Source organism: Hemicordylus capensis, chromosome 2 (assembly GCF_027244095.1).
Source record: "Hemicordylus capensis ecotype Gifberg chromosome 2, rHemCap1.1.pri, whole genome shotgun sequence".
Lineage (NCBI taxonomy): Eukaryota > Metazoa > Chordata > Lepidosauria > Squamata > Cordylidae > Hemicordylus > Hemicordylus capensis.
In genome coordinates this window covers 29207020-29338054 of record NC_069658.1, presented here as the reverse complement: position 1 = coordinate 29338054, position 131035 = coordinate 29207020, and the positions used below count along the sequence as shown (strand labels likewise).

At 45.8% G+C, this 131035-nt stretch overlaps 1 protein-coding gene and 1 long non-coding RNA gene across 2 annotated transcripts; one reads left to right on the top strand and one right to left on the bottom strand.

Moving 5' to 3' along the window:
* Nucleotides 1-16944: 16944 nt before the first annotated feature.
* PLCXD3 (phosphatidylinositol specific phospholipase C X domain containing 3) lies at nucleotides 16945-130197 on the top strand. Its single transcript, XM_053289760.1, has 3 exons — nucleotides 16945-17067; nucleotides 99599-100307; nucleotides 126244-130197. Exons 1-3 carry the CDS (start codon nucleotides 16965-16967, stop codon nucleotides 126398-126400), a joined length of 969 nt encoding a protein of 322 aa, XP_053145735.1. The 5' UTR covers nucleotides 16945-16964; the 3' UTR covers nucleotides 126401-130197.
* On the bottom strand, nucleotides 109518-117107 carry LOC128342465 (uncharacterized). The gene is made up of 3 exons (XR_008314993.1): nucleotides 117004-117107; nucleotides 112427-112750; nucleotides 109518-109722 (listed from the first exon to the last, which is right to left on the bottom strand). It is a non-coding gene; the product is annotated as an uncharacterized LOC128342465 (long non-coding RNA).
* Nucleotides 130198-131035: the final 838 nt, after the last annotated feature.

Sequence of the window (131035 nt, the reverse complement as noted above, 5' to 3'; positions counted from 1 at the left end):
ACTGTCACTCCCCTGGAACTGGTATTCGGAGGCATACTGTCTCTTAGCCTGGTAGAAGCCTACAGTCATCGAGACTAGTAGCCACTGATAGACTGATGCTCTGTGAGTCCATTGTACTTTTTTTTTTATGCTAGTATATAGGATTGAAACAATCCTGCCACCCACCCCCTTTTTTAAAAGGCCACCAAATGCTCAAACAAATCAATTTATGTACATAAAAATACACTTTTAAAAACTACATGCATTCAAAATGTTCAAGGTAATTACAGTCTTTAGGTTTACGCATACAAAAATGTTTTTCAAAATGAAACCTGCTAAGTCTTCCAACTGCATATAGTATTCCAAAAACTGGTAAAACTCAACCATATTCTCCACTATTGCCAACAAACCCAAAACATCTCACACTTCCTCTAGAAGATGCTTAGACGTGTGTTTTGGAAAGTCTCCAGAATGAGAGGGAAGTCCATACGAGTGGAGCACTAGAGCTGATGATCAGGTTCCAGTACTGGGTATCAAATGTCAAATGCAGTAAGCTGGATTAATGCAATCCTAATTAAGGTAGGAGACTCATCCTACCTTAGTTTGGGAGCTGTGTGCACTCCCATTTTCTGCTCATGTGTGTAAAAACAAGGTCAGAAGCTGTGTCAGAGATTGTGTGCTAAGCAGCAGCTGTGTCAGAGAGTACCCTACTACCCAGCAGTTGTATCCAGGACTAACGAGGTAGGATGGGTGGGGGGGAACCCAAAGCAGCTGTTGCTTAGCACACGATCACTGCCAGAGCCTCCAACCTTGTTTTTAACTCACACACGAGTAGAAAACGGGAAAGTACACAGGTCCCAAAGTAGGGTAGGATGAGTCTCCTACTCTATTCATCATCGTGAAAACAGCCCTAGTGGCTGACATCCAGACAAGTGGCCCACTAGTGCAAAGATGTTGCATAGTGTTTGAACAAGATGCACGTGAGACAGTGGTGGCTTCTCATGCTGTGAAGCCTCTTCCTCAGTCCATATGTGTGGCAGCGAATGATGCAAAGCTGCCCACTCTCTTGGTTGCACAGACAAAGAGCACAAGAGACTGAGCATCTTTAAACATCTGGCCTTCTTGTTAGAGTACACCTTTATTCTAGCATAACAATAGTCTGGATATCAGCCATGTTGGTCATCAAATGTCAAATGTCAGGTATCAAATACAAATGTTAATGGCCAGCATTCAAATAGTTGTTAAATACTGCCCAGTGATGCAGGTTTTGGGCGGTATAGAAATATGTTAAATAAATATATAAATGAATGAATGAATGAATGAATAATTGACACAGTGACACCACGCCTTCTGCCTCATGCCAGGGGTGGTGACTTTGTCCCCACCAACCTGCTTGAAACATGAGGCAGTGGGTGGGATTAGGGCTTCGGGAGCCAGAGAGAGCCATTTCAGTGCTTCCCTGCCCACACCTCCCCATTTGTGGCTTGCAGTCAGCCCCTCTCTGGGGACAGGATGGGTTTTTGCTGGTCGTCCTTTTGTAAGTCAAGTAGGAATGTTTTGCTTCCTAGCCAATTAGCCGAGTCGGAAGGGTTTTCTTGCCTACTCCATCCTGTCCTCAGTCTTTAGTTAGTTTTAGGTCACAACTGGCAAGCTCAATGTGGGCCTGGGAGCATATTTGAAAGATGGGCTATTCGGTCCTTAATGATTTGGCCATGTGAGGGCTATCGTTGGGATTCCTACCACTTTGCCAGCACTGCCCGCCTTAAAGGCTGAACAGCTTGAGTGGGTGGTGCCTCTGAACCACCCTGGCCCCGTTTCAAGGACTGCCAAGGAAAAGCAGGGATCAAAATGCTTCTGAACCTATGCTTTGAGCCAGGGTTTGATTGCCAAGGTAGGCTTAGGGGGAGGAGAGCTGGTCTTGTGACAACAATCATGATTTGTCCCCTTTGATAAGCAGAGTCTGCCTTGGTTTGCATTTGGATGGGTGACTACATGTGAGCTCTGTAAGATATTCCCCTTGGGGGGTGGGGCCATAACTAAGTGGAACAGCATCTAGGTCTAAGGTTCACTCCCTGGCATCTCCAGGTGGGACTGGGGCACACCTGCCTGAATCCTTGGAGAGCCATTTCCAGTCAATGTAGACAATACTGAGCTAGGTGGACCAATGGTCTGAGTTGGTGTAAGGCAGCTTCCTCTGTTCCTTTGTGGTATAGTGTTTGCAGAGAAAGACCAGCCGCCATTTTAGAAGAACACAAAATGAAGAAAAAGCCTCCAGGGAAGCAGTCCTTCAATTATTTAACTCTACCTATTAACATGTTAAACCTTTAACCCGTTAAGTGCTATACACTTTTATGCCACATCTCTCCTTCTTCCATCTTTATAAAGCTTAAGCTGTTTTCAACTTAAACTCAAGAAGTACCCTTTGAATTTAAACTTATCATTTTATGAAAGTAAATGTTCTCCAACCATTTATTTGGCATTTGTGTCTATCACAAATTAAGTCTTGGGGAGGTCTGACATATCCCCCTGACCGGGTTTGTACTCCCATTCTGTTTTCCTCATCAGCCTCTCTCTCTTGGACTACTAGCCGAACTAGAGATGACTGTTGTGGCAATCTATCTCCATCTGAAGGTGAAAAGTTCTGAAGATGAACATGATTCTGATGGACATTGCTTCGAGGATTATTTACAAGATCTAGGTGTTGTAGCTTCCCCCTGCACAGTTCCGAATGCCTGGAGGCTTTACACACAGGGCTTCTGCCCCAAATCTCCTTCAGAAGAGCGTGTGTGCGTTCACACACCAGCCAAATCTACCCCGAAGTCCCTTTGAGATCCTTGGACCCACTCCACACACAAATCAGGCTTTGTCTTGCTAATTCCAGCTTATCTCAAGGTATTTCCGGGTTTTAAAAATGCTGGTTTTAAGCTACCTTTTCTGAAAATGCCGGAGCAAATGGCATAGAATCATTAGCATGATAAGAAGGACACTCTCTTTACAAATGTAGGTCTGTCTCTGCAAGGAGCTCTCTCTCCCCCTCCCCCCATTGGCTAGAAGGAAAACACTGAGTCCTGCCATGTGGACTTGTTTCAAAAGAAAACTGAGAGCAGAGGAGAGGGGCTGTTTCCCTCAATGCCACGAGAGCATTTTGAAGTGGCTTTGCTCACCATTTACCCCGAAGCCTGAAGCCAAGTGTGAATAACTCCCTGGGAATTTTACATCTAAACTCTGTCCCCAGGAAGCAACTTTGGTAATGGTTGATAATGGTTGAACCCTGTGCTGAACACTGAAATTATGCTGCTGTTCCATGCTTCTGCTCTCTGTCCCATCATTGAAAGTCTTTCAGATCTGGTCACTGGGGTTGAAACTTGGAAGGTGCCATTGGTAAGGGGGTCCTCAGCCCCGTTGGTAGGGGGAGGTCCTCATGGGTCCTCAGCCAACACCCCATGAGAAGTTCTGCTAGGGGTCTTCAGCCGATGCCCCATGAGAAGTTCTGCCAGTGAAGATCCCAAAGCAAGGGCAGTGGATCTATACACAACCAGAGCTAAATATGGATCATCCTCCCTTTTAAACAACCCTATCAAAGTTTGTACTGTTCAACTTCCCCATTGCTTTCAGGGTAATGGGAGCTACTAGTACGATGTTCAAAGTCGAACGTTTCCGCAAATGCTTTGAAGCTGTCAGAGACAAGTCAGGTCACTAAAGGTTTGTGCTCAGTGTTCATAGTGATTTTTAATCCCACCAAATAAGAACTAAAAAATTCACAGGCCCAAGTAACAGCTAACGCTTCCTTTTCGATTTGAGCATAGCGCTGCTCCATGTCAGTAAGACATCAAGAAATGACTGCAACTGGATGTTTCTCAACCGCTGATTGAATCTCATTAAGCACAGCTCCCAAGCATATTAGGAAGCATCTGCAGTCACAATTGTCGGGTACTTTTCAGAATACTGTGCCAAAACTGGAGAAGAAAGCAGTGGTTGCTTTACAGCTGCAAATGCACCTATTTGTGCATAATTCCCGGTCCACAGAGCATCTCTGTGAAGTTCCCATAAGGGCTTCATGACTTCTGCAAGATATGGTAAAACATTTCCAAAACAATTTGCCATGCTTAAAAACTGGTACACTGCTGATAAAGCCAGATGCTCTGGTAGATTTACAAGGGCAGTAACCTTATCTGGATCGGGCTGGATTCCCTTGTCACTAATGATATGTCCTATAAACCTGAGGTCTGTTTCCCCAAATTCACATTTTCCATTCAGTGTGAGGCCCACTTGTTTGAAATGCCCCAGTATTGTCTGCAGCCTCTTGTCATGTTCATCTTTGTTAGTGCCATCAACCAGGACATCGTCTGCATGGCAAAGGAGGAAAACCTGGATAGCTATTCCTCCTACCTTGCTTCTGCACAATCACTTCTACCCAGATTTTCCTCCTACCTTGCTTCCACACAACCAAAAATTGGGAGCACACACAGCTCCTAAATCTGGGTAGAACACAGTTTTTGATTGTGTGAATGACCTCAAAATCTATTGTAGTGATCCTCGCTGCTTTTCAAGCGGGGGCCACTTTGACAAAAACCTTCAGTGTGAGAGTCATTTCCCACTATGCTGACCTCCACACAATACTACTTTTTTTTTTCAGTGCTGGAAGGGCCCTTTAAGAGAGAAGGAACCCTCTCAAGAACTTTTTGGAGAAAATGCCAGAAGAGCTACACTCCCCAGCACTTTGTCCATGCTGCAGGGGCTCAAGATGCTTCAGGGGTTCAAGAGGGCTCATTTCCCCTTAAAGGATCCCCCGCCCCCAGCACTGGGCAAAGCACAGCACTGCACAGTAGCAGGGGTGTCTCTAGGGAAAATAGCACCTAGAGCAAGCATTGAAATCTGACACCCATCTTTCAGATAACTGCTATGCTATGCTATGCTAATACTATGTGGAGCACAGACATGTTCTAGTTCCCACCCAAAAGGCTTGCAGTTCTATCTGCAACCCCTCAAAGGTGTAAAGGCATGAAAGAATTGCACACCTGAATGCCTGGTTTGGCTTCTCTCTGACATCCCACCCCCATCTCTAGCATGCAACAGCAAATGAAGGCAGGGGACGTGAGGGGGAAGGCGCTGATTCTGAATGCATCTGCACACACAGTGCCTTGATACTGCCGCCCAGAACAAAACTCATTCTGCACAGAGATGAAAAAAACTAGAGGGACCACTCCCCTCCCCAGACCCCCCCCCCCAACAAAACAGGAAACCATGGGGCATGTCTGGTTCTAATTTTTTTCCACCCTTGAAAAAACTCATATTCAGAATCAATTTTTCTTCCTCTTGTCTAGCGTTCAGGAATGGGGTCAGGGTGCTTAAAGAAACCAGTTCAACAGGGATGCAGCAGTAGAATTCCTGCCTCTTTTGCTTGCAATCAGATGCATTTTTACTGGAGCTTAGGAGGTTCCAGCTTCACACACACTTACCTGGGAGTTAGCCCCACAGACCATAGTTGGATTTTCTTCTGAGTAAACACACACACACACACACACAGGAATCAACTTCAAGTCCCCTTGAAGTGAATGGGACCTACTTCAGAGTAAATATGCTGCAGCTTCAACTGCAAGAAAAAGCAGATCTCCCACCCAGATCCACCCCAGCCCTTCCTCTGGCAACTTGGTTTAAGTTTTTCTTTATTACAATCTCCTTTCTTCCTCCCCCTACCCCATTGCCACCCCCATCCTTCTCACTTCAAGCATCCATCGCCATGGCTAGAAAGCAGAGCAGTGGGAAGAAGGAAATAATCTATATTATGTTTACCTCTCTCTGCTTCCCCCAAATGGTCTGCTTTACAGTAAAAGAAAACAGCTCACTTTCCATGCTGAAAGTGGGAGAAGCAAGGAATCCTGATGACTCTGAACCTAAGCTCGGCAGGGAGCTGCCACCCCTTCCCCCTTCTTGGCTGGAAGTAGCGCATGTGCCCTGTGGGCGCTACTTCCGGCCAGAATGACCCCCCCACACACACACGGACTACTAGGAGCGCCCCCAGAAGCACTTGCTGATTATTTTCAAGCAGCATTTGTTGCCTGAAAGTGTCTATTCCCCTTTCTCTCCCTCCAGAAAGGGAGAGAAAGGGAGAAAAGATGCTTTCAGGAAGCAAGCCTGCCTCAAATGAGACCGAAGAGAGCTCGCTCAGGCTCTAAGGAGCTCGAGGCCATGCCCCCTTGCATGTGACATTATGAAGGGGGCGTGGCCACGTGCAAAGAGGGTGTGGCCTCGAGCTCCTTAGAGTCCAAGCAAGCTCTTCGGTTTCATTTCAGGGCAGGCTTGCTGCCTGAAAGCCTCTATTCTCCCTTTCTTTCCCTCTCTAGGGGGAGAGAAAGGGGAATAGAGGCTTTCAGGCAGCAAATGCTGCTTGAAAATAATTGGCCAGTGCTGTTCGCTCGGGACGGGAGCTCCTGGGGGTGGGGTGGGCGCCACGCATGCTCTCCGCAGGCTCGCAGCCAATGGGAGAGCACCCGCTCACTCCAACTCAGAGTCACTCCTGCACAAGTGAGGGGGGTGCAGCCGCGGCAGGCAGGGATGAGTGGAAGCGCTGGGATTGAAAGGGGGGGATTTTCACAAAAAAATTTTTTTCTTTTTTTAAATTGTGGTGGTTGGGGCATGGCAGGCACTTTTCAACCCCTGCAACTGGCGCCTAGGGCACATGCCCTGCCTGCCCCACCCTGGTTATGCATCTGCACAGTGGGAATGGTCACCTCCACACGACGCCGGGGGCTGACGGTGAAGAATATTCAGCTTCAGCTTCACACAAGCCCAGTAAACATTTACCAGGGAGCTGCACTGAGGATTGATGGGGGTCACCCCTGGCTACCAGGCCTTACAATAAAGGACACTGGTCTTTTTGATTCTGGACAGGAAGGGCATGTTTTTCAGTGGAAGTTTCCAAAGGTCTCATTCCATGACCCATAATAGGGTTGAAACAATTTAAATGGGGGGGGGGGGAAATCCTTGTTATTTCACATAGTTTTAAGTAGTGACTCTCAATCACAATAGTATTGTCCTTGATAGTCTGTAGGCTTTGAGTTATAAGTGCTTTTCGAATTCACTATTCTGAAATCAACAGTCCGCTTTGTCCTGATTGTCACGGAATGAAGAGCCAATATTTCCGAAGACATTTCACATGACATCTTTACTAATTATCCACAGCAACAGGCATTCGTTTTCTTAAGTGCATGTTAACTCTACCTTCCTCTATATTTCCCATGTCGTCTCAAAGTACCACCAAGTTCAAGTACATATTGGTGGCATGCATAGCAGAGAACCTTTTAAAATTCTGAGAAACTGACTAGCTGAAGGCCATTTGTAAGTGCTTGTTTGGGAACAAACAGGAAAGAAGCATTTTGGGTGAATAACTGATAAGCGAAATAAGGCACAGTTTAACTTGACCACTGGACACTCCATTTGTTTGCTTGTCATTTTGTTAGTAATGCAATAACTCTTTAAACATTGAGAGAGCAGAAATGTTGTATACACATCCAGAGCACAATTCTGCATTGCAAGTAGAGTACCAGCAAGCACAATATCTGCACACACACACTAATTTTTGAAGGAGAATGGAAAATGCAAAATACAACACAATGCCATTTCTCCCTTGAAGACTACGAGGCTATTCACATGAGCATGCAAAACCGGGCTAAGGGAGCCCAACCTGGTTTTGCATGCTCGTGTGAACCTCCAGGATTGGGGCCGATCCCAGCGGCTACACGGAGGCAACCCCACCTGTGAAGCCACCTGCTTAAATGAGGTTAAGAGAGCCAGCACTCCCTTAACCTCATTTTTGTAATCATGTGTCAGCTGTAGCTGGCACACACACGGGGGAGAGGGGATCCCCATAATGCACTGCACACTCACGGGGCGCATTATCGGAGCTCTGGGGGCGGGATGATGTGCGGGGGCGGATTCTGGCACCCCAACCCCCAGTGCTGCTGGGAGCACAGCTGGTCATCTGGGTGGGCGATCTGCCTACCCAGGGAAGAGAGCTCGATCATCTGCAGGAGGGTGAGTCAAACCTGCTTTCCCCACAGACCTCCACAGAGCTCTTCTCACTGATTGTGGCCAGAAAGGTGCAGGTGGGCGAGAGAAGAAGCTGGCCAGCTGGCCGGACAGCCAGAAAGCTGCGCAGGTGGGCAGCCGAGAAGAAGCCAACAGCCAGCCGGCCAGAAAAGGGTGGGCGGGTGGGAGAAGAAGCCGGCCAGCCGGCCAGAAAGTAGCTCAGGCAGCTGGCCAAGAAGAAGCAGGCAGCTGGCTGGCCAGAAAGTGGTGGGTGGGTGAAGAAGCTGGCCCACTGGCCAGCCCGAAAGCAGCATGGGCAGGTGGGGGGAGGGGGAGAGAAAGAAAAAGGTGGTGGCGGGTGAGCCGGCGGGGGAAGAAGGCAGTGGCGGGTGGGTGGCACAACCAGTGGCATAGATGCTTTGCACCTGGCCCAGCTGGTTACCTTTAAAACTATTTTAGTAAAAATATTAGTGAATACAATTTTTGGTTACTTATGGATCCTTTCCCCCTGCCAAGGATCATATTAGGATAGTGGCCATCAAATAGGCCCTGTCCCTGTTTAGTCAGTGGGGCAGTGGATTACAGGCTAGCCCCAAACAAATGCCAAGTCCTCTCCTCTGCCTAAATCACTGCTGCTTTCAGGCTGAGGTCAAAGAGCTCTTCATGGCTCTGCTGTTGCTACAGGTTATTCCTACCTGCAGGACAGCAAAAAAGTATCTGTGGGTCGGATCCAGCCCCCAGGCCTCATGTTGTGCAGGCCTGGTCTATAGGTTATTATGAAGAGGTCAGCACAATCATTTGGATCCATGGTTTTCAAACTCTTCCTAAGCACCCTGAATCCTTACGGGCTCCCTAGCTAGAAGATCAGTAATGGCAGGCAAGCATTTTTGAAAGATGCTTTGTCAGGAACACAGGAAACTGTCATATACTGAGTCAGACCATTGCTCCATCTAGCTCAGTATTGTCTACAGACTGGCAGTGGCTTTTCCAAGGTTGCAGGCAGGAGTCTTCTTCAGCCCTATCTGGAGATGCCAGGGAGGGAACTATTTATTAATTATTAATTATCATCATCATCATCATGCTATTTACACACAGTCTACCAGATATTATTGACTGGATTTGGAGCTTTAATTATCGGGCCCTTTCCAAGGGTCTAGGATAACTAAAGAAGAATTAAAGATATTGTCATAGTATTCATGCTGTCCCGAGCAGTGTGGCCTTCTGTAGTAGATAAGTTGTAATTTTATTGATGCCCAGGGTGTCGAGATGGTGTTCATGTTCTTTTGGTACTGCAGCAATGGCACCAACAACTATTGGCACCACTATTGTTTTATTTTCCCAGAGCCGCTCAATTTCAGTCTGAAGGTCCTTGTATTTAGTTATTTTCTCCAATTGTTTTTCGTTGACTCGTCTATCCCCTGGGATTGTCATATCAATGATCAGAACCCGATTCTTCTTGATGACTGTCAGATCAGGCGTATTGTGTGCCTATCAGTTTGTATTCGAAAATCCCAAAGGACTTTTGCCTCTTCATTTTCTGTGACCTTCTCAACTGGATGATTCCACCAATTATTGCTTGCTGGCAATTTGTAATTTCTGCAAAAGTTCCAGTGGATCATTGCAGCAACTTTGTTGTTTCTTTCCTTATAATCAGTCTGCACAATTTCCTTACAATTACATACAAGGCGCTTGTAAGAATATTAATACTAATATTAATAACTAGCTGAACCTGCACAGAGCATCTGTGTGGCAGTACACTCCCCCCACCTTCTGTCCACCTCCTCCGCCCCTTCTGCCCCAGTTTCCTCTACTTTCTCACAGCCACCGCCGCCATTATTTATCTCCCGCCCGCCAGCTCGGCCACCATTATTTCTCGCCCACCAGCTCCTCTCCCCTGTCCCCTTCTACCCCAGTCTCCACTCTTCCCTGCCCCCTTCTACGCCAGTCTCCACTCTCCCCGCCCCCTTCTGCCCCAGTCTCCTTGCCCCCCTGCCTTCTGGCCCATTCTCTTTTGCTTTCTCGCCACTACCACCATTATTTATCTCCCACCCGCGCAGCTCCCAAAGCAGCCGTACTTCCTGTTGGGCAGCTTGAGGGTGCTGCCTTAGATGACATTCTCTCCCAAGGCAATGGGTCCAATTTCCTTTTTTCTTCCTCTTTTCTCCTGACTCTGCCAATTGCCCTTCAATTCTGCTTCTTCCCCCTCTCTCCCGCCTGCCTCCCTGGCTGCTATTCCCTTCTAAGGCAATGGTTGGAACTCTCGCAGGACTTCGCAAGAGTTCCAGCAGGAACCCAGACGGATCCCCACACAGTTCCCTACTCAGTCGGCTGTAAGAGAATTGAATTAATGATGATGATGATGATGATGATGATGATGATGATAATAATAATAATAATAATAATAATAATAATAATAATAATAAAGCAATGTATTCCCAACTGTCTTTAGAGCTGCAGTGTGCTCATTTGTGATGCTGTGCTCATTTGGGACAACTTCCTGTGGTTCTAGTCTTTAGCAGTGGACGAATCCTTTTATCCCTGTTATGAGTGAGTTTTGGTTTTTTAGAAGCTATGGCATAGTGTGAGGTGGTTAATAAAGCCTCTGCTTTTTACTCGTATCACTCACACAGTGTTGAATCCTCAAATCCACCACTGCCAAATTCCATCTGTGGTGGAATCCGGTGATGTCTTTAAGTATATGAGACTGAAAGCACACTCAAGCTCTCTCTGCTATCACAAGTGCTTTATTTCTTTCAAGAACACCTGTAGCAGTACCACTGTTCCTATATCCTCCACACTCCATTTGCCAAGTGCTTATGGTAACCTTTTTGCCGGAGAAGAATATTAGATACTGAAGAGTTGCTTGATCACTAGCTGGCGATAAATTAACAACCCTTCTGCATGAAGGAGGCATAGCAAGGATCTGTTTAAAAGATGAAAAGCAACCAAGCAGTGGTCCCTCTAATTTCCCTTGATACTAAGCAGTATCAAGGCTGTGTGTGCACATGCACATTCCAAGTGGGGCCTTTCTGATTCAACTGGAGTGGGATCTAAAATTAACTGAGCGGACATTAAAAAAGCTTGTGAGTCAATGCACATGCCTTAGAGGGAACACTACAACCAGTGTTATTACCATGCTGAAGTCTTATCTTGAATTGCCTTGGTATTGTTCAGTGTTCTATTTTGATAAGTTGACACTTGAAGCAATAGGTCACCACCATCCTCTTCCACACATCCTGGAAGTGGACTGAACTAGGGCACCTTAAGCGATTAAAAATGGCCTTAAATAGTAATTGCTGGAAATCCTCATGCCAACTTAACCCATATGTTCTGAGACTGTCCCATAATGCGAGGATTCTGGAGGGAGGTTATTACACATATTAATTTAGAGAAAGATTCATCCCTTGCACTGGAGGATCTGAAGGCAGTACTGGGGTATATCCCAACTGAGTGGGGACTAAAATCAGGTTCTAAACAATGGTTATGGAGAAGCTTTACTGTTAGCCAAGAGATTAATACTGTGGCAATGGAAATCTCCCACTCCCCCAGGAGTGAGGCATTGGGTGCATGTTCTGCTCGAGTTAAAAATGCACTCTCATAAAAGTAAATAAACTGGATAAATGCTCAGAAATCTGGGATATCTTTCTTGAACAACAACAACAACAAAACCCTTTTCTGATCTATTGGTGCAACAGAGTGTATTTCTTTCTCTTCTTCCCTCCCTCCCCCTCTGCTCCCCCTCTCCCTCTTTCTTTCCCCCCCCATCTCACCTTTCTTTCCCCACCACCCCACAGCCAGCACAGCATGCAAAGGCTGGCTAGGGGAGGGAAGCTCGGATTCTAGGGCGGGGGGAGGGGAGGGATAGGGGGAAATGGGGAAAGATGTATGTAAAATACAAAATGTCAAAAAAATCATTATTTTTTTTTAAAAAAGCAAAGCACAACACACAGAGATGGAGGTTGGAGACAAGTCTGGGACAGGAGGGGTTGAGTCACCTATGTACTGGCCGCTGAAACGGAGTAGCTGAAGAGAGGAGGCAGGTTGGACCAGGATCCAGGAATTGTAGACATCCTCTTGGTGAGCCTGTACAGAAGTCCTTAGAGACCAATACAAATGAATAAGGTTGTAATCTGAGCACACAGTGCTTATCTCTCCAGCCACTGTCATCTTCATATCCTGCCTGCCCTTCTGTGCTGCATCTCATGGTGATCACTGGTGCATATGTGCCGTAGCTAAATGGAGAGCTGGTCTTGGGGTGGTGAGCATGAATCATCCCCTTTGGTAAGGCAGCTCCACCTTGGATTGCATTGGATCCCCTAAAGGGAATATCTTACAGCAGTCTCCCATGATGGGAGACATGTGACATGTGATGGGAGGCATGTGAGTGCTGTAAGATATTCCCATCAGGGGATGGGGCCATAGCTCAGTGTAAGAGCATCTGCATGCTTGCTTGCATGCAGACAGAAGACCTCAGGTTCACTCCTTGGCACCTCTGGGAAGGCCTGGGAGATGCTGCTCCCTGTAACCGTGGAGAGCTGCTGCCAGTCACTGTAGAACAGGGTTTCTCAACGTGTGGGTCCCCAGATGTTATTGGACTTCAACTCCCATAATCCCCAGCCCCAGTGGCCTTTGGTTGGGAATTATGGGAGTTGAAGTCCAATTACATCTGGGGACCCACACATTGAGAAACCCTGCTGTAGAAGATCCTGAGTGGAATGGACCAATGGACCAACTCAGTACAAGGCAGCTTCCTATGTTCAAACCCTGCCCCAGGACCCAGCACCACACAAAGGTTTGTTTCAAAAGGTCACCTGAGATGCTATATGTAATAGACCAAACACTTTTTAAAAAGTATAAAACAGGAGTCACATCTGGTCTAAGCAATATAAGCTAGGCGACTAGTAATATCTGGGATAAGAATGGTTGTGGACTTAAGTGATGTTGGAATACAAAATTCTCCCTGCTCAGATGGACTGATAATTGTACCCATCAACGCAAAACTCCTAATGGCTAGTGGCAGTACAGTCAGCAGCAGCAGCAAGGGTCTGATTTTTGAGGCGTGTGTCTTTGAAGCAGTACTGGCAACACACAAGCACTCCCTAGCAGTGTTCCCTCTAACAGGAATTCTCAGACGTTGTTGACTACAACTCCCAGAATCCTCAGCTGCAAAGTCTTTTGCTTGGGGATTCTGGGAGTTGTAGTCAACAACATCTGGGAATCCTTGTTAGAGGGAACACGGCTCCCTGGGGCTTTCCTAGCTCATGTTGAACTCACTGTAAACTGCAGGACGTTTTCCACACCCGGCATTTAATTTGCATTTCCTCTGGAATGGAGCGGTGTGTTCACATATTGGCCAAATTTACCCCAAAGTCCCTGCGAGCTATCAGGAGGCACCTCATACACAATTTGGGGTTTTCATCTCACATTAGACTGTAGCTCGATTTATATTCGGGGTAAAAAAAATCCACTTTTTGCATCTTTTTGCGGGGAGGGCAACTTTGAACTCGCAGTAAAGCCTCGCAGAAAACCCATGGTAAAGCCTGCTGTTTGGGAAAATGCCAGGGCACGCCCAGGGCCCAACCCAGCATCCCACATGTCCAGCTGGGCCCGTACTCTGCCACATACCCCACTCTGCTGCTCAGCCGGCCAATTGACATGTGCAGCAGCTGTTTGCAGAGTCTGCACAGCAAACACTTGCTGACCCTGCAGGCACATTGGCCAGCGGAGTGTTCCAAGTCCAAGTTTGGGGCATGCTCTCCAACATTCTGCACATGAAAATGGAGACTTGCTTGTTAACACAGCCCAGTTCTAATACTGACAAGTTGTTCTAGTAAGAACTAATCAGCCTACTTTCCTTTCACTGTCTGTATAACTGGTCTAAATTTGGTGCAAATCAAGGTCCACAAGTTAGATCTCTTGCACCTCAAATGTTCATGCATCTGCCATCTTGGATCGGAGTGGACGACATCATTACAAACTACACCACTGAGGTGTCCCAGTGTGTCATTCACTACAACTGTACCATATTTGGTTCAAATGGGTTAGACAGTCCTCAAGTTAGTGTACTTGGGCCTCAAAGGTTTATGTATCCACCATCTTGGATCAGGATAGATGACACCATCACAAACTACGCCGTTGAGGTGTCCCTATGTGTCACTCATTGCAACTGTACCTAATTTGGTTTAAATCGGTTAGACAGTCCACAAACTAGCCCACTTGTGCCTCAGATGTTCACATGGCTGCCATCTTGAATTGGAGTGGATGACATCATCACACACCACACCATTTGGGCATCCTTATGGGTCCCTACAGCTGTAGCAAATTTGGTTCAAATCAGTTAAGCGGTTCGCAAGTTAGCCCACTTGCGCCTCAAATGTTCACGCGTCCGCCATCTTGGATTGGGGCTAATGACATTATCACAAACTACACCATTGAGGTGTCCCTATGTGTCCCTACAACTGTACCCAATTTGATTCATATTGGTCCAGGCGTCCTGAAGTAGATGGGGGGTGGGGACACACGGATGGACACACACATGGACACACACTCAGAAAGCCGGGTGATCTCATAAGCCCACTGGAAAGTAGGCTAAAAATCACTGCCTTGTACCTCCCAAGAACTGCATATTGGTAAAGGCTCTTCACTGCTGACTGACTTTTGTTTATTCTGCAATGGCCTGTCCCTGTCCTGATTTAGCAGAAAGGCACTGCTACACCTGTGTTCAATATAACATGTGAACAGTGATGGAATCGTAAATTCAGAAGTGCAGGGGCCATCCATGACAGCTCCCATAGCCACACCCATCCTAACAGCCACACTCCATGGCCACGCCCACTCCAGTGGCCAAACCCCACCCCACCTCTTATATAGATGCAATAACTTGGGGAGTTCTGTTACAAGTAGTCATGTAGACGCTAGGGAATGTATTAGAATGAATGACAGGGAATACCCACTGAAATGCACTGGTTCCTTCCAAATGGCCCTAGGGATGCATGGAATTTCCAAATTTCAGTGGGCATTCCCTGTCATTCATTTTAGGAAGTCGTGACACTAGTCTACCATAGGACTTGCATGCTGACGGTTAGGGGATCAATCTCTGGCAGCATCTCCAGGTAGGGCTGGGAAGGACTCCTGCCTGAAACCATGGAGAGCTGCTGACAGTCAGTGTACCCAGTTCTGTGCTAGTTGGACCAAGGGTTTGACTCAGTATAAGGCAGCTTCCTATGTTCCTAAGACAGGACGCATGGTAATAAATAATGTGATGCTCTTGGAATAGCAAGAGCATCACATGATTTCCATGTAGAAAGCTAAGGGCTTTGCGTCCCTGCTGAGACCCTGGAGGGAGAAAAGTACCAGAACTGCATCACAGCCCACTCCTGCAGCACTACAACTGCACAGGTATAACTGTACCTGTGTACAGTTCTGTACCTGGGTAGATGTATGCAGAAGCCCTAGTCACACATTATGTTCAACAATGCACACAGGTACAGTTATTCACAGGAGCAGCAGTGCACTTCCTTTCTGTAAGCTGCATTTCAGGGACCTGTGTATCCAGATTCACTTTTAACATGAACATAGGAACCCAGATATTTGAATGCAAGTGCAACAGAATGCCTGAATAGGGCTAGATTGTACCAATGTTGAGCATAATGTGTGAATAGGCCTATTAATGGGGACAAAGCAGGCCAGAGACCAGGACAGACATACTGTCCCTAGCACAATTAGAGAATGTGCAGCAGTGTGGTGTAGTGATTGGACTAGATCTGGGGAGTAGGGATGCGCACGAATTAAGATTTGGGCACTGACTCGAAGGTCGGTTTGGGCACCTTTAAAGGTGAGGAGAGGACTATACCTGCTCCTCTGCTGCTTGCCACGGCTTCATGCTGGTTTGGTGCGTCCCCCTCAGCACCCCCTGTGTGGCGCCGGCATGGAGGCAGCACGCACATGCGCCCTTCGAGGAAGAGCAAGATATAAATGTGGTAAAATAAATCTGTGTACCGCCACTGCACCGGCACCACTCAAAGGGTGCTGGGGGACATCCTGCTATAGCAGGAAGCTGCGGTGAGCGGAGGAGGAAAAGGTATGGACCTGCTCGCTTCCCTTTTAAAGGTGCCCAAGCTGATCTTTGAATCGGTGCCCGAATCTCGATTCGTGCACATCCCTACTCCCCAGACCAGTCTGATCATACTGATCACACTGCTGTACATTTGCTAATTGTGCCAGGGACAGTCTGTCTGTCTTGGTCCTTGGCGTTCTTTGTCCCCATTAATAGGCCTATATCCACACATTATGCTCAACACTGGTACAATCAAGCCCTATTCAGGCATCATGCTGTAAAAAGGTAAAGTGTGCCGTCAAGGGAGGGAGACTTGAGTTCAAATCCTCATTCCGCCACAAAACGCACTGGGAGATACTGGGCCAGTCACCTCTCTCTCAGCCTAACCTACCTCCCAGGATTGTGAGGATAAACGTAACCCACATGTGTGCCCCACTCCAGGAGGAAGAGCGAGATAGAAGTGCGATACAACACACACACACACACACACATATATATCCCTTTGGGCCACTTCCTCACATTTCCCCTGGCTGAGATCTAGCTCTGGAAGCAGCCTTCTGGAAGTTGAAGCCCCCGCGTTTCCTTTGTGACCAGCTTCGGAGACCCAAAGGCTGCCGTCGCTCTGAAATGCGGAGAAAGGCAGCCCGGGCAGAACAAACGCTCCCCGCGCCGACCTCCGGCGCCTGCCCGGAGAGTGTCTGGCATAATCACTGGGATTAGCATGTGCCTGCGCCATCATCAGCCAGTGGGTGTGGCGCAGCGCGGCGTGTAAACTCTCTGGCAAGCGAGGGCTGGAGGAGCAAACAGATTCGGATCCAAGGAGGAAGAAGCTGCTGCCGGCTGAGGCGAGCGTCTTCTCTCTCTCTTTTGTCCCCCCCCCCTTTTTAATTCTACAGCCACCATGGCTTCATCGCAGGGCAAGATGGAGCTGAAATCCGCAGACTGGATGGCAAGTTTGCCCGGAAGCATCCATAACGTGCCCCTGTCGAACCTGGCCATCCCAGGTAGGAGATTGAGTGGTCCCCATTCCGGAGCGCGGGTGGCTTGTAGGGGAGGATGAGGATCCGGGTTTTTTTTAAATTAAAAAAAAATTGTGATTATAACTGGGAATGTCTGGCTTAAATGTTAGTGAGCTTCTGCATTTCCCCTTCCTCCGTTTTCCATCCACGGGAAAAGGTGACATTGCTGGATGGAACACGCTTAGTATCGCCTGCGAGGTGATGTGGGGGTTTCCTTGTGGGGGTTGTCATATAATGCGTCTGGGTTTTTTGGGTGGGTTTTTTGGGGAGGTGTTTTAAAAAAAATATAAGCCTCCTTTTCCCTGCACTATATAGTTGTGAATTAAGCCCTACCTACCTTTCTCCACCTGTGCTTATTGATTTGTGTTTAACTTGCATTGGATAGCTTCAGAAATCCACCCCCCACTCCACCCATCCAAGGTTGTTAATATTCTCCTCAAGTCCTCTTCCTCATGCAACCATATTTTGGACCTGTCGGAATGGCCCCAGCAGCTTTCAAACAGACCTTGACTCCTGCCCCATAGAATGAGGGGTGCAATTAAACTTGGGCTCCGTTTTCACATGTAGCGTGTTTGATTTCTCTCTGGTTGATGTCTGTATTGTATTTGTTTCTTACTTTTTACAACCCCAGCCTTCCAACAAGGGGCTCAAGGTGGCAAATATAACCTATCCCTTTTATCCCCACAACAACCCTGCGAGGTAGGTTAGGCAGTGAGAGTGGGACTGGCCCAAGGTCACCCAGTGAGCTTTGGAGCCATAATAGGGATCTGAACCCAGCTCTCCCTAGATAAGGTCCAACTCTGGAACCACTGCTCCACATTGTACATTTGATGATTGGAAGTGGAGGGTGGGCTACACCAGACCTCTCGCCTCCCCCTGCTTTTCTATGCGATGGGGCAGTTCTGCGTGTTTAAATGCAGAATTTCTGCCATCACGTCTAATTTGGCCCTGAGTGTGTGAGCTGATTTGGTTGAGCAGCCCTGCATTTCAGGTAATGAGAGGTGAAATTGAAGTTCTGCTGGGATCTGTTAACAGATCTGTTGTATCTGTGATTCACACATTCCCTTGACATTGCACATTCAGTTGCTGGAATGCATGTGTGAATTACTCATTTTGAGGCAGGCATGTGCGTACGTGTGCATGCACAGGTAAGCAAGCAACAAAGAATGCTTGCTTACCTGTGGAGCAAGATATTTGCAGGAAGTAGGCAGGTGAGGGCTATTGGGTTGCTGATCAGGGCAGACAGACGGGCCAGTCTGGGTGGCTGGTTTAGAGACTCACTATATAATGTGGAAGATCCACTGGTCATTGCCGGCATCAACCTGAGAACCATTGCCATAGGTGCAACTTTTCAAGATAGTGCTCTTGATTCTTCGAATCTGTCACAGAGATATCTTGGATAAGTCTTGGAATGAGAAGATCTTGGGCTCAAAGCCACTCTTTAGTGCGTTCAGTAGGTGTGTTGTCCCTTATCTTTGACTTTGAGGTTTTGTGGTTGAGAGGAGAAGTTTGTATAACCTCCCTGGAGGATGAATGGGATAAAATGTTGGTACTCAAGTATGCTTTTACTATACTAGAATATACGCCTCCCCACAATCAGCATCACAAAAATGGTCTTCCCTCAAAAATAGATGTATTTCAGATTCTGACTCCTGCTCTCTCGCTTCTCTTGCTAGTGCTATTATTTTGGTTTTGAAGATGTGCAGTACAATCCTATATGTATGCTTACCTGGAAGCAAGTCCTACTGAGTTCAGTACGCTTACTCCCTAGTTAGTGAGTTTAGGATTACAGCCTAAGAGCAGTTTCATAAATGCAAATGTGTCAGTTCTGTGATTCTCTCCATTATCTAGACCAAGAACATTTCCACATGTGAGGCTTTAGGCTGCCTTTCAGCTTCTCTTGTGTGATGTAAGTAAATGCATGGCTGGGTTTAGTGTGGGAGAGAATGCAAATGAGCATTGGGGCCAATGTCCATTTCACATTTCGCCTTGCAAACTGCTTGAAACAAGAACCAGTTTAAGGGTTGTGTGTGACAATGATATACCTATTGCCAGATCAAAACGCCAATCAATGACAGTAGTATGTTGCGGGAGGGAGGGGCTATGTTAAAGAGGTGGTGTGTGTGTACGTGTGTGTGTGTGTGTGCCATTGTGCTCCAGATAGGTGCAGTGGCCTGGAACAAGGGACATGACCTTAAAATATGGAGCACTTTACAGAAAAAAGATGTCTGCTAATTTGGGAATATCAGTCAAGCTCAAGGATGTAAAAGCATCCATATGGATAGCCAAGGTAGCTCAAAATTCACAAGAGCTAGAGAAAGGCAGTGTGCATGACTGTTAGAGAAGCGAAGTATATAATTTTAATATTCGCTATTAATCTGCCTCTGAACTACTAGTGTTTAGTGCAGAGTGTCAGCGGGGTGTGTGTTTGTGAGAAAAAAGGTAAGATCAGGTAATTTCTCAGGGGAGGAAAATATTCTAAGATGTTCTTTGAACAATTACCTGATTTGAAAAGAACTTGCCTGCAATAACATTTTGGAGAGGAGGGGGAGAAAAAAAGAGAGAGGGGAAAAATCCTTTGTATTCTGTGGCACAAAGGGATGGATTCTCTGCTAACTGCTAATTGAAATCTAATATATGCTAATTGAAATCTAATACATGCAAATAGGTTAATTACGCTGACACAGAAAGTGGAGAGCTTGCTGATCCGAGATGTGTTTATCTGGCTAGTTAAATTTAAAAACAAAAACACACGATTGTTGATACCTCAAGCATTGAATAGTTCAGCCATGGGAAGTGGGTTGAAAGGCCTGAGGTTGAAAGACAGATGCCAATACCTTAGGGGAGGGCCCGGTTGATAGCACAGCACAGACTGTGCTTGTGATAGCAGCAGAGGATGGCTATCTGCGGGTGGATGGCATTTCAACTTGCTCTTGGAAAGACCAAGATGTTTCTAAAGAAATATGCCGTGGGCTTGATGCCACCTTCAGTGCTTTGCAGTTCAGTGGGCACTGCAATTCCCTATTGATTTGGAAACAAGCAAAATGAAAGACAATTGGATGCTCATGGGTCCCTCTCTATTGTAACAAGAGAAGTACAGCTTGCTTTCAAGAGAGGTTCTCAACCTTTCAGATCATGGCTCAACTACCGACTCTGGGTTTATGGGGGTGGGCTGGCTTTGGGCAGGGTAGCATCAGAGAGCTCCTTTGACTTGCAAGCTGAGTGTTCTCTCTCTGATCTTTCTGCATGCTGTGTGCAAAGTAAGAAAGGCAGTGCTGTTGGGCTCGTGGGGCCCCTGTTCACTTTGCTGAATGTGTTTGAAAACACCCCTGGTCCCATAAGGAGAATCCATTCACAATCCACGCCCCCTTCTTCTGTTGTTATATGGACCTGTTCTCTCTTGCTCCTGAGGGCATGACTGCAGCCATTAGGTTATTTATTTATTTATTTATTTATTTATTTATTTATTTATTTATTTTACCTATTTTTATACCGCCCAAAACTTACGTCTCTGGGCGATTTGCAACAAAATAAAAACAACATTAAAACATTTGTTAAAAACAAAAACAAGAAATTTAAAATATGGCAATTTAAACATTTTAAAACAATATTCTAAAATAACATTAAAAACAATCAAAACAGTATCAGTTAAAAGCCTGGGTGAACAGGTGTGTCTTTAAAGACTTTTTAAAAATTGTCAGATATGGGGTGGCTCTTATTTCACTAGGGAGTGCATTCCAAAGCCCCGGGGCAGCAATGGAGAAGGCCCATCCCTGAGTAGCCACCAGACTAGCCGGTGGCAAATGCAGACGGACCTCTCCTGATGATCTCAATGGGTTGACATGACAAGGAAGCAGATTTCAAGTTAGGTATTTAGGTAGGAGGAATTTCCAGTGTTGTTTAATCGTGGAACAATCTGCCTTGCACAGCAGTGGGCTCTCCCGCTCTAGAGGTCTCCAAACAGAGGATGGCCATCCGTCAGGGATGCTCTTGCGTGGTGTTTCTCAACTGCTGGGCCGTGGACTGGTGCCAGTCCATGAGGAGTTGAGTGCCGGTTCATGCTGGTCCATGAGGAATTAACCCCCTGTCAAACCAGTTTTGAGCCCGTGGGGGCCATCACCTCTGGGAGCTTTCCAGAACTCATTTCTAGGCAGGCAGCCCTGGCTGCTGGGATAACGTTCATTTCACTTCCTCAAAATGAACGCAATCCCAGCAGCGAGGCCTGCCTGCCTAGAAATGAGCTCCAGAGAGCTTTTGGCGGCGGCGGCAGCAGCAGCCCCCACCGGCTCAAAATAGTTTTGGGGGTGCCTGGGGGGTGGGAGCGAGGCGGATGACCTCTTTACTAACTACTGGTCCAGGAAACTGTGCATGTATCAGTCCATGACTCCAAAAACATTGAGAGATGCTGCTTTAGCAGATGTCGTGCTCTAAGCAGGGGGTTGGATTAGCAGACCTTCCAAGCTGCCATGATCCAACTCTAAAACTCTACGATTCTACACATGGATGAAGGCTCTTTGCTGCCTGGCTGTGTGTGGTGTTAATCTACTCTCCAATATCCTGAGGGTGCCGGTTCGAATCCCCACTGGTACTGTATCAGGCAGCAGTGATATAGGAAGATGCCGAAAGGCATCATCTCATATGATGATGGAGGAGGCAAGGGTAAACCCCTCCTGTATTCTACCAAAGAAAGCCACGGGGCTCTGTGGGTGCCTGGAGTCGACACTGACTTTAGAGCCAGCATGGTGTCGTGAGAGCCAGCGTGGTGTAGTGGTTAGAGTGCTGGACTAGGACCTGGGAGACCCGAGTTCAAATCCCCATTCAGCCATGATACTTGCTGGGTGACTCTGGGCCAGTCACTTCTCTCTCAGCCTAACCTACTTCACAGGGTTGTTGTGAGGAGAAACTTAAAGTATGTAGTACACCGCTCTGGGCTCCTTAGAGGAAGAGCGGGATATAAATGTACAATGAATGAATGAAAATAAAATTTATTCTGTCCTCCAATGACTTAGATTGGTTGTTGTTGTTGTTGTTGTTGTTGTTATTATTATTATTATTATTATTATGGATAGGGCCAGTTACTCTTCCCCTGCTACATAAGAAGAATCACCATATTAAAAGGTGCCTCTACCAAGTTAGCACTAGCAGGGGTAAATGTTCTTTTGGTTAAAGATATGCTAGAAAAACAGAATTCTCTCGCAGTATGTGATTAACAGTTCAAAATATACTTCAGCAGTTGCCGTGTCTGAGATATCAGGCAATAGGCTGCACAATCACAAGATGCATCCATTTTGCACTTGGAGATTTAACTTCTAGAACAGGGATGGCCAATCGGAGACTTTCCGGCTGTGGTTGGACGACAGCTCCCATCATCCCCAGCCACAATAACTTGTAGCTGGGGATGATGGGAGTTGTAGCCTAACAACCTCTGGAGAACCTCAGGTTGGCCAGCCCTGTTCTAGAGGCTCTGGGGTGGAAGGTGAGCCCTGAGAAATGACAATGCTGCTAGTGACAAATGAAATGAACAAGTCATCCTCCAGAGCAAAAAAGGGGCAAACTGGGGACAGTGTTTACTAGGGAATGAATGGTAGGGGCAACTTGCTAATGAGGAGGGGTGTGGTGACAGCATCGCACACAAATATGGGGTGGACAAATATGGGGATCCTGCCCCATTTCCACTGCCCACAGGCATTGCCTCACCCACCGGCTGTTCCCCATGCTGCCCACCAGTGTTCCCTCTAAGTAGGGAGGTGAAACTGCAAAAAGGTCCACGAACCCCCCCGGACCGAACCGGCCTGGTCAGGTTCGAGTCCAGTACGGGCTCAAACCGAACCGGGCCAGCCAGTTCCGTGCACATCCCTACCTCTAAGAGGGATTCCCAGATGTTGTTGACTACAACTCCCAGAATCCCCAAGCAAAAGCCACTGCAGCTGGGGATTCTGGGAGTTGTAGCCAACAACATGTGGGAATCCCTCTTAGAGGGAAGAGTGCTGCCCACCACCTTTCCTTTCCCTCTTTTTGCACTACTGTAGCTTCTGAGGAGGCGGGGAGATGGATGGGGTTAAAACCCTATCCATCTCACCTGCACTCAAAAGCTACAGTGGTGCAAGAAGGTGGCACATGAAGCACCACCTCCCTGTTCTCCCACTGTTGTAGTTTCTGAGCCCGTGTGGGCATCTATGGGTTAAAAATCCCATCCATCACCAGCCATGCTAGGAAGCGACAGTGGTGCAAGAAGGGGGAGGCAGGGATGGAGGTGGGCTGAACTGTCCTCTTTACTAAGCAGGGTCTGCCCTGGGTTGAAGTTGAATGGGTGACTGCAAGTGAGCACTGTCTGCTGTAAGATATTCCCTTTAAGGGAGGTGGTTGTGGCTGAGGGAAAGAGTATCTGCTTTCATGCAGAAGGTCCCAGGTTCAACCCCTGGCATCTCCAGGTAGGGGTAGGAGAGACTCCTGTCTGAAACCTTGGAGAAGCCGCTGCCAGTCTGTGTACACAATACTGAGCTAGATGGACCAGTTGGACATGATATGAGGCAGTTTCCTAAGTTCCTATATCCACTGAGTTTAAAACAGCTAGAGAAGAGGAGAAATCACTGGGCATATGTCATAGGAACATAGGAAGCTGCCATATACTGAATCAGACCATTGGTCCATCTAGCTCAGTATTGTCTACACAGACTGGCAGCAGCTTCTCCAAGGTTGCAGACAGGAATCTCTCTCAGCCCTATTTTGGAGATGCCAGAGAGAAACTTGGGAACTGGATGCTCTTCCCAGAGCAGCTCCATCCCCTGAGGGGAATATCTTACAGTGCTCACACTTCTCATCTCCCATTCATATGCAACCAGGGCAGACCCTGCTTAGCTAAGGGGACAAGTCATGATTGCTACCACAAGACCAGCTCTCCTTTTCCTAGACCAGCTCTCCTTTCCCTAAGTGTCCATTGACTCAACTTGCCAATGATGAATCACTGAATGGTTTTCAAGCCCTATGCTTTTTGTTTGGCTGCTGATTGACTTGCGGCATTAATTTCCGAAAACCTCCCCTCTCCATTTAACCGCGTTTTGACTATCCCCTATCTTTATCTTAATCTGTTAATTAAAATTTTGATCAGCTGAAAGCTAGACAGGACAGTCCCCCCAACATGACTGGATGAAAGCCAGGCCAACTGCACAAGCAACCCAGAGCTGTCGCTTGCAATGAGAAGTGGAGAGCTGCAGCGGAGACCAAACTGAGCTAGGTGGGGCCAGTGACTGGGCTTTGTAGCAGGGAGCTTCACTTGGTTGCTTTGAGCTGCACCTGTAGAAAGTAAGGTCATGGGCTCTGCCAAATATGCTGCCGGGTGGGATTGCTTGCGGGGAGGAAGGCTCTTACCTGCCTCCCTGTTTTACAATCCAAGTGAGCCCCCCCCCCACACACACAAATGTTATAGTTATAAGACAGACTATTACGGTCATTGGGGCTATTCACATGACCAGGGCAGGAGGGAAGGCAGGGTGTAACCGACCTTTCTCCACACGATTGCTCTTCGTTTCTTCAGTGCCCATATGACCTGCGCTGCTGGGAGAAGCTCGGATCAACAGAGACTGGGATTCATTTTCTTGTCCTCCAGATATCCCACAAGGCACCGCATGATGTCTTGGGGGATTCTGCCATCAGACAGGCACTCTAGGTGCCCATCTCTGTCTCTCCTTGGGCTGTGTGTGTTCTGAGTGGCCGGATCAAGGCTGCGCTTGCTTCCTTAATCTTGGCTGAGAGCCCGGCTAGGGAGTGGGATTAGGTTGGGTGGGAGTGCCAGGATCCTTGCATATCCTGGTGCTCCACACGAGCAGCCTATCCCAGGCTAGGCTGCTTGTGAGAACAGCCTCACTGGCTTACATCCAGACTAAGTTACTGGTGAGTGCTTCAATTAAAACTAATAGGACAAGCAGAGGCACTCTAACCCCCGGACCTTGGGGACCTGGCTCATGGCCTCCATGGTCCAGGGGTGCCTCTAGTGGATTAGGGGGACTTCCTGCAGTCACCCCACATGCCCTCCCCACCACTGCCCTGCCTCCCCACCCCACAGAAAGTTACCTTCCTTTAGCATGGCCAGACGGTGAGGGGTGAGTCGAGCAGGCCTCCTCCTGCCTCGTGGCAGTGGCCAGAGCAGTCCCTGGGTGCTGTGGGCTTGTCTGGCCCAGGGATCCTTGCAAAGTGCAAGGACTGTGAGATGAAGGGGGTTCTGAGTACCCATTATGAGCCTTAAAAGTACCTCCAGGGGTTTATGTACTGGTTGGGGACCACTGCCATAGAGGATGCTGGAGCATGCCCCAGCACCAGCAGGTGATCTGGAAGGTGCATGCCAGGATGTCTCACTCCAGAGGTTCCCAGACTTGAGTTCCTGGAGGTGGTTGTTGGAGTACCCCACCTGGAAGTTGTTCACACTTTTAAAGTCCTTTAACTTGCATCTCCTCCGGAATGGGGGGGGGGTGCATTCACATATCAACCAGATTTACCCTGAAGTCCCTGCAAGTTATCAGGGAGCAGTTCATACACACTTTGTGTTTTTCACAGTGCACTAGAGTATAGCCAAATTTATATCCAGGGGGAAAAGGTCCATTACTTGTGTTGGTTTTTTTGGGTAACTTCGAGTTCTCAGCAAAGCCTCCCAGTAAACTGTGCAGTAAAGCCTGCTGTGTGTAAAAGTCCCTGCTGTTGCCACTAATGTTCTCTAGTCAATCTCAAAGACTCCTCTGGTGCACTGCTGGGGTCATGCATTGCCACCACCGGGGCTGGCAAAATGGCTTCCAGTCAGCCCTGGAGAAAACCAAACAAATACAGCCTTTGAAGCCTTCCCCAAAGAACAATGACTAGAGAGGATTCGGTAAAGGTGTGGACTGTTCTGGTGAGCATGACAATGTCCATTTGAGTGACAGGGTGATTCTGTTCCAAAGTCAGCCTGCAGTCTGATGCCGTTAGGAATGTTTCAGAGTACCTAGCAATGCATAGGATCAAGCTGCAATTAATATATGTCCATCTGACCTTTCAGTTAATTAAGCCCTTGACTGGGATGTCAGCAGGGAAACTGCTGGTATTCAGACTTCATAGGAGCATAGAAAGCTGCCATGTACTGAGTCAGACTAGTGGTCTATCTAGCTCAGTATTGTCTACACAGACTGGCAGTGGCTTCTCCAAGGTTGCAGGCAAGAATCTCTCTCAGCCCTATTTTGGAGATGCCAGGGAGGGAACTTGGAACCTTCTGCTCTTCCCGGAGTGGCTCCATTCCCCTTAGGGGACTATCTTGCAGTGCTCACACATCAAGTCTCCCATTCATTTGTAACCAGGGTGGACCCTGCTTAGCTAAGGGGACAAGTCATGCTTGCTACCACAAGACCAGCTTTCCTCTCCTTCCTTCTGGGGTAGGTTGTCCTGGCTACATGATAAACCTACTGAGCTGTGCCCACCCAGTTCCCTTCCCAAGAGCTCTTGATCTTTCTCTCTGTGACCTGGATTCCACCTAGGTGGCTAGTTTGCCAGCCCAACATTCATCTTTGGATGTGGTGACCTATCCTGCAATGCGTAGCCTTAGATTGTCAAGGACAGGAGAGGGTGCCCTTCTATTCCTTGCAAGCTACCTTTGGAGTTATTTATTTCCTCCTCGGTGGACAAATGTGTTTAGAATGCAGATTTATTATCGAAGCATGGTTCTCTCTGTCCCAGCAATAGAATTTTGATTTGTTTTTTCCAGCATAAAGAACATTGTTCTTAAATTTGACACAGCAAGAACAGGAGAGGAGAATTGAGTTGAGAACTTGAACGTTATCTGCATCTATTCTTTACAGGAGAAAAATATTCATGGGATAAGTTATCTTTGCCTCCCTAATGGATTTGTCTTGACTCTTTCAATCCTGAAGATGTTCTAGGGTAATAGAATATTGGTGGTTTTCTGATAAATCACTGCGGTTTGCATGTTGCTTGTTATGTGCTCTGGGAATTAGATAAAGGCAAATGGTTTGCATTCGTTTTGAGCATTGGGGGGCTGCAATCCTAGGCAGGCTTACTTGGGAGTAAGCTCAATTAAACTTAGTGGGAGTTAATTCTGAGGAAATTTAGATATGGTTGGGCTTAGTGGCAGAAGGGCCATACCTTAGTGGCAGAGCACACACTTAGCAAGCATATTAAATCTCTATTATTGCCAGTTTAAAAAGGATCTCATGTAGCTGGGGGGCCAACCTCTTCTCTAGGCCCCAGATACCAGTCAGAGTAAACAATGCTGATCCAGATGGACCAATGGCTTGACTCAGTATGGCAGCTTCACATGTGGTGCCAGATTTCGGCACAAGCTAAGTAAGCTACAGCTTAGGGCCTCACATTATGACGGGCCTCTGAATACCCCCCAAGGAGACTAAATCTCAAGTTTTAGATAATTGGCTAAAAAATAAAGGAGAAAGGAAACAAAGATTCTAAAGCAGACATCATTGTTCCGCTAAGACAAAAAATACTTCTATGGCTACCCAGTTATAAAACGCTGGGTTTATAAATATGTCTAGAAATAAATGTAAATTATATCAAAATGTTGTTAGACCTGGGTCCAGTTTAGACCAACACCCACCACCACAGCTACAGGCAGCATTCACCTCTTCAGACAAATTCTGCTGTAACCATGAGCTGCGTGGCGATGGGCAGGGGTTAGTGATGTGCGGGGACTGGACTTCTGACGCATTTTGTACTGTTATGGGGCCTTTTAAGGTTCACATCACTTAGGGCCTCAGCATGTCATGATCTGGTCTTGTTCACCTGTTCATTCCTGGGTGGATACAATACTAACAGGATCAGAAAGTGTAGCACTGACAGAAAGCCCCAACAGCAATTTCCTGGAGTGGTCCAGTCTAACGCACTGTAGAGGATATTGCAGCAAGGTTTTTCTTTTCAAATTTAAACAGTGTCAGACTTTGCAAGAAAACTTGTTGTTCCATTTTGATGCAGTTAAAATGACTGTTCCAGTAAGAAATAAATAGAGACCGTTTCTCTTCTGTGTCACATAACACCCCAGGTCTATTTCTTCTACACACATGCTCTGCTCACTTCTTCATTTCTGTGATGTCCAGTACCTCAATCATCCACTAACTCAATGCAGATTTCAAGTGCTGAGCAAGAATGATCTTTGCATCTGCTAAGAGTGCTTGCAATAATAATAATCTGATTGACCCTTGATAAACCTCTTCCAGAGAGTTCAGCATTGAAGTTAACCAATCAGATGTCGAGCACCCATCATTTCAGAAATAACCTCTCAAAACTGGATCCAATAAGCCTGAATATGATTACACATCCCCACCAAAGATTAATCCAGAGCAAGGATCTGTCACTTGCCAAGGTTAGAGCCAGGCTCTCCATCGTAGAAACAGAAACATGACTGGCAGGGCCCACAAATTTAGGTTTATCTCACTAGCTAGCCATTAGTTTGGTCACCACCAATCCCCTCTCTTTCCTTGGATATTTTTCTGGAATACGGGCAGAGGTTTTAGAAGAGAAACAGGTCTTCTGTCATTTGGCCAAGGGTATTTAAGAGGAGGCAATGGTAAACCCCTCCTGTATTCTACCAAAAGAAAACCACAGGGCTCTGTGGGAGCCAGGAGTTGAAATCAACTTGACGGCACTTTACCTTTATTTAAGAGAGAACACTTTCTCTTTTTGTTTTGTTGGAAGCTCCAGTATTCCTTGTGCGAGTGCGCAGGGCATACTGGGGAGACCCCTGGAGCTGGGAGGTGGCTTTTCGCCTCCCCTCTGGGGGTCTACTCATGAGTGGCCGTGGAGCCACGCCTCTCCTAGCCTGATTTTTGCTGCTCGTGAGAATAGCCCCACTGTCGGTTTTTGAGCGTGCAGGTGCAGCTTGATGGGAGACAACTGAAAACAAAATTGAAGAAAGAACATCATTCTAAAATACAGTAAACTTTCACACATGGAGGTGCTCAGAATTAAAAACAAACAAACAAAACAGTGAATCAACAAATTACATCTTTTAATGAACTTTATTCATAATGAACTATGTTTATACCAAACATTCGGCCATTAAATATTGCTAAAAGGGCAGGACAGAAATGGAGAAGTGATATGAATGCATTTATGCTCTGTCCACATAATTTGGTACCTAGATTTTTTTTTTTGTAACCAGAAAGAAAGGGTATAGATCACATGGATCTATAGGAGGAGAGGTGCTCTTGTAGAAGAAAGCATGAATTCTCCCCTTTGCTGAGCAGGTTCTGCCCTGGTTTACATTTGAATGGGAGACTACATGTGAGCACTGTAAGATATTCCCCTTAGGAGATGGGGCCACTCTGGGAAGAGCAAGAAGGTTCCAAGTTCCTTCCCTGATATCTCCAAGATAGGGCTGAGAGATACTTCTGCCTGCAACCCTGGAGAAGCCACTACCAAGTCTGTATAGACAATACTTAGGTAGATTGACTAATGGTCTGACTTGGTAGAAGGCAGCTTCCTATGTTCCTAAGGACAGAGTCTGTATATATACAGTTTGCATACTTGATGGTTCTGTGCTTGATCAAGATGTAGAGGTTGGGGGCAGAGCCAATGGTCACAATCCGACCCCACCTTCCACCCCCTCGCAAACGCTCATTCATCCACTTTGGGCCATTGATTGAAAAGGGCTGTTATAAAAGCAAGTTTGACATGGATGGTATGGAGTTAGAACTGAAGCCTTGAGGTCTGCCCATTATCTGGGCAAATAACAAGGTTGTTGATTCTGGCTGAAGCGACTCCTGCCTATTTCCCCCCAAAATTTTCACAAGGTTAAGCCATTAAGCTCTCCAAGGTTACTTGGATATGGATGCTGATTCCTAGAGACACCAGGCTAGTCCTGAAAATTTGGCAACCCTAGTAGATAACAGTTCCTGCCAGGTAAGTAGTTTGCAAATTTGCCTTTCAAAGCTCTCCTTTGACACATCGTACATGTAGGCAGCCAGAGTGGCCTGCAAAATATGTTGCCTTCTTTCTTTCTTTCTTTCTTTCTTTCTTTCTTTCTTTCTTTCTTTCTTTCTTTCTTTCTTTCTCTCTCTCTCTCTCTCTCTCTCTCTGTTTTTCTTTCTTTCTTTCTTTCTTTCTTTCTTTCTTTCTTTCTTTCTTTCTTTCTTTCTTTCTTTCTCTCTTCTTTTAAAAAAAGTCATTTGCAAGGTGGAATAATAGCACACACCCTGTGAAAAAAACATACTAGGAGGTATGTGCTCCCATTTTTCGGTTGTGTGGAAGCAAGGTAGGAGGAAAACCTGGGTAGAAGTGATTGTGTGGAAGCAAGCATAGGCGGATTACCCCAGAGGCAATTGCCTACGGTGGCGAATTCTGGGAGAGCAGCAGATCTTGGGGCGGGGAATAGTTGTTTCTTTAAAAAAAAACATTTAAAAGTGCCGCTGCTGGTGACGGCGAAAGATCCACCCCACTGCCACAGCGAGGAGGGTAGAGGTCGGTGGTGAGGATGAAGACTCCCCCCACAGATGCAGCACTGTATTTTTTGTGATGTTGCAGAGAAAAAACATTCGAAGGGCCTCTTCTTATTATGGGGTGGCACAATTGCTACTTCCTCATGCCACCATCTCCTGCTGCTTGAATAATATAACAGCCGTGCATGAATCCTATTGAGTGGACTGATAGCAGGGCAACCTTCCATGCAATCACCACCTTCCCTACATCCTGGGAGGGGATGTGGTGGCATAGGAACATAGGAAACAGCCATATACTGAGTCAGACCATTGGTCCATCTAGCTCAGTATTGTCTTCACAGACTGGCAGCGGCTTCTCCAAGGTTGCAGGCAGGATTCTCTCTCAGCACTGTCTTGGAGAAGCCAGGGAGGGAACTTGAAACCTTCTGCTCTTCCCAGAGCGGCTTCATCCCCTGAGGGAATATCTTGCAGTGCGCACACATCAAGTCTCCCATTCAGATGTGGCCAGGGCAGACCCTGCTTAGCTATGGGGACAAGTCATGCTTGCTACCACAAGACCAGCTCTTCTCTCCCATGACTTGCTTGTTCTATAGAGACATCCGTGCCTCCCTCATCCTTCCATTGTTAAGCAAGTATCCAGGCCGTCTGAGCCAATTCTACAGCTCCCTGCTACTCTCTGGTTCTAAGCCTGCCATCACATATAGCGTCGCCAGGTACTGTGCGGCTGCCAGCAGCATTCATCGACAGATGACGGGCAGTGAGCCCTACCAGCCCTAATCTGACTCCCGGTGACTCTGGGCAGGCCCTGCAATTGCTGACGCACCTCCCGTTTAACTGCTCCTTACAACCTCCAATCTGGCTGTTTTCCATCACTCAGGATTTTATATATTTCTCTCTTCCCATGTCCTTTAACCTTGTTACAACTTTATCACCCCTCTTTTTAAATGCTTGTTATGCATTATTATGACTTTTACTGTTTCTCAGGAGTGATTCTATTTTTACTATTTTTAGCCCTTACAGTATCAATATATGTAATCATATATTACAATATATTTAATTTTATATGTAATCACTTTTATCTATTCTCACTTTTAACATGTAATCGTAAATTGTATTAGTAATTGTATAGTACATCTTGGCTTCTAAATGTGACAGACAGATTTTAATAGGAACTGTCATTTTGGTTTTAGATATTCTTTCCTGGATACTTTTAGCTACTTTCTCTTTTAACATGTATGTATACTTTATGCTGGTCTGTGACCATAATAAAGATTGATTGATTGATTGGTGGTATGAAAAATATCAGTGTCACCAGTCTGTTCCACTTGATTTCCTATACAGGCACAGGAATATAGGAAGCAGCCTTATACTGAGTCAGAACATTGGTCCATCTAATTCAGTATTTTCTACACTGACTGGCAGCAGCAAGGTTTAGGCAGGAGTCTTTCCCAGCCCTACTTGGAGAAGCCAGGGACCTTCTGCATGCAAAGCATCTGCATGGAGCTGTGGCCCCTAGGGGTGTGCACAAAACTGCCTGGTTTGGTTCCGAGTTCAAACCAGACCCAAACCGGACTGGGCCAGTTTGGTTTTGCCCCCCATTGACCCCCCCATTTGTTTAGGTTTGAGAGGTTCATCAAACTTTAAAAACATTTATCGTTATTTTTCTTTTGAACTTACCCCCTCCAGGGGGCATCTCTGAGGTGGCAGAGGGTGGTCCGCGGAGGTCCCCTGCCGCCAGCCTTCCTTAATGAAAAAATTGCCCAGTTCTGGCAGTCTTCGGCCCTTTCTGGGCCTGTTCCCCACCGTGGCGGTCATTTTGGAGGCCGCTGTGCATGCGCAGTTGGACCCTGTTTGGCTGTGTCATGACCCGGGTCATGACTCTCCAAAATATGTCCCAACCCTCAGGGTCAGATTTAGCAGTATCACAATTGACTTCAGAGCAAAGGGGAGATGGATGAAAATTGCACCTTCCCAGAAGCATGTGCTATGTTTTTGTTGCACCAGCACTTTCTTAACATAGGAGCATAGGAAGCTGCCATATACTGAGTCAGTCTATTGGTCCATCTAGCTCAGTACTGTCTACTCTGGCTGGTAGGGGCTCTCCAGGATTTCTGACAGGGACCTTTCCTAGCCCTACCCGGAGATGCCAGGGATTGAATCTGGTAGCCTCTGCATTCAAAACAGGTGCTCTGTCACTGAGCTATGGCCCCTTCCTGTAGTCGGGATAAGTCAGGATATTGGCCATGGTTTCTTGAGAAAGGCAATGCAGCCCAGTTTCTTTGGATGGGATGGTTATCATCTTGTCCCTAGCCTAATCTCATAATTACTTGCTCAAATGTACATAATTACTTGCTCAATAGAGACCTACAAGGAACCTGTCACTGAAAATCGAGAACTGCAGAGCCACATTTTTGGCACATTTTTCTTGGTGGTAAAAGGACAAAAGTGAAGTTAAAATACTTACAAAACAACCACAGAAAAGAAGACGCTATGAGAACCACTCCTTACATTTTAAGCCCTGAATATTTTTTTAAACTTTGAGGAAAGTCCTGTTGATTACTGAGGGTCCCTTAAAATGCATGTTACTTTAAGCATATGCTTGGTTTTTAATGCTAACAATCTATGTATCTCTCCATTGCTGGTTAGGGGTGTGCACAAACCAAAACGCTTGGTTCGGTTCAAATTTGGACAGAATTTGAAATGAACTGCCTGTCGGCGAACCGGTTTGGTCAAACCGACTGGTTGGTCTGACTAAACCGATTCAGTGGTTTGAGTGGCTATACTTGTAAAGGGGGAACCAGTGAGGATGCCTCTTTACAAGTAAAGGGGTGGAGGAATCCACTAAGGGGAGGCCAGGGTGGTGGTGGCAAGAAAAGTAATTTAAAGTACTTAGCAGTCGGCTCAGATGCCAGCGCTGCTGCTGGCCCCCGGCACAGCCCAAGCACACAGCAATCCCTGTTTAGCAAGCCATTCGTGCCACAGTGGCTGCAGCCAGAACTGTGCAGCTGCCATGCTTGCAGCTGGCTAAGCATCTAGATACTATCAACCATAATATCCTTCTGGAACGTCTGTGGGTGTTAGGGGTGGGTGGCTCTGTTTTACAGTGGTTCCGCTCCTACGGTACCTCTCAGACAGATTCCAGATGGTGTCGATTGGAGACTGTTCTTCAAAATCTGAGCTTAAGTACGGTGTCCCTCAAGGCTCTGTATTTTCTCCAATGCTTTTTAATATCTACATGAAACCGCTGGGAGAGATCATCAGGGGATTTGGAGCTGGGTGTTACCAATACGCTGATGACACCCAGATCTACTTCTCCATGTCAACTTCTTTAGGAGCTGGCATATCCTCCCTAAATGCCTGCCTGGAAGCAGTAATGGACTGGATGAGGGAGAATAGACTGAAGCTGAATCCAGATAAGATGGAGGTACTTATTGTGCAGGGTCAGAACCTCAGAGACAATTTTGATCTACCTGTTCTAGATGAGGTCACACTTCCCCAAAAGGAACAGGTTCGCAGTCTGGGAGTACTTCTGGATTCACACCTCTCCCTGGTTTCTCAGGTTGAGGCGGTGGCCAGGGGTGCTTTTTATCAGCTCCAGCTGATATGCCAGCTGCACCCGTTTCTTGAGATCAACAACCTCAAAACAGTGGTACATTTGTTGGTAACCTCCAGACTTGACTTCTGTAATGCGCTCTACATGGGGCTGCCTTTGTACATAGTCTGGAAACTTCAGTTGGTTCAGAATGCGGCAGCCAGGTTGGTCTCTGGGTCATCTCAGAGAGACCAAGTTACACCTCTGCTGATGGAGTTACACTGGCTGCCTATAGATTTCCAGGCAAAATACAAAGTGCTAGTTATAAAGCCCTAAACGGCTTAAGCCCTGTGTATTTGAGAGAATGTCTTCTTCACTATGAGCCCCACTGTCCACTGCGGTCTGTCTCCAGTTGCTGCCAGTTCGTCTGGTGGCCACACGGAGACGGGCCTTCTCGGTTGCTGCCCCAGGACTATGGAATGCGCTCTCTATTGAGATACGATCCTCCCCATCTCTGACAATTTTTAAAAAATATTTAAAAATTCATCTTTTTACTCAGGCCTTTTCAGCTTCTTAATAATGTATAGATTTTAATTCTGTGATTGATTTTTAAATTCTTAGTTTTAAATTGTTAGTTCTTAATTGTTTTTATGTGTTTTTATATGTGTTTTAACTGTTTTATCATTGTGAACCGCCCAGAGACACGTGTGTGGGGCTGTATAAAAGTGAACTAACTAACTAAATAACTAAATAAATAAATGGTATCACCACATGCTTGGGCTGCACTGCGGGGGGTGGGGGAGGTGTGCGGCCGTTAATAACTTTAAACTGCTTTTACTTATTGCCCCCCCTCCGCCCCCAGCCTCCCTTCAATGCTGAACTGGTTCACCTTGAACCAGGCTTGGTTCAGTTTGATCGCAGACCAAACGGTTCATGGTCGAGCCACTGAACCGGCCCGGTTCGAGGTGAACCTGTTTGGCATAGAACAATTCATTCACACCACTATTGCTGGTGTCTCCATTATATATCTCTTTAAACTAGGACTTGGAACCATGTTTTCCTCTTCTCTCCCATTCCTTTTGCGAAGTAAATGACTTTGTGAACTTTACATTGAAAAGTGATATATAAATATTCTTCATAATAATAAATAGCAGCAAGACCAGGCCCTTGTGGATCAGGACCATGATGGGTGAGGACCCCCACTCAATGGTCCTGATTTGGATTGAGTACCCCATAGCTTTTTGCTCTGGAAAAAGCCCCCCTGGATACCAATAGAAGCATTGCCATCATTCTCAATTGTCTTTGTGATGTATCCAAATCGGATTTCCTGTATAGTGTTGTGACATCATCTCAACCACTGCTTGTCCCCCAATTAGCTAGGCTGATTTTCTAAAAAAAATTCAAAACAAATAGTGTGGAAGCAAAAGCAAATCAGGGAAATGGTGGCAAAGAACAGGCAGCAAATAGGCTGAGAACAAGGCGACCCAGGTAGGGGGAGTTAAGGAAATATTTTGTCCCACTCCAAAGCATTGCTTTCCCCTCCAAAATGAAACGGGTGAACAGTCAGGGCAATCTTGTAATACATATATTTAGAGCAGGGCTGCCCAACTTTGACTATCCACTGCAGCTATTGTTGGACTACAACTCCCATCATCCCGGACTATTGGCCACTGTGGCTGGGGATGATGGGAGTTGTAGTCCAACAACAACTGGAGGGATTCGGTTGTACAGCCCTCTTTTACAGATTTAACGTTTGGATAACAGGTCTTAACTGGTGTACTGTCTGTACCCAGACTAAACACTTGCATGCAAAAACAAGAAATCTTAAACTTGGTCTATAATTGGACCAAATCATTATTATCAATAACTACATAAAAACATAAGACAGCCCTACATGATCAGGCCCATGGCCCATCTAGTCCAGCATCCTGTTTCACACAGTGGCCCACCAGATGCCACAGGAAGCCTACAGGCAGATGTTGAGGGCATGCCCTCTCTCCTGCTGTTACTCCCCTGCAACTGGTACTCAGAGGCATCCTGCCTCTGAGGCTGGAGGTAGCCTATAGCCCTCCAACTAGTAGCCGTTGATAGACCTCTCCTCCATGAAGTTATCCAAACCCCTCTTAAAGCCATCCAGGTTGTTGGCTGTCACCACATTTGGAGGCAGAGAATTCCACAAGTTGATTATGTGTTATATGAAAAAGTACCTCCGTTTGCTGTTTCTAAATTTCTTGGCAATCAGTTTCATGGGATGACCCCTGGTTCTAGTGTTATGTGAAAGGGAGAAGAATTTCTCTCTATCCACCATGCATGATTTTATAGATCTTTATCATGTCTCCCCACAGTCGTCTTTATTCTAAACTAAATAGCCCCAGGTGTTGTAGCCTTGCCTCATAAGAAAGGTGCTCTAGGCCCTTGATCATCTTGGTTGCCCTCTTCTGCACCTTTTCCAGTTCTACAATGTCCTTTTTTAGATGTGGTGACCATAATTGTATGCAGTATTCCAAGTTTGCCTTTAAACCACAAAAGGATACACATGCTCTCTATTTCTACCTCTGTTGGTTGTTGGCTTGTTCTCCTGCCTGTTAATATAGCAATAATAATATTTTTCTTCCTATGAATTCTAGCATTGTGGCAGAAGTGTTCTTTTGGGTTTGGTTTTTTTAAAATGATATTTTAATTCTAGTCCTCCTTTTTGCTATCCTCAGATGGCTGGTGTACGTTACCTCTAAGGCTGACATTTCATATGTTTATATTTGGCCCAAATTGAACATTTCTTGGAAAGTTTTAAGAACATCTGTTTAGCTTTGTGGGGCTTATTGAAGCATATAAAAATTGTACTCTTCAGCTGTTTAAATATTGCTGAAACGCTGCTTCCTATTTTAGCTTGGGCTGGAACAGAAAATAGTTCAGATGCAAGGGCTGAGAATTTCACAACTGATTTGCACATGGAATCTCCTCTGGGCCTTTGGTTGGTATTGTCCTATTCAGGGTAGGATGTCCTATCCCCGGTCACAAAGACCATTGTGGCTGGGAACAGGGGTTAAGAAATAAGAACATAAGATCAGCCCTGCTGGATCAGGCCCAAGGCCCATCTAGTCCAGCATCCTGTTTCACACAGTGGCCCACCAGATGCTGCTGGAAGCCTACAGGCAGGAGTTGCGGGCATGCCTTCTCTCCCGCTGTTACTCCCCTGCAACTGGTACTCAGAGGCATCTTGCCTTTGAGGCTGGAGGTGGCCTATAGCCCTCCGAGTAGGTAGGTAGTATAGTAGCCATTGATAGACCTCTCCTCCATGAAGTTATCCAAACCCCTCTTAAAGCCATCCAAACAAAATATTGGCTCAGTTTATCAGCCAGACAAATTATTTTACTCGTCAGATGGTTCTTCAAGCTATGTTGGTACATTATTCATCATGTCTTCTTTCACTAGTCAGACATCATTTTTAACTTGTCACAGACTAGTAGACTAGTGGATTTCCTCAGCTCTGGCTGGGGATTATGAGTTGCAGTCCAACAACATCTGGGGATCCAGGATTGGGGACCCCAGATATACTGAACAAAGTGTTGGGTGAGCCACCTCCCCTTTCACTGTGGCATGCAGAGTGCCCCACAGAATGATCTCCCCATACCTGATCTCCCCTGCTGCTGCCCTGATATAACCCATGGTGCACACATCATGCTGGACACCAAGATCTCTTCATCTTCCTTGACCTGGCAGCAACTTCCTTTTCTGTGCAGCAAAATAATCATAGGTGGCTTCAACCGGCGAAAGGGCATGTTCTTGGAGTGCATGTGGGAGCCCAGCGTCTGGTGTTGGGAAGGTTGTGCTGACATTGAACCCACCAATGTTGGCATATTCTGACCTGCATGTCTTCTGGAAGCCAACAGCTGTAACCAACTTAAAATCTTGGTCACAGATGTCGACTTGCAGATTTGCAAGTATGGCAGAATATGCTGACATTGGCAGGTTCAGACAACACTTCCAATGCTGGCACAGCCTTCCTGACACTGGAAGTCGGACTCCTGCACATGCTCCAGGAACTGGCGGTTTGGGTGCACCACTGGTTTCCCCAGATGTTTGAAACTGCCCATAATGTATAGATAAGGGCCACTTAACTTCTATATATATATTTCTCCTGGGTGTGCCAGGGAAAATGCGTCCCGGCAGCCCAGCTGATTGGCTGGGCTGCGGAGGCACCTGATTGGCTGGTACACTCAGGAGGAGGAGAATTGGCCGCTGCGAGCCATGGCAGCTGGCGGCAACGGGTAGTGCGAGGGGCAAGGAGGCAAGGCAAGGCGAGGAGGAGGACCGGCCGACGGGCAAGGAGGCGGCAGCGGTGACGGGCCCCGATACTGCGGCAGGGGGTGGGGGGGAGAGGTGGCCAGCTGCAAAGAATTGGCGGCCACAGTGGTGGCACTCGGCACTCGGCCCTGCCGGAGACTGGGCGGAGTGGGGGGGAGAGAGGTAGCCGGCCCCCCAAAAAGCGGGCCCAGCATGGCGGATGTAGTGGGCCAGGCGGCGGATCCGGCCCGGCCGCTGAGGCAAGGAGGTGGCGGTGGGCCTGGATGCCAGACGGCGGCGGGCCTGGCCGCGGTGGTGGCACTCAGCCAGGCCGGAGACTGGGGCAGGGGGAGAGAGGTGGCAGATCCGGCCCAGCACGGAGGCAAGGTGAGGAGGCGGCGGCGGCCGAGCCAGAGACTGGGGCGGTGGGGGAGACAGGATGCCGGCCCCAAAAAATGCACAGATGCTCTGTGCGGGGGTTGGCTTGTTCCACATTATTTTTCCAGACCACATCTGAAGAGACATGATTGGCAGTGTGAAAAAGCATCTTGCAAATCAACCAACACATTTCTTTATGTTCCCGGATACCCTTTGGCTGTCCGACTGCTGGGAGTTTGCTGAAAGTGTGTCTAGGCAGCTGAATATCAGCTGCTTCACAACTTGCTCCTTCACATACACAGGCTATTTCCTGACAGACATTGTGAGATATGGGTTGAAAGAAGCAGACAATGGCATATTGTTTATCATGGATCACTGATCTTGCATCAGCTGTCTACACTCTGGTGACATCCAGGCTCGTTGACTGTAATGTGTTGTACGTGGGGCTGCTTTTGAAAACTGTACAGAATGTTCAGCTGGGCTGAATGTGGTGGGCAGATTGTTTGGACTAGTCTGAATCTACTACTCCACTATTAAAAGATCTCCACTGGCTCCTAGGCACAATTTAAAATGCTGGGATTGAGCTGTGTAGTGCAGTTCTGCACATGACTACTCAGAAGTAACTTCCATGGTGTTCAATGAGACTTACTCCCAGGTAAAAGCGTGTAATTGCAGCTTATGCAATTTTCAGTATCTGAGCATCTGCCCTTCCATATCACACTTCTTTCTACTGCGTCAGACCATTGGTTTGACTAGACCAGGACTTCTCAACATTGGGTCTCCAGATGTTGCACAACAGAACCCATCATCACCAACCACAATGGCCAAAGGCTTTGGCCATTATGGGACCCAAGATTGGGAAGGTTGGTTAGCTCAGGGGTTGCAAGATTGGGAACTTCTGACAATAGCTCAATATTGTCTACACTTCCAATATTGTCCCAATATTATTCCAACATTGTAGACAATATTGTTTGCAGCATCTTTTTAATGGTTTCAGAGAAAGGTGTTTTTTAGCCTATCTTGGAGATCCCAGGGATTGAATGTGGGACCTTCTGCATGCACTGTACCACTAGGCTGTGATCCCAACCCATCAAATGAGGTCATCTTCAGAGACTCTAAGTTGTCCACATGCCCTGCCTTCAAAGATCATTCATTCATTCATTCATTCATTCATTCATTCATTCATTCAATTTCAAAAATGGCTCAGGGCAGTTTACACAGAGGAATAATAAATAAATAAGATGGATCCCTGTCCCCGAAGGGCTCACAATATAAAAAGAAATGTGATAGACCCCAGCAACAGTCACTGGAGGTACTGTGCTGGGAGTGAATAGGGCCAGTTACTCTACCCCTGCTAAATAAAGAGAATCACCACGTTAAAAGGTGCCTCCTTGCCAAGTTAGCAGGGGTTAAGATTAGGTGGTTGCTCACCAGAATTGTTGCATAGTGGAGATCATTGTGGGACAAAACTGTGGGAAGAATCCAACACATTAGGCTAACAAATATTCAGGAAGACTCTGTGATGTGTCGTGGTTGGTTCCCACAATCCAGTTCCAAATGGATCTCACCACCAAGAGATGGGTTCAAAGAACCATCCTGTTACTGGGGAACATTGTGTGAAGCTATCCTAAGTCTTTGGCTGGACAGTGGCTATTTCAGATAGTTGATGGCATGCGGGGGGAAAACCCATTGTGTGCACGTTTTATCTCACTGTTGTCTCTGGTAAAGAGGTACTGCAGGTACAAAAACCTGCCAGACATGCTTGACCAGCAGTGACAGCAGGACAAAGGAAATACTCGTGTCATCACATCATGATGCCTTTGTCATCCCACTTTCAGCTCTCTTGAAGGCTGTTGCCTGTTTCCAGCCTTCATCACAATATTGGTGTTCTCGAAGAAGTGCTTTTCTGACTGAAATGGCAGTTTGATGTTAATAATTGAAACCTTGGTGACTTAACCTTGATGATTGATTACTTTTTTTCACATTCCCTTCTTAGTCTGTCAACACCTCTGTCTGTTGGCTGCACAGCCTTTATTTTTCATCTTTCCTGAAAACGTCTGTCTTGCAATCTAGTCCAGACTTTTTGGCGGTGCTGTAAAACCTGATCATTTATTAGAATAAGGTTTCTGTTGTGGACGCTCTGCTCTATTCCACTTCTTTTCATCCCTGTCCAGCCTTCCAGAACCCCTGAAAAAGAGGGGGCACCTTGTTCAGCTTCTCGGCTGTAGCTTTCTGTTTTAAGACAATTAGACTGTTTATCTCACATGTTGTGGCTGTCATAGTTCATTCCTTTAGTTCTTTCTTCTGAAAAAAATCACATTTTCCATCTGTATGTTCCTAACAGTGACAGACCCAGCTCTAGGCCGGTCTTTATGCCAGAAAGAATTCTGTTCTGTATATACCACTTTTCAGGAAGGAAGTGCTCAAAGTGGTTTACATAGAAAAATAAAAATGAGAAGATGGTTCCCTGAACACAGTCTAAATAGAAACACAGGCAGACACCCAGTGGTATATGGAGGGCTGCCTGCCCCCCTCTCAGCGGTGTTGGTAGCGGCCCCCAGTTTCCTCTTTCCTGATGCAAGCGGCTACGACATCCCTGACAGAGCAGCCCAGGGTAGGTTGCCCTGAAACAAACCACAGTTTGTTTCATTCCGACAAAATGGCAAACTGCAGTTTGTTGTAAACTTGAAGAGGAGGCTTCTGATCTCCTCCCCTGTCTTGCAAAGAGAGAGCAGAAGGAGGAATACTTGAGTCCAAGGCTTGCTTTGGGTCACTCTCAACAACGAAACATGGCTTAGCCAAATCACAGCACATCCCTTTAACACGGAGGAAAGCAGGTCCAAACCTCCTTAATTGCGGCACCACCACCCTGCTATCACCAGCACACACATGGCCTCCATGCATGTGCAGAGGCCATGTCTGTGCCGGTGTTGCACAGGGGCAGCTGGGGGAGATTGCCACCAGTGCACGATGATAGCTGGGGGGGGGGACATGATGGTGGTGGTGGTGAGTGGCAGTGGTGAGTGGCAGAGGAGTAGGTGGTGAGTGGCAGAAGAGCAGGTATGGACCTGCTCTCCTCTGCATTAAAGGGGATGTGTCATCCCTCTCTGTTAAAGGGATGTGCTGCGATTCAGAATCCGAATCACATTTCGTGCACATCCCTAAGAGTAAGGTCTGTGGCTGAGCAAGGGAAAAGGCAAGGCTCACTGCAGAAGCTGATTGAGAGATATGATGGTCAGAGAATTCCTGGTAAGGACTCTGGGTTAAGGCACAGTATTAGGTGCAGGTTAGATTGGATGCATTTCCCCCCATTTTATTTGTTCCTTTATGCTCATGTGGCTGCTGTTTTCTTTGCACTAAGTTTCCCCCCCAATCTACTGTTTTGAAATGAACTGTTTTACAGTAATATTTCTCTTGTTCTGAATTTTAAAAAATCTGTAGCTTCTGTCTGTTTCCGCCACCCCATGCTTAGAAGCCTTTCCACACTACCAAAATTTGAATGTGACAGGGGTTTGGAAGACTGTTTTAGTAAACACAGCCTCAGGGCTGGATTAGCCTTTTTGCCGCCCATAGGCAAAAAGGATTTTTGCCAAAAATGCTGTGCGGCGGCAGCAGTAGGCTGCAGGAAGCTGTGGGTGGGGGGGGGCAGGGTTGAGGGAGAACTTTCCCCCTTAGTCTGGCGTGTGGCCGCAGCTGCTGCAGCAAGGGTGGGGGTGAGGGCAAGGAGAAAGTCCCCCCCCGGTGTGTTTTTAAAAAACCACCACTGCATGGTGGCAGCAGCAGTAGCTGCGGGGAGGGTGGGGGTGAGGAGGGGAGAGTTCCCCTTAACAAATCCTTTCCCTTTTACCCAGGAATGGAGGGTGGGATGGGTCGTGGCGCTGGCGGCAGAGGCTGCAGGGAGGGGTGAGGAGTGGAGAGCTCCCCTTTTACTGGAATGGGAGGCGGTGAGCTCCTTCCAGCTGCCCTCCCTTCTCCCAACGGATCACATGGGCCTCTTGCCACCCTGCTCAGCAGCCCATTTCTGGCCTTCCTCCACGTGGCGGAAGCAGAGAGGCGGGACTCAGGAGGCCTCTCCGGTAATCCGCCACAGCACAGCTTGAGAAAATATAAAGGTCTACTTGGTGGCAGCGGTGAAGCTTAAAATCACGGCACTGGTTGCGACTGGGCCGTTACAGGATAGAAAGCCATCACGGCAGGCAGTGGCATTGTTGTCATTGCCAGGTGGTCGGCGTGGCTCTTCTATGAGGCGAGGCGAGGTTGTTGCTTCAAGCATGGATCACTGGGGGACCAGCAGGGTGGTAAGATGCCCTCCTCTGCTGCCATTGGAGTAGGATCTTTGGAACGATTCTGACTTTTGTAAAGTTTTGTAAGGAGCGCCCCTCCTTACCAGTGTTGATGACTGCAGCTCTCACAATTCCCAGTCAAAGACCATTGCAGCTGGAGGTGCTGGGAGTGGTAGTCAACAACATCTCTGAATCCTTGTTACTGGGAACATTGCTGCTCACAGTCATTGCAAAACTTGCTAGAAGAGTAAGCAGTAGAGAAAAGGCTGCTGGCAATCTCCCCCCCCCCCCGGCTTTCAAAGCTTGCAAGGAATAGTTTTGAAAGGTGTTTGGCCTCCATCCGGGATGTGGAGCAAGGGAGCATTTAACACATTTCCTCAGGCACCACAATAGCCCGGATTTATTGTTGTTGTTGTTAGCCAGCACTTTAAAAGATGGTGCTCTGCCCAGTTTGCAGGGGCAATCTTAAACCATTGAGTCTTTCTGATGAGGAATTATATGTCAAATGAAAGAAAACAAAATAGAACATCAGTCTAATCCCTATCTGTGAATTGACTGGAAAATTATATTTTCCAAAAAATTGTTGTGTGCACGCGCATGCGTGTGTATGTATGTACATGTGTGTGTGTACGTGTATAGACACAGTGTTCTTGTACTGTAGCAGTAATGGAAGCATTAGACTGTGTTGTCTTGAAAGATATGCACACACAACTAGCCCATCTCCAAACAGGTCGGTGAAGTTACAAGGAATATAAATTCTGCTTTTTGTTTTTCATTTCCACCAGACAAAGGCTTAATCTATTCTCCTTGATAAAATCTCACTGCTATTGACAGGTACTGTAGAGGAGAAAGAGTCTTTGCCATCTGGAAGTATTCCTGTATATCTCTCCATTTACTTTCCATTTCATTTTAAATCTAGGCTGGAAAACATTTCCACTTCCTTTGCAACTGAGTGCTTTAAAAATTTCATAGTAGTAATTCAGAAACAAATAAGTGGACAGATAGATTGCTCTGTTGTTCACAAATAACTTAAGCTCTAGGGATACCTGGATGGTCAAGTCACTTATTACTGTACTTAACTGAATCGAAGACTAGTTCCCCACCGCCAGAATTCTTTGACGTTAGAAATCTGGAGCAGGGGGTCATCTTAAATTCAGACTCCTCTACCTTTCAGGTAAATACAAGCATAAAGGAGTTGTCTTAAATTTATAATCTTCTATTGGTAAATATGGAACTTACATAGGCAGGTGGGGTTCTGCTTCATATAATAGTTCCAACTTATTCCCAGTAGAAACAAACAGGATTTTCTTGAAATGCTTTCCTAATCTGCTTTGACTCTCGTGTTGAAGAACTGCAAGAGGTGAGAACCCTCTCCACATGTTAGGTTCAATGCATATTTCCTCTCTACACCTTGCATTTGAGGGGGCCTATACCTGGGTTGCCTTTTAAAATGAACACAGGTACAATCATTCACACAAAAACATGTACATGTGTACAAACATCTGTACACATGTACAGTGTAATATCTGAATAGGACTGGGGTGTTCAGAGTTATAATGCATCTAATGCAGACTCCAAAAACATTTGGAGTTGAGGTGGAGATAACTTAGTCATGAGGTTATCAACTCTTGGTCGATATTAAAACTCATGATAATAAAGGAGATAACCTCCAAGATAATCATCTTTGACATTTTATTTTTTATTATAGTCTAAGTACTGTATATATACTCCATATTTCATTATTAAAGTAATACCTAAGAAGGAATACAAGGAACAACAAAAAGAAAAAAAAATTAAAAACCCATCATTTCCAGATCTGAACACCATTGCTGTTCAGCTAGGCAGGAGTCTCTCCCAGCCCTACCTGGATCTCCTGCATGGAGATCCCAGGCATTGAACCTGGGATCTCCTACATGCAAAGCAGATGCTCTACCACTGAGCTACAGCCCCATTCCCTTCTTATGCAAAGATGTATTACAGTTGTGATTCTTAATCCAAGAGATGAAGACAAATGCTCTAAGCCAGGGTTTCCAACCTTGGTCCCCAGAGGTTGTCAGACTACAACTCCCATCATCCCCAGTCACAATGTTCAATTCTCCCACATCTGGATGCCCAGTGTTGGAAACCCCTGCTCTAATCTACAGTGCCAGATTTATCTTTGTGGCCACCCAAGACAAAATGATTAGACAGCAATCTTCCCCAGCAATCTTCCTCCTGCCCTGTCCATTGTACCTGGTCCTCTTCCAGCTGCAAGGAATGCCTCCAAGATGGCACAGGACATGCTTTGTGAAGGGATTACTGTTCATGATCATGATATATTTGACAAGATGGTGGCATCCTAGATCAAACACTCTCTTTAAAAAAAACAACAACCCCTGTACATTGCAACACAGACACTATGTTTTGAGGAAAGTTGCCATTTTGCTTAAACTAGGGATGGGAAGCATATTTTGAACAAAATGTCTCCCAGATTTGCACCCCAGATGTTCTTCTTGAGGTAGGTCCTTCAGCCAGCCTTATAAGGGCCACCTCCTAACATTCAAACTGAAACCAGTCATTAAGCATTACTTGGTCAGTAATCCAGATTAAATCCCATTATCAGTACACAGAAACGGATTGATGGTTGCTAAGAAATGTAATCAGTCAATGAATTCTATGTGACTTCAATGGGAAACAAGTGAGATACAAATGTAATGGCTATACATTTATGGCAGGATGGGGGGAAATTGCTCAACAAGTGAGATACTTGTTTCATTTTCCAATGAAATTAAGAGGACATGTTAGGCAATTCCTAAATTGTCCCTTTAATTTCAGTACGACTGTTTTGAACAATATTCTTCATCATGTAGTCCACCAAATTCAGTGCAGCCCAGGAAGGTTTTTAGGTAGTCTCCCATCCATCCATGCATTGATAAGATTCAGGCCTGCTTAGCTTCAGCAAAGTTGCATCATGTGGCTTCAGATTATAACCCCTAATGTCTCTGTCTTATTTATACAGACAGTTCACTCTTTCCCCCACCTAACCTTCAATTCTGCCTATCTTGGGCAAGCAGAATAGAGCAAAATACTTTTCGCAGTGTCCATTACAGGCTGAGCTGCACTCAATATGTGGCACTTTTGAATAGGGCACTGCAGATTAGCAGAGATGTACGACACACACTGCTGTCGCTAGAGAAGCAAAATCCTATTGAGGAGCTTTATTGGATTGTGAAATTTGCTTTTAAAAATGAGACATGCCCTCACCTCTTGTTTGTGGGTTTCCCAGAGGCATCTGGTGGGCTGCTGTGTGAAATAGGATGCTGGACTAGATAGGCCTTGTGCCTGATCCAGCAGGGCTGTTCTCATGTTGAGTCGGAACCGCTCCACAGGGCTTCAGGCAAGAGTTTTCTCCAGTCTTTCTATCTGAAATCCTTTCACACAGTGGTTCTCAAACTGGTCCCCCAATGTTGTCGCACTATAACTCCCCTCATTCAAAGGCCATTGTGACTGGGGATGATGGGAATTGTAGTCCAACATCATCTGGGGACTTCTGCTTTAATTGGCGTTCTCATACAGGTAAGAGCAAAGCTGAACTGAGCTGGAGAGAGTAAACGCCAGCATTTATATTTTCTGAATCTGGAGGGGGCAGAATAGCAATTATTCTTTCTTTCTCCAGAAATCCAAAAGGTGCATCGTGAAATCCACATCTCGCACCTCATGAGGCTAATTGACTTAAGCCTGTATAGTTCTTCCTGCACTCCATCTTAAAGCTGTTCACTGAAGTTTTGTGGGCTTCTACAACATGCCCAGTCCCCACTTTTATGCTTTGCTTAATATCCCATCTGATGAAGAGTTCTAGGGGAACCAAATGTTTGCTGCTCAAGGCTTTGTGTCACTGACTCAAAGGGGTCCAGTGCATGGCTTTGCCTGAGGCCCCCACACTGCCTGGTGCCTGATCTCAGGAGACAGACTCTACCCTGCCAGGTAATCCCATGGAGGAGAAGCCTCAAGGACAGCTATGGCTCCATCCTCTGCCCCCAAGGAGGTCCATTCTTTGATTCAGAGGACTCATCCCTAGAACCACCTACAGCTCAGGAGAGGACCCCTCTGTGGTTAAGCCATGTCTAGAGGCAGGAGGAGGCTTTTCAGACCTCCCAAAGTGTAGGCCAATAGCCCGGGGGTGCCTCAGAGAAAAACAGCTTGGACTTAAAGGTTCTGCACCCTATTGTGAAGACCCACACCAGCAGTGGCTCACCTTAATGAGCAGGGGAGGGGCAAATGAGGTGGAGCGATCTCTGTTCTGGGTAGCTCCATTGTGCCTCTCTATCCCATTCTGTTCTGCCCTCGTGCTGATGAGAGCCATGCTGCCTGCAGGCTGGCCATTTGCCAGGTAGAACTGCGTGGGCTCTACCTGATGAATGGCCAGCCTGCAGGCAGCACGGCTCTCAATGCCAGGGGTGGAATGAGAGAGATAAATCCAGCTGTGCCTTGTTTGGCACCCCCCCCCCTTAAGATGAGCCACTACCAATGTGGGCCTTCACAATAGGGTGCAGAAACTTGAAGTCCAAGCAGTTTTTAATTGGAGGATGCAGAGCATGAGACATCACTCACTTCTCCACAAGAAGACTTAATTTCATAGTGGGCTAGAACCCATTGCTAGAGCAACACAAGATCTCTGCTTGTTAGTTTGCCCTGCATCTAGTTCAACAGTGTAACCAGCTGCACAGTGAGCTGTCTGTGGTCCTGAATGCCTGTGGCCGATCCTAGACCGCTGTGCTTTGCCAGTACAGGCTTCAGGCTTCATAACAAAAACTTCCAGTAGATGGAAGAGCTCTGTAGCTTACATAGGAAGCTGTCTCATACTGAGTCAGACCACTGGTCCATCTAGCTTCATCTAGAGCGGACAGTTGGTCTGTGGTAGCAAGCATGACTTCTCCCCTTAGCTAAGCAGGGTCTGCCCTGGTTACATATGAATGGGAGATTAGAAGTGTGTCGTGAGAACTGTAAGATACTCCCCTCAGGGAATGGAGCTGCTCTGGGAAGAGCAAAAGGTTCCAAGTTCCTTCCCTGGCTTCTCCAAGATAGGGCTGAGAGAGATTCCTGCCTGCAACCTTGGAGAAGCCACTGCCAGTCTGTGATGACAATTCTGAGCAAGATAGGCCAATGGTCTGACTCAGTATATGGTGGCTTCCTATGTTCCTATGTTCCTAGCTCGACTGCCAACACTGGCTGCAAGCAGCTCACCAGGGTTTCAAACTAATTGGAAATATCAGGGATTTAACTTGGGACGTCTTGCATGCAAAGCAGATGCTCTTCCTCTGAGCTACAGCCCTTCCCGTAGCTGATGTACCTAGGCATTGTGGCCTGGTCACTGACCAATCTTGACCATCATCCCTACAATATTATTTGAGCCATCAGAATCTCTAGTATAGATAAGTCCTACATTTTATTTCAACTGAAGGTTTTCCTGAGTGTACATTTCTCAGCTTTCTATTGTCTAGACAACCATCAAGGTCACACAGAATCTGGAACTGACCCAAAAACCACTTGGCACAATGTTTGCTTGGTGGGTAGAAGTGGAGAGAAATGCCTTTTTCTATTTTTAAGAAAACCCAGACTGCTTTGCAAGGAGCTGCTCCATGTTGGGCAATTTCGATTAGCATTTGCTTCCCACTGCCTTTTCACAAAGGACTTGCAAGAAAATAACCTGGGGCATGATCCAGTCATTTTTCAAATTGCATAATTACACAATTACTCATTCCACAAATGTCTGACAAATCCACAACTCCTAAGAGTTCACAGAACTAACAACCAAGCACCAGATGCAATTCAATGATTAGAATCACGGCTCCAAAAGAATATAAGAAATGGCTATTAAGGCTGAAACGCATTATCCTGTTAGGTGCTCTTCCACTTCCCTCAGCAGTGAGGGAGCCCTGGAGACTTACAGAGCTTTTTGTAATATTTGTTTTATTTACAGGTATACAAGTAAATAAAGGAGATAGAGCATCTGCTTTGCCATTAGGAAATCCCAGGTTTAATTCCTGGCATCTCCAGGGAAGACTGGGAGAGACTCCTGTCTGAAACCTTGGAGAGCCACTGCCCGTCAGAGTAGGCAATAAGGACTGAGGTGGACCAGTGGTTTGACTCATCATAATACAGCTTCCTGTGTTCCAAAGCAGAACATAACTGGAGGCGCTCTTACAAGGCAGCATATCTGCCCCCCACAACATCAGAAACCCAGAGAAGGAGACTACATCGCAAAGAGCCTTCAGCCAACTGACAACTCCAGCACCATAGGAAGATGCCTTAATCAGGGGAGGAGAGCTGGTCTTGCGGTAGCAAGCATGACTTGTCCCTTTAGCTAAGCAGGGCCCGCCCTGGCCAAGTTCCCTCCCTGGCATCTCTGAGATAGGGCTGAGAGAGATTCCTGCCTGCAACCTTGGAGAAGCTGCTGCCAGTCTGTGAAGACAATACTGAGCTAGATGGATCAATGGTCTGACTCAGTATATGGCAGCTTCCTATGTTCCTGTGTAACCTGGGATGTTCTCCTTGCAAGTAGATGCCTTGCCACAAGAGCTACGGCCCCATCCCCTATGGGAACACACATAGCTCCCAAAGCCGGGTAGAACACAGTTTTTGATTGTGTGAATGGCCTCTATGAGCAGGGGCGTAACTACAATTAGGCAGGGGGAGGCCGTTGTCTTGGGGCCCCCCACCTTGGGGGGGCCCCTCAGAGGCTCTCCCCCACCCAGCACCTACCCGATCTTCCGCCGCCGAGGAAGCAGCCCTGGAAAGCTCACGGCAGGTTTTCGAAATCAAAGGACAGCGTGCACAAGAGAGACGCCCCGCCCAAGCCCAAGGAGAAGCGCAGAAGATGGCTTCCTCTTTGGCGGGCTCCTCGTGTGCCTGGCGGGGGGTGGCGGCAGCTCTGCTTTTTCCGCAGCCAGAGCAGAAGACTGCTCTACGTTGGCTGGCTTGATCTGGGCAGCTGCCGCTGTACGTTTCACTTTATTTTAGACCAAGCCGGTTTGCTCAGCTTCTGAAAGCAAATAGTTTCCCCCGTGTATTCCCCTGTCCCTCCGTCCAGCAAAGGAAGTCGATACTCAGTCAGCGACAAGAGCTGAGAGATCCAGTAAGTGTTCTTGCCCAGCAGCCGGGACACAAACGGAGAGGGTGACACTTGCCTGTACTCTCCGGACTGGCTTGATTTGCAGGAAGGAGGGAGGCTGCTTAATTATTTGCTCGAGGAATGCCAAGTAGCAGCCGCAACCTGCAGTAACTTTATTCTGTAGTACTGTGCTGTGCCTCCATTTAGCCGCCTCACGTAGCTGAGAGGGCAAGAGGATGGCTCAGGCTCCCCAGCAAGAGTGGCAGTAAAGTGTGAAGGAAGGAGAGCAGCGGTGATCGCGGCGGGAGTGGACTCAGAGAAAGCGATCGGCTCAGCGGAGGGTTGTGGGTCCCCTCCCTCACCTCATCGCCCTCCCACCCGCAACTGGAATTTGATCAAGCCATGGCAATAGCAACTTCATTTAGAAAGCAGCTGTAGGGACGCCACCTGCCTTAAAAACGCCCACTACTGTGCTTCACCCCGGAGACTGTAAACCCCCCAGCGGGTAAGAAATGGCCATGTGGGTGAATTTTAGGCAGGAATTAAGTGTATGTGTCAAAAGACCTTCAAAATACTGGGGCGCAGGCGGGACAGGGGAGAGAAAGAGAAGCAGCTCTCATTTCTTTGCCCTCTGAAGCTAGCTGGCTCGCGTGCAGACCCCTCCCCCCTTGTGGAGGAAGAAAAGTCCTGCAAAGAACAACGCGCTGTTTGCCTTCTTGTGTGGTAAGCGGTGACGGCGGAGGGGGCCCATTTAAGAATCTTGTCTCAGGGCCCACTCCAACCTAGTTACGCCCCTGTCTATGAGTCTGGGAGCCACACTTAGGGTTGATGGGGGCCACCACTGGCGCCCAGACCTTACAATGAAGTCAAGTCAATTTTTACTTAGATGCTAAATGTATTTATTTATTTTTGTTGAATACATTTATATACCGCCCAAAACCTACATCTCTGGGCAGTGTACAACACAAATACAAATTAAACAAAATTAAAATAATTAAAGTATTAAAATCATTTAAAACCTAACATTAAAAACTATGAAAACGATAAATCTAATTAAAATCCTGAGTGAACAAATGTGTCTTCAGTGCTTTTTAAAAGGTTGCCAGAGATGAGATGGGGAGGTTCTAATTTCAATAGGGAGTGTGTTCCAAAGCCATTAGGAATGTCTAAAGACATTAGACATCACCTAAGATGTGTAAGAATTGGATAACAGCCCCAATTGTGTCCTCTGTCATTGTATATACAGTATACAGTGCCATTTATTTATTTATTTATTTATTTATTTAAACCGCCCAAAACTAACATCTCTGGGCGATTTACAACAGAATAAAAACAAAGTAAAACATTCGTTAAGACAAAAATGGGGGGGGCACACATTACAACAATTAATTTTTTTTAAAAAATAATATTTTAAAACAGCATTAAAACCATTAAAACAACATTAAATAAATAAATATTTAAAGAATATTAAAAATAATAATACTCCTTGGATTGCAGCCATCATATGCTTTGCTTCAAAGTGATGTATCTCCAGCAGGCATTTATACTTACCCTCTGTTTCCTGTCCTTCAGCCATTTACCAATCCACACATGAACCTGTCCCCTTATCCCATGACTGCTAAGTTAATTGAAGAGGAACTTTGTTTATTGTTGGGGAACTTCGTCAAAAGCTTTTTGGAAGTCCAAGTATACTATGTCAACCATCACCTTTATCCACATGCCTGTTGACACTCTCAAATAACTCCAAAGGTTAGTTGGGCAGAACTTGCCCTTGTGGAAGCCATGCTGGTTCTCCTACAGTAAGGTCTGTTCTAATGAGCCTTAATTATGCTTTCCATCAATTTACAAGGCACAGAAGTTAAGCTAACTGGCCTGTATTCCTGAATCTCCTGTGGATCCCTTTTTGAAAATGGGAGTTACATTAACTACTTTCCAGTCTTCTGGTACAGAGCCAGATTGTAGGGAAAAGTTACATATTTTTATGTAATTGCACATAAAAATATTTACATATTTTTAGCAATTTCATTTCTGAGTTCCTTCAAAATTCTTGGGTAGATGCCACCTAACCTTGGTGCTTTGTTAATTTTTAGTTTTTCAAGACAGTTTAGAACATCACCTCAAATAGGCCGTTCTTCAGCCTGCATGCCCAAGAAGCTCTGTTCTAGAGTGGGTATATGGTCAGTATCCTCCAGCGTGAAGACAGATGCAAAGAATTAATAATAATAATAATAATAATTAATAAACAAACAAACAAACAAACAAATAAATAAATAATTTGAATTAATTCAGCTTCTCTGCAATCTCCTTAATGCCTTTCATGTCCTCATTATCTTAAGGGTCCAGCCACCTCCCTGGCAGGTTTTCTGCTTCTAATATATTTAAAGAAGTTTTTATTAAAACCCCCCCCCCACTTGACACTTCTAGCTATAAGTTCCTCAAACTCTCTTTTTGCATTCCCTATTGTCTCCTTGCATTTCATCTGACTTACTGTTCTTTTCATTTGGGCAGGACTTCCATTTTCTGAAGGAAGTCTTCTTTCCTTTTATAGCTTCCCTGACTCTACTTGTTAGCCACGCTGGTCTCCTCCTAAACTTGGTGGTCTCTTTCCTCCTTCTTAGTATACATTCCAACTGAGCTTCTATTGCTTTCTTGAGTGACTCTCCCTTTCAGCTTCCTTTTTACCTTTCCCCTCATTTTTGAGACGTTTCTTATTCTGAAGTCCAACCCATCTGTGTTGGACTTGCCTGGCAATTCTCCACTCACATATAAGCCACACTGGATCACACTATGATCACTGTACCCTAATGGTTCTACAATCCTGACATCTCGCACCAGGTCCTGGGCACCACTCAGGATTAAGTCCTAGGTCATCTTCTCTCTGGTTGGTTCCACAACCAACTGTTCTAAGGTACAGTCATTTAGCATGTCTAGAAATTTGGCCTCTCTGTCAATATGAATTTGCCCAGTCTATGTGGGGGGAATGGAAGTCACTCATTATTACAGCTCTGTTTCTCTTTGATGCCTCTCTGATTTGCTTCTCCAACTCCAGGTCAGTCTCAGTGTTTTGATCCAGAGGGTGATAGCATGTCCATAATAACACATTTCCTTTCAGTCCTCATATTGTCACCCATAATGATCCTGTGGAAGACTTGGGTCTTTCTAGGTTTTCTAACTTGTTGGATTCTGTCCCTTCTTTAATATACAGTGCTAATCCACCCCCAATCCACCCCTTCCTGTCCTTTCTGTACAGTTTGTATCCAGGAATAACAGTTTCCCACTGGTTCTCACCATTCCACCAGGTTTCCATTATGCCCACTATATCTATGTTTTCATTAGCAACCAAGCACTCCAGCTCGCCCATCTTCTCTTGCAGGCTTCTGGCATTGGTATATAAACACCTATATGCCGAGTCTCTTACCTGGCATTGAAGTGTGCTGTTTCTTTTACCATCATTTGAACTTTTTGACCAGCTGTCATGTGCTTCTATCTGCTCTACTCCTGGCTCTACTCTGTCCCCTTCTGGTTTATCTGAAAAGTTTGCACCTTCATACCTTAGGAGGCTTTGCTTGCTGAGTCAGATATCACACGGTTCCTGTTGGCAATCCGCAGTCTCAGATGGAGGTCGTTTCCTATCTGGTATGAGATCCTTTTAAGTAGAGATGTTCAGGGCCTCCTGCAGTAGCAGCCACTGAGGGTGTGCCACCGGGGAGGGGAGAGGCACCTTTAAGCATAAATTAGTAGTTGCTTATCTCTGGTACCGCCTCACCTGAAAGCTGCTCTGAGCAGTGGTGTGTTGCCCAGCACCCACTGCGGCAGGGGATCTGCTCCACCACTCACATACTTGCAGAGGCCAGGTGAGTGGCGGAAGCTCTGGAGCCGATCCCTTGCCGCAGGGAGTGCTGAGTGGCATGCCACTGCTCGGAACAACTTTCAGATGTGGTGGTACTGGAGGGAAGCACCTACTAAGCATTCTGTGAGAAAGGGAAAATAGTGCTTTGAAGACAAGGGCGTAGCCACTATTGTGCCAGTGGGTTCAAAGAACCTGGGCCGCCAATGAAAAGGGCTGCTGAAGTCCTGTGGCTCAGGCTCCAGAGGAGCCCAGAGTGAACTTCCCCCTCCTGCCCAGGCTACCGAGAGCCTGAGTGAACTCTCCGCCTGTTATTTCAGGCAGTGTTGGCTGCCCAATTGGACTTTCCCCCCTGTCTCAGATAAGGAGAGAAAGGGGAAAACATCCTATCAGACAGCCGACGCTGCCTGAAATGATGAGCTGAGAGCTCGCTCGGGCTCTCAGCAGCCCGGGCCATGCCCCTTTGCATGTGACATCACCGGGAGAGAAAGAGGAAAACATCCTATCGGGCAGCTGGCACTGCCTGAAATAACAGACGGATAGTTTGCTCCGGCTCTCGGTAGCCTGGGAGGGAGGGGGGAGTTCGCTCTGGGCTCCTCTGGAGCTCGAGCCACACCCCCGTGTGTGTGACATCATGCGCATGGGCATATGTGGAGGGGGCCGCCGAGCAGGGCTGGACCCAGGCCACCGTTCAGCTGGCTCCGCAGCTGTTTGAAGAAATGGTTCATTTTGAGCTTCTCTTTTCCAAGCAGGATTTCCCCATCTACGACTTTCTTTTGAGCTAGAGGCCATTGTTTAGCTCTTAGTGACAATCATAATTCTTTGTGCCATAATATAGAAAACAGAGGTTCATTGGGGTGCTGCTATAATTTAAACACCAATTAATGCTCGAATGTCTTGGCTGCAGACGGATTCCTTTTCATTTCTAATTTACATTGATTCTTGAAAGTGTGTGTTAATATGCTGCCGGTTAGCAGAAAGTCATTACTGTATGGATCACATTACATTTTTTCATCCCTCTTTCAATAGTTTTGTATGGTAATTTGTTCAGCTTTTGTGGGAAAGAAAAAGCCGCACCCAAACCATTACCAATACTGCTGTGCATGCTTTTCTGTTCTTACTATTCATGCTGCCTACACAGACATGGTGTCCCCTGTATACTCCCCATGCTTTGAAGATTCTGTATTGGGGATAAATAAGGACAATTGCTCTTCCTCTGCTAAATATAAGAGAATCACCGAGAGGTCAAAGGTGCCTCTTTGCTCAGATAGCTGAGCTGGACTCAGATTGAGGGGGTAGTAGTAGTTTGCAGTGGCAGCCATGAATATAAGTTGTCCTCACACATATGATAAAATGCAAGATTCTGGGATTCTACCGTCATATACTTTAATAATTTTCAAACAGGAAGAGGTTATTTCTGGTGGCAGCCAAGAATGTATCTCTTCTAAAAGCCAAGTGGCATTTACGTGCGTACGTGTGTGTGTGTGTGTGTGTGTGTGTACACACCTATAAAATGTGCTAATTACGACAATGAACAATTAATTCATCTACTTTGTGTTAATGAAGCTTAAACGAATGTGTGTGCAAACACTCCTAATATCCGATTTGCTATTCATATGAATGGCAAGACACTCACAGAAAGAAAATGAGCATCTCAGAGACAATCAGCACATGTTCTTCAAGCTTGTCAGGTACTGGCATCTTTGTGATGAACTGTATCTGAGCTTGTTTCTTTCACTCTCTTCCTAGGGTTCTTAGATGGCCCAGTTTACAGCCTCCCATCATTTGCCCCTTTATGAAAAGACACGCACTCAGACAGGCACATTGACAGACTTCAGATGGTACAAATAAAGTTGATTTGCATGACTCATAACAATGATGAGTAGATTTTAGTCATTTCTTGCAGGCTTATATAGCCCACAACATTTCAGGATTGCACACAAGGACTTTTCAGCTTTGGTTCTCAAGCAACTAAATTGAAGTGAAAATCTATTCACTTCTGGTGAACTGGCAACTACTTCTTGATAAATAGCAAATCCAAATTATTTTCTTCTTGATTCTTTGATTGAAATGAAGTTGGGTTTTGCTGACCTGAAATCAGAGGTCAATATATCAAACTAGGGCAGGTCTTGACAAATCCCAGGCACTTGGGAGCCATGGTGCTTAGAAATTTAACCATGGCACCTAGATTAGAATATTCAGGAGTAGAGTTATTTAATAAAATATTTATTTGTTCCAGGCAACCCCACTTCCTGTTCCCATTATGTCACTTTTAAAGGAGATAAAGAGAAGTCAATTCACCCCCTCCCATGACTATCACTAAGCCCAGTAATCTTATCAAGTGTCTGCCTCTTAAATGTTTGGGCTGGCTCCTAGATCCAAACAAAATTTGTCAAGGCCTGATCTAGAGTCATGTCTGTAACAGGATAACTTTTTATATTGCAGCATGTAAAATATGATATGCTGACATTAAATGCAGATCTGTGCATCATCAATGCTCTCAAAGTATTTTATAGCCATGCTGCAGTGCTGTTATTTTCTTGTTAGAATTTAGAAGCACCAGGTGGGATATTGACAAGGCCTTACCTGCGAGTTATTCTGTGTGATCACCCTCAAGCCAACTGTACTGGCTCAATTCAAACAGATGGATGCCAGTGGTATGATTATTGATCGTGCTTGGGCAGCCTGCAGTCTTATCCAATGGTGTCTGGCAAATGCCTCTCTTTGTTAAAACTCACAGGAATCAATTGAACAAGTCTAATGCATTCAGTGAGAAAAGGTGCTCAGCTTTATGTAATTCTCAGCCTTTCCAGTCATTTATGTTTAGGTCATTGACTTCTCTTGTACAGTGTGTACAATTGGCAGTACATTGGATGTACTGCCAATGACACCCCTATGGTTCCACATCCTCAGCCACTTTCATAGAGCTGGAGGAGGCTTTTATAGGGAGGGCTGTGCAAATCACCATTTTGATTCGGGAACTTCCTTGGTACGTCGGAGAAGCTCTCAATTCAATGGTTTGGAGCGATAGTCTGACACACAGTGTTCAATCCTCTTTGAATCAGACTGAAGATTCAACTAGTCCCCTCTCACCACTTCCCAAATCTAGTACTTCCCTATAAGAAGAGATATGATTTTTGCTGTTGGCAGCAAGGGAACAGTGGCTGTTGCAGCAAAGCTTCACCTTAAAAAAAAGAAAGAAGACTTTTGGCATGCTTCCCCAGCCTTGTCTCTGCAGTCCTGGGAAAGGTGAAGGATTTGTTGGGAAATGTCATATTTTTCAGTGGCTGCTGTAGTGTAAATGGGTTGGAGGAGTGGAGAGTAGGGATTTGCCAATTGATTCATGGCAGAATAGATTCACCTTGACTCTGGTCAATTTGCGTGATTCGACCTTGAATTGAATCACCCTTGGGGGGCACTGACCAGATTCGAGGTTGAATTGAATCAACCTAGGTTCAAGCTTGAATCAATTTGGCAGTTTGAGTTGCCATTTTGTCCCCGAAATGCCAGCTCTTCTCTACCACTCTAGTTGGTTTCTTTGCACATGATTGGCTGGTGATCTCCCTTGCTTCGTGGTGTGGATTCGCGGTTTGAAATAACTTCTTCATAGTGCTTCCCTATAAAGAAATTATTTCACAACAGAGAATCCATAACACATAAAAATTCCTGAAAATCCACCGTTGCTTGATTCCTTTGGGCATTTGGTGGTAGTTGGCACCCAAGGGGACCTACCATCCAACCCACTGTAGTGCCCCCTAGCCCTTAAAAATCAGACCAAATTGATTTGAATCAAATCAAATTCAAATTGAATTGACCCCAGATTCGAGGCAGCAGGTTTGAGCTTGAATCGAACCAGGCTGATTTGATTCGGACTTGAATTGAATTGCAAAAAAAGATTCATGCACATCCCTAGTGGCAAGGAAGGAGGTGGGGTGAAGCTGGAACAGCTGAAATTGAGCTGGCCCTGATTCGATCCAGTTTGACCTGAAATGGATGTTGGCAGGAAATTGAGACCTAGTACATCCCCATCAGATGGCTGTCCTGTTGCTGCTTGAAGACCAGCAAGTGAAAGCCCACCATCCCCTAGGGAGTTGGTTCCATTTGTGAACTTCTCTTACCTTTAAGGAGTTTCTCCTAATGTTCAGCTGAACTCTACATTCCTGTAACATTAGATCTAGTGCTAAATAACAAGCCTTTGCCCTCTTCTGTGCGATATCTCATCTGTATATCTATATACCTTCTCCATTGCTGCCCCGAGGCTTTGGAACACACTTCCTGCTGAAATAAGAGCCTCCCTATCTCTTACAGCTTTTAAAATGGCAGTCAAGACATATTTGTTCACCCAGGCTTTTAATTAGATACTGTTTTAATTGTGTTTTAATATTTAAGTTTTTAATTTTAATTGTTGAAATATTTTAATCTTTTAGTGGCTGTTTTTATTGTCCTGTAAACTGCCCAGGGAACTTGCATTTTGAGCAGTATATAAATGTTTATATATATATATATATATATATATAGAGAGAGAGAGAGAGAGAGAGAGAGAGAGAGAGAGAGAGAGAGAGAAGACTATATGCATGTCCCTCATGTTTTCAGTGAAAGTTTGGTGCTTTTTGGAACTACAGTTATAGAAGCTTGTTACTAGTATATTTATAACCTGTCTTTCTATCAAGAAGCTCAAATTGTTGTCCCCCTCCTTTCATCCTCCCTGTTTTACCCTCACAACAATCCTGTGAGAGAGGGAGGCTGAAATATGAGCCCTATTCAGACATTATGAGTGTATTGATGTCTCTGTACTTGTATGTGTTTTTGTGTGAATGACTGTACCTGTGTTCATTTTAAAAGTGAAGATGGGTAGAGGCACAGTACAATGTACAGTGCAGATAGGAAGTGTACTGCTGAACCTGTGTTCAACATAATGTGTGAATAACTGCACCAGTGTACACTGTACACTCATTGTACAGATGTTGAGCATAACATGTGAATAGGGCCATAATGACTGGCACAAGGTTACACAGTGAGTTTCATGACTGAGGGGGGATTTGAAACTGGGTCTGCCTTCTCCTGGTCCAAAACTCTAACTACCATACTATGATTAATCTAACAATTAAAATTTGCATTCTTCCTTATCATAAGCAATTCTGTGAGACTGGACCAAACATTCAAAAACATCTGAAACTTGGGGACATGTGCCTCAACAAGACACTGGCTTTCTTCTATCTATATACCATTTGTGTGTGTTTATGCAAATAAGTTAATTTAATGAATTACTTAAAGTTAATACTTGAGAGCTTAGCTATTCAAAAAGCAGATGATAATCAGCTATAAATTTTAAAAGGAGAGCCCTTCTTACCAGCAAAGGTTCAACTCTAAAATCATTCCAACATAGATATTTTTATTATTATTTTCAAAATGCCTTGTGATATGTAAAAGTCTCAGAATGTGCAATAATGGATTGCAAAGCAAATGTAAAACATCCAATTAAAATTCAAACATAGCAGATGCTGCTGTCTCTACTCCTTATCATTTTAACCCCAAGTCCTCAATCTCAGGCTATTAAAAAAACAAAAAAACAAAACAAAACACAACCCAGCCCTTCTGCAAGATGGCTAAGTTAAAAAACTTTCTCCTGAAGGGAATTATTATATTATTAATCTTATCCAAACAGAGTGAGGGGAGGAATCATCCATTCTATTGAAGGCCTCCACGAAACCTCCATGGTGTACAACTCCCTGCACACACCTGAGGACTGACCAGGGTGGAGCCATCATTGCATGGACATGTTCAAAGAACACGAGCCGCCATTCTCCCAGAATAGCTCCGCAGCCCCTAGGCATGCTCCCGGCATCCGGCACTGATACAGAGGGCATGGCCAGACTAAACAATGCGGCTGCTGATCCCCATTCCTTGAGACTCTTCAGGCTGGAAACATAGCACTGGCTGAAGAGTCTCATGAACATGTCCCCATTTTTTTTAGTCCGGTCAAGCTCCCTGTCAGACCAGGGGGTGATGGTTAGGCGTGAGCACACTCGTTTATTTAAAACAGAATAGGGGTCACTGGCAGGGGGTTGGAGCCCATCTGCCAGCAGCTCCCTATGCCCTGGCACAGGGTTGTAGAAGAATATCAGAAGAGTCTTGCTGGCTCAGACCCAAGCTCGATCTAGTCCAGCATTCTGTTTCCTACAGTGGTGAACTAGATGCCTCTGGGAAGCGCACAAGCAGGAGATGAAGGCATGCGCTCTCTCCTGCTGCTGCTCTCAAGCAACTGGTATTCAGAGGCATCCAATACCAGTCGGATGGCACCCCCCAAAAAAGGCTTGTGGTTTGAGGAGAGTAGCTTAATGCTAAAGGGGCTGGGAGAGATTACAGGACAGTCATCCTGCTGAGAAAATATCTGGTGATGGGCACCCATCGCCAGCCAAATACCATTTGCCCAAGTATTTTTTCTCTTGTGTGCCAAGCAAGCCAGCTCTGCTATTTCGGATAGAAGCCAGCCTGTTACCAGTGCAGCAGCTATGGACAAATATGTAGGAGTTGTGGCAATGCCCTGTGCTCACACTGCGGTGGGCACGAACTGTGGGCAGATCAAGTGTAAACTTTGTGCAGGGACAGGCCATACATACTCCAGGTGCCCAGAGGCTCCCTCTAATATTGTGAGGGAGAGAAGGAGGCAGGAAAGACAGCAACAGTGGCAACAACAGGTGAGGAGGGAGGGCAACAGGGAGTCAGCATCACAAGGTCCTCATACCAATACAAAAGCAACGACAGCAGCAGCGGCAATTTCTGCCAGTAGCATCATCATCAACTACAATCCTAGGAGTGGGAGGGTGGGAAGAAGTCAGAAGCAGGAATGGCCAAGGATGCAGGGGCACAAGGGGAGGGGAAAGCAAGACGGGGGTGGCCACCACAGCGGGGGTGACCACCGCAGCTGGGGTGGTGGCAACAACATCAACCATAGTAACTGACATAGAGATGGCAGAAGTAGGCGAGTGACTGGAAAATGCATGAGGGAGGGAGGCGCTGAGTCAGGAGAGAGAGGAGGAAAGTGCATGTGTGAGCCCAACCCAGAGCCTGGCTGTAATCACAAAGAGAACGAAGGAAAACATCACTGTGATATGGACAACTACAGTGCAGCTAACCAACAGATTTCAGCAGCTGATGGAGGAGGGAAGATGAGGTGGGGGGAAGGAGGAGGAACCTCAAAGGCGAAGAGGAGAAGGAGAAAACCAAGAGAAAGAAATACAACAACAATGAAAACCACAGAGGAAGCCCCTGCAGGCCAAGATCAAGAAGCTACGCAAGCTGTATGAATACTGCACAGATAACAAAAAGAAACTGTGGATTAAAGTGATGCAAGCTAGGGCAATGGAGAGGGCCAACAAGCTCGAATACAAAGAGATCATGGAGCACCTGATTCAAGAAGAACTCACTGACAAAAACCTGACACTGACGTAGACAGAGCAAACCTAAAAGCAGAAAGAGCTACAGCAACTAAGAGTGAGAGCAGACTGTCAGCGTGGCCTTGGAAGAGAGCAGGGTGCTTTCCAGATTGGACAATAGAGCAGTGTCACTACGTGTCCATTAAGTGTGCTTCCAAACCATCAGTTTTTTGACATTGCAGTCCCTGCATGCCCACAAGGTGCCGTTCACAGCTCTGATGCCTTCTTTCAGATTTTATTGCCCCATTACAGTCCTGTGATGCCACGTGTGCAGTGCAAATAAATAGCTGTATTTTCCCATTGTGGAGTTTTCACAAGACCCCTGTTGGTGGCTTTGCGCAACAACCTTTACTTACAGTTTCAATGTGCTCTGCCCAATGCCAAAGCATTTTACCGCTGTTGAGTGGGTATTCTGGGAAAAGCCCAGGGGAGCGAAAAGACAAAAGGAAGATAAGTACAGCTTTGTGAGGATGGAAGCAGGCCATTATGAAGAAGAGCTCACAGAAGCGATAGCCATGGCAAAAAGAACACAGCAGCAAGAGAAAGAGAAAGACCACCAGTTCCCAGACCCCAAAGGTGACTGGGCAGAAGAGATGGAGCGAGTACATCCATTAGATGAAAAGGAAAAAATAAATCTTTAAATTTTGCTGTTGTTTTTAAATTTTGCTGTAAATCCTGCCTTGGGATTGTTTTAATGAAAGGCGGTATATAAATTTAACAATAAAATAAAATAAAATGAATAGAAGCACAACTGGAGTCAGAAACATAGAAAGAGAACACAAGCCCAGGCCCTCCTTTGCCTGACATTGGCCCCCATATTTCTCCCTTTCTGACTCCCCCATACCACGATCCCCGACAAACCCAACCAAAGACCCAGACACAAACCCAACCACGATAAGCACCCAAGTGAGCTGCACTCTCAAAGGGGCAACCCCCAAAGGGAGCAAAAGAAGAGGAAGAAGGAGAGCCCAAAGGAGAGCCCACTAAGGAAAAGAAGAAGAAAGAGAAGAAGAAAGAGAGGGAGCCACCAGAATAAGAGCAAGAACAAGAATGAATGGAACAGTAGAGAAACAGTGACAAGGAAAGCAAGCGAGTACACAGTGTAACAAAACAGTAAGATGGAGAGAACAACAACAAAAACAACACAGGGACTTCTGTTTGACCTTTTAATGTGGAACACGGTGGAGGTGTGGATGTGGGGAGTGGAGAGGCATTGCGAGATCCCCTCGTTCCTCACGGGCCTGCCCTATGATGTGATGGCCATCCAGGAGACTCACATGAACATGGACGGACGGCTCTTCACAGCCAAGTGCGCCTGGTCTGGGCATGAGCCATGCTTCTGGTCCAGGGACGCTGAGGGCAGGGCTGGTGTCAAGGTCCTGCTGAAAGCCGGACCGGGATTGCAAGTCGATGGGGTGTTGGAAGCTGAACCAGGCAGATGCTTAATTGTGGATATCACCCTGGAGGTGGTGGTGGAGGAGGAAGAAGCAGGAGAGAGAAAACATCATCAAGACCATCAAAAGACAATAACAGTAGCCAGACAACACCTGTGGCGGGGGGAAGAGAACAGCAGAATGCAAGCTGAGACTCTGTGTCATCTACTTACCCCACGAGATGGTGGAGTAAGTTCACCCACTACCCAGCATGAGCATTAGCAGAATAGACTGTGTTTGGGCACTGGCTGAGTTGAGAACTTAAGAACATAAGAACAGACCTGCTGGATCAGGCACAAGGCCCATTTAGTCCAGCGTCCTATTTCACACAGTGGCCCACCAGATGCCTCTGGAAGCCTACAGGCAGGGGTTGAGGGCATGCCCTCTCTCCTGCTGTTACTCCCCTGCAACTGGTACTCAGAGGCTCCTGCCTCTATCTTAAGCTGATGTAAGCTGATTTTAATGCCATGGTTAGACCACATGGTACTCGCAGTCTGAACTTTTTAGCGAGCATGGTGCTGGGGAGGCAGCTGACAGATTCACTTGCGTTCATCAGGGGGATCTTGGAGAAGCTAGGCAAGTGTAAATGGAGTGGGGAATTTTTGACCAGACCAGAGCCTTTGATCATGTACAACACAGCTACTTGTGAGAAATCTTAGCAGAACAGAGAGTTCATGAGAAGTAGGTAGGCTGGTTGCAGACATTCTATAGGGGCACCAAAGTCACCGCCTGATCAATGGAGAGCTGGGCAGGGCGCATGCGCGCACACACATACACACACACACACAAAATATCTTGGATGCTGTTCTTGTTTGTACACCGCACTGAGTCTGTGGATTGGGCGGTATATTAACTCTCTAAATGAATGAATGAATGAATGAATAAATAAATAAATATCAGTCAGATTTACCCCAAAGTCCCTGCGAGTCATCGGGCAGCAGTTCACGCACAATTTGGGTTTTTCACTGCACATTAGAGTGTAGCCTGATTTATATCTGGGGTAAAAAAAATCCAACATTTACGTCCAGTTTTGGGGGACAACTTCAAGTTTGCAGTAAAGCCTCCCAGAAAACTTGTGGTAAAGCCTGCTGTGTGTAAAAGCCCCAGGTATACATGTGATGCTGACGCCAGGTGAGCTGCGGGAGGGATCCATGGTGGGCAAGAAGAGATGGGCTGGCCTTGGCATCACCCACAAAACATTGTGCCTTGTGTGACTGGTTCCAAGTTCTCTCCCTGTCATCTCCAAGACAGGGCTGAGAGAAACTCCTGCCTGTGACCTTGGAGAAGCCGCTGCCAGTTTGTGCAGACAACAGTGAGCTACATGGTCTGACTCAGTAAAAGGCACCTTCCTGTATTCCTGTGACTGCACAGGCTCCACACCTGAAGCCAGCTCGGCTGTCAGAAGTGGTAACTTACTCTCCCCCCCACTTTCTTAAATTCAGAGAAGGAAATGTTGCAGCAAGCATGTTCAGAAAAGGCACCAAGTGGCTGTCAGGTCAAACCAGCCTAGTTTCCTGCTGTGGAAGCTAGAAAGACTGAAAGATGAAAGGGTCTTGAGAGTCCTGCACTGTGGCTTTAACACAAGTCCTGGAAAAATGCAGCAGGCAGCAAAGAAGTCCCACTGTGGTAGAGCCAACTTATTTAAGACTTCCTGGAAACCTTTAAGTTTGTTTTTAGCAGCTATCTGAAAAAGTTACCTCTGCACAATTTCTCGTGTTTTAGCCTATTTTCTGAAAGGAAGGTTTATGAGATCACCACGGCTCTGTGCATCCCTCTCTCATAACTTTTGCATTTGCAGTCTGATAAGAAGCAAATTCACAGCACACGGGAGGGGTCCATAGGGCAGGACTTGGACAAATCTCAAGTGCCAGGGAGCCATAGCACCTAGAAATTTAAGGGTGGCACATAGACTAGAATATTCTGTCTTTAGAATTTAATCAGATATTGATTTCTCCCAGGCAGCCCTGTTTCTTTTCTGAGCATTTTACTTGTAAAAGGGATAGAGGGAAGCTTATTTACCCTCCCCCTCCATGGGGGGATACAACTGTGTTTACAATCACATCAGATTTGGGTTGTGTTTTTTTTGTGATGCTTTATATCAATGCACATGAGTGTACCTGTCCACTGGCAAAACACTGCACAAAAAGAATTCACCAGAGACAGTTCTTCCTTTCTGTTGTATCCATAGCAGATACCGTCCCTATTTGGTCTCTCTTTGTGTCCCTATTAAAGGTAAAGTGTGCTGTTGAGTTGGTGTTGACTCCTCCCAACCACAGAGCCTTGTGGTTGTCTTTGGTAGAATACAGGAACAGTTTACCATTGCCTCCTCCAGTGCAGTGTGAGAGGATGCCTTTCAGCACTTTCCTATATTGCTGATGCCCGAATATAGAATATAGAATGTAGATGTTTCCCATATTCTGGGAAACATACCAGCGGGGATTCTAACCAGCAACCTCTTGCTCGCTAGGCAAGTCATTTCCCCGCTGCACCATTAGGTGGATCTATTAGGTCCCAGCTAATTGAGCTAATTGAGCAATGCTCAGGATCATCCAATGCAGATTAGAGCTCTACGTGGAAAGGGAAATGCCAGATGTTCAAGCTGGTTTCAGAAAAGTCAGAGGAACAAGAGACATCATTGCTGATGCACGCTGGATAATTGAGAAAGCCAAAGAATACCAGAAAGAAGTCAATATGTGCTTTATTGACTACAGAAAAGCATTTGATTGTGTTGACCATGTCAAGTTGTGCAATATCCTTAGGGAAATGGGCATCCCAGAACATCTCGTTGTTCTCATGAGAAACCTATACACAGGACAGGAAGCCGCAGTCCAGACAGAACATGGTGAAACAGACTGGTTACAGATCGGCATAGGAGTAAGACAAGGCGGGGTACTTTCTCCTTCTTTATTCAATTTATATGCTGAACATATCCTGAGAGAAGCTGGATTGGAAGAAGATGAGCATGGTTTTAAAGTTAGAGGAAGAAGCATCAATAACCTGCGCTACGCTGATGACACCACTCTGATAGCTGAGAATGCGGATGATCTGCAAGCTCTAGTAATGGAAGTCAAGGAGCACAGTGAAAAAATGGGACTACAATTAAATGTCAAGAAGACTAAACTAATGACAACGGGTACAGCAACCAGCCTCAGAACTGACACTGAAGACACTGAAGTAGTGGATAGCTTCTGCCTTTTAGGATTGACCGCCAACAGTATAGGATCCAGCAGTCAAGAAATACGCCACAGACTAGCACTTGGTAGGGTTGTAATGAAGGCCTTGGAAAGGATATTTAGATACTGTGACGTGTCTACACCTACAAGAATTAGAATCATTCGGACAGTGGTTTTTCCTGTGACACTCTATGGATGTGAAAGCTGGACTTTGAAGAAGCAAGATAGGAAAAGCATTGACGCTTTTGAACTTTGGTGTTGGAGAAGACTTTTGAAGATACCATGTACAGCCAGGAAAACAAACAAATGGATCATAGAACAAATCAATCCAGAATTTTTATTTGAGGCACAAATGACCAGGCTCAAACTCTCATACTTCGGACACAATATGCAAAAACCCAGCTCCCTTGAGACGTCTATAATGCTGGGGAAAGTTGAAGGAAAGAGAAGAAGAGGACAACAAGCAGCAAGGTAGATGGACTCGATTGCAACAGCAATGAATGCACCACTGAGAGACCTTAAAGGCCAAGTTGAAGACAGATCATCCTGGAGAGAATCTATCTATGTGGTTGCTAAGAATCAACACTGACTTGACGGCACTTAATCAATCAATCAATCAATTGAGCAATACTTTTAATTCTCTTAACTTTGAAAGGGGGAGAACAACTGGGCCCTTTCCAATCCTAGCACATCATCCCTCCAGTGGCTGGTGCTGGTATCTGCCTTTATGTTTTGTTTTAGATTGTGAGCCTTTTAGGAACAGGGAGACCATCTTAATTAATTATGTATTATTTATTTTTCTATGTAAACCGCTTTGAGAACTTTGGCTGAAGAATGGTATATAATCATCTATTATTATTATTATTATTAGTCGTAGTTGTTGTTGTTGTTGTTGTTTTGGGGATGTCTCCTTACTGTCAGCTTCTAGAGTTGTCATTCTTCAGGATCTAGCTTCCTCCCCAGGCTATGCATGGAGAATGGATTCATCTTGACTCTAGTGCACATTCATTTAAATGCAAGAACATAAATGTTAAGTCACCATGCAGTGAACATAAGAACAGCCCTGCTGATCAGGCCCAAGGCCCATCTCGTCCAGCATTCTGTTTCACAAAGTGGCCCACCAGATGCCTCTGGGAAGCCTACAGGTAAGAGCTGAGGGCATGCCCTCTCTCCTACTGTTACTCACCTGCAACTGGTATTTAGAGGTACCGTGCCTCTGAGGCTGGAAGTAGCCTATAGCCATGAGACTAGCAGCCATTGACAGACCTGTCCTCCATAACTTTATCTAAACCCTTCTTAAAGGCATCCAGACTGGTATCTGTCACCACATCTTGTGGCAGAGAATTCCATAGCTTAATTATGTGTTGTGTGAAAAAATATTTCCTTTTGTTGGTTCTAAATTTCTTGGCAGTCAGTTTCATGGGATAACCCCTGGTTCTAGTGTTATGCGAGGGGAAGAAAAAATTCTCTCTATTCACTTTCTCCACACCATGCATGATTTTATAGACCTCTATCATGTCTCCCCTTAGTCGCCTCTTTTCTAACTTAAAGAGCCCCAGGTGTTGTAGCTTTGCCTCATAAGGAAGGTTCTCCAGGCCCCTGCTCATCTTGGTTGCCCTCTTCTGCACCTTTTCCAGGTCTACAATGTCATTCTTAAGATATGGTGACCTGCATGCAGTACTCCAAGTGTGGCCTCACCATAGATTTGTATAAGGGCATTATGATATTAGCAGTTTTATTTTCAATCCCCTTCCTAATGATTCCAAGCATGCAATTGGGCTTTTTTACCACTGCCACCCTGAATGGCATCTGATGTGCTGCAGCTGCTGAGGTATTTGGAACTGTTGGTTACAGATTGGGGACCATTATGTTTTTCAGATATATCTTTAACTGAAGGAACAAATCAACCTATGTTGATTTAAATATGTGGGGCATAAGGTAGTGCAGGTAAGCAAATAAAGCGTATAGTTGTTAGATTAGAGCAGGGCTAAACAACTTGGTCCCACCAGCTGTTGTTAGACTTCAATCCCCATCATCCCTGATTATTGGCCACTGTGGCGAGGGATGATGGAAGTTGTAGTCCAACAACAGCTGGAGGGTCAAAGTTGCAAAGCTCTGAAGCCGAGCCTTCAATAATCTGTAATAGTGGAGTAAAGGGCTCAAGGAATGATCCATGGTATTGGGATTGAGGTATTACAAGCATGATCCTACTTGAAATGTTGGAATAGACTGCTTTGGGTTCTTCTGTCCCATTGGCAATCTTAATGGCAGGCCACCGGGGCCTTAATCAACTCCCTTTGGGCTTCATCTCTGAGATTGCAGAAACAGGGCCCATCAGTCAGCTGGTGGACTAGTGGATAGGGCTGCTAAGCTGCAATTGCTTTCGGCTCTGCACTGAAACTAAAGGAAAAGGGAGGAAGGGAGAGATGGAAGCTGTTAGGTTATTCTCTGCCCTTGGGCATGGCGGCTGATGGAGCTGCCAATATTCACATCCGTTGCAAATGATAAGAATGAGATTAACTGTGGTGTGTATTCAGTACTGAACACAGATTGAGAACTCGTGTTCTTCAGAATAACAGTGAGTCAGCTACTTCATTGATCAGCCCAATGACCTCAAAATGACGCTTGATCTGGTCTTTCACTCTGATCAGGGTGGTGTTCTGTGAGTGGGGACTCCTGTGATTTCCCCATTGTCATGGACAATGGTTAATGTTGGTCTCACAATCATGCCCCACCTCTGCAGGGGAGAAGGGCCTATTAGGATGGTCCACCAGTGAAGTGTATTGGGTCCAGTAGGATTCTAAGAAGCCTTGGAAGGATTTTGTGTTGGCACTGCTGGTGATCCTGTTGATGTCTTGGTGGAGAATTGGAACAGTGAACTTACCAGGACAGTAGACATGATCGCTCCTAAGTGTCATCTCTGACCTGCTTCAAAATTTCTTCCTTGGTTTATAGAAGAACTATAGGAGCTGAGGAGGCAAGGTAGATGACTGGAGCACAAATGGAGAAAGACCTGACTCGTATCTGACAGATTACAACATAGAGCACATATGAAGATCTATGCTCAGACAATACGTGTGGCAAGGAAGTGATTGTTTTCTGCCCGTATTGCATCCTCTAGCTCACATCCAGCGGAGTTGTTCAGGGTTGTGAGAGGGATAGTACATACCCCTCCTCCCTTGAATTAGATTTTGGAACAATCAATTACCAGCGGTGACATTTTAAATGAGTTATTTGTGGATAAACTCTCTCGTATTGGGGCCAACTTAGACTCAGACTCCACAATTACTGCAGTGTTTGATGTAGCGGCATCCAGCAACTTCTCTTATGTGGTTAGGTTGGATCAGTTCAGTTTGTGACTCCTTAGGATGTGGTCAAGCAGCTTGGAACAGTGCGGCCTACCACCTGTTCTCTTGATGGCTGTCTGACATGGCTTACAACATCTAGCAAGGAGGTTGTTGTAGAAGGACTGGTAGATATCATACATGCTTCTCTGAGGGAGGCAGGATGCCTTAAGGAGGCTTGTCTGAAGGAGGCAATCATTAGACCTCTTCTGAAGAACCCTGCATTGGATCCCTCAGAGTTAAGCAACTAAAGGCCTGTCTCCAACCTTCCATGGCTGGGCAAGGCAATTGAGAGGGTGGTGTGGCCTCCCAGCTCCAGACAGTCTTGGAGGATACTGATTATCTAGACCCATTTTAAAACTGGGTTTCAGATGGGCTATGGAGTAGAGATTGCCTTGGTTGGCTTGATGGATGCTCTCCAGTTAGGAACTGACAGAGGAAGTGTGACTCCATTGGGCCTTTTGGATATCTCAGTGGCTTTCAATATTATTGACCATTATATCTCTCTGGAGTATCTGAGGGGGTTGGGGGTGGGAGGCACTGCTTTGCAGTGGTTCCATTCCTACCTCTCAGGTAGATTACAGAAGGTGTCCCTTGGAGACTGTTGCTCTTCAAAATGTCAGCTTCTATATGGCTTCCCCCAGGCCTCCATGTTTTCTCCAATGCTTTTTAACATCTATACGAACCCACTGGGAGATATCATCAGGAGATTCGGTTCAGTGTGCAATATACTGATGACACCCAAATCTGTTTCTCCATGTCAGCATCATCAGGTGAAGGCAAAACCTCCCTAAATGCCTGCCTGGAGGTGGTGATGGGCTGGATGAGGGATGACAAACAGAGATTGAATCCAGATAAGATGGAGGTACTTATTGTGTGGGGTTGGAACTCAGGAGACAATTTTGATCTGCCTGTTCTGGATGGGGTCACACTTCCCCAGAAGGAACAGGTACACAATCTGGGAGTGCTTCTGGATCCAAGCCTTTCCCTGGTGTCCCAGGTTGAGGCAGTGGCCAGAGGTGCCTTCTGTCAGCTTTGGCTGATAACTCCAGCTGCATCCATACCTGGAAATAAACAACCTCAGAACAATAGTAAATAACGCTGGTAACCTCCAGATTTGACTACTGCAATGTGCTCTATGTGGGGCTGCCTTTGTGCATAGTCCAGAAAGTGCAGTTGGAACACAATGCAGCAGCCAGGTTGGTCTAGGATCATCTCGGATATCATCTTGGAGAGAACATATTGCTCCTATACTACAATACAATACTACTAAAAGAGTTATACTGGCTCCAAATAATTTTCTGGTCAAAATACAAGGTGCTGCTTATAACCTATAGGCTATGATGCCCTTAACAGCTTAGGCCCTGGGTATTTAAGAGAATGACTTTATCTTGAATGGGTTCCCTGCTGAAATAAGAGTCTCCCCATCTCTGATAACCTTTTAAAAGTCCTTAAAGACTTATTTTTTTCAACCAAGATTTTAACTGTACTGTAGTTTAAAATTGTTTTAAGGTTTTTATTTTTTTTGTTTTATCTTGCTTTGGTTTATCTTGTTGTAAACTGCCCAGAGGCAGAAGTTTGGAGCACTCTGCAAATTTGATGAATAAAACAAAATGCTGTAGCCTCGTATCAAGGTTATTGTGGCATATGCTTCCATAGGCAACCATGTGCTCCAGCAGCTGCATGAAGTAGACGAAGGGCTGGCTCATGCACACATATTTATCTCTCACTGACTGGCACCAAATGGTGGCTCACATGTGCCATGTCAGAGTATTCACCCCAGACACTGCCAGCTCAAACGCAAGATTTTTCAAGGACACAGTTCACACATTTGGCAATGGACCAAAATGACCAAATGATAGGTCAGCAAAGGCAGCCAGTGCAAAGTTAAAGCCAAAGAGGCCATCTGTTTTGGAGACATATGGTGAAGATCAAACAACTCTGGTCCAGAGAGTATAGTAATTGTAAATGGCTCCAAAATCAGAGCACAGATTAATGCTGCCAAAACATAAGAACATAAGAACAGCCCTGCTGGATCAGGCCCAAGGCCCATCTAGTCCAGCATCCTGTTTCACACAGTGGCCCACCAGATGTCACTGGAAGCCACAAGCAGGAGTTGAGGTTATGCCCTCTCTCCTGCTGTTACTCCCCTGCAACTGGTACTCAGAGCAATCCTGCCTTTGAGGCTGGCGATGGCCTATAGCCCTCCAACTAGTAGCCGATGATAGACCTCTCCTCCATGAAGTTCTCCAAACCCCTCTTAAAGCCATCCAGGTTGTTGGCTGTCACCACATCTTGAGGCAGAGAATTCTACAAGTTGACTATGCATTGTGTGAAAAAGTACTTCCGTTTCTTGGTTCTAAATTTCCTGGCAATCAGTTTCATGGGATGACCCCTGGTTCTACTGTTTTGGGAGAGGGAGAGGAATTTCTCTCTATCCACTTTCTCCACACCATGCATATGGTGGATACATGTTCATATCTACCTTTTTAAACAGTAGATGCTACTCCAGTAGTAACTGCAGTAGTAAAATATTCTGCCTTTAAAATGCTGCTCCCACATCAGCAGCTGGAATGCTTGAATTTCTTAGCTTAATTTATTCACAACACAGCATGGAGGACATGTGATGAGCTAATGTCCTCCATTTTACTAAGAAAATAGTTTGACCAGCCCTACCAAGGGGTGGTCCTTCCATGAGGCAGGATGTGGCGGTTGCTGCGGATTCAGATGTGGGGGTGGAGGGGGGTCAGGGGGAAGCAAGTGCTGGGCCCCTACCATCATTCCACCGTCCACTGCTGCTGTCCATCCTTGCCTTGCTGGAGCACTCTGGTCACATCTTCTTTCCACACCCTCCTGCCTTGAGCTTGGAATGCCCTTGCCATGGCCACTGACTTAATGGCAAGTCGCTCACATTTTGTGCTCACATTTTGCTGCCTCGGCAGCATGGACTCAGAATACCAAGTGTCCACCCACAGTTCGGGGCATCATATTGGCCTCCTTCAGACGTTATTAAAAGGCCTCATGTTGCTGTATACAATAGGGCAAAGGGGACGGAAGTCCCACCGCTGCTGAGTCACTCACCCACATGCCCTGTCACTCACAGTTACTATGGGGCTTGTCTGAAGAGGGAAAATCCCAATATGTGATGGCAGGCACTTCTGCCATCGCAAGATTGGATCGACCCACCCTCACAAATCACGGATATGACTGCCATTACAGGGAGGGCTTTCCCCTCTTCAGACAAGCCCCATCAAAATTGTGAGTGGCAGGGCGCGTGGGTGATTGGCGCAGCAGGGGTGGAACTTCCTCCCCCTTTGCCCCTCTGTCCATGGCTGCAACGGGCCTTTTGGATAACGTCTGAATCAGTCCATTGTCCTTCGTCTCAGGCAGGTACATTAGGAAACTGCCCTACACTGAGTCAGACCATTGGTCCATCTATCTCAGTATTGTCTATACCAACTTGCAGCAACTCTCCAAGGTTTCAGGTGAGTCTTTCCCAGCCCTGCCTGGAGGTGCCAGGGATTGAATCTGGAACCTTGGGAATGCAAGCAATAGCTCTTCCACTGAGCTATGGGCTTCCCCCCTAAGGGGAATAACTTACAAGTGCTCGCATGTAGTCAAAGGGGACAATTCATGCTCCCTACAGCAAGACCAGCTCTCCTCCCACAAAATGCCTTGGGCTAACCCTGCTTCTGGCCTCCAAGTGTTGAATTTCCTGTTCTCTCTCTCTTGTTTATCAGCCTGACTGAAGCCAGAACCATAAGGCATTGCAAGTGCCTGCAGATATATTCCATTTGTTTGTGTTTTGTAAATGTGTTTTTGTCTGGAGGCTAATAAGTGAAGTAATTAAACTGTCCTTTCCTCTCCTCCTCGCCACCCAGTTTCCACACATTATGATTTTTTTCTGTATGGGAAAATGCCCTGTTCAGAGTATCGACTCATAAGTGTCACTTTTGTGAGGTTATTCTCTTCACACATCCCCTCCCTGGACCGCCCTCTTGCTGTGTTTCTAGGCTTGGCATTATTTTGTCCTTTGCTGTGTTACAAAGCTCAAGAGGATGCTCACTAATTTACAGCTCACATACCAATTTGTTTTTTTAAAAAAATATATAACAATCTGCTCACAAGGAGAAGATCATTCCTTACATTCAACACTACAGCAGGTTCAAGGGCATCCCTTTCCCTGCCCGCCTCTGCCCTTGCGGTTCTGGCCAATGGAGACCAGTACACATTCAATTTTACATTGTGATTTTTTTAAAGGAAGCCCGCTTGAGATTAATCTCCCCCTTATTGTCTAAGTTTTCAGGACACTCTGATGATTTTTATTTGAAGTTTTTATTACTTAACCCAGATGAAAAAAATTTTAATATAGTGGCCAGGTTTTTAAAAAAAAAAATCTGCAAAACTAGATCTGATCTTTAGCAATGCATTTCATAAGTAGTTAATATATTTTTCTCTTCTTTTTAAATTTTATTTACACGATGCATTGTTTGTATTTCTTGTATATTGGTCTACGACCGTAATAAAGTTCTGTTCTGTTCTGTTCTGTTCAGTTCCAGCACTACAACATCCACGTGATCTTGACGTATGGGATACACATGCGCAGGCAATTTTTTGTCCTTTGCCATGTTACAAAGCTCAAGAGGATGCTCACTAATTTACAGCTCACGTACCAATTTGTTTTTTTATATAACAATCTGCTCACGAGGAGAAGATCATTCCTCTCATTCCTGAGAGTTCTGGAGGAAATCCTTTCCCTGGTTCTCTGGAGGAAATCCTTTCCCTGATTCTAGACAAACAGAATGGGTTTTGGTGAGGCAGGGGCATATATATATATTTACATTTTATATTCACAGCGAAACTGATTTATATATCTAGAAGACAAAAGTGGTGTAGCAAATTGGGGTCAAGTTATTGCATTGTAAGATTTCATATATAATATGCCTCAGTGTGCCCCACTGAACTATAAGTATGATTTGACCTGAGGAAAAAACGTTCAGAAAATAAAAGTGTGCTTCAAAAGAAGTATGACTTTGTGAGGATAAAAGGTTTCTTTGTTGTAGCTTTGTAAGTTACAAATGGCAAATTGTAATTCAGAAACTACCATTGGGACAGAATGTGGCAGCCAGACTGGTCTCTGGGACAACTTGAAGGGACCATATAACACCAGTTCTGAAAGAACTGCACTGGCTGCTGATATGTTTCTGGGTGAAATACAAAGTGCTGGTTATTACCTATAAAACCCTTAATGACTTGGATCCAGGGTACTTACAAGAGCGCTGTCTTTGTCACGAACCCAGCTGCCTATTGAGATCATCTGGGGAGGTCTGGTTACAGTTGCCACTAGGGATGTGCAAGCCGGTTCGAATTCAAACTGGATCAACATTGAACAGGCCCGGTTAATGGTCTTGACGTCGAGCCAGCCTCACACTGAACCTGCCTCGGTCGGCCCGAGATTGAGCCGAACACCCTGGCGGGTTCGGACTCGAACCGAACCGGGCAAACTGGTTTTGTGCCCACGCCTAGTTGCCACCAGCTTGTTTGGTGGTGACTCAGGTCCAGGCTTTCTCTGTGGCTACCCCAGGGCTTTGGAATATGCTCCCTGTCCAAAATAAAAGCATCTCCATCTCTGATTGCTTTTAGAAAGACCCTCAAAACACACCTGTTTTCTCAGGCTTTTAATGGAAATTAATTTTAAACAGTTTAATTGTTTTTATCCTGTGAAATTGTTTTACTCTATATTATATTGTTTTAAATTGAGTATCAGGCATATCGCCTGCTAACTGAGCAAAGAGGAACCTTTTAAAAGTGGTTATTCTCTTTACTAAGCGGGGGGAGAGCAACTGGCTCTATCCATTCCCAGCACAGCATGCTTCCAGTGGTTGTTATTGCTGGTGTTTATCTTGTATTTCTTTTTTAGAGTGTGAGGCCTTTGGGGACAGAGAGCCATTTTATTTGTTTGTTTTTATCTATATAAACCGCTTTGGGAACTTCTGTTGAAAAGCGGTATATAAATATTTGTCGTCATATTTGTATTCGAATATGAATATACAAAGCAGTATATAAATATGATATAAATAAATAAAATATACTTAATTCATTAATCATTTGCTGCTGATATGTACTAGAACTGTAGAGTGCAACTTGGCTCACTCTCTTGAGTTATCTGCTCTACATGATGTCTGCTCTGAATGGGTTTGAATTATCTGTGATGGATATGATGTTTTTGAGCTCCTGTAGGATGTGAATTTTATCTCTGTAAGTTGATATTGCATAGTATTTAAGAGAATAAATTCAGTTCATCTCTTACCTCAGGAATGAATTTAGGAGCCACTATCTGTTGCAATCTCCTCATCCATGATATATGGATATAATAACACTGGCTACCTAATTTGTAAGAAGTATTAAGAGAATAATGGAAAATTGTTTAAGTACTTAGGAAAACTGCTATATAAATACTTAGTTATAGTAGTCAAAACATATACTTCAATGCAAAATGGTGCTTTATTATATTTTTTGGGAGTTGTAGGGGAAAGATGCAAAGCTTTTTAAATAGATAGATAGATAGATAGAGCATTAGTTGTGAAGGGTTTTCTTCCCCTTGAGAAAGGCAAGCATTAACAGTTTGTGTTTTGATAGTCTCACATAATCTGTGCATGAAAAACAAGATACACTAATAGGAGGCATAAAAGATTTCCAAATGGCTCTGATGATGGCATTGCTGACCCAACGACAGTGAAGGGGCTACGAAAGCATCAAGGTTTGTTGCAGGGAATGGATCTTTTTTCTCTGTCCCTATCACTTTCCTCCCCACTCCTACCTCCGGTCTAGTAGGTGCAGATGGCTTTTGTGCTATTGCCATTAAAAAAAACGGGATTCACAAGGGAGTATTTCACAGGGTTAAAAATGGTGTGAAACTTGGAGAGGATCATTATATGCACCTGCTGCCCTTGATCGCTCACCACTATGCTGCTCAGCACTGGTGATGAATGAAAACACACACACACACACACTGATTTGGGTTCTGCATGTCCTTCTGAAATTTATTTCTTAATTTTAAAATACTTATATTTTAAATAAGTATAAGGAGACCTGAGTCAATTAACAATTTTAAAAAATGAGTGGGCGGGGGGAGGTCAAGACACAGTGATGGAGTGCTCACTGCCTGGCACCAGCAACACGCCCTGTGTTGGTGTTCTGATGCAGGCAGAAGGGGCATGGCTGGCTGGCATGGGGTAGTGTACCTGGTAGCAGTGGGGGGTGCATGGGGCGGGGATGCCCTGCAGGTGAAAGGGTGCCCCGATGACCCCCGTGGCCACAGACCTTTTGTCCCCTCTTTGTCATATGGTGGCTATGCCATTAGGAAATGGCATAATCCAGCCAGGAGTTCACCTGCACAAGTTGGTAGATCGAGGCCAAAGTGTTTTAGGATGTAATGTTTCTCCTTATGGAAGGCAATGCAAAAAACAGAACACAAAAACCCAGCCTGCAGAAGATATGAGTTACAATTGATCTTCTTTGAATTTGCCTTAAACATCAAGGCAAAAAAGTCATTTTTAGCTAAATAAAGCTGGTAAGCCATGCTCAGAAAGATATGTGCTGCTTTTGGATGTATTGGCAAACCATGGTTTGCTGTTAACGAGCTGGGCTCTCCCTCCCTTTCTCCTTCCTGCACACATTTGTGCATGAGGGGAGGGGATTAAAAAGTCTTCCTAGCTAGCAGCAAGCTAAAATTGGTATTGATTGATTCAGTTATTGCATCCAAATATGGCCAACTATGGTTTGTGCAAAGCCAGGTTTAAGACTTAGTTTGCAAACAAACTGGTGCCCTATTCAGGCATTATGTTGTACAAGTGTACAGTTATCTGCACTTCTGCATGTTTTTGTGTGAATGACTGTACCTGCATTCGTTTAAAAAGTGAACCTGGGTACAGGCACCTCAAATGCATGGTACAGATTAGAAGAGTATTGCTGTACCTGTGATCAACACAGCATGTGAGTAACTGTACCTGTGTAAATATATGTGCCTGTGTACACTGTTGTACAAGAGGTGAGTATAACATGTGAATAGGATTAAGTTTGCACAAAACATAGATTTTCATGTTTAGATGCTGTCATGTTCTCATGATTGCTGAATGTTGCCCCTTAAACAACCTCGATGGGTGTACTGACAGGGGCAGTTTTATCCACTGGAAGAACAGTGTATTGTGAGGATCCATATACGTTATTCTGACTTCAGAGGAAAATCAATTTGTTGTTACTACTACTGCTGCTGCTGCTGCTGCTGCTACTACTACTACTTCTTGTTCTTGTTGTTTTTTAAGTGCCCCCAAACCAAACAAGCCACTGTACAAACATTAAATTAGCAATGACAAAACTCTGCTAGAAAGCTTACAATCTAAACAGATACAAGTAAAGAAAATGAAGGAAGAGTGAGGTAAAGAAAAACAATGGAGGAAAGAAGACAAGATGATGAAGTTAAAATTTCAGCAGCTAAAGGAAGGCCTGGGAAAAGAGATGTCTCTCTCCAGAGGCTTCTTAAAGAGTGGGAGGGACTGAATCATATTAATATCAGGAGGCAATGAATTCCAATTCCACAGGTAACTGAAATGGATGAACTAACGAAAATGTGAGACAGCAGATGCATCTCTAAGTCTAACTAGAAGATTGATGTTAAAGGAACACAGAGCTCTGGGAGAAGTAGAAAGAGAAATCATGTAAGAAAATAAATATCTACTAAGGATTCAAAATCTTTACTTGTAATTTACTTTTAAAGAAGATTGCTCAGATTCTCAAAATGCTAAATAATGTCAGTTCCCAAATGAATAGAAGCTTTCTATTCTGAAATGAACATTTCATACCAAGAATGTTCACTACTGTATTTACCTGAATCCAAGGCAAGGTTATTTCCAAGTTCTTTGATGTTAGAAATTAGGGGGTGGTCTTAAATTCAGAGTCCTCTTCTATTTGGATATCTATGCTAATAGACATATTTATACCCATTCCATAGAGCTATGGCATTCGATGTAGGCATTCATTTTGAAACCCCCTTCATCTTGAGATGATCAGCATAGTACATTGAGTGGCCCTGTGTGATTAAAAATAAATAAATTCTGTTTCAGTTTGGGATAAGGCAGGGGTTCTTAAATGTGGGTCCCCAGAAGTTGTTGGAATACAACTCCCATCATCCCAGGACATTGTGGCTGGGGATTATGGGAACTGTAGCCCAACAGCATGTGGAGCTTCATGGTTATCCCCCTGGATAAGGGGAAGAATTTGCGACTTCTCTGAAGCAGGCAGATGAGAGGGTGAATAGGAATTAAAGGGTAGGTTGTTTGCTGTCCCATGCGTCCCTCGTGCCCGCACCTGAGGTAACTGCCTCAAACTATGAGAGGAGAGCTTGTCTTGTGGTAGCAAGCATTACTTGTCCCCATAGCCAAACAGGGTCTGCCCTGGTTTCATATGAATGGGAGACTTGATGTGTGAGCCCTGCAAGATATTCCCCTCAGGGGATGAAGGCGCTCTGGGAAGAGCAGAAGATTTCAAATTCCCTCTCTGGCTTCTCCAAGATAGAGCTGAGAGAGATTCCTGTTTCCAGCCTTGAAGAAGCCACTGCCAGTCTGTGAAGACAATACTGAGCTAGATAGACCAATGGTCTGACTCAGTATATGGCCGTTTCCTATGCTCCTACCTCATGGAATGGCTGCCCCTGCTCTTTGCTAAGGGTTCGAATATCCAGCCACTTTGAAAGCTTATTTCTGTCTTCCTAAATACCCACTTTGCACTCACTAGGCCAAGCCATACAAGAGCACTTGTTTCTTTGGGCTGAGTTTCTGGCAGAGGGAGAGACATTGTACTTTGATTCAACGCACTGAGATTGCTAAGTAAAGTTTATCTTCCAGCCAGCCAGCTCAATCAAAACAGCATGTTCTGAGGAGTCCTGTGCAACCCAACAGTATTCCAACGTCCCTATTATACTAATTATTCAGAGCATCATTTTTATGACGCACAGAATGGAAGTTTTAAAATACTGTGTTGACACCCCCCGCCCCCACTTTGTAGTTTTCTGGTCTGCAAAGCAACTGAGGTGGATGATAAAGCTGGGAACATTTTGTGCAGTGAAGTTGGGAGCTTGTCTGGCCTGCACGAGTGTATATATTTGTTATTTTTTAATCCAGTTTTTCCGCCTGACAAGTAAGACCAGAGATGGCCCTTTCATGAGGCAGGGTGAGGCATTCGCCTCAGGCACAAGCACGCCTCGGGCACAAGCACAGTAATTGTAAACTGTGTTAAAATTAAAATAAACAAATATTGCCCTCTCACCACCCCACAGGACCCCCCCACAGGACCCCCCAATGCCTGCTGCCACCATTCTTCTTCACCCCACTGAGATATGCTGTTCATTTACCCCTCTTCACCCCACTGAGGCACACTCTTCTCTCCCCCCCACATGTGAACGAGGCATGCTTCTGCCACCATTTTCTGCCTAGGGGAACCCCAATGGAAATATGATCTTGCCTTCACTTCCCCACTTGCAGGATTTCCAGATGCACCTGGTTGGCCACTGCGTGAAGCAGGATGCTGGACTAGATGGGCCTGTGGCCTGATCCAGCAGGGCTTTTTCTTATGTTCTTAGGTCTGAGAGTGGTCACCTGCTGTTGTTGCCGCTGCGACCACTGCCTTAGCAACATGGTTTGAAGCATGCCCTGAGATTGCCATGCACCTGCCTGCAGATGCAGGATGGAGTCATATTGCCATTTGCCTCAGACAACAAAATGACATGGGCCACTGCTGAGTAAGACACAAATTACATGCTGAGCAGAACTTAACCCTCCTCCCCGCCCCAGGCAAAAAGCAATAGTGCATGATGTTAGGCTCTGGGGGGATTGTGATGAAGGTCCCAGGGGTGGAGCCACCATTGAGCAAATGGGTTCAAAGAATCCGGGCTGTTGCCAGTCAGGGCCGCGCCTGGTGTCCCGCCATGTGCCCTGCCTCTGACCTCAGAGGCAGGGGACACAGCTTCGCTTACAAACAGGGTCACGCTCCCCATTTGAGAGCAAATCCCGGCCAGCGCTGCGATCGCAGGGTGGCTGGGAGCTGCTCTCTCTGCCTTTAAAGGCAGGGAGTGTGTTCCTGGCCAAGCTGTGAATGTGGTGCTGGCCGGTGGGGGAGCGGTTCCGCTTGCAAATGGGGCTGTGCCCCCCCTTTTTGGGAGCAAATACCAGCCAGCGTCCCTTTAAAGGCAGGGAGAGGAGCCCCATTTTGTAAGTGAAGCCATGCCCTCTGCATCTGATGTCAGACACAGGCCGCCGGCTGGCTTCCTCCACCACTGGAAGGTCCATCTGCAGTTGCCAGCAGCTTCTCCGGTGGCTACTCAGGGACAAGCCTTCTCCATTGTTGCCTCAAGGCTTTGGAACATATTCCCTGCCAAAACAAGAGCCTTTCCTTCTCTGACAGCTTTTTAAAGGGCTGTTAAGACACATTCATTCATCTAGGCTTTTAATTAAACTTATAGAATCCATCATTGTTTCAAAATTATTATAATTTCTTTTTTAAAAAATCTGGGCAGTTTCATTTTAAACTGCCCAGAGATGTGAGTTTGGGGCATATATAATATACTAAGTAAATAAATGCCCATTCCCCAGGCTTCAGGTGTTACATTTGTTGCTCTTGGAGATTTTCCGGTTGCTGTTCTGCAAACGTTCTGTGGTGACCACAGCAGGGAAATAGAGCACTCCCCCCAAAATGTGCTGCTTAGCATCAGAGAGCATCACATGTTTTTGTCCCAGAGGGGCAGGGTATCTTCTCACCTAGGCAACTGGACAGTCTACAGCTCCTGAAGCCTTAGCTCAGGGGTAGAGCACCTGCTTTGCATGCAGAAGGTCCCAGGTTCAATCTCCGACATCTTCTCTAGTCAGGGATTTCCCAGGGCTGGGAAAGACTCCTGCTTGAAACTTTGGAGAGACTTTGCCAGTCACTGTAGACTAGGGCTGCACAACTTCAGCCCTTGAGCTATTTGGGGGCTACAGCTCCCAACATGTCCAGCCACAGTGGGCAGTCATGAGGGTTCATGGGAGTTGTAGTCCAACATCTGCAGGAGGGTCATTGTGCAGTGTAGACCCGGGATTCTCAACGTTGGGTCCTCAGATGTTCTTGTACTTCAACTCCCATAATCTCCAACCACAAGCCACTGGGGCTGGGGGATTTTGGGAGTTGAAGTCCAACAACATCTGGGGACCCAACGCTGAGAATCCCTGGTGTAGCCATTACTAAGCTAGATGGACAAAGAGTCTGCCGTGGTATAAGGCAGCTTCCTATTTCCCTGGTTCTTCCTGATGGTAGGGATAGCATTTGAAGACTCTTAGGGGATGATCCATGTGTATGAATAAGCACATTATGGAGATGAAAACTAAATTATAAAATCATTATGCCATTTTCCTTAACTGCAGCCAACATTTACAGTATATGTAAACAATCGCTGTATCAGCATACAACATTGCACTTGCATAATTACAGTGATCATATGTACTATGGATGGAAGCCACATTGCAAACAGAGGCTGACATCCTGACTACATTTACTAGAGGAGCTCCTATGGAAATTGGGTGGACCTTTTGAGTAATTCCAGAGTTGCACTGTTGTGTAATTTAGTCAGGATGTCAATCATAACCTATTTATTTAGGTTTTGGCATTGAAGAAGAGCAATGTCTAATAAATGGTCCTGGCGATTTTTTCCCCACCAAGCAACTCAAATTCTGTAGACAACATAATTAAATGAATCAGTGCAATATATAACATTTATTTGGTATGGGGGCATAATTATTATTGTCCTGCCTTCTTTTTTGAAGTCTATGTAGGAGGAGTCTGTGGTCTATATTTCCCTCTCTAAGTTCAGAGTGTTTCTACCTGGTGTTGGGCTCTCAGGATAGAGTGGGGATTGTGTTTGTGTACCACCCACCCTGCAGTCCAGCATTATCTCTGCCTGGGCTCATGGAGGTGGTCTTGGTCCTGGTATTGAGGACTCCCAGGAGGATTGTTCTGGGTGACTTCAGCTGCAGCTGCCTTGTCTGGGGTGGCTCAGGACTTTGTGGCTGCCATGATGACCATGGGGCTGTCCCAACATGTTATTGGCCCAACACATGAATTGGGCAATCTCATGTGTTGAGATCTGCTTTGCTCAACTGGGCAGGAGGATGATGATCTGAAAGTGAGGGATATGTCATCTATGCCCCTGTCATGGTGGGTAGGGAAGTGCACAGAACCACGGAGGCACGGTCTGGCACTGGGGGGTGTCTGGCTTTAAGGGCCAGACACCCCCCATTACAGCCTAGGCAGGACCAGAAAAGAGTGAGAGAGAAGCCGGTACTGAAGCAGCTGTGGTTCATTTTCTGCCCCTCCCGTTCATTAGCAAAAGGAAGTGATCCCACCATTAGGAGTGTGCACGGAACCAGTCCGGGGCCATGTAAGAGGCCTCCGAACCGGCTCAGAATTAGGCCGGTCCGGTGGTCCTGCGGGGGGGGGGTGAGTCTGACTTTAAGGGCAGGGGGGTAGTACTTACCCCTTCCACCGCTTTCCCCCCTCCGGCGCTCCACTTTGGTGCAAAGTTTTTGGGGTGGCAGAGTTCCTCCCTGCCGCCCCTGCCGCCATCATTGTCCGGAAAAAGGGGAAGTTGCTGCCATGCATGTGCCCGTCGTGACGCACGGGCACCTGTTGCCACCGCCACGCACGCTGCACACATCGCACGTTGCGTGTGTGACATCACACACGCAACGTGTGACGTGTGTGGCACACACGCACAGCGGCGATGGGCGCTCACGCGCTGCGACGAGCGCATGCGTGGCGGCAACTTCCCCTTTTTCTGGACAACAATGGGGGCAGGGGCGGCAGGGAGGAACTCTGCCACCCCAAAAACTTTGCACCAAAGTGTAGCACCGGAGGGGGGAAAGTGGCAGGAGGGGTAAGTACTACCCCCCTGCCCTTAAAGTCAGACTCACCCCCCCCCCCGCAGGACCACCGGACCGGCCTAATTCTGAGCCGGTTCGGAGGCCTCTTACATGGCCCCGGACTGGTTCCGTGCACACTCCTAATGGTGGGATCACTTCCTTTTGCTAATGAACGGGAGGGGCAGAAAATGAACCACAGCTGCTTCAGTACCGGCTTCTCTCTCACTCTTTTCTGGTCCTGCCTAGGCTGTAATGGAGCCCAGTCATTTGTCTGGTAGGGGAAAGATTCCCTCCAGCTCATTAGCACGGGCTACTTCTGTATGAACCCCTAGTTCTAGGGTATCTATGATACAATCACCTAATGCAGTGGTTCTCAGCCTTAGGTCCCCAGATGATGTCCCCAGCCACAATGGCTAGTCCCTGACTCAATGTTTGCATGAGTTTTCCACTGAGACCGAGTCTCATGAGTCTCTGTTCTTTCCCATTGCAGTTTGTTAATGGCATGAGTGGACACAATGAAATGAAAGACCTGTCTTTCTCTTTTGATTTTGGTCTTGCTTAAACAGTCTGCAGAATCAAGTGTTCAAGCTTTTTCTTGGGCTATACCACTTTGGGCTTTGGTGAGAACTCCATTTCTGAACATTCCTCCCAGGGGATAGAAAACTTCCATGCATGGAGAAAATCCAGATACCATGGAGCAGGGTTCAGCCTAGCCTTTTCCATTTTTCAAAATGCATAGAAGGGGCTTTCAAACATGCAGACCCTCCTAAACTGCGGTCTGAAATGGTATACTCCAGGAAAAGCTTTTAACACTCTGTTGTCCGGAATATACATGCTGGCCCATAGTTGTTCAGGGTTTTGAACAGCTGCTTTAGTTCCCTCCAGAAAACTTATGGTAACCATTGGTGAGCTCTTGATCAGGGGTGTAGCTATAATTCAGTGGATGGGTTCAAAGAACCCCGAGCTCCTGAGGGCCCCCCAACTCCAACCCTCCCTATGTTTACATTATCTCCCTCTCTCCAAGGGGGCCACCGGATCTAAACATACTGATCCTGATCTAAACATAAATGCTTGAAATCAGCTTAACAGATACACTTTGTGGATAATAATCTGATAATACTTTGAATATAGTAGGATTCGAGTGTAAGTTTGAGTATTGTGGGTCCTTTGGAAATGTTGAGAAGAAAGTATCAAAACAATTCTACGGTGTGGTTCTTCCTTTCTTTAAGGCACCAAACCTGCAATCTTTTGTTAATAAATATCATAGACGGATATAATCAAAGAGTGGCTTTCTCACTCTCCTTGCCTCCCGCTCTCGGTTTTTTTAAACTGTAAGATGGATTTTTTTTTTTTTTAAAAGGGGGAAAAATCCCAGCACAGTGATGAGGCCTTAAAATGTACAGCAAGTCTCTCTCATTTTCCTTCTTTCCTGGCAATGTGCCACTTTGCACATTGTGTTACTGGCATGCTTTAATTAGCCCTAGTTCATACTTTAGAATAATGGTCTGCAAAATGTTAGATGCAGTTGTTAGGAGGAAGAGTTGCATCTTTATCAGCAGACACCTCTTTGTTAGCATACAGAAGCTGTCAAGGCAACAGAGGGGTACTTCATATTGTGCAGGGATAAACAATCGGTAGCCCAAGCCTTCAGACCTCCCGATTCTAAGGACAGCCCGGAAAACATCCACTGTTTTCTCCCATGCAAGCTGAAACACAGGCAAAGATCTCTCTAATGTTTTCCTCTACAGCAAGGGTCCTCAAACTTGGGTCCTGAGATATTGTTGGACTACAATACGCATAATTCCCAGCCACAATGGCCAAAGGCCATTGTGACTGGGGATGCAGGAAGTTGTAGTTCAGCAGCAGCCAAGGACCCAAGTTTGAGGACTAGGGGTCTGCACGGACAGATTTTTGCCGTTCGGTTTGAATTTGGGCCGAACCGTGGGTCCGGGAACTGGTTTAGTTGAACCGACCCGCCAGGCCGGCCCGTCTGACCAAACCAGCTCGAAACAGTTTGGTGGTTCAAGGGGCTAAACTTGTAAAAGGGAATCCGGTGAGGATTCTCCTTTTACAAGCAAAGGGGAATCCTGACTTGAAAAGGCTTCTAAAGGACAGCCAGGGGGTGGCTGGCAGCAGTGAGAGGGCATCTTTTAAAAGTAGATGTAAGGTGCTTACCAGTCCGGCGGTGGTGGCCACCACTCCTTGAAGCCCCCCTGGCACAGACCCAGTACTCCCCCAGCAGCCTGCCCACACGGAGGCAGCATAGTTCCAGCTTCCGCGGATGTGTGGAGGCCGTTTGCGTGACCACTGGATTCCCCTTCAGAAGCATACTCCCTCGGACTGTTGGACTGAGTTGAACCAGGTCGAGCTGGTTCAATCTAATGGACCAGACTGGGCAGTCAGTTCAACCAAACCATTTTGTGGACTGGCGGTTCAGCTTGAATTTGTTCTGAATTTGAGCCAAACCACAAAGATCGGTCCGTGCACACCGCAACTTCCCAAATTCTCTAGGAGTTAAATCTCCGAGTGGCAAGTGAATGCATCTGGTCTGTGAAGCACATGCACATTGATTCATGCGCATGACCATTAAGGCACCCTGCAGAGCACAGCCTGCAGCTGTTGAGGAACATTTTGAACTGTGGATGACTTACTGTTGACATATGTCTTCAAGTATGTCTTCAGCTAGAAGAATAAACATCCTTAGTTTTGAAATTTGTAGGGGACAAGCTATTACAGAATATACAGTTATAGCATAAAGTGTACAGCAGTGTGTCATAGCTGGGGTGGGGGCCCAGGGTATTTCAAGCATGCCCATCTTTTCATCTATGAAATGCTGGTATGATTATCAAGAGAGGAACACAGGAAGCTGTCTTATACCGAATCAGAGCCTTGGCCATTCTTGCTCAATATTGTCTAAACTGACTGGCAGCAGCTTCTCCAAGGTTTCAGGCAGCAGCCTTTCCTGGCCCTACCTAGAGATGCCAGAGATTGAACCTGGAACCTTCTGCATGCAAAGCTGATGCTCTACCACTGAGCTACAGTCCCATCCCTATAATCATAGCATCGAGCAGAGATTGCCAGAAGAATTTCCAGATTTTGAAAAAGAAACTACCATCTTTATTGCAAAACAAAGAACACTGGGAAAAATAAATTCATCCAGAGGTATCTGATTTGCATAATATATTCCAGTTGAAAAATCATGGGAGTGGGTGGGTTTCTAGCTTTTGTCTTTGCTTTTAAAAACAAGCAAGCAAACAAAAAATTACAAGGGGTAGCAGAACATACAGCATGCCCATAGTATAGACTCTGGAGTTATTTACAATCTTCACAGAATCTATTACACAAGTATCAAATAAAAGTAGCATAGAAAGTCTGTAGGGAGTCTAAAAATATACATCCAGCCCAGTCTTGCGTTGACGAAAGAGTGTACAGATTGTACGGAAGGAAAATCACTGTGGAGAAATAAGCCAGAGATCCAGAAGGTCTCTTTCAATGATGAGCTCCAGTAATTGGCACGAAGGGCAATTTTTTGTTCATCATTGGTGTAATCACAAGCACTGTACTTCAAAGAGGCATGTTCTCCCCACTGTAAAATCTGTTAAGTATTGTTACTGTTTGAGATAACGCAAATCAAATAAGAGATAGCTCAGGGATAAAAGGAAATTGATTGATTTCAACTTGCTTTTTTTACTAGAGCGTGTTATATTCATTCGTTCAGTGCTGTGTTAGTAAGAACTTGGCAGGACCATTTAGAATCTCCTCCTCCTCCTCCTCCTTTTTTAAAAACACCCCTTCCCATATATTCTCTCTCCAGGCTTCTTTGTCCTTCGAAGCATCAAGAGGATTTTGAACAAAGATGGCAATAGGGAATGCAGTATAGAGGCATTCCTTCTGAGGTCATCTGAATGTTCAGCTTTGGAAGCTGCCTTATACTGATCCACATCATTGGTCCACCTAGCTCAGTATCGTCTCCAAGTGATTGTCAGCAGCTCTCCAAGGATGGGGAAAGGACTGTAGCTCCACAGCTAACTCTCCAGTGGCCTCGATTCTCCGGAAATTGACATCCATTTGCTGGGAGGGTGGGCCTTTCCAAATAAGGGGGAAAGCCCAGGAACTTCACGCACAGCCACCTACTGGAGAGGAGAAAGCTTTGTTCTGTTGGTTAGTCTGTCCCAGGAGTGCCCTGAGGAAGCAGCAGGCTGAGAACTGCTGGGGATATAGGAAGGTTGATGCAGCCTGTAAGTAATAAGTTAGGATCAGTCAGTTAAATGCATCAGGGAAGTTATTTTTGTTCTACTGATTGCCTGGAATCTGCATTGTCAGGTTAATGAAAACTCTCTTACAATCTGTTTTATGAAAAGACAGTTGTTCTTATTCAGAGGTGTTCTTACCCCCAGACCTTGGGGCCCTGGTCTGTGGCCTCCAAGGTCCAGGCTCCCCCCAAAGGCCTAGGGGACCCCCTCCTGCCACCACCCCACCCCACACGCACCCTGCCGCTGCCCTGCAGTGCCGAACCATGGCACCGAAAACTTCAATAATTCTAGCTGCCATGTGCATGGATGGGGTGCGTGGGTGTGTGTGTGGGTGAACCTAAGAGGCCTCCCCCCACGCCCATGGGAGTGGCGGGTGGAGCGGGAGTAGATGCTGGAACTGACCATTTGGCCCAGCAGCCCTTGAGAATTGTGAAGAGCTCCAGTGCACCTGCGCAGTTAGAATAGAGTGTCGCAAGCCTGTGGCGTTGGGGCTTGTAACACTCTACTCCAACTGCACAGGCGTGCTAGAGTGCCTCACTTTCTCAAGGGCCACTGGGCCAAATGGTCAGGCCGAGCGACTGCTCCTGTTCCGCTTGCCGCTGCCACCACGGGGGTGGGGGAGGCCTGCTTGGCTCACCCCCTATCCCCCAGCTGTGCACATGGCAGCTAGAATTTTCTAAGTTATCAGGGCAGCGGCGGCATGCTTCTGGGGAAGTCCTCCACTGGAGGCTTTCAAAAAATGCAGGTTCTCTTTATTCTAAACCTTTTTAAAAAACCTAACTTAAAAAAAAAAACCTCGTGGTGGGAGGGGGGTGCATGCTCTGAGGCCCTTCAGGTCTGGGCACCAAAATTACCTAGGTGTGCCCCTACATACCTGTATTCTTATTGCATACCTTTTTTTTCTTTTTAATCTGCTAATAAATCCTTGTTGCTGAAATGTGCTACTTTTCATTTTGGGTCTCCCTTAGTCACACACCTTTGGAGGCCTAGGACTGCTCAGCCCTTTTTTGGGAGGGTTTTACACTGGAAACATATATGGAGTTTCCCCACACCGTTTCCCCACACCAAAATAAAGTGGATGGTGGCAGCCTACTGTGAATTCCTTGCAGACAAGAATTCAACCCCAGTGAACTCCCCCCCCCCCCCACTGGCTCTGGTAGGAGTCATGACAGATGGTTATTAGCTGAGATAAAAGCTGCCAGTTTTTCTGGGAGGGCTTTGGATATTTCTGGGAGAACAACACTTCTCAAGTCAAGCCACTGAAGAAGACCAGCTTCAGGTCGAAACGCATCTGGCTGTTGGCTCGTATGGAAACTCTGTGGAGTCTCTGCTCACAAGAAACCTATTTATCACTCCTTGGTGACTGACACTATTCATTTTATTGCAGAGATTCTGATTTATGCCCCTTTCTGGAAAAACTGACCATCTTATACAATTATGTATAACTCTGGCTATATGGCAGTGAGCATGAAAGCTATTTAGGATTTGTTCTATGGTGTATATATTAACCATTAGGTGTGGCATGAATAGTTTTTATGCCTAGATTGTGACTTTTTTATATTTTCGTTTCTATTGTGAGATGAGATAGTATTAAAACATTTATGGATTTGTTGCATATACATATTAAGGCTGTTCTCACAACATGGCTGCCTGGGTTACCCCAGGCAGCTCATGTGGTCCGGAGTGCCGGGAGAGGAGCGTTCCCGGTTGCTCCAAAGGGGAGTAGCCTGATTTTTTAACTCTGTGTTTGTTTTTTTTGGTTCATTGATTGAGTGCTGTCAGGTCAGTGTTGACTCATGATGATGATGATGATGATGATGATGATGATGATGATAATAAATAATACGCTAGATCGTAAGACCAGGAAAATAATGACCATCAATCATGCTCTGCGCCCCCGCAGTGATGTAGATAGGCTATACCTCCCTCGCAGCTCAGGTGGAAGAGGAATGCTGCAAGTCCATCAAACAGCAGAGGAGGAGAAAAGAGGCCCTGCAGAATATATCAAAGTCAGTGAAGAAGATGCACTTAAAAGGGTCAATAATGCGTGATCAAGAAAGAACAAGTCAAAAACCGAGCAGAAAAATGGAAAAATAAGCTACTGCATGGTCAATATTTGCACAATATAGGTGGAAAATCAGACATCACCAAGACCTGGCAATGGCTTAAGAATGGCAACTTGAAGAAAGAAAGAGAGGGTTTAATACTGGCTGCACAAGAACAGGCACTAAGAACAAATGCAATAAGAGCAAAAGTAGAAAAGTCAACCACAAACAGCAAGTGCCGCCTTTGTAAAGAAGCAGATGAAACCAAGGACCACCTAATCAGCTGTTGTAAAAAGATCGCACAGACTGACTACAAACAAAGGCATGACAAGGTAGCAGGGATGATACACTGGAACATCTGCAAAAAATACAAGCTACCTGTAGCCAAAAATTGGTGGGACCATAAAATTGAAAAAGTTGAAGAAAATGTTGATGTAAAAATATTATGGGACTTCCGACTACAAACAGACAAACATCTGCCACACAATACACCAGATATAACTGTAGTCGAGAAGAAAGAAAAACAAGTCAAAATAATCGACATAGCAATACCAGGGGATAGCAGAAAAGAAGAAAAAGAAATAGAAAAAAATCACCAAATACAAAGATCTACAAATTGAAATTGAAAGGCTGTGGCAGAAAAAGACCAAAATAATTCCAGTGGTAATTGGCGCCCTGGGTGCAGTCCCAAAAGACCTTGAAGAGCACCTCAACACCATAGGGGTCACAGAAATCACCATCAGCCAATTACAAAAAGCAGCTTTACTGGGAACAGCCTATATTCTGCGACAATATCTATAACAACAGCAACAACATTGACAATAAAATTCAGCCATCCCAGGTCCTTGGGAAGGACTCGATGTCTGGATAAAACAAACCAGTCAGTAACACCTGTCTGACTGTGTAAACAAGAAATAATAATAATAATTCGATTTCTATACCACCCTTCCAAAAATGGCTCAGGGTGGTTTACACAGAGAAATAACAAACAAATAAGATGGAACCCTGTCCCCAAAGGGCTCACATTCTAAAAATAAACATAAGATATACACCAGTAACAGTCACTGGAGATACTGTGCTGGGGGTGGATAGGGCCAGTTACTATCCCCCTGCTAAATAAAGAGAATCACCACATTAAAAAGGTGCCTCTTTGCCAAGTTAGCAGGGGTCTTAGCAACCACATAGATAGATTCTCTCCAGGATGATCTGTCTTCAGCTTGGCTTTAAGGTCTCTCAGTGGTGCATTCATTGCTGTCATAATCCAGTCCATCCACCTTGCTGCTGGTCGTCCTCTTCTTCTCTTTCCTTCAACTTTTCCCAGTATTATGGACTTCTCAAGAGAGTTGGGTCTTCGCATAATGTGTCCGAAGTATGATAGTTTGAGCCTGGTCATTTGTGCCTCGAGTGAAAATTCTGGATTGATTTGTTCTATGATCCATTTGTTTGTTTTCCTGGCTGTCCATGGTATCCTCAAAAGTCTTCTACAACACCAAAGTTCAAAAGTGTCAATACTTTTCCCATCTTCCTTCTTCAAAGTCCACCTTTCGCATCCATAGTGTGTCATGGGAAAAGCCATTGTCCAAACGATTCTAATCTTTGTAGGTATAGACACGTCGCGGCCTCTAAATATCCTTTCCAAGGCCTTCATTGCAAACCCACCATGTGCTAGTCTGTGGTGTATTTCTTGACTGCTGGATCCTTGACTGTTGACGGTTGATCCTAAGAGGCAGAAGCTATCCACCACTTCAATGTCTTCATTATCAATTCTGAGGCTGGTTGCTGTACCTGTTGAAATTAGTTTAGTCTTCTTTACATTCAGTCGTAGTCCCATTTTTTTCACTGTGTTAACCCAGTGTTTAGCCAAGGGTAAACAAACCAGAGGTTCGTTTAACATCAGTAGGCGAGGCTTCCCCCTGGCCTGCCGCCATTTCCGGCAATGAGCCGGAGTGTGTGTGTGGAGGAGAGGCCACACGTGTGGCATGAGGCATCCTGGGATGTGGGAGGGGGAAATTCTCACAGCTCTTGCCACCGCTGTTCCACTGCTCATGTGAGTGCATGGCGCAGTGGAGGGCAGGATGGCGGCCGCTCGTGTGCTGGCCTGCTTTCCTGTCTTCCCCGCAGCCCTTGGAAGTGGCCATGTTTATGACCTCATTATCTTGGATGTTTACATTGTGTTTATTGAGGCTTTTTGAATCTGGGTATCACAAGTTCCCATTTTAATTGTGTTGCAGGCACAACAGGAGACAAGAGTCTTACCATAACAGATCTTTTATTATAGGCTTGATGTGACACAACTGCATCACTTCCCTGCTTCTTTCTGTGAAAGGGAGAGGCTTAATAGCACATTCCCTTCATGGCCGTTTGTGTCCCAGCTCCCTCTGGGACTGGGGTGCCCCAGACAGATAGCTTCTAGCTGGCTGAGGGAGTGCATCCCTTTTGGGCTGCTGCTCAGATGTATCTCCGGAGCTTTCTCTGGATGCATTCTTCTGGAATACTCAGTGGTGAGAAGGCTCCTGCCGAGGGCATAAAGCCATCTTATTTATTTATTATTTCTCTGTGTAAACCGCCCTGAGCCATTTTTGGAAGGGCGGTATAGAAATCAAATTATTTATAATAATAATAATAATATAATAGTAATAATAAAGAGGTGAGCCAAACAGCCCCAGCCCTGTGGCTCCACCTGACCTCCTCATACTTGGTCAGCCCAAATGAGATTTCCGCAGGGTCCGAATGGGGCTTTGGTGCATGTGCTGGTGCGCAGGGCTTGGCCCAGGTTGCTCTCCTCCCTTGGTCTGGTTTCACACCATCTGACACCTTCAGTAAATGTTGGATACTTTCTTATTATATTTTCTGTTTTCTGGTGAGTTGAAAATCTGGTTTTGTGCTAAAGAGCAGGTCTCAGTCCTGCACTGGTATTTCAGATCTTCACCAGAAGTCTGAGCTTAATTTATTTTGGAAAGGTTTCTTTTTTTAAAGTTTGGGAGGCAGGAAGGCAGGCTGGCTTCCTTTATTTGAAGAATGAGTTTTTTTAAAGCTGCACAGGTTTATATAGGCAAGTCTGAGCAGATTAAGAATGGCTTAGTTTGTAGATGTCTCATCATTTACATATGACTTGGTAGAAAGGATTGGCTTTTAAGTATTGCTTTATTTTTGTTTTGTTTTATATCATGCAGACATTTCATGCTAGGCAAATAGATTTATTTAAACAAATATTTTCGCTTGACGGATGGGCTTATTCAATACAAATACCATTTGCTTAATGGAATATACCCATTCTAATCACCTGAAAGAGGCGAGCAGCAGAGGAAGGTGTGGGGGGAGAAGAGAGATATGTGTGAAACGGTCTTGGCCACCACCAAAAATAATGGTCCTGTGTTTTTTAAGCCTACTTTTCAGCTTATGAGATCACCCGGTGGAAACGCACACACACTGTGTGTGTGTCTGTGTGTGTCCGTGTCCCTATCAACTTCGCAATGCCTGGACTAATATGAACCAAATTCAAAGTGGGAACTGATTTGAATCGAATTTGCTGCAGCTGTAGGTACACATAGGGGCACCTCAATAGCGTAGTGTCTGATGATGTCATCCTCCCCGATTCAAGGTGCTGAGCGTGTGTACGTTTGAGGTGCAAATGTGCTAACTTGTGGACTGTCACTCTAACTAATTTGAACCAAATTTGCTACAGTTGTAGTGCGTGACACATAGGAACACCTAAATGGGATGGTTTGTGGTGATGATGATATCCACCCCAATTCAAGATGGCGTATGCATGTACATTCTAGTGGGCTCCTAACCATCTAACTGATTTGAATCAGATTTGGAACTGTTGTAATTCCAAACACATAGGCACACCTCAATGTCATAGATTGTAATGATGTCATCCACCCCATTCAAGATGGTGGACAAATGAACGTTTGAGGCTTAACTGGGCTAACTTATGAATTGCCTAACCAATTTGAACCAAATTTGCTACAGCTGTAGCACACGAATTTGCTACATATAGGAACTGCACAAGGGCATAGTTTGTGATGATGTCATGCATTCCATTCACGATGGTGGACATGTGAACATTTGAGATGCAAGTGGGCTACCATGTGGACCGCCTAACCAATTTGAACCAAATTTGGTGCAGTTATAGTAAGTGACACAAAGGGACAGCTCAACGTCATAGTTTGTGATGATGTCATCCACCTCAATTCAAGATGGCAGATGCATGAGCATTTGAAGTGCAAGGGGTACAGTTGTAGGGATACATAGGGACACCTGAAAGGCATAGTTTGTGATGATGTAATCCACCCCAATTTAAGATGGCAGATGTGTGAGCATTTGATGCGCAGGTGGCATAACTTGTGAACTGCCTAACTGATTTGGACCAAATTAGTCCAGTTGTAGGCTTAGTGAAAGGAAAGTAGGCAGATTAGTTCTTACCAGAACACCTTGTTTTTTTAAATCAGGTTGCTACAGATCAGGGATGGCCATCCTGCTGCTCTCCTGCTGCTGTTGAACTACAACTACCATCATCCCAGCTAGGAAGGATGGGTGTTTTAGTCCAATAACAGTTGGAGAGCCTTAGTTTTGCTTTCCCTGCTGTGGAGTAAGTGACCTTTGTCCCAGCTGAATAAGGAGCCCTGTAAGTCAGGTACAGCTCAGTTGTCTGAGATTATACACATATTTGGGAAGAATGAATAGAGGACAGGGCAAGTGGGTCGATTCCAGGTGTTCCGCTTCACATATTCATTTGTACCTGAATGAATGAATATGATTAATATTTACCCTATTCAAGCACTAGGGCATTTCACACAATCATAATTAGGGTAGGAGAAGCCTCCTACCCTAGTTTGGGAGCTGGGCACACTCCCATGTTGTGATTGTATGTGAGTTAAAAACAAGGTCACAGGTGGTGGCCATGATTGTGTGATAAGCAGCTGCTCGGTCAGAGGGCTCCCTCCTACCCAGCAGCTGTACTCAGGTCTTTACTGTGGTAGGACCCAGCTGCTGCTTAGCACATGATCACTGCCAGCTCCTCCAACCTTGTTTGTAACTTTGTAAATCATGCATGATCACAAAATGGAGCACACAAAGCTCCCGAAGTAGAGTAGGAGGTGTCTCCTACCTAATTATGATCATGCGAATTGCTGTACTGTGCTATATCTGTGTCCCGATGTTTGTACAAATGTACATGTTATTGTGTGAATGACTGTACCTCAATTCACTTTAAGAGTGAACTTGGGGGGGGGGGTACAGGCCCCCTGAAATGCAGGATACAGATAGGAAGTATATTGCTGCACCTGCCTTCAACATAACATGTGAATAACAGTACCTGCGTACAGATCTGTACCTGTGTCCACTGAACACAGACTGGATGAGTGTGGAACATAATATGTGAATAGGGCTATTGTGCTTCATTACAGTGGTCCAATAACAAGGATTATCGACGCCAAAGATTTGTTGATGCGTATTTTGTGGTCACCACAACCCAGCAGGGAGAAGTGCCGATAGAAATTTCCTCTAAAAGGGAGCTACATTTCATTCAAGGAGGGAGAGAGAGGGCGGGGGGAAGAGGATTGACAGAAAGCAATATCTCCCTATAAATGAACAGACCTGGGTTTACTAAACATAATGGCTGTGGGAGTAATAAAATATCAGATCATCAGATAATTGAGAGAACAGCAAGGACTGCCAAATGACTTTCCTTCCAGGCACAAATATGTTTAAATGCATAAAGAGATATGGCTGCCTTTGTAACCATCTCAGAGTACGATGTTTGCAGGAAAACCATAAAATAGAAGAGTATAGGGATTTTTTGTTGGTTTTTAATTTTTAAAAGGAGCTGTTTCAGTCGTTGCTTTCCGTGCTGGTGAAATGGGTTCTCAAAAGGACCAGGGAGTGGTTCCTACATTCATGTTCTCTACTACGTAGCCTTTGATGATTTTGATAGTATGCTGTGTGAAAAGGCGGCATTAAAAATGCCGGCTGACATACTGTAGACTAATATGTCAGCCTAGTAACCTTATGCTTGCTCAGTGTGTATAATTGGTGCAAATGCATAATTTTCACAAATTGCAGAGATAAGAGCAAGCCCATTAAACATATGGGCTTACTCTCATGTCATAAAATTTTTCAATTTGCGCAGATTTCACAAACACAACATTTTTAGGCTCATGCACTCTTGCATAGTATATCAGTCACTAGATTTGAGGTGATGTGAGGTGATGGTGGCCCTTTCTCTCCATGTGCACCCCACTCCCAATCCTCTGCTTTACCTGAAGCCATCCACAACTGCTTTCCCTGATAAAAGAAAGCCTAAAGGAAAAATAATATCGGAATATGGCCGACATGTTCTGCAGCCTAACTTGGGCAGTGCCGATCCACCTGCGCAGCTGCAGGGTCCTAGCAAATCAAGACCACAAAGACATAAAGCAGCACATCTGCACTTTAGAAAGGCTACTTAGATCAGAAGTACATTGCTGACAGTTCACAGTAAGCACTTCCTGAGTGCAGGTGCAATACTTTGGGTATTTGTGCTCTTACTCTTTGGAAGAGTACAGGAAAACTTTGGTATTTATGGAGGTTCAGGTCCTCGACATTGCCACAAATAAGGAACCTGCGGATACTGGGCCATTACAGGCAATGTAATAATGGGGGTTAAGTTCCAAAATGGGCCAAAATTGGGGTGGGTGGGTGGCGCTAAATAAAGTGCCCTACCATGGTCAACGAGCCTCCAGCACTCCAGCAATGCATCCCCAAAGCAATCCAATCTTCCCTATGAAAAATTGTGGATTTTGGACTTTTTAAAAACAAAATGAGCCACAAAATGGCTCAGATGCACAAAATGGTAGCTGGAAATGACCTCCGCAGTCCTTTCCAGCTGCCTCTGATCTGCGGATTCACAGATGTAACCCAATTTTTGCCAGTTTTAATATCCCATATAACAAGGTCGGGTGCTAATTACCAAACCACAGATACGCAAAATCACAAGTGCTGGATCCATGATTAACGAGGTCTTCCTGTACTGATGAACATTAGGGACTTCCCGCCCCCCCTTGCATGAGCAGAAATGTCTTATGGTGGGGTTCTCAAACTTGGGTCCACAGATGTTGTTGGACTGCCACTCCCATCATCCTTCGAGGCCACTGTGGTCACTGATGGTCACTACAGTATGACATTTGCAGACCTACATTTCAGAATCCCTGGTCTAAATCCAAATGCATGGTCCAGGTCCCCCCCCCCCCCACAATTGTAGGCCCATAGACTCATGCACCATTAAAACGTGTCTTGTGGCAGCAAGCATGAATTGTCCCCTTTGCTAAGCAGGGTCCACTCTGGTTTGCATTTGAATGGGAGACTACATGTGTGAGCACTGTAAGATATTCCCCTCAGGGAAGGGGGCCACTCTGGGAAGAGCACCTGCATGCTTGCATGCAGAAGGTTCCAAGTTGTCTCCCTGGCATCTCCAAGATAGGGCTGAGAGAGACTTCTGCCCATAACCTTGGAGAAGCCGCTACCAGTCTGTGTAGACAATACTGAGCAAGATGGACCAAGGGTCTGACTCGGTATAAGGCAGCTTCCTATGTTCCATCTGCAATTTTTCATCCTCCAGTTTCTCATCCTGTGAGGCTAACATGGCAACCATTTCAAGATGATCCTTCCATCAACCTAGAATGTTGTTCTGGTGTTTTCATAATGCCAACATAATGTCATATTTTGTGAGCCTGCAATGGTACAGCAACCAGTACGCTCCTAACTGCGTATTTGTTTGCCACAGATATTAGGACTGGAGCTTTAATCACTCCCCCATATAATGTGAGCGGGCACTGGCTTTGTGTGCTTCGGATTGACATAAATTGGAGTTACCTCCAACTGAGAAGAATCAGACCCATATGTTTCCTGCAAGACTAATGGCACAAATAAGTGCTACTCACACACATTAAGGGCTTACAGAATGAAAAGCAAACAGTCATCAGTGCTGATTCATATACAATGCCAGGAGCAGCACCCATTAGGCATTCGGCACAGGCAGAATTTGGAAAGAGCCTATTGTAGCTGAGAACTAGGTTCAGTGATGTTTCCCCCTATCCTAGCCACTGCCAAATTTCTTCAACTTCAGCAGGGTGTAAACAAAGAGCCAGCTCACTCCTTGACTTAATAGGGTGTGAACTAATCCTGTAGAATGGTATCTTACATGTTGTAAGTCATACAACAGCACAAGTGTTAACGATCACGGAGGGGAAATAGATCTCTCTCTCTCTATCCATTCAGTCGTGTCCGACTCTCAGTCACTCTATGGCTGAGTGCTATATAGTGTAAATATATAATGTAAAGCGGAAGCACCTTCTAAATATAAACCACAGTGATAGGGATGTGAAAACAGGTTTGACGTTGAACATGTTCGATGTTGAACTGGTTCGGTTTGACAGTTCGGGACCAAAGTGAACCACCCCCTGAACTGACCCCCCCCACCAGCTGCCTGTGTGTGTGGGTGTGGGTGGGAGGGCGGTTCATGAGTAATTAAAAGAAAATTTAGTACTTACCTCCTCTGGGGGCTTCTCCAAGGTCGTGTGGGGTGTCAGCGCGTGGGGGTTCCCCCTCCCCTGCCAGCCTTTCTCATGCCAAAAATAGCCCAGTTTGGGTGTTCTTCGGCCCTTTCAGGGCCTTTCCCCTGTTATGGTGGCAATTTTGGAGGCTGCTGTGCATGTGCAATGGGCCTCTCTATGACCGGGTCATGATTTTTGGCATGAGGGAGGCTGGCAGGGGGAGGGGGAAACCTCTGTGGAAACCCACCCCCCCAGCCTCAGAGAAGCCCCCTGGAGGGGGTAGGTACTAATTTCTTTTTAAATCACTCATGACCCCCCCCAACCGAACCCGGGGGGGGGCGGTTTGCTGGGGGTGGCAAAACCGAACTGGTCTGGTCCTGTTTGGGTCCAGTTCCTACTCAAACCAAACCGGACCAGCCGGTTCTATGCACACCCCTACTCAGTGATGCTCTAGCCCAGGGTTTCTTAACCTTGGGCCCCCAGATGATGTTGGACTACAACTCCCAGAATCCCCAGACATGGCCTTTGTGACTGGGGATTCTGGGAGTTGTAGTCCAACAACATCTGGGGTCCCAAGGTAAAGAAACCCTGCTCTAGCCCACTGTTTCCCAACGTTTTTCATCCTGAGCACACTTACTCTGGTTGGGGAAGAGAGCCGGTCTGGTGGTACCAAGCATGAATTCTCCCCTTTGCTAAGCAAAGTCCACCTTGGTTTGTATTTGGATGGGTGACTACATGTGAGTGCTGTAAGATATTTCTCTTAGGCCAGGGCTGTACAACTTTGGCCCTCCTGCAGATGTTGGAGTACAGTACCATAATCCCTGACTATTGGCCACTGTGGCAGGGGATGATGGGAGTTGTAGTCCAAAAACAGAAGGAAGGCTGAAGTTGTACAGGCTTGCCTTAGGGGATGGGGCTGTGGCTCAGTGGTGGAGCATCTCCTTGCAGGCAGAAGGTCCCAAGTTCAATCCCTGGCAGCATCTCCAGATAGATCTAGGAAATACCGTATTTTTCAGACCATAAGACGCACCTGACCATAAGATGCACCCAGTTTTTACCACCCACCCAACCGGCCAACACAAGAAAGCCACCCCCCACACTCCGATGACGGGCCGAATCGGCCCAAACTACAGCTGCCGCCGCCCGCCCACCCACCTTCCCTCCCAGCCGCCCGCCCGCCTTCCCTCCCTCCCAGCCACCCGCCCGAGTCCTCACCATAAGAGAGAGGTTGTTCAAATAAGAGAGGAGCTCGCAAACAGAGCTCCTCTCTCTGCAAAGTCTCGGCCCCAACTGGGGCTTTGGGCGCAAAGGACGCCTGGGAAAAAGTGCGTCTTATGGTCCGAAAAATACAGTACTTCTTCCTGAAGCTTTGGAGATCTGCTGCCAGCCAGTGTAGACTAGCATTCCTGAACTAGGTGGCCCAATGCCTCATAAGGCAGCTTCCTATGTTTCAATGGTTGTTACTTATTTTTATCTCACAGTGATTTTGTTTTAAACCTGTTTTGTATTATCTTTAGGGTCTCATGACTCATTTAGCTTCTACATTGATGAAGCCTCCCCGGTTGGACCTGAGCAGCCTGAAACTGTCCAGAACTTTGTCTCTGTGTTTGGAACTGTGGCTAAAAAACTGATGAGAAAATGGCTGGCCACACAGACAATGAATTTTACAAGCCAGCTGGGAGCAGGTATACGCTATTTTGATCTCAGAATCTCCACGAAGCCCAGAGACCCTGACAATGAACTCTACTTTGCTCATGGTTTATTCAGTGCCAAGGTCAATGAGGGCCTTGAGGAGATCAGTGCCTTTCTTACTGAACATCAAAAGGAAGTGGTCTTCTTGGACTTCAATCACTTCTATGGGATGCAGAAATGCCACCATGAAAAACTAGTCCAAATGCTCAAAGACACTTTTGGAAGTAAAATGTGCCCTGCTAACTTTGCTCATGAAGTCTGTCTCCAGTACCTGTGGGAGAAGGATTATCAAGTGTTGGTATTTTACCACAGTCCCGTAGCTTTGGAAGTCCCGTTCCTGTGGCCAGGACAGATGATGCCAGCACCATGGGCCAACACGACAGACCCAGAGAAACTGATCCAGTTTCTCCAGGCGTCGATCACTGAGAGAAGAAAGAAGGGCTCCTTTTTTATATCTCAGGTGGTGCTGACTCCAAAGGCTAGCACTGTGGTCAAGGGAGTCACGAGCGGTCTCAGAGAAACAATCACGGAAAGGTGAGTGCCTACCATTAAAGGTGTTTTCGGATATATGGCAAGACCTCTGTGAATAGCTCTGTTTATAAGCTTCTTTTAGAGGAGGTGGAGGAAAAGTCTTTCTTATTGGCCCTCCCTGCCTGCTTTTCATTTATTATACATAACTAGTAGGTGAGGCCTGTTGTTGACCAGGCAAATTCATTTTGCATAAATTACACTTATAGTATGAACACCAGAAAAGTTAACTCCTATCAAGTAAAGCTTCCATTACTCTTTCCGTAACAAATCTGAATGGTTTTGTGATTTGTAACAGTAAATTTTTTCTTTGCAGTAAAATGACAGTTGAATAGGTGAGTCGGTTTTAATGTTAGCAAATTTTTTTTAATTAACTCTAATCATAACGGTCTTGATGTTTTTTCTGATTAAAAAGAAAAAGCTGCTGGCATAGATTGTTGATTGTTCCTTAGAACTCCTTGGTTCTGCTTTAATTGAAGATAACTTAATTTAATTACAATAATTATTTACACCTTTCACCCAGCATGTTCCAGTGTAAACATTCCACTAATTTAAGTGTCAGGATTGTTTATGTAAAATTTGGTGTCTGTAGGTAGTCGCAAAGTATGACTTTATTCTGCACAAACAGATCCACAAACGAACTGCTCAAAATATATAATAGCACAAACATAGTAGTTATGTTGAAACATTATAAGGGAACCAAAATTATAGAATTGTATTTTTACTGGACAGGTGTGGGGAGCCAGAAACAGATCGTGATAGTTTTAGATTACTGTGCTCCCTTTTTTTTGTTGCTTTTTGATCAACATTTATATTTATTGACTGAAAACCTAACTAATGCTGTGTGTGTGTGTGTGTGTGTGTGTGTGTGTGTGTGTGTAACCAGAGGGCACATGCCTGCAGCTGTTGTGCTCTTACATGCAAGGTAGGAAATTTCCACTGATCTCCCCTTCCTCCAGAAGTGCTCTGGAGTCCCTGAGGACTGCGTGACTCTCAGGGATATATGTGCAGGTTATTCAGAGCACCTTTGAGGGAATATCAGCAAAAATCACCCCACCTCCCCATAAACCACAGGAGATAGGGACTGCTTCAGATATAATGATTGTAGTAATATCCTGCAGGTGGAGGAATGGAGTCCTGATTTCAGGATCATGCATGCCTACCACTGCATTTAAGAAACAAAGTGTGAGCCAGACATAAACATAGGTATATTTGCAATTTGCTGAGTTTCTGTGATCTTTTCCCTTCAAAAACAAAATTGACTTCTAGCCCTGTTCAGACATTGGGCGAAGCAGGGACACCATACTAATGTACACAGCACCCCAGAAGTCTCACCCGTGGTGCTGATGTACCAGAAAGCCTCACCCTCTCTGTGCTCTTCACAGTTACAGTGTTTGATTGAAGAGGAAAGTGCTGTAAGCATGATTGCAGTTGCTTCGGTGACTGGCAGGCTGGGGCACCTTGCTGCTCATTTGCCATGTTGTAGTAATTTTATGACTTTTACAACTAGCTTCCAAAGCAGAAGTGGAAAACACTATGTTGCTGGCCCTTTTTGCCCTTGCCCCGTTCCTAACAGATCCTGTTAAGATTTTGTTGCCAACTTGAAACAGAGCTGTAGCGTTTAGTTGATCAATCACTTTAGTTGATTCATCCATTAAAATAGAAAGAACAGCTCCAAGCTGTTGTGCTAGCTTATTGTGCTGAGGCTGGAGCTTGCTCCTCAGACTAGTGTTGTGCTACTGCATGCACTTTTCCACTTGCGCAACAGTTGTGCAACCTACAGTGTTTCTCATTGTTTCAACGGGAACTTTTGTGCAAGAGCAGAATAGTGCAACTCTGCAGATCCCCATCTGTAGCACAACTCTGCACTCTCCTTGCGTTTGTACATCTTTCTTTGTTGCCCAAGCACTTTGTTAGGATGTCATCCACTGATGACATTACGATGTCAACACTGATGATGAAAAATCTTGATTGACTAAAAAGTCACTACTGAAGTACTGATTCATCAGGGAAGGAATTTAGAAAGTTAAAAATGTTAATTATTCAATATCAGAGGCTTGTGTTTTGGATGGTATACAAATATGTTAAATACATACATACATACATACATACATACATACATACATACAAACTGCAGATTAAATGTCAGATGTGATCTTGGAAGAGCTGTTCCTGCCGCTGTTCTACACGGGGGAAAAGCCTCCTAGGATGGTGCCCACTGTGACCCATCCATGCAACATTGTATTTTGATTATGTACACCATCTAGAGAGACACATATCAGGCGGAATATAGATAACGATAAATAATAAATGAAGGAACTATTTTTTTTTTAATTCTCTATTACCATTTTATGCATATACACATTTCTGCAGATTTGATCCCATCAGGTGACTACAGCTCATAGGATTAATCAATGAAAATGTCTTTAATCAGGTAATACAGGATGCTATATCTGGCAGTGTATACCTGCATACATATACCTGCAAGTGTTAATTTGCACTGGAGAACAGAAATTACACCATTGCAGTGGAGAACAGAAATGTATGCAGCCAGTCATAAGGTCTTTGCAGGTAGCTCTCTGCTACGCTTACTGGCATGACAGTGCGTGCCCACCACAAAGCAAGTGCTGACGCCAGGCACTGACGCACGAACACAATCCCACCTGTCACAATGTGATGTCTTTAATGCAGACAGGAATCACGAGGGTGCAGTTCATCTGCCCTGCTTGGAATGAAAAATGGCTTTGCACTTTCCCCCTCGAGCACTGCAGCAAATGTACAATACAGGGCATCATTGTTATCAAGATAAAAGTAAAAGAAGTCTCCAGGCCTTCCCTAAAACACAGCTCTGTCGCCAATATGCCAGGTCTGGTTTAGGCTGATAATGTTCACTTAAGAGCTCTGTTGTTCATACCAGAGACAGCTAATCCCAGGGACAGAATCCATTGAAGAACGGATGCATAATATGGCTACTTCCCGCGCATACGCAGGAGGAGGAGGTCCCTACTTTCTAGAAGTTCTTTTCTGAGCTCACTCAAGTAGACCAGCTTTACATTTTATACAGTGGCAAGAGTGGACGGATGAAAAGGTGGAGCCAGGCCACTGTGCATCATTTTGCATTTAGTTGTTCATTAAGAAATGTGGAAGGCTTCAGACTTGGCATGTTCTGCTGTGCATGTCTTACATGCCAAACTCTCTGATTTGGTTAATAGACAGCCTGTGCCAAATTACTAATGATTCTGTGGGTCTCCCTCCCCACCCCGTTTTATTTGTTTTAAAATTCAGCAAACAGGAGAGTAGGTTTTCTGTAGCTGCAGTGCTTTAGGATTCCAGATAATGGCTTTGATACAACAGTGCTCGGCAAAGACCATAAGACAGAGGTTCTCAAATGTGGGTCCCCAGTTGTTGTTGGACTACAAATCCCATCATCCCCAACCACCATCATGGCCGGGGATGATGGGGATTGTAGTCTGACAGCATTTGAGGACTGAAGTTTGAGGACCCCTACTATAAGATATTTCTGCTTATGCAAAGGGGGGGGTTCCCCTGGTTTTCACCAGTTCCCCCCTCAAACCACAGCCCCCTGAGCTCCATGACTTCTTTCAGTAGAGGCTTGAGGAGGGGCACAGGAGGCTGCAGCAAAGAGGAAGCAGAAATTTTATTTGTCTGAAGGATTTAAATACTTCATTTAAAAATAGCAGAGTGGTTTGCAACAAAATAAAAAGGCAGATATTTAAGAATGCCAAACAAAGCCAAACAATGAATAAAATAGCAAGAGAGAGCAATGGCAGTAAATCATCAAAAGTATTTGAAAGGCATGAACTCTGATGGGCCCAACCAATCTGGGAGTAGTTTAAAAACATTGAAAGGCCTGGGAAGACAGAAGTTCTTCGTCTGGTGCCTAAACAACAACATCTGGGGAGTTAAGGTTGGGAACTCCTGTTCTGGAGAGCTGCTTTGGCAATGTTCAGTATGGGTGACTTGCTGCCTCTTAGTGCAGGATTTCCCAAACTGTGGTACTCCAGATGTTGCTGAACTACAACTCCCATCATCCCCAGGACCAAAGAATTGTAACTGGGGATGATGGGAGCTATAGTTCAGCAACATCTGGAGTACTACAGGTTGGGAACCCTTTTCTTAATGCTTGCCCTATTGTTATTCCCAATTTTTTCCATAATAGACACGATGATTTGTCATATTTACGTCCCACTTTTTCTTCAAGCAGCTGAGGATAGCTTACATCCCCACCCCCGCCCCCCTCCGTATCCTTACAACAACCTTTTGGGGTAGGTCAAGTTTCTGAACTCCATGGACAAGTAGGAATTTGAACCTGTATTTCTCATGGCCTGGCACTTTTAGCTGTTGGCTCTTCTAGAGCTGATATAATTTAATCCTAAACTCCAACTCTAAAAATACAACCGTACCCTGTGGCAACTAAAGCAAAAAGATGTAAGAACCTTTGAAGATAAAGCCAAAGTATATAAAAGTCAGAGAATCTGGGCTAGAACAGATGCCTGTAGAGAGAGACTCTGTGCCTTTTCTCATAAGTTAAGGAGACTCAAACATATTTGGGTTGCAGATGAATTGGCTTCCTGTGTCTTGCAGTCAGGGGTTATGCAAATTAGAAAGAAGGACCTTGTACTTTCTAGGTCTTCAGTCACCCAGACCTACCTGGAGATGCCAAGGAGCAAACCTGGGACCTAGATGCTCTTTCACTGAGCTGAGCCCCATCCCTTAAGGGGAATATCTTACAGCTCTCACATGTAGTCTCTCATCTAAATGAAAACCAAGGTGGACCCTGCTTAGCAAAGGGGAAAGTGCATGCTTGCTACTGCAGTACCAGCTTTCCTTCCCCAAGTCCTCTGTTGCTGTGGATTGGAATGCCCTGAACACTGAGTCTGCGGACCAAGCCACAGCTATAGGTAGCAAGTGAGCACTAACACAGGCTGTAGGTTGCAGCGGTTCAGGAGGAAGCCAGGCACACCTAAGTCCTGGGAGCAAGGGGGAAGGGCTTGCAAAGGCAGTGTCAGCAAAGGCGGGGTCAGCAAAGTTACCTGTAGAGGCTGTATCTGGGGAGTTCCCAGGGCTGACTTGTGTACAGTGGGAACTTGCCAGACATCTGAGAGTGGTGTCCTAACACAGTGATGCCTTCAATGCAGGCAGTAGAGCCTCACTGATTAAGTAGCAGGCCCTATGGGTCTTACTAGCCACAGGTTATAAAGGGGCAGGAAGTACAGTCCTGTTATGAAATAGCGAGCGGGGCCCACAAAGGAAGATGGGGGTTGCTGGTGGCAGAATGATTCCACAACAACAGGAATCCAACAAAATCCTCATTTCTGTACATCCCTCTGGCTTGTGGCTGATATCCAGACTAACCCTGCACTGATGCCACTGGGGAGGGACAGTTTTCGTCCACCTCCCTCTGAAGCCCACTGTGCCTCCTGAAAATGTATCCCTGAGGAGCTGTATGTGAACAGGGCAGGGGTGGTCAACCTGGGGCTCTCCAGCTGTTATTGAACTACAACTCCCACCATCCCCGGCCACAATCAATTTTGGCTGGGATGATTAGGAATCGTAGTCCAAAACAACTGGAAAGCCTCAGAGTGACCACTCCTGTCATGGCGTCCCTTCCGTATTAGTGCCGGACATAGAGCCATTGGAGTGGCTTGAGGGCCCATTAGAGAGCACAGCCAGTGAGCCTATTCCTGCTTGCCTGGTCATGCATTCATGGAACACTTAGGGGTAACTTGCAAAGGGGCTAATGACAGACATTTGGCTAGTAAATCAATAACACACAGGCAAGTAATTAACACAGGAAGTCTCAGTTCTTCTCTCATTGTATTTGCTTCTCACATCCAAAGTTGCTGATAGAATATCTCAGAGCCAAGTCATACAGATCTCATTTTCTTCCCTGTGAAAAAGCCATCGATAACACTTACCTCATAGGGGTTTTGTGAGGCTAAACTCATTAAGTTTGCAAAGCACTTTTTTCATGCTTTTTCATGGCAAAGCGCAGACGCAGATTCCCCCCTCCCCCGAAAAATGATTCCAAATGGCAGCATAAAAAGCAACGACTCTTCATTATTTTTGCTTTTATTCTTCGATGAGCCTTTAATCTGATTTTACTGCACTTTCCTTAGGTTGAGGGCCGGGAGCAAATTCATTGCCAGGCTTTGCAAATCCCACTTTCTGCATGAAATGAAAAATTTTAAGGCAAAGCTATAAGAGGTGCAAAACAGGAGTTTGGAATGGAAATGCTTTTCTCTTTGTACACAGGGAGGCATTTCCCACTCAGGTCGTAAGGAATGCACAAACTCTTCTACTGATCCAGTCTTTATGTCGATAGAGGAAGAACAAACAAGAAAGATATGAAAGTATGGATAGGTTTTAACTCGAGATCAAAGGATCATCGAGTGGGCTTTGACCTTTGGCAAGATTCTGAAACTGTAGAACCCTCAAAAGGAGAATTCTGGTAACTAAGCAACTGTCATCTAGAATATATTACAGCTTGATAAAGTGGCTTTAAAGAGTGAGACAAAACTGATTGGTGATGAGTAGTTCGGAGCCTTGGAGATCTGCCAGGACCATCCTTTGTTTACTGAGCCTCATCTGAGAGGAGTGTTTCGCCTCCAGAGCCTTAAGACAATTACAGTAATGCATAGTGTGAAGCATTAAACATCAAAGCCCAACACAATCAGGAAGCCACCAAAGAGTTAATAAGGGTGACATGATGGGGTCCTTAGTTCCAAAAACAACAACAATGAATTCTGTGGCACCTCAAAGCCTAACAAATTAATTTCAGCATACATTTTAAGACCAAAAGAAGCTGCCTTATACTGAGTCAGACCTTTCATCTATCTAGCTCTATTGTCTGTGCCAAGGCTGCTCAATTTCGGCCCTCCTGCCAGATGTTGGCCTACAGTTCCCACAATCCCTGGCTATTGGTCACCATGGCTGGGGATTATGGGAGTCATAGTTCAAAAACAACTGGGGGGCCTAGGTTGAGCAGGCCTGGGCATTATGTGATGATTGGCAGTCTTTCCCAGCCCTGCTTGGAGATGCCAGAGATTGAACCTGGGACCCTTCTGCATTTAAACAGATGCTCTGCTACTGAGCTATGAGCCCATACCTTAATGGGAATATCTTAGAGCAGGGATTCTCAACGTTGGGTCTCCAGATGTTATTGGACTTCAACTCCCATAATCCCCCTGCCCCAGTGGCCTTTGGTTGGGGATTATGGGAGTTAAAGTCCAATAACATCTGGGGACCCAACGTTGAGAATCCCTGCCTTAGAGAGCTCACATGTAGTCACCCATCCAAGTGCAAACCAAGGCAGACCCTGCTTAGCAAAGGGGGCAATAAATGCTTGCTACCCCAAGACCAGCTGTCCTCCTGCTGTGCATCATGTTAGCCATTAGATTTTAAGATTTAAGATTTTCAGGCTCTGGCGATCCAATTGAGAACCTTTGGTTTAAAGGGTGTATCTGGAAGACAGGATTGATACATGAAGAACAGCAGGACCTCGATATCTATGGACTCTACCTCCGCGGATTCACAGATCTGCGGCTGTGTAATGGACACCCAACCTCGGCGTACGTGGGAAACACTGCGAGGAAATGTGTCGACCTCGCACGTCTGTTGCTTGGGGATGGCTAGAATTGACCACGGAGGTAATTTCCAGACACCATTTTGTGTTTCAGAGCCTCAAAATAGCTCCGTTTTAAAAAAAGGGGGGAACGGCGATTTTCAGGGGGTGCAGTTAAGATAGTGGGCAGCTTCCCCCCCCAATTCAAAGTATGTTGGAGGTTTTCCTCAAACTGGAAACCTAACCCCCAATTCCCGATTGCCCTAATGCCTCAATATTCACGGTTTCCATATCCGCAATTTTACCTCCTGTAGTGCTTATGTGTTACATGAAAAATGTGTGCACACCTCACTCCCAACCTGGATTGGAGTGCCATGCAGCTATGTTTTAAACACAAAAGGACCTCTTTGGGTTCATTTCTGGGTTAAGTCCCATCTTCTAAAAATCGGTTTAATGTCACGTGTAGCAGTTTGGCCTTGAGACAAACCATGAGCCAGGTCTCATGATCAGTGAGACCCGGTTTAGAAGGGTGAGTGGGGAGAGCAGGTTAAGCCCACTCTCCCCGCACACGAGCAGGGAGCCAGCCCTGGGCAGCCAGATCGGTTGCCCACACGATTGCCGGCTCCGTGACAGAGCCAGTGGGGGCTGGGGAGCTTGGGGGCCGCGCCCCCCGGAAGCTCCAGTATGCCCTGCGTGAGCACGCAGGGCATACTGGGGAGACCCCCGGAGCCGGGAGGCACCTTTACACCTCCCCTCCAGGGGTCTACTCATGAGTAACCATGGTGCAGAGCCGCACCATGGCTACTCACGATCTTTAAAACCAGGTTTGCGGAGCGCTCGCTCTGCAAACCTGGTTTTAGAGGAGGGGTACTTAGGCAGGTTACCTGCCTAGGAACCACCGGGCTTGTAGCCGAGCCCAGTGACTCACACAATGGGGCGAAATCAGGCTAGCCTCCGCTAGCCCAATTTCACTTCCCATCTTGTGAATAGCCTCATTGTCTTTATTAATTTGTCTCAAATGTGGTTAATGTGTTAGAGTTTTTGGAATCTTGCAAATGAGCTTTAATAAGAAAGAAGTCCAATATTAGGGGTGTGTGAACCAGTTTGACTCGAACCCCGGTTCAACTTGAACACTGGTTCAACTCGAACCCCAATTCAACTCGTACCCCAGTTCGACTGGTCCAAGTTCAAACCAGACCAGCCCGAACCAGGTTAGAGCAATGCTTGTATAGGGGAATTCGCTGAGGATCAATGAAAAAACACCATGATTTGAGTTCCCTTAAGATTGCTGGGCCGCTGTCACTAGATAAACTCTAGCCTACCTTTACTCGCCTCCTCTCCACTCCTGTGGCTTGTCTCATCATTTGTCCCCCGCTGTGTCTGTGTGTGTGTCTCTCAATTGCTCAGTGACATGGATACATTGGTCCCTGAGCTAGCTAGTTTCACTTTCCTTAATTCTCACATCAGTGCACCATTTCACAGCTGCATGGTTAACCATGTCACTTTGGCTCCCAGTCTCAGTTATTCAATGAATATTCCATCAAGGGAAATGCATCCAACAGCACAGGGACATATCCATCCGATACTGACTTCCAGTGCAAAGGAAATGTTGCATGTTGGATGTGGTTTTATTTAGGAGATAACATATGCTGTGTACAGGAAGGCAGATTAGAGCTATTGTAATTGCCGGGAGTTGAATTACCTCCAGCCGTGTTCTTGTCAGATATCATAAGTGAAGACAGGTTGAGCTTGGTCAGTCCTTTGTTGATAAATCTCCAGTGGGTACACCACTGCTGCAGGAATCAGTGCTGGGTACCCAGCACCAACAAACTGCCTCTGTGACAGGATATGAGCAGAAGGAAAGGAATTCTGTGTCACCTAGCTAGGCCACAGGTCCATGTGCATGGCTGGTGAATAGAACCATACATTTGCTCTAATACATTGGTTTCCTGGGAAATTGGTGTGAAAATATAACAAAATATTTCAATTAATTAATCAAACCACTGACATACTGATCTGGAACTGGAGTGGGAATTTGGGCCTGGTTAGGGACTCTCTCAAGGAGGAGTTGTTCTGAGACTCAATAAGGTCATTCACACAATCAAAAACTGTATTCTAACCGGGTTTGGAAGCTGTGTGTGCTCCCAATTTTTGGTCATGTGGAAGAAGGGTAGGAGGGAAAGCTGGGTCGAAGTGATTGTATGGAAGCAAGATAGGAGGGAAAGCTGGGTCAAAGTGATTGTATGGAAGCAAGATAGGAGGGAAAGCTGGGTCAAAGTGATTGTATGGAAGCAAGATAGGAGGGAAAGCTGGGTCGAAGTGATTGTGTGGAAGCATGGTAGGGGGGTGAAGCTGGGTAGCTTTTCCTCCTACCTTGTTTCCACATAATCACTTCTACCCAGGTAAAACACAGTTTTTGATTGTATGAATGACATGAATGACACCTCTCTCTCTCTCTCTCTCTCTCTCTCTCTCTCTCTCTCTCTCTCTCTCTCACACACACACACACACACACACACACACACACACACACACGCTTTCAATCTAGGACTGGTGGTGAACAACAAATTAAAAACAGCCGATTAAACATTCATTAATGTTTTAAAAACACACTAAAAACCAACAATATAGTGAAGCTCTTCTCATGATCAGTGAGAAGAGCTTTGGGGCTAACTACAGGGAGAGGGGGCTTAGCCCGCTCTCCCCGCAGACGAGCAGCCGCTTGTAGCTGGGTGGCCAGATCGGCCACCCACACGACTGCCGGCTCCTTCACAGAGCCGGCAGGGATCAGGGGCCGCGTGGCCCCCTGGAAGTTCCATGATGCCCCGTGCGAGTGCATGGGGCATTCTGGAGAGACCTCCGAGCCTGGAAGGCTGTTTGCAGCCCCCTGGTAGGGGGTCTACTCATGTGTTGCCGTGCACCACAGCAACACGAGCAAAAAGATGAGGTTTACAGAGCGCTCGCTCCGTTAACCTCGTCTTAGGGGAGGGGTAGTTAGGTGGGCTAGCTGCCTTGGGAGCACTGGGCTTGCCTGCGAGCCCAGTGGTTCCCACGATCCCTGGAAAGCGGGCTAAGCTCCCTTAGCCCACTTTCTAGGGATCGTGAGAATAGCTTCAGTGTTTTTAAGTGTAGCTATGGGGCCTCAGCTCAGTGTTAGGACATCTGCTTAGCATGCAGAAAGTCCCCTGTCCAATCCCTGGCAGCATCTCCAGGTAGGCCTGAGAGAGACTCCTGAAATCTTGTTATGTTCCTTCTAGTGCATGTAGACAATACTGAGCTACATGGACCAATGATCTAATTCCATATAAGACAGGTTCTTTGTTCCATGTTCTTACAACTCCTATCATCCCTTTGGGTGATAGAAATTGTAGTCCAGCGATATCTGGGGACCAGTGTTCTCTCTAATTTTTTTCATCCATGCACAGAATAAATTTTGTTCTGGGTGTCAGTATCAAGGCAGTGTGTGCACTAGAGTTATGCATGGAACCGGGTGGGGAAGTTCAAAGGTGGGGCGGGGTTGGACTTTAAGGGTGAGGGAGGGTGCACTCCCCCCCTCCATTCGCCCCTCCAGTGCTCTGTTAGCAAAGCCAGCGTGGTATAGTGGTTAGAGTGCTGGACTAGGACCAGGGAGACCCGAGTTCAAATCCCCATTCAGCCATGATACTAGCTGGGTGACTCTGGGCCACTCCCTTCTCTCTCAGCCTAACCTACTTCACAGGGTTGTTGTGGGGAGAAACTTAAGTATGTAGTACACCGCTCTGGGCTCCTTGGAAGAAGAGTGGGATATAAAATGTAAATAATAAAGGGTCCATTGGGGTGGCAGTGTACCTCCCTGCCGCCCCGTCCCCTTGTCGGACCCTGCGTCATCGTTAGTACTCAACATGCCTGCATGTGCTGGCACACACATCGGGTACTTCTGGTGACGTAGAGTCTGACAAGGGGACAGGGTAGCAGCGAGGTACTCTGCCACCCTGATGTACCCTTTGATAATGGAGCGCCAGTGGGGGGAAAGCAGAGAGGAAGGGGTAAGTGCACCCTCCCTCATCCTTAAAATCCAACCCCCCCGCTTTCAAACCGGTGGAACCATAAAGGGCCTCCGAACCAGTTCTGTGCCCATCCCTAGTGTGCACACATGCATTCAGAATGGGGCCTTCCTGATCCAACCTGAACCGGATCTAAAATTAACTGAGCAGACATCAAAGAACATGTGAGCGCACACATGCACACACACCTTAGAGGGAACACTGCTGGGGACCCATTATCTCAACGGAGGAAGGAAAGAAAGAAAGCTTATCTTCATCCAAACATTATTTGAATACTACTCAGATTTGGATACTGTAACTCTTGCTATAATCTGAGTAATTATCTAACAGCAAGGCAATCAAATAACTTTCTGCTACAACTGATTAATTATCTAACAGCAAGGCAATTAAATAACTTTGTAACAAATCTAGTTGGCATCACTGGAAACGACCTCTCTAGTGTAATCCATGGCTCTCTCTCCCTTGTAGCCAAACCCCAATACATTGGCAGAAATTACCCTAATTGCTCCATGTAGAATCCCAGGACTTGCTGACACTGGATACCGTCTGCTGATATGGAGGCCTTTGCTGTGCCATTTCTGCTATAGCAGAAACAGATTCAAATGATCCAATTAAAACAGTGACAGAGACTCCCAACAGTAGCAAAGGTGAATTCCTGAGCTGGCAGATATAATTGCCGGAGGACTATTGACAGCAACAGTATCTGAGGCAGCGGCAGATGTTTTTCACATTGACATGCTCATTCAGGATCCTTCAAGGAGCCTTCAGCGTATCTTCTCCAGCCTCTGGGAGGGTTTATCTTGCCACCAAGGAAGGCTCTGCTGTACGTAAATGGGAAACAGACACCACAGAGTTGCCAGTCAGACCCCTTCATGGTCTCCTGTGAGACTGGCTGACAGTAACATAAGGTATGCCTTTGCATCTGTTGTCTACGGCAGACCTCAGTGACTAGGCAGCTAGCCATACTCTATTACATCTTGGGCATATTTGAAAGCTTCATGTGGAAACCTGTCGTTTCCAACACACTCCATGCATAACTTGAGCTTCTGGATCTGTAGCCACAAGGGGGAGGATTTGGGGGGCTAGGAGCCTTCAGCAATATTATAGCCCCTTCCTACAAGCATTTGGCTTTAAAAAAGAGATACTACTGCTTACCATTTATATAGGCTGGGTTCAGACATAACACAAAAACAGAGGTCCCTTCAATGCGGTGAACTGCAGGTAAATAAGAAATGGACCCACGGTTTCCCTCCCCAAACTCCATTTGTCACCCTCTGTTATCTCCAAGTTTCCTCGTCCCAACCTCTGGTTTGGCACTGCAAGCATTACATGCAAATGCTGGCACTTCTGTTTAGCCTTCTCCGCAACCAGAGTTGAGGGAGGAAGCGCTTCCCTCGCTCTGGCTGCTATTGGCTGTGCGGGCTGTCCTTCAGGAAAGAAGGAAATCCTCAGAGCCAGCTCCCCCACCTCTCTGCTGTCTCGCTGACTACAGAGAGGCCCCGCTCCTTAACATCCAAACATAGATGGGAGAGCAGGGACCGTGGTTCCGTGTTAAGCCTGAATGCAGCCATAGTGTTTTTAAGTGTTCTGAGCTCTTCGTATGAATTATCTTGTAAAACTTGTAGAGATGTAGAACAGTTGATGGTGGCCTCTCCCACCCTTAAGTACCTATTTTGCTCAAAACCTGGCGCCCTCCCCACATACATTCCACTGCCCTCTCAGTGCCCCCAGTCTGGCCCTGTCCTGGAATATTCCATCCTCCACCCTACTCCACTGAATCCTTGCAACAACCTTTTAAGGCATGTACTATTATCTCTATATTGTATTGAGATTGAGAAGGAATGTCTTGCCTAAGGGCATGTTGTGAGTTCATGGTAAAGGAACATTGGAAGCTGCCATATACTGAGTTAGACCATAGGTTCATCTTGCTCAGTATTGTCTACACAGACTGGCGGCGGCTTCTCCAAGGTTGCAGGCAGGAATCTCTCAGCCCTATCTTGGAGATGCCAAGAGGGGAACCTGGAACCTAGATACTCTTCCCAGAGCAGCTCCATCCCCTAAGGGGAATATCTTCCAGTGCTCACGCATCAAGTTTCCCATTCATATACAACCAGGGTGGACCTTGTTTCCATCTATGAAATGTTGATGGTTTATGAGAGAAACACTGCAACCCATTTGGGGAAGGCCTGTAGCTCAGTGATATGTTGTGTACTGCCTCTTTATGGGGCAAGCCCAGAGGGCTTGGAGATGAGAAAGCCATGTGAGAGAACTGGAGGAACAGTTTCAGGTTTTTTCGCAGAAGCCTGTGTGAATGTTCCATCCTATATTATGATCTCAGAGGCTTGAGCAGTATACACAAGAAACAATTTGCAGATAAAGTAGTGGTGTTTTGGTTTTTTTAAAGCAGTGAATAATTTACGTATGAGAAGTGGGCTGTTGTGTGTTGCATTTTTCAGATAGTCCATACAGCATATGCTTTTCAAGCAGAAGATCCCAAGTTTGATTTCTGGCATATCCAAGTAGTGCTGGAAAAGACCTCTGCTTGATACCGTGGAGAGTCACGGCTGGACCATGCAGACAGTATTGAATTAAATGTCCCAAAGTCTCACTCTGAAGCTATATATGTTCATTTGTTCAGGCAAATGCAGATGACTTGTCATGCAGATTATAAACCCAACATGGGGAAAGTGACAATAAGTTGACCCGTGCATAAATCTGCTGTTAACTATTCCCCTTAGGAGATGGAGCTGTAGCTCAGTGTTAGAACATCTGCTTTGCAAGCAAAAAGTCCCAAGTTCAATCCCTGGCATCTCCAGGTAGGGCTGGGAAAGTCTTCTGCCTGAAATCCTGGAGAAACTGCTGCCAGTCAGTGTAGACAATGCCAAGCTAGATGGACCAATCAGAGGCACTCTTACCCCTGGACTTCGGGGCCAAAGGCCAAGGCTTCCACATCCCCTGGGGGCCTCCAAATCCTCTTTAATCTGTCCTGGGTGGTGTTATTTGTGCCCTCAAGAACCTACGTGTTTAAAAATGATGGTCAACTTGGGGTGGGGGTGGGGGGCTCCAAAGGCCTTTAGGTCCAGGTTCCAAAATTACCTTGGTGCACCTCTGGGACCAGTGGTCTTTCTCAGTATAATTCAGCTTCCTATATTTCTAGTGTGAATTTATTTTATTTTGATGTATTTATATCTCACTTCATGGCCTATTCCCCTTCAGAAACTCTAGATGAATGGTCCTAAGATAACGAGCCTGAAGGGGTTACAATACACTTTGTGAGCAGACACACAAATATTGCTTATTTTCCAGTAGGTGTTTTCTTTTTTAAAGGACCTGGTCTAAATTGCAAAGAAATTGCTGATGGTTGTTCTGAAGAGGCTATCATATTTAAAATGTGCAGCCTACAGAAATGCTAAACTGTGCCATCCAATTGAATAGGCTTCCAAGTTTTATCCAGCAATTGGAGAGTGTTGAATTATAGATAAACATTTCAGCAGAATGAATTCCATGGCCACTGAATGGTAATTTAGGGAGCCTGTATTTGGCAGAAGACATAAATTTGTAAACACTCTTTTCACTCATTTCCTGTGAATCCGACTCTCATATGGATAAGGAATTCATTGTGGATGCTAGTATCTGTAGAAACGCAGAGAATCTCTTGAGCCAGGAAGCTAATTGTATCTTAGCTTTGAAATCTTTTGTCAATAACTGGGTGCCAGAAGGCAAGGAGGAAGTCCATGGAAAGAAAGGGCATAGAAAGGGCTCTCCCAAAGAGGGGCACAGTGTGCCAGTTCAGAGGCATCTACTCAATCTCCCCCTGCATTAGTCATGGTAATAAACTAAGTCTTCTGTGTAACATTTTTATGGCAAGGCTTGCAAAATTATGCACCTGAGATTAAAGCTCTTTGTTTTGTGCCCCTCTTAAATAACAGAAAATGACTGCTACTCTGGCCCTTTTCCTTGCTGACTTGTTGTTCTCCAGCAATTGTTTCCCTCAGTGCAACAACTTATGGGACACTTTGGTTCCTGCTTCTTTTATATCACCAGTCACCATAAAAACACTCATTATGTTTGTAATGGCTCTGCTGATCTGCCTTTAAGAGCAATTTGACACACAGAACGTAGCAAATGAAGCTTTCCTCTAGGGACGTGTGGCCTCTGAAATTAAGCAGGTAGAGGTTTTCCCAGAGTGGAGATAAAGAGGTGAGGGAAGTAGGGGTGTGCGAGCTGGCTTGGTTCGAATCCAGAGCGGATTCGAACCAACACAGCCCGGGGGATATACAAGTAAATGGATGCCCTAGACTAAGAGGTGGGGGTGGGGGTGGCAAAAGGGTTAAAGTTAAAGTTTAGTTTAGTTAAAGGTAAAGTTTAGTTAAAGGTAAACTATTTATCTTTAGTTTACCACTGGTGGGGACACTAAAAACTATGATTGCACAAGAGCACTGTAGTTGGGGCGTAGCCACCACTGGGTGACCGGGTTCAAAGAACCTGGGCCGCCACCCCTCAGGGGCCACGCCTTGTGGCCCCAACATGCCCCCCCAGCGTCTGATGTCAGATGTGTGGGGCATGGCTCAGCTCCCATGGCCTGATCCAGTAGGGCTGTTCTTATGCTCAGTATGTCAACTGTTAAAAGCATAGGAGCAAGGCAAGTAAGATGTCTGGTAACCCTACTAATTGTCAGGCTAGCCTTCGTATCAGTACTTCAACGCGGAAATCTTTTCTCCCATACGTACTCTCTTACTGATTCCACGCGATCTACAAGGAAAGTCATCATTTGCCTTTTAAGCAGTCATATCATAGGAACATAGGAAGCTGCCATATACTGAGTCAGACCATTGGTCTATCTAGCTCAGTATTGTCTTCACAGACTGGCAGCGCCTTCTCCGAGGATGCAGGCCAGAATCTCTCTCAGCCTTGTCTTGGAGAAGGCAGGAAGGGAACTCAAAACCTTCTGCTCTTCCCAGAGTGGCTCCATCCCCCGAGGAGAATATCTTACAGCGCTCACACTTCTAGTCTCTCTTTCATATGCAACCAGGGTGGACCCTGCTTAGCTAAGGGGAGAAGCCATGCTTGCTACCAGAAGACCAGCTCTCCTCTGCCAACAGAGTAAATGGCTCATTTGCATTTGCGTTGTTGCTTTCATTCCTCTGCCTTGCCTCCTTGCTTGAAAGCTTGGTTAGGAATAACGGATGTTCCACCACAGGAGGCCCGTGCATTAGAACATTGCCATCATTAACATTCTACTGCATTGTCAGAACATTATGACTCAGACATGAAACTTTTCTTGGCACTTCAACAACGCAGGAGTGAATATTTGGTCTTACTAAATGTTAGCGTGATTAGCTTTGCCATAACTTTTCTTCTAAGAATTGATAGGGCTGGTTTCATGCCAGCCTCTTTAAGCTGAAGATTACTGCACTTCATTATTTAGAAAATGAAAAAGAACACTCTATGTATTTTACCTAATGTTGCACCATGACTATAGTATATGCATTACACATTGGTGCTTTGAAAGGTTACAGGCATTATGTGTGGATTCTCAACAGGGCTGGCACAATCTTAGCCCTTGGTACTTTATTGTTAATATGCAGGAGAACATCAGTTCATCATTCTCAAATTAATTCCCAAACAGAGGGCCGAAGCACATGACTGTGCCACGAGAAAACTGCTACTGCATCAGAAATAAACCCATGAAACAATTCAAGGCTCCTGTAATTCCAAATTACCCATCCACAGAGTGAATCTCTGTATGATATGAATGTATGTTCTCATATCGGCATGATTTGCTATTCTAGTCTTAGGAACATAGAAAGCTGCCTTATTCTGAGTCAGACTTTTATTCCATCTAACGCAGTATCATCTGCACTGACTGGCAGCAGCTCTCCAAGGTTTCAGGCAGGAGTCTTTCCCAGCCCTATCCGGAGATGCCAAGGAAGGAACCTGGGACATTCTGCATGCAAACAGATGCTCTGAGTTATGGCCCCATCCCCTAAGGGGAATATCTTACAGCAGACAGTGTTCATGTGTAGTCATCCATTGAAATGTAAACCAAGGCAAACCCTGCCTAGCAAAGGAGACAATTCACATTCGATACTGTAAGACTGGCTTGCTTCTTCTTAATTAGCTTCTCTGCAGGTGGCTAACTCTATGGGTTCCAACTGTTCCTATTGACCAGGGACATTCCCAGTTTTCTGAAACATGTCCCTGGGAGTTATTCACACAGGGTTTCATGCCGCGGGGCATCTGAAGAGCGAATCCGCTTCGCAGCAGATTTTCAAGATGTTTAATTCAGGGGATTAAATTGACAGTTCACATAGCTGTCGGCTCCTCCCCGCACTCCCTGGCAGATCTTTTTCCTGTGTGTTCCCACCTACTTGCTCCTGGGTTTTCCTTCAGCCAATCACAGAAGAAGAGGCAAGAGAGTGTTGTTTGTTTGTTTTTTAGTTTGACAGCTAAGAGTGGAAGGATGGCATGTTGAGTTGCCAAGCAGCAGCTGGATCAAACAGCCGGATGCTTAACCCTTGCCTTTGTGAGTGACTGCCTCAGGTTACATCCATTCTGCATATCTAAAGCAGTTTGTGCTTCCGGACTTGCTCAACATAGTATTACCAATCTGCAACAACACCTCTCCACCGCCAGCACTTGCAATTCCAAATAACTTAGAGCAGACCATACCCCAAACAGCCGACAAACTCCCCTTCACTGTTTTGAAAAATGCTGATTTACTGGCATGATCACACCACACATAACAGAGAAACTGCAGGGCATAAGAGAAGCCCCATTTCCTGCCCCCCTACAAAAAGCCTCTGAACTAGAGGATTTTTAAAAGCCAGACATACATCGGGCTAAGCCAGAATGCACAGCCTTGATTCAAGAGAAAACAGAGTCCTATCTGTCCTGATCCCTGATAGCCCGCAGGGACTTTGGGGTAAATCCAGCTAATATGTGGACTGGCACACTCCAGTCCAGAGCCTCCTGGTAAAGAACTGTCCCTATTTTTGCCCCTTGCAAATGCCTTGCTCCATGAGTTTTTTTCATGTGAGTAGCTATAGTTGTCGTCCTTCAGGATTCAGCTCCCACTCCTGGGAAAGTGGATTACATTCTGCCCAGTGCACACTGATTCTGTGCTCCTCCAAAGCCTGTTAATGCTGCTTATGAGCACAGAGAGGCTCCATGGCTCCTAGGAATAGTGTCCTCACTGTAGGGATGCTTCTCCCCATTGGGAATGATGGGGAAATCATTGCTATAGCAATGATGCAATTCTTAGGAGCCATGGAGATTTTCCAGTCTCAGTAGCAGCATCGATGGGCTCTGGAGGATCATGGAACCAGTGTGTGTGCCTCGCTCTTGGACCGGTAGGGTGCTAAGACTGTAAGCCCATGAGCGGGAGTAAAAACAAGCTATTCTGTAAAATATAATTGTGGAATTGTGTAATACTAAACTATACTAAATTGGTTCCTAGCCCTGAAGAAAAAGTAGCTCTAATGTAAGGTTTCACTTCATATCAGTAATGATAAATCATGTTTGTTCACATCAGGCTACAGGCATTGCAAAACTAGCCATCATTGTTGTGGACACATTTTTTCCAGATTTGAGCTACTGCTTCCGAATACAGTAATTCTGTCCATCTCATCTGCTAGCAGAGTCTTAGTTTTCTCTGTTTCTGTTGAGGTTCTCAGGGCTGCCAGTACAGGATGCAGGCTGACACCCAGACTAATGCAGCACCGGTGCTGCTAATGCTGCACTGGTGCTATGGGATAGAGGCAGTTTTCATTGATCTCCCCTTCCCTTTGAAGTCTGCTGTGTCTCCTGAAAATATGTCCCTGAGGTCTGTGTGACCCTCAGGGACATATTTTCAGGAAGCACAGTAGGCTTCAGAGGGAAGGAAAGTCAACAAAAAGCATCCTTCTCCATTAACACCAATGCATTGAAGCATCAGTTTTTTCTATTTTTGTTGAAGTTTTCAGTGTTGCCAATACAGGATGCAGACTGACATCCAGACTAACGTAGCACAGGTGCTGCTAATGCTGATAGGGGCAATGTTTATTGATCTCCTCTTCCCTCCAAAGCCTGCTGTGTCTCCTGAAATAATATGTCCCTGAGGTCTGTGTGACCCTCAGGAACATATTTTCAGGAAGCAGAGTAGGCTTCAGAGGGAAGGGAGATCAGTGAAAAGCATCCCTCCCCATTAACACCAATGCATCAAAGCAACAGCATGGCATTAGTCTGGATGTCAGCCAATGTCTTAACTTCCAAATGTCCTCACTTATATACACAAGACAGTAAATAATGCGAGAAACACCTGTCAAGTTCAGGGCTGGAATGTGATCTTTATGGACATTACTGGGTGGGGATTGGAACCCCAAGGATGTACATGAACATTCACTCACATATTGGACAATGCAATGCAAGTGATAGGAGCAGTGTAAACACCATTGATGGAATTGGGCACGAGGGCAGCTGTGCTCCGGCGTTACATTGCGCATAGTTGTGCAGCAGAACACCCATTGGCAGTAATGGGCCTCTCACTGTGCCACTGCATTTCCACAATATTATGCTTGAGAGAAACTGCCCTCTTATGCAACTCCATGAACAGTGTTTACGCTGATGCAGTGGCACAAGTGGGGCTCCTATCTCCTGTGTTGCAGAGTGTAGTATGTGAGTGACCTTTCCCACAAATGTTATCTGTCTGTCTACTGGATTTGTAGACCGCCTCAAACTTCTGTCTCCGGGCAGTTTAAAGGTAAAGTGTGCCATCAAGTCGATTTCGATTCCTGGCACCCACAGAGCCCTGTGGTTTTCTTTTGGTAGAATACAGGAGGGGTTTACCATTACCTTCTCCCGTGCAGTATGAGTTGATGCCTTTCAGCATCTTCCTAAATTGCTGCTGCCCAATATAGTACCAGTGGGGATTCGAACCGGCAACCTTCTGCTTGTTAGTCAAGCCTAAAACAAATTAACACAAAAATGAAAACCTTAAAACAATTTAAAACCAAAGTCAAGTTTTAAAGCTTGGGTGAAAAAATGTGTCTATAGAGGCTTTTAAAAAATTGTTAGAGATGAGGAGGCTCTTATTTTAGCAGGGAGCACATTCCAGAGTCTTGGGGCAGCAATAGAGAAGGCCTGGCCCTGTGTAGCCACTAGATGAGCTGGTGTCAACTGCAGACAAACCTCTCTGGATGCTATCAATGGGCAGTAGGGCTCATGGCGAAGTTCTCTTAAATACCCAGGGCCTAAACTGTTTAGAGCTTCATAGGTTATAACCAGCATCTTGTATTTTGCCCAGAAACTTATTGATAGCCAGTGTAATACTTTTAGTATAGGAGAAATATGGTCTCTCCAAGATGACCTGGAGACCAACCTGGCTGTTGCATTCTGCACCAACTACAGTTTCCACACTACGTACAAAGGCAGCCCCACATAGAGTATATTGCAGTAGTCAAGTCAGGAGGTTACCAGCATATGTACCACTGTTCTGAGGTTGTTTAGTTCAAAATGGACAGAGCTGGCATATCAGCCAAAGCTGACAGAAAGCACCTCTGACCACCGCCTCAACCTGGGATACCAGAGAGAAGTTTGGATCCAGAAGCACTCCCAGACTGCTTACCTGTTCCTTCTGGGGGACTGTCACCCCATCAAGAACTGGCAGATCAAAATGAATATGACACAGCAGATAATTATTTGTCTTTAACACCTATGTGTGGTTTTTGCTGTGGGGGAAAGTGAAATATCTTTATTACTGGCAAATCAAACTGAATGCCATTGTTCTGTCATCCAGAATGAAATAAGGACCTAACTGCAGTCGAATTTAAATGCAGTAAATCAGATAAAGAAAGCTCATTCAAAGTAATAACGTCTCTGAGCTCTGCAAATCATACATTTTAAAGGCATTTCCTGTCATATCTTATTCTGCTAGGTACCTACAAGGTGGCCTAGAATGATCCATCTATTGATTCATTTCATGACATCTGCTAATAAAAATCATCATCATCATCATCATCATCATCATTAATTTTATTTATACCCTAACCCTCCAGTACATTACTGCTCATGGTGGCTTACGTTACTAAAACAGATACAATATAAAACAATAAAAAAATAATAAAAGTTAAAAGACTAAGCTAAAACCACATTTAAAATGACAAATATTTAAAATTTGGAATTAAAAGTTATTAAAAAGCTAAGTACTAAGAAACCTACAGATATAAGAAGTGGACAAAATATTTAAAAGGTTCTCTAAAAAGATGTGTCTTTAGTTGTTTCTTAAAAACCCTGAGGGAGGGAAAATGGCAAAGCTCTTCTGGGAGGGCATGCCAAAGCTGAGAGGCCACAACCGAAAAGGACCCGCCAGTCAGATCTCAATTAGTGGCAGGGCCTGAGATGCTGAACAGAGAGCTCTGGCAGGTTCATATGGGCAAATGGTAGTCCATCCTAGGCACTGCAGACCAGTCCCAAGATCTACTGAACTTCAGATACAGAATTGTATTCGGCTACATTTTTGTATCTGCTTCCCTTGTAAGTGCAAGGCATCTGATATAGGTTTAATCAAGAACTTCTGTTCACTGCCTGACCATGTGTGCCGAAGATATATGTATGCTGGGAGTCTACCCATCCTTCCTTGCTTCACCCTGGAGCACCAAGGTGCCTTTGTGGAGGGCAGTTCATCTGCAATGCCCCTCTACAAGCAGCCCTGATAGGCCATGTGCAGAGCAGCAGACAAACCGCCATCTCACAATTAGACGCCCCAGCATGCCAGGTTGTGGGGAAATACGGACATGTCCTTGCTGCATGTGGTTGGCTGGCAGATGAAGTATCCGCTGAACTGGCCCCTAGGAACAATTTCATTTCACTCCTCTCTTCCTTTCTCCCTCTGCCCTTAAGACTCCATCCCTCTTCTCCACAGGATCCCCACTAGGACAAACTTCTGAATAACAGAACTGATTAGCAGATAGGATCCAACAAATCCTTCCCCTTCATAATCGCCAGAATTTACTCAAGGCTTAACTAGAATTTAGTAACACAGTCTTGAAATCAGAGGTGCACCTAGGTAATTTTGGAGCCTGGACCTAAAGGCCTTTGGAGGTCCTCCTCCCCTGCAAATTACGCATCATCATGCTCCACTCGGCAACCACACCACCCATGATAGACTAAAGAGGAATTGGGGGGGGGGCCTGGGGATGTGGAGACCCTGGACTTCGGCCCTAAAGTCCAGGGGTAAGAGCGCCTCTACTTGAAATATTTTGTGATGCAAACTTTTCCTAATTCTTGGGTTCTCTGATAGAGGATCAGTTAGCAAATGATCTTGTGTTCAAGATAGCCCATCACTTCCATTAGTCTCATCTGTGAGGTCAAGGCTGGAGGTTAGATCAAACTCCTCTCCATGCCTCCCTTAAGTTCAGATTTGTATCTTCCTTTTCTCATGGTCCCCATCCTAATCCTAATCAGAATTTGATACACAGACCCCTGCAACAGAGCTGATCTGGATTAGAATCCCTGCATGTGCCAGGTACATAAGAAAAAGCGATCACACCAGCGCCAACAATCAAATTTACATCTGGTCTGGCCTCAAGCCTCTCCTCTAATTCTCATGAGGACTCTTTGGGGCTAGGTCCCTGTGCTGTGTTTAAGATAAAGGATAGGGCTTCCACTCAGGAGTAGACCATCTACTTTCCATTCAGAAGGTCCCAGGTTCAATCTGTGGCATCTCGAGCTACAGCTGGAAAAGACTCCTGCCTCAAACCTTGGAGAACTTCTGCCAGTCAGTGCCAGAAGTACTAACTTAGATGGCAGGCACGGAGCCTGACCTCCAGTGGCCCATGTGCGGCCGCGGCAGCGACCCCGCCTCCCACGTCTGACATCAGACACGGGGGCTAGCCACGCGGCCCCTTCAGGAGCTAGTCTGGGGCAGGAAAAAGCCACTCCCGGCCGGCCATTTAACCCCTGAAGGGGCTGCGTGGCCCCTTCAGGAGTTAGATTTGGGCTGGCGTTGCATTCGCAGGGAAGAGCTGCTCCTGGCTGCGCCGTGAACGCAGTGGCCATTTAACTCCCAAACGGGGGTCGTGCGGCCCCCTCTTGGGAACTAAATCAGCACCCCGCATCTGACATCAGATGCGGGTGTGTGTGTGTCAGGGCCGTGATGCACAGCCCCTGATTGGGCGCAGTCCAGGTTCTTTGAACCTGTTCGCCCAGTGGTGGCTCCATCCCTGTTAGATGGGTCAATGAACTGACTCAGCAGATTGCAGCTTCCTCTGTAACCCCATGTCGGTGTTTTGGGGATGGGGCCGTATAAGGCAGCTTCCTATGTTCCTGTAAAAGCCTGCCTGACGCATCTCTACAAATATGATGTAGATGGAAGGCTCTTTCCTCCGTTCTTCAGACAGCAAGGAATCCTTTCCCTCCTAGAGGTTTGTATAGAAAAGGAAAGCAGCGTATTTGGGCAGGCACATAATCCGCCCCCGCTCTCTCTCTGGCTCTCACTCTCTCCCCTCCACCTCCCCTTTTTAATAGCCAGCCAGAAGGTGTTTGCTAATACTAGGTGTAAAATGCAGCTGTTCTAGGTTTCTGAGAGCATTTGAGCATGTGGGTGGCTGCCACACAGCATGGTCGGCATTTTCCCTGACTCAAATGCTTAATGAGGCCAATTACAAGGATTGAGGCATGCAGAGGCTGGAAATGTTAAAGGCAGGGGAAAGGCATTTTGTATTTCCACCGAAAAGGCCCCCAAAGTGTCTCCCTCCCATTGTTGCCATCAGTACTTGGGATAATATTTGCACTAAAAACAAACGCACAAAACAATTGCGAGTATTGTGGGAGTCTGAATGTTGAGTCACTGTCTGTAGTCAGCGAAAGGCAGCTGGGCAATGTCCAAGCCAAGTTAGTCATGACTAACTTATCTCATTGCTTTCAGTGGTGCTTAGTCATGAGTCACTTATCTGGATCATGCCCACTGTCCTTTCAGTGAACTTCTCACCGTGTGCAGAATTAAATGAATAAAGCTTTTGGAAACTGCTGAAAGTGGGACAATCTGCTACAAATCCTCTAAATTGGGGATTCTCAGACTCAGACAGTCTCCAGATGTTGTTGGATAACAGCTCCTATCATGGGAACATAGGAAGCTGCCATATAATGAGTCAGACCATAGGACCATCTTGCCCAGTATTGTCTTCACAGACTGGCAGCAGCTTCTCCAAGGTTGCAGGCAGGAATCTCTTTCAGCCCTATTTGGAGAAGTCAGGGAGGGAACTTGAAACCTTCTGCTCTTCCCAGAGCAGCTCCATTCCCTAAACGGAATATCTTACAGTGCTCACACATCAAGTCTCCCATTCATATGCAACCAGGGCAGACCCTGCTTAGCTAAGGGGACAAGTCATGCTTGCTACCACAAAACCAGTTCTCCTCATCTCCAGCCACTATGGGCTACACCGGTGCTGGTTGTTGGGAAGTTCTGTTCAGCTGCTCTCTCACTGTACTGGTGTATCTTGGCTCGGTATGTTAGTCACTGCTTTTTGCAAAATCAAATGGAGGCAAGACTACAACACCTGGGGCTTTTTAGCATAGAAAAAAGACGACTGCGGGGAGACCTGATAGAGGTCTATAAGGTCATGCATGGTGTGGAGAAAGTGGAGAGAAAGAAATTCTTTTCCCTCTCACACAACACTAGAACCAGGGGTCACTCCATGAAATTGATTGCCAGGAGGTCTAGGACCAACAAACGGAAGTACTTTTTCACACAACGCGTGATCCACTTGTGGAACTCTCTGCCACAGGATGTGGTGACAGCCAACAACCTGGATGGCTTTAAGAGGGGTTTGGATGACTTCATGGAGGAGAGGTCTATCAATGGCTACTAGTCGGAGGGCTGTGGGCCACCTCCAGCCTCAAAGGCAGGATGCCTCTGAGTACCAGTTGCAGGGGAGTAATGGCAGGAGAGAGGGCACGCCCTCAACTCCTGCCTGTGGCTTCCAGCAGCATCTGGTGGGCCACTGTGTGAAACAGGATGCTGGACTAGATGGGCCTTGGGCCTGATCCAGCAAGGCTGTTCTTATGTTCTTATGAGGAGTAGGGCCTTAGCTTAGTGACAGAGCATCTGCTTTGCATACAGAAGGTCCCAGGTTCAATCCCTGGCATCTCCATGTAGGACTGGGAAAGACTCCTGATGGAAACCACAGAGCAGCCACTGCTGGTCATTGTAGACAATACTAAGCTAGATGGATCAATGGGCAGACTTGGAATAAGGCAGTTTCTTATGTTCCTATGATCTAGGAGGGCTTTTGTTACATTATTATGGGTAACCCTTCTCCATTTCCACCTCCCTCAGAGCTCTGCCTGCCATGATGCAATGGGTCCGGACACAGACGCCAGGCGAAAGCGGTATCAACATTATCACTGCAGACTTTGTAGAACTTGGCGACTTTATCAGCACAGTCATAAAACTGAACTACAACTTGGATGAAGGTGAAGCCGATACGACCTGATAGTACCATAACATGTCCAAAATGCTTTTAAGTGGAACTTTTTTTCCAGTTGTGTTAGGTTGTAATCTTGTGACGCAGATTTCGCGAGCACATACCTGAAATTTTTCCCCCCGAAGTGTTGACATGGGAAGATCAGGCAAAAAGAGAAAATGTTTTTTCGCTCATTCTAATCATTTCTTGACACTGATTAGCTCATACTTAGTGAAACCCAACTGTGTTTCATTCATGCAGTTATCTTACTAGAGAAAGCCATTGATGAATATTCTGCCAACAACCAAATGTGCTTTTGAGGCCATATTGATGATCATTCACTATGCTTAATTCATATCTGGTGGTTTTTATTGCTCTCTGTACATTAGAGTCCCATTGTCATTCATAATTTTGCTTCTGAACAAGACCTGTATATTATCTTGCCATGGTGCTCCATCAACCTGTGTGCTCCCATGTATTAACGTTGCACTATTTATAGCATCAGGTTAGTGGACACAAAATGGGGAGGGCCATCGGGTTTGTTGGTCATGTGGGGTGGGGGGAAGCATTTCTAAAATGATGCCAGCAACATTAAAGACAAGCCAAAAATTAAGCAGCAGTTGTGGTTGAGGCTATAGTGCAGTCTTCACTCTTTTTCACGCAGCAGGCACTTGGGCAAAACACCTTCAATGGGTGAGCCATTTCCCACTGTGCTGGACCCCACACAATACTGTGCTTTTTTCTGTCCTGGGAAGGCCTTTTACGAGAAATGGAGCCCTCTCTTAAGAAGAGGAAAGGACTGGGAAGGGCTATACTTCCCAGCATTCTGTGCGCTCCTTCTGAGATAGAATAGGAGCTCAAGAGGGCTTTGTTCTCTTTAAAGGAGTCCCACCAGCACTGGGCAAAGTGCAGCACTGCACAGTGAGAATGGTCGTCTCCACACTGTGTCTTTGCACAGGCCCAATAAAGAGTTAGCCGGGGAGCCCCACTTAGGGTTGCTGGGGGCTATCACTGGCCCCAGGGCCTTAAAATCTGCTCTAGTGAGCAGATTTTCTGGGCTACTTTGATCACTTTGATTATGCGGTTTGGGTTGGGTTTTTTGTTAGTCTAACTCTGCCCCCTTGCAAGCGGCAGGTCTGCCTCTGACCTTCATGGGGAATAGAGTTGCATTATAGGTTCTTAAAGCCAGAGAGGATTGCATTTGAATGCTTGCAACCATAGCTTCTTGAGAAGTTAATACAGGTTAAGTATCCCTTATTCGGTCTGCTTGGGACCAGAAGTGTTCTGGATTTTGGATTTTTTTGAATTTTGGAATATTTGCATAATGAGATATCTTGGGCATGGGATCCAGAGCGCCAAAACAGATGCCGACAGAGCAGGTGCCAAACTGAGCAGGGAGTGGAGGAGGGGGGCTTTCCCTTTTCCCTCTAGCACCAAAGCGAGAACATCAAAAACATTAAAAAGCTTCACAATAAAAACAGAGCCGCAACTAGAGAGAATTACAGACAAAACCCCTGTCGCTAACAGCCTTCTGAAATCAGTAAGTTTTGACTGCATGTTTAAAAGCCGCAAAATTGGGAATTGGCAAGCAGGTGAACTGAGGCTTTTTGTTTTTCATTTTTGTTACGGCGTGGTGTCTGGATTTTGGAGCATTCTGGATTTTGGATGTCTGGATAAGGAATACTCAACCTGTATATGTATTTTCTTTGACTTTATTTGACAGGTTACATCTTTATTTGTAAGGTGTGCTAATCACCTTTCTGCCTAAAAAGTGCCCAAAGCGATCTACAATTAATCACAAATTAAAAATCAAGAGCTAAAAAATGAAACAATAATAAACACTTTTAAAAAACAAACACACACACAGAGCAAGAGCAAACACCATTACAATTCTTAATAATAATGTTACTATTTATTAATAAATGTACTTAGTAAGACTGCCAGGATTTAAATATACAGGTTTTTGTTATCCCCTAAGGAATAAATCTTTACATCCCAATACTGATGTTTGGTAAAACATCAAAGTAGCATATATTTCTATTTAACACAGCTCTGTAAGCACAGATTCTTCCCTCAGCCTTGGCCACTGGTTGAAATCAGAAAAATGTGCCTATTTTTCCAGTGTTTTTCCAGTGGGGAAAAACACCCATCTTTTATTTAGAATGTATTTGGGTAAGTGTGCAATATAGCTTAATATTAAGCTATAATAATCTTCCATTGTCTGAGTGAAATTAATGCATGCTATTCAGAACACCGTCTATAGTTCATTACAATGGAATACTCTCCTGCTCATTTTTCTCCTGATGAAACATCCAGCATCCTAACAGAATTGGTGAGATACTGTGAGTAAATACATTTTCCCCTCTGTAACTGGATCTCCTAGAATGTAGGGGTGCTGACAGAGAATATGGGACTATAGAATATTCAGCTGGAATGACCTTAAGACCTCACAAACAGATGTAAAGTAGAGGCCTGATAAATGAATGAAATTTCTGGGTTTCGCCCTCTGAGAAACCTGGTAAACAGTGTAATTGAATTGATCTACAGTCTGTTATCTTATCAGGGCTCTTCTCTAGCCTTGGACACCAAAGCTAAAAATCACATATTTCATAGCAAGATATTTTCATATCGCTCCTCCATTTGTTCATTCCTTGTCCTGTGTTGGCTCTTGTGACTGGAACCATTCCATGATTGAATGTATCTATTTGAAGAAGACCCCAATTATCAACACAGCATGGGCATCACAACCACTCCATTAACAATCACACCTGTTGGCAGTGCAGATAACACCAGGTGGTTGCACAAACAACTAGCAACTGTCTCATAGGAAGAAAGGAAGCTGCCATATACTGAGTCAAGCCATAGGTCCATCTAGCTCAGTATTGTCTACACAGACTGGCAGCGGCTTCTCTAATGTTGCGGGCCAGAATCTCTCTCAGCCCTATCTTGGAGAAGCCAGAGAGGGAACTTGGAACCTAGATGCTCTTCCTAGAGCGGCTCCATCCCCTGAGGGGAATATGTTACAGTGCTCACACATCAAGTCTCCCATTCATATGCAACCATGGTGGGCCCTGCTTAGCTAAGGGGACAGGTCATGCTTGCTACCACAAGACCAGCTCTCCTTCCCTAAAGGACTCATTACAGGGCAGGTTAGTTGTGACTCTAGCATTCATACTGGGGATGGTGCTATGGCTCAGTGGTAGAGCATCTGCTTTGCATGCAGAAGGTCCTGGGTTCAGTCCTTGGCATCTCCAGGGAGGGCTGTGAAAATATCCTGAAACCTTGGAGAAGCTAATGCTAGGCAATGCTGAGCAAGATGGAACAAAGGTCTGACTCAATGTAAGGCAGCTACCTATATTCCCATAGTTTTGTCTGAAGGCATGTGAGACAGTAACCTTGCTAAAGTTAAGCAGGTTGTAGCCTGGTCAGTGTCTGGATAGGAGACCAGAGTTCCATGGTGGGATATAAATATAGTTGCTTTTCAAGTTGCTTTTGAAGAGCATGAGAATTCTTCTAGGATGTAAGCCCACATATCAGATCCGTGAAAACAAAAAATGAAAAACTGATCCATATACCTACAATATTTTGGAGAGACAATAAGCTCATAAATACTGACATAATATTTTTGTGGCCCTTCAGACATGCAGTTTCTTCTAAGAATGCCATATTTTACACAGTATATGTGAAATCTGTCCTTCCAGTAAGGGTGCTCACTGAGGCAGATTTTTGCTTATTTATTAAGATTAGGGCTGTGCTCCAGAAAAAGGATTCTGTTCGGAAGCTGCCTTAGAGATTGTACTTCAGATTAAAGTGGTCCTCTGAACTGGGTTGACTTGTTGACTTTGGACTAGTATAAGAAATTGTTTAAATGATTGTTTATAATGATAAATCACTAAAATGCCTCTAACCCTTTCATTTCTTGGCAAGATGGGATCAGAACTGCAAGGATGATAGCCCATTCTGAAACCATAACACTTGCCAAATTGCAGACAATTAGGTGCAGGGATTTCGATGCAAGGGCACACGGAAGTTTGAGGTCTGATTTTTCCCCTTAGAGAAACACAAGTTTGAAGTGCCAAACTGAGTCTAAAGTAAACCAAGATGCTTCAATTCAGCCCAATTTGGGTGGCTGCTGATTTGGGCTGAACTGAAGCAAATCTGTCTGGTACACCCCCATTTTATTCAATCCAATCCAAAGCTTTGCACAACTCTAACAAAGACGATCACTTCATGATCCATATCTGAAGATTTGGCTGGTTGATTAAGTGAAATTCAGCGATCTTCTCTTGGACACCTTTCATCATACAACACAAAGCCTCACCTGTCCCATGGTCCTGTGTGAGCCTCCCCCCTATTGCCTCCTTGTCCTTGTGTCCTCATGGCTCTCTGGTACTCAACACCCATTCCAGAGTCCCTTCTCCTCCATCGGCTCCTGTGCTTCGTTCCCACTTCCAAATCAAACTGGCCTGACCTTTTTCTCCAAACAGTAGCACTGCAGTGGTATAGTGAGAACACTGGTGGCCCCTGTCCAGCTCACCAGTAGCCAACCAGTGACATCAGTTGCGCAGGGGGCATGGTCGTGTTTAAAAACATGGCCATGCGCCCCATTTGTGAATAAATTACAGCCAGTGCTGCCACATTTGCCAAGAGCATCTTTCATAGGAA

Excerpts from the sequence above, each read along its gene's own strand:
- PLCXD3 (XM_053289760.1), top strand. The coding sequence starts at position 16,965 with ATGGCTTCATCGCAGGGCAAGATGGAGCTGAAATCCGCAGACTGGATG. Across the intron at positions 17,068-99,598 it reads GTCGAACCTGGCCATCCCAG|GGTCTCATGACTCATTTAGC; the intron begins GTAGGAGATTGA and ends TATTATCTTTAG. Across the intron at positions 100,308-126,243 it reads AGAGAAACAATCACGGAAAG|AGCTCTGCCTGCCATGATGC; the intron begins GTGAGTGCCTAC and ends CACCTCCCTCAG.